The following is a 108,723-nucleotide window of genomic DNA, read 5'->3' on the forward strand; positions in this document are numbered from 1 at the left end:
TTTGGTTCAAATAATGATAGATATAATTCTGTCATTCCCACAGTACACTTACTTCTCAGTGTGGTGAGATAAATGTTTGGTTTAAACCAAATAGGAATGCAGACACAGGTGACAGTTTTAACAAAGCAACCAGGAATTCCTTGAACATGACTGGATATGCACACAACAAGACCCTATAATTAAAAAAATAAGTGTAACGCTTTATTTTAAGGGTCCACAATAATGCAGTAGTTAAGAATGAATAAATTATAATTAACTGACTGTATAGTAAGGCCAAAATTGATAACTTATTGAATGTCTCATTTTTTGGTAGAAAATAATGCTCTGTTTCAGAGATCAAATTTCATGTTTACTAAACAATATAAAGCCAGTATTTAATGCTGTATATTATTGGTCTTTCAAATCTGTACTAATAAGTTACTAAAAAAATATTATTACTATTATTATTATTATTATTATTATTATTATTATTATTATTTGCAAATTAGTTAATTAGCAGTAGTTCATTAACAAGTGATGGAAGATCGATTACATGCAACAGAAATGTGGTTCCTCAGACGTATGTTACATATTCCTTGGACAAGTCATACCACAAATGAGACAGAGCAGACAGTCAAAGGGTGCTACTCAGGAAGATCCAGAAACAACAGCTTGAGCTTTTGGGCCATTGTGTGAGGAAAGAAGGTCTGGAGTATTTATTTTTAACTGGACAGATTGAGGGAAAGAGAGACAGAGGGCGGCAGAGAACAACATTTCTTCAGAATATTACAAACTTGACAGGCATGAATAAGATCAAGCTTCTGCAACTGGCAAAGGATAGGAAGCAGTGGCATTACATGGTCGCCAACGTCACTGGATACAGCACTTGAAGAAGAAGTTAATTAGCGCAGTTTATTAGTAACAATTTAGTAAAACCAGTGCTAATAATTACTGTCTTAATATAGTTCAATAAACTTAAAATACCACCTAATAAGTGCAAACCAATCCAGCAACTTGTGTAGGTAAACATTAACTTTAGAGCAGGGGGTCAAGTTGTCTTTAATACAAAATCAGTAAAGACAGTATTAATTAGTCACAATTACTGTCTTAATATTGTTAAATAAACTTGAATACCACCTTATAAATGCAAAACAAACCAAAAAGTTTAGCTTAAGAACAGGGGGTCAAGTTGTCTTTAATAAAATATTTTAGTAATTTAATTTAATAAATTGAGCATTAATTACATTACTTTCAACACAGAAATACAATGTAAACTCTAATGTTGTCATTACTGGAAAAATCAAGTTGTCTCAACTGAACATTACTTGAAATGTCAGGTTTTGGGCTCATAAATCAAACATCTAAGTTCCTTGAACTTACTTTCTTAAAAATCCATTGACTTAAAGGAATGTTCTGGGTTCAATACAAGTTATGCTCAATCAAAAGCGTTCCTCCTTTTCTTAAAAAAAAAAAAAAAAAGAAAAAATCAACGTTACAGTGAGGCACTTACAATGGGAGTGAATGGAGGCCAATTTTTTAACATTAAAATACTCCTTTTTTAAAGTATACCCACAAGACATAAAGGATGTGTGTGTAAACATGATTTTTGTGTGATAGTTATAGCCAGTTTTACAACTTTGTTACCATGATGATGTAATGTCAGCAAACCCTAAAACCCTAAAATGACTGTAAAAATGATGATTTAAACAACTTTACAGCTCAAATAATACACAAGTTTTAACCGAAGAATTACTACAAGTGCTTTTATAAAATTATGAGCTTCACATTTCTGTGTTTAAACCCTCCTAAAACTTTTATTTAATTTTTTTTTTTAAGAAAGGAGGAACGAGTCTAAATTAATTTTGGGGGTAATCAACATTATGCCACAAATGCTGTCAATTAAGCTTAACTTGTATTTAACCTGGAACATTCCTTTAAGGTTTTAAGTGTTAATAACTCAAACTATTGAGTACAAAACTGAGGCTATTGGGAATACCTAAAATGCCCTGTGCTTGAATTATTTAATTATGTTTCCTTGGTCAAAGAGAACATATAAAGGGATTTAAATAGTTGTTATTAAGAATTAATAGAGGTTTTAGCTCTTTTGTAGTATTATTTATGTTGTTTTGTTGCAAATAGTTATTTAATGTGATGTCACCATTAGGATGATCTGTGTCACCTTTGGTGAAGTTAGAGCCCATGAACAGTATTTCAGTTCTCCTTGTGCATGTGCAACTGAAGTACAGGTGTTTATGCAGAATTAAGTATATTTGATGATTGACCTAGAAACTTCATTATTTAAAGGTGCTTCCAGGAGTCTTAGCTGTTGATTTAGCCACGCCCCCCTCTAACACCACACTAATGCCATTGAAACAGAAACAAAACGTGTTCCCACTGTTGTCAAACATAACAGTAGCGAAATAGCACCCTCAACTGACAAATTATAATTCAGAATATGGCATTAAGCCTCAATAATTCGCGTCAACGACAACACTATGAGAACATGCAAAATGATTGACAGGCAAAAAGCGTCAGAGGCCACAGGCCCGCAGACACATTTTTGTTTGCTGTTTACAAAGTCTAGAGCTGTCACTTAGACTGGTGAGATATCTCATGACACTTATTTCAGTGATATCTTTTAGGGAGTTTTAAAAATGTTTGCATACCGTTCCATGAAAAAATCACTTACAGCACCATTAAAGGTGCACTCAGTAATTTTTTCCTCATTAAACAAGTTTAACTCCTCAAGACATGAATTGTAATTTTGCAATATATGTAGGAAATCATGACCACTTACATTAAAATGAAGAATCCAGTCATATCATTAACCTTATAAAAGCTGTTTCTTCTCACAGGGACTGCCATGTTATATTCGCATGATCAGCCAAATACTACTCGCTTAATCTCAGTAACCGTCCTGTTATTTGACACTTTCACTCATTGATTAAAGTAATCATGGCTGACTGTGAATACTAAATTTCTACAATGGCATCTGAAACTGAAAACTATTGATTTTAAATGTTGCTGCATCCAAGCCGCTAGGTGTCAGTATAAATCCAAGATGACACAAAGACAAAAGTTACTGAGTGCACCTTTATGCTGTATTATTGTATGACCAAAATTTCAGTCCATTCAATTAAAATTATGAAGTTAAAACAACAACATTTAAATAGCAAATCTGGGTTTAGTCTACTTGCATTTAGTTATCTTAACCTTAATAGTTAAGTTCATTTTATATGAACACCAAGTTAAGTGAACTTAATTACACATGTTTTGGAGATGCCATTACTCAATTCAGTTGAGGGAACAAGTTTAATCAATCAATTGAGTAGAGTCAGCTTATTAGGGTTTTCAATGTAATGTGTTATGAGTACCATTCTGAAGCAAATAAGTTAGTGCTAGACTGTAACAGTACAGAGATTTGATCCAATCAAAGGTGAGGCCCGTTTGAAGATAGACATGCTGTTAATAAGTGTGTGGTGACTCAAGAGGCTGTCCCACCCAAGACAATCTCAAAATTACCTCTTGTTATGTTGACACTTGCACCACACCTAGTGCGTTGTGCCTCATCTACAGAATTGCACATTGAACATCATATTAAGCAAAACTGGTAAGGTATTATCAGACATGAATGAATGTTCATAAAAAATAAAAAAAGATTTCCTTTGATGATTGTCATGCATGTTTAATATTGGCATTTGTTCACACGACTTAGCTGTTGGATATTTTTCAAAATCATTTGAACAGTGCTTGGTTGAAATCCTGCCATGCAAAGACAAAACCAAGTAACTAAACATTTTGTCATTGAGTTATGACCGAAATCAGGTATTTTAAACTATGATCTGTCATGTGACAGAGTGTGAAAACTGCAGTAACTACAAAAGCCACAAATTTTTTTATTATTATTATTTTATTTTATTTATTTTATTTTTTTTTCATTTTTAGGATTGGAGTAGTTACTGTGTTTTACCTTTGTAGGGCAGAATAAATATACATTTTCATCAACAATGCATAAGCATATTAAGTAGTATTGCATGGCAAAGGCATTTCTCTAGCGTCCATCTCCACGGCTGGCGGTGGTGCTGACCTTGGGGCTGGGTGTGGGTCCCGGAGCTGGGGCAGGGGCAGGAGCAGGAGCAGGAGCAGGGGCAGGTGCAGGGGCGGGGGCAGGGACAGGGGCAGGACGAGATAGCAGCCCGAGGATAAGTGGCCAGAGCGGGTACAGTGGCCCAGGTGGAACCGGCCTCAGATATTGATAAACTCCAGGAAAGTGGTACTGATAGATCCTCTAGAGCAAATATATTATAAACCATAGCGATTTTTATTTATTTGTTATACATTTTGTCCACTTTTAGTAGAAAATTCCATGAAACAATAGTTTTAAAATATATTGGGATCCATTTTACCTCATCACTGCCAGAAGAGCACCAAGGGTTATGCCGTTTGCAGAGCTGACAAGAATTTAACATGTTAGATGATTGAGGTCATAATAAGAATCAAATGTTTTCTGATTCAGTTTAAAAGGCTCATACAAGCTGGGCAGCTCAGTAACATCAGGATAACAAGATATGAAATATACAGCAGTGAGAGTAAAAACTGTAATTTCATATAAAATGTACTTACACCTCCAGAGGTTATTAGCCACAGTGTAGTCAATAATATGAGACTGTTGATTTTGAGATGGCACATTTTTCAGCCTTAGAAGAATAGAAATGACAGATTATAGTGGCTTAATATATAATTGATGGCAGTCCAGTTAAACAAACAATGCATTTTTAACTGCATTCTCATAGGACTGATACAAATTGCAAATTGTTCTGCATGCAAGTACCAGAGTTAGCCACACAGGGTCACCCATTAGCAGTAGAGAAGGCAATCAAATCTGTAATTGTTCATAATCTCGAAATAAAAACATTTTAAATAATGAGAAAATTATAATTGAGAAATGAGTTCAAGTCATTCAGTGTTCCATGTTTAAAAGCATTAACCTTAACCTTGTCATCAAAACTATTTGTAAAAACACAAATGAATGTATGGGAATTTTTGTGAGCAAAAATGTTAAACAAATAAAAAAATATATATGTTTTTCCTTCTTCAAAGCAACCACTCTATATTTTACAGCTCTGCACAGTCTGCATCTCTCAACCAACTTCATGAGGTGTCACCTGTGATGCATTTTAAAAATTTTAATGGGCATCTGTTGGCTGCAAATAGATATATATATATATATATATATATATATATATATATATATATATATAAAATTATTATTATTATTATTTTTACTTTTAACACTAGTTAATTATTTTGTGTTCTAAAGAAATTCAGAAGTACAAATTATTTTTGTCAGCAAAAGTAATTTCAAGCATTTAAACATGAGCCTTTTCAAATATATATATATATATATTTTTTTTAAGATCATATGAGACAAATTCAGTCAAGTATGTCCAGTTTTTTTACTTGTAAAATAACTTTAACAATAACAAACAAACAAACAAAAAAGCTGTGTATATCTAGTTTAAGCAATTGTACTTACTGTCTAGATAGCCACTGAGTCTTCTCGATGTTTTGAAGAAACACTGATATATGCATGTGCTGCTTTTGCATTCAGATAGACTTATCAAAGAATTTAATCGCATGCATTTTTTACTCAACATGCAGACAAACCTTAATCTATAAGGACTGTAGTACAATGTTTAGTCATGTCTTAATCCTTAAAATCCCCAAAACCTCACTGTCAGTTTCTGCAATTGTGACATCCTGTTAAGAATTATATCTTCATATTTTATGGGCACATTGCTTCAGAGGATTTTTTAATCTTGTGTTTTTATTGTGAGACTCTTACCAAAATGATTTCTGTCTCTGTGTACTTAAAGACATTTTCCTCTAGCTTATAAAATGGCTCCATATGACTTAATCACTGGTAAATTTGATATCCATATACTGGTCTTGGTCTTTTTCTCTTGCAACAAGTAAAAATACAGAATCATAGTGCCATATAAATACATTGAAAGCAGGTATAATATTACAATTTCATTATAAAAATGATCTTAGCTTTTGCAATGACCATCCAAAGAACTCCACTCACCACAAGGGATCATTTGTACTGTATGGAGAAAAGTTTTTTTTTTTTTTTTTTTTTTTTTCCTGCATTCTGATGATTAAGATAATTGTAAAAATATATATTATGTTACATTGACGGTAAAATACCGGCAGTTGTGGTTGCCAAAAATTCACTGTAAAAAATACAGTTCTCATGATTCAGGCATTACGTGGTGTCATTTTGATGCCTATATATTTTACAGCTCACTACAGTTTAGATTATTAAATGATATAGACTTAAAATACCAACTTTCTGGAACAATAAAAATCAACTTTTCACTTTAAAATGTATTGTTAAACACCATGGTAACTACAAAAGGCCACATGATGACTTAAAGTTCTTCAAGAATGGCCCTTTCAGGAGCAATAATTAATACACATGTAGTGACAGTGCACAGTGTTACTCATATAAACACAAAACACCGTCAGGGTAACACATATAACACTAAAATAATGCAATAAAAATTAACTAAACTACATAAAATATAACATAAAATTAGAGTACTATTAAGAAGAAACATGTCTATGGGACTTCTGGGAACGCCCAATTATTGTTTACCATAAAAGTACATGTATTCTCTTGTTAAACATTATCTACTTTTATACCATTAATTACACTGTAAAATCATACTTTTTACATCTGAAAAAATACTACTTTTTACTATATTTTACTGTAAAATTACATGCATTTTCTTGTTAAATATATTTTTTAAAAATTACAATGTATATGAGGGCCTGGGTAGCTCAGCGAGTATTGATGCTGACTACCACCCCTGGAGTTGTGAGTTTGAAGCCAGGGTGTGCTGAGTGACTCCAGCCAGGTCTCCTAAGCAACCAAATTGGCCCGGTTGCTAGGGAGGGTAGGGAGGGTAGAGTCACATGGGGTAACCTCTTTGTGGTCACGATTAGTGGTTCTCATTCTCAATGGGGCACGTGGAAAGTTGTGCATGGATCGCGGAGAGTAGCATGAGCCTCCACATCCGGGATCTCCGCAGTGTCATGCACAACGAGAAAGATGCGCGGATTGACTGTCTCAGAAGCGGAGGCAACTGAGACTTGTCCTCCACCACCCAGATTAATGTGAGCAACCGTGCCACCACGAGGACCTACTAAGTAGTGGGAACTGGGCATTCCAAATTGGGAGAAAAGGGGATAAAAAAATAAAAAAGTTTTAAAAAAAAGTAAAAAACTGCAATGTATGTAAAGATAACTATCTGTCTACCAATTAAAATAATTTTTACTGTAGCATTTGTACATTTTGTTTCCATTAAAATTATATTTTTACAGTCTTTGAGAAGAAAACCTTATTCCAGAAGGGAGGTTTGTGTTGTGTTGGCCACAGAGTTGGGTGGAATACTAAATACTTTCTCTTAAATGTATTAAGTAATGTATTCTGATACATCACATAAAAAAGTAACATTCAGAATACAAGAACACTTTTAGAATATATGTTTATAAAGGCAAGGCACAATTGGAAGAATTATGTGTGATATGATCTGAACTGCAACATCTCCACTATCAGGACGGTTAATTTTTAAATGTATTCCACTACAGATTACAGAATACATGCTTAATGTCAGTAACAATATCTGAGTATTTTCTGAAAAAATCCTAAATATCTTAGGCAAAGTAAATTTTGTTTTAAGAATTTATATATACACACATATATATATATATATATATATATATATATATATAGTATATTTTACAGGAAAACAATTCAGAAATTCAAAAAGAATAAGATTTTGTAGTACATCTTTGCCCTTATATCAAAGGTCTTACTAGAGAAAAAAAAATATATGTATGACGAATGCAGAATTTAATCGTGCCTGATAGCATGCATGTGAAAGGGCTAAAAATAGCATTTTAGCTTAGCATAAACCTAAATGTTCTCATGAGGGCTGCATCCGAAAACTAGAAAATGCTGACTTCAGAGACTGTATATGGAGGCAGGATGAAAATAAGATTTTCAAACTGTTCTGATACCAGGTTCCTTAAGAGTTCCATTCATTCAAAAAAACACTGTCGGTTTAGCCATTAACTGATTAGGCAGCAAGTCATCTGTCTACATTTTCAGATGCAGCCTACAATTTCTACAAGGCTAAATATTTCTGCTGCTCCAAACTTGCTTCAAAACCCCACAGAGTGTACACAACAACATATTTTTCCTCAATGACGTCATATCCACCTTTTCACTTATAGAATCTCTCTGTTCATATGAATGTAACGCATTACAAGAAAGTGTTTCACTGCTGTTCAAACGCTCCTCGAATCGCGCCATTTATATGAATACGTTTAACAAAAGAACAGACTAAATATTAAATGAAAAAAATAACAATAAAATGAAAAGTAATCTCTTCGGTAATCAAAATACTTTTTAATGTATATTCTGATTACATTTAAACTGTAACTGTAGTGGAATACAGTTAATAATATTTTAAATATGTAATCCCATTACATGTATTCCATTACTCCCCAACCCTGTCCAGTATTAACATCTATGTGAGTCTAAACAGCCAGCTAGCTTTTTGTCAGCAAATTTCATGAATACCACCTTGATTTCTTTAAATTAGATGTGGAGTTGGACACTGATGTTTTTCTTTATGAAAGGCAGAAGGCAAACAGAAGACAGTTTGTGGTCAACAATATCTCATCCACTTTCCAACAAGAAAAATGCTGCCTGTTCCTCCAAGACCCAAAAGCCCTTAGCTGTGACATTGTAGCAACCAAGCAGGGTTGTTTGTGAATGTTCAGACTGGCATTTTTAATGTTTTAAACTAAATACATTTTGACTGGATGCATCGTCAGGTCCCGTGACAACAATGTAGTAGGCTATATAAATTATTCTAACCAGGCTTGCTTCCATATTTAGGCCTATTTATTCTTTGTGTTTTCAACTTCTTTTATTTCTAGCACATTTATTTTTTGGGTGCTTTTAATTATTTTACTCCTTTGATTCAAATTTCTTAATTGTAGATTTTTTTTTTTTTTAAATCACTTTGTATGATATATTAAATAAATGTATTTACACAGCAATTGTAATTATGGGAAACAATGTATCATGCACTCGAATGTAATATTTGTGTAAAAATATGGCTGTATTGATTCTGGTGCACAGCTGACAGCGCGCTGATTAAGACAACAACATTCCAGTGCATTTGCCAGATATTCAATCCCGGAATATACATAAGACATTGTATTTTCATTATCTAGTGTCTACCTTTTTTTGACCACTGTCTATTTTTAAGTATTCCAAAAACCAAAACCCGCAATGCTATAATTTTAGCCCACAATTGTGCTTTCAGATTAGCCCAGTTTGATAATATTTTATAATGAATTCTATGACGGAAATGCACGTTGGAGCATAACTTGTTTTCTCTAGCAAGACCTTTGATATTAGAGCAAAGATGTACTGCAAAAATCGTATTCTTAATAAGAATTTAAATATAGTTTTTTTCTGTAAAAAGTGTCTAAAAATCCTTAAAACAAGATAAATTTACTTGAGTAGCAAAACTGCATAAGATATTTAGGCTTTTTTTTTTTTTTTAGATAATACTTTTTTCTTACTTTATTTACTTGTTTATAGTCAAAACAAGTGAAAAAAATCAACCAGTGCTGATGTTACAGACCTTGTGTAATCTAATGGAATATATTACAAATTACATTTTACAGCATGTATTCTGTAATCTGTAGTGGAATACTTTATAAAATTAACCTTCCAAACCCTAGGTAAAATGTACTGTTCCTTACTTTTCAAACTTCATAAAATACACTTTTATTTACTTATTCATTTATTGATTCATTCATTCATTCATATTTTTTTACAATTTATGGCTGCCATTCATAATAGGACACACACTGATAGAATTGCTATAGAAGAGTTTAATTTTTAAGTTATAAGTTATATTTCTCTATACCTTTAAGAGAGAAAGAATGACATAAAAGCAAATATATGATTCAATAATGCAAACTTTCTTTTTTTTTTTTTTTTACACCAGAAACAGGAGAATCAAGGCAGATGTGCAATGCAATGAGAATTCAGAGGAAATCACACACATCCTCAGCTTCAACTGGAGACTCATCTACCACCAGGGGCAGGAGCGGGAGCGGGGGCAGGAGCTGGGGCAGGTGCTGGGGCAGGTGCAGGGGCAGGTGCTGGGGCAGATGCCAGCTGTGCTAAGAGCAATGGCAGGAGGTTGAGGAGTGCATTGTTGTTTTGAGGTGGCCGGTAGATGGGTATGTAAGATGGATAGGGACGCTGAAACTGGTATGGATTGTAGAAGCCTCCAAACCCTCTCTGTAGTAAAACCAATAGAAGCACACAATAAGACTTTCATTTAAAGAGTCTGGAAGTCTACATAATACAGTGCACATAATCACAATGTACTTATATAACATTTGCTCTGCTTTGGATAATATTTGCTCTGAGGTGAAAAATAAAATAAGGATCAATTAATTAAAAAGAATTCATCAAAAGATAAAAATCAAGAGATGAAGAGAATGTGCATGTGCAGAGTGTCTTAACATTCAAACTGACCTCTGAGGAACGGCTTGAAGAGCGCTTCTCTCTATGTTCTTCATCTGCCTTTGAAAATAAATGAATTTGTCTTTTGTCATTTGATCTGCATCACATTTCATATGTTATAAAAAGGTTACAATACAATTTGACATGATGAGCATTCAAATAGAGAATGTAAGAGAATTGTACTTACTAGCACGGCACAGCAGATTCCAAAGACACAAGCAACAATAAGGAAAGCCTTCATGGTTCTCACTAACCTCTTATCTAGAGAAAGATTATATTATGTGTAAATTGCTTTGGATCAGAGCATCTGCTAAATGAACCAAGGTAAATATATATGCATTTGATTCTACCTTTCCTTCTTACCTGTATGGCAAATAAGACACTTCTCTGTTTCATGTATGAAAAACAGCATGTGAAAAGTGCTTTATAAACACATTATCAACATGCAACTAACCAATCAGCAGGAGACATTACACTGTGACAGGTTTGAAAAATGTAACGTTTCCTCAGCATCACTCTGTATTTGGCAAGTTGGACTTTACTCAACAGTTGGGAATTAGGAAAGTGATTCACATGGCTGTCTGTACACTTATATGTAATATACATAAAGGTGGGTTTAACTGAGTTAATGCAATACACAAACAAAACAAAAGATTAAGACTTAATCTTAAATTAGGAGGGGGTGTGACCCAAGGAAATTAGTCAATAATGATTAATTGTTCAATTGTCTTTATATCTGTGAAGGCTTTCATAAGGACAATTTGTTACTGAATTCCACATGTAAATGGTCATGTTTCTTGTTGTTAAAAGCCAATGAACTTCTTCCCTGAGTAAGTGGCAAGTCTTCATTATTTTAGCTTTTTAAGGTCTAACCTATTTACACATATCATTCCCTGATTTTTAGCTTTCTAGATTTACATAATCTGAGTGTTCTTTATAAATTTTGACAATTGTATTTGCCAGCAGGGCCGTAGCTAATGGGGTGAATGGTGGTAACAGTTCTAGAGGCCCACAGATCCAGGGGGCCCCACATCAAATTTGAAACTATATTTTTAATAGGAAAGGGGCCAAGAGCAATATGCAGTCAGGGGGCCCAGAATACCTTGCTACGACCCTGCTTGCCAGTGTAGTATAAGTAGGAAGAGGATTTCCTTACTGGACGGAAATTTCACTCCCTCAAGTACTCTAGCTGAAGACATATACTGCCATGACCAGTTGATATATTACACATTTAATCAAATAAGAAAATGGATGTGATCACTATTAATGTGTAACGGTAGACACGTGCTGTGTGTAAACCTCACTCCCCTGGCCTCAAGAGGTGCACTAGCGACTGATGCTAGAGGCATGCCGGAGACGCTGTTTCAAATCCCGCTTGGAGTGGGTCAAGCAAGCCTGGTTACAGTGGTGCCATGACCCAGATGGGAGTGAGGTTTAGGGGGGTGAGTGTAATGGTAGCCAGCTGGTACGTGCTGTGCAGTGTGTAAACCTCACTCCCCTGGCCTTAAGAGGCACACTAGCGACTGATGCTAGTGGCTGTAGCCTTTAGCCTCCTTGTTAGCGTGCTTGCCTCCCATGCTGGATACACCGGTTCGAATCCCGCTCGGAACAGGTCGAGCAGGACCGGCTACAAATGTACTTACAAATCTGAAATAAAGCCATTGTTGGCGGTTGTTGGCTATTGTACCTTGGCATAATGGTCAATTGTTCCTAGATCTTTTCAGATTTTGTCATCCAGCAACAAGTAATATTTTGTTGCTGTTTCCAGATTTTAATTGGCAAATTTCTGCTATGAATCATTCATTAAAATATTAATGAATAAGGGAAAGCAGTGTACAGTGTCTATTGTGTTGGAGTGCCAGTGCAGAATTTGTTAAACCTTTTTAATTTTGTTAATAGGCTACTTTGTAACCAATGTTAAGGGTTTATGTTTGCTGCATAGTATTTGAATAGTAACCCTCACTCCACTGTACTTCTTTTTTACAATATATTTTTATTTATTTATTTACCCTTTATTTAGCCAGGTTGGTCACATTAAGATTTGAATCCCTTTTATAAGAGAGACCTTGCAAAGAAAGGCAGCAGCTAGACTTTGACAGCACGAAAGAGACAACATAAATACATAAATACATCATTTACTTACTCTATTTTGCTGTTGAACAGTCAATACTCGGGCGAGAGGGACCTCTGGTGGCGCTCGAGGGAACCAGCTTGACTGGCAGGTGTAACAGAGCATGGTAGCCAGAGACAAAGGTCCCTTGTAGACAATCAGACCCATTTCCCTGGTTGATAAGCAGGAGCTAGACGATGATAACAATCGGCCTGTTCCTTTTGCTGATGTATGGCTCTCTGGAGATGCACGTGGACTTGATCCCACACATTTGCTTCGTCGCATCCAATGATCAACAGCGGGAACATCAGATGGTTCACCAGACCATTGGAATAGAGGGGGTTGGTATCCTAGTATGCATTTGAATGGGTGAGACCAGTGGAGGGTTTGACAAGCAAGTTTTGAGAATATTGGAAGGTATCGGCTCCATTCGGACTGGTTCATTTGGCAATATGTGAATTAGTAGCACTCCAATTCCTGATTGAGGTGTTCGGTTTGTCCATTGGATTGTGGATGGTATACAGAGATTAAACTAATGTTGATATTAATTGTTTGAAAAAGGCCAAACATACTCGAGAGGTGAATTGTGGTCCTCTGTCAGATACGATATCTTCGGGAAGGCCGTACAGTCTGAAAACAATTAAACAGGGTTTCTGCAGTTTCCAGTGCAGTGGGTAGTTTAGGCAGAGGAAGCAAGCAACAGGCTTTCGAGAATCACTCGATTACGGAGAGAATGACTGACTTTCCCTGTGATTCGGGAAAGTCGGTAATAAAGTCAAGAGCTATGTGTGACCATAGGCATTGAGGAAGGGGTAAAGGTTGTAGAAGAGCAGCAGGAACTTGCTTCGGCAACTTGGATGTGACACATATTTGACACTCACGTACGTAGGTTGTTGCATCAAGAGTGACTGATTCCCACCGGAATCTGTTTTGAAGGAGACGGATGGTCACCTGCATGCCTGGGTGACCAGAACACAATGATGTGTGAACCCATTTGAGCACTTGTGATCGCATGTAGACAGGAACATAGGTCTTATCGGTTGGACATTCAGCAGGTGGTGGAACTTGGATATTAGCCTGGATCAAGTCATCCATGATTTCCCAGTGCACAGGAGCTATCACCAGGGAATAGGGAATTATGGTTTTGTTGTTGATGGTCTCTTTCGATTTGTCATATATTTGAGATAATGCATTGGCTTTTGTGTTCTTAGAGGTCGGAAAGTGATAGTGAAGTTGAATCGAGTAAAGAACAATGCCCACCAGGCCTGATGGGGACTTAAATGCATGTTGCTCGAATGTACTCAAGATTGCTATGATCCCATGAAATGGGTGCCTAGCTCTTTCCAACCAGTGCTGCCACTCCTCAGTTGCAGCCTTCATGGCTAATAGTTCCCAGTTGCCAACATCATAGTTCCGTTCTGCAGAGGAGAGCTTGCGGGAGAAGAATGCACAGGGAAATAGTTTAGCTGGGTTACCATGTCGTTGGGAGAGAACTGCACCAAAACTGGTGTCGGATGCATCCATTTCTAGGATAAAGGGTAACGTAGGGTCTGGGTGACGAAGTATGGGTGCACTTGTGAAGCGTTTCTTGAGTTCCTCGAAGGCAGCAGAGGCAGCTGGATGCCAATGTAGATGTTTAATGGCTCCCCGGAGAAGGGAAGTAAGAGGTGCGGTTACTGAACTGAAGCTTCTGATGAAGCATCTATAAAAATTGGCAAATCCAAAAAATCATTGTAATTCTTTCACAGTTCTTGGATGAGACCAATCCAGGACATCTTTTACTCTGGAGGTATCCATAGCTACTCCATCTGGTCCAGTTATGTACCCAAGGAACGAGATGGTTTCTTTGTGGAACTCACATTTTTCAGCTTTGGCATATAGCTTATGCTGGTTGAGGCATTGAAGGACTTGGCGTACCTGTTGAACGTGTTCTTCGAGTGTGGAGGAGTAGATCAGGATATCATCGATATATACAATAACCCCTTTGTTGAGCATGTCCTGGAATATTTAGTTGACAAAGGACTGGAACACAGAAGGACAGTTGGAAAGGCCAAAGGGCATGACAAAGTATTCATAGTGCCCTGCACAGGTGGAAAACTCCATCTTCCACTTGTACCTCTCGCGGACACAGATCAAATTGTAAGAGTTGCGTAAATCCAGCTTGGTAAAAATCTTGGCAGATCTGAGTTGCTCCAGAGCAGCAGGTATAAGGGCTAATGGATTACAAAATTTCACAGTGATGTCATTGAGACCTCTATAATCTATGCATGGGCGAAGACCTCCATCTTTATTTTCAACGAAGAAGTCAGCTGCAGTGGGAGAAGTGGAAGGATGGATAAAACCCTTTGCCAGCGCTTCTTCAACATATTCCTCCATTGCTTTGGTTTCTGGCTCATATAATGCATAGATGTGTCCTAGGGGTGGAGATGTGCTGGGCAATAGGTCAATAGTACAATCACAAGGATGATGAGGAGGAAGCTGGGCAGCTTTGATTTTACTGAAGGCTTCAGAAAGATCAGCATATTCCACAGGTGAACCTGATACTTCCTTGACAAGAGCAGATGAAACGTTGGTGCTACAAAGTTTTAATAGGGCAACAGGAGCCAGACAGGAATTGAAACAAGGGCAACAGCTTACAATTAGACCATCCGTCCAGGATACAATGGGGTTATGCTTACAAAGCCAAGGCAAACCAAATATAACAGGATTTTTGGGGGAATGGATGACTAAGAGCTGGATGTCCTCTCTATGTAACAGGCCAACTTGCAATTGTATGGTTTGAGAAACTTGACGTATGGAGCTCGTGCCCAGCAGATGACCATCTAAGGCTGTGACATGTAGAGTAGTACAGTGAGTAAAAGTTAGCTTATTTTTCTCCACCAAATTCTGGTCAATAAAATTGCCAGCTGCCCCAGAGACAAGTAATACTTGAAGTTCTATTTTCAATTTATCATGCAATATCATAGTGGGTAATAGCATCTGACTAGTAGTAAGAAGTTGAGAACAGATCAAACTCACCAGAGGCTTGCTTGAGGTTGTTGATCAAACTGGGCAAGAGGCTAGATGGTGCCTCCACAGTAGAGATATAATTGAAACTGGAAATGACGGGCTTTCTCCTCAGGGGAAAATTTGGTGCGACCAATTTGCATGGGCTCAACAGGGGTGTTGTCATGTACTGGAGGCAAGTCTGCAGAAACTTTTCTGCTAGGTCAGCGGGAACGCATCAAGTTGTCCAATCAAATGGTTAATTTAATGAACTGGTCAAGAGTGAGACCTTCATCACGACAGGCTAGTTCCGCTTGAAGCTCAGCATTAAGTCCTTTACGAAACAGCAATTTTAATGTATCATCCAGCCATCCAGTTTGTGCTACAAAGGTACGAAAGTCCAGAGCATAATCTGCAGCAGCATAGTTACGTTGTTTGAGCATCAGTAAGGTTTCACCAGGTGACTGGCCCCCTGACGGGTGTTCAAACACCTTCCTAAAGCGTGCTTAAATCTGTTCAAACGAACATTGAATATTGTTCTCGCTTTCCCAGATCATGGTAGCCCAGTTGAGTGCACGCCCAGTGAGGAGGGAGGTGACAAAAGTGACTTTATCTTCTTCAGATGGATATAGACGTGGTTGTTGCACAATAAATAATCTGCATTGCATGAGGAATCCTCTGCATTTATCAATGGAACCATCATACTTCTCAGGAAATGGTAACCGAGAACTCACCCCAGAAATGCTGGCTGACATGCAGCCGAAACTGGTTGCTTCGGTGGGTGCAGACGGTGTAGTGTTTTGTGTAGGCCATTAATGTTGCACCAATTCCTCGGTCAGAGAGGTAAGTTTGCATAACTGTTCATGATGTTGGGTTAAGGTGGCGGCTTGTGATGTGACCACGGTTTGAAGGTGATAAAGTTCCGTTGGATCCATAGTTGGCGAAGCATTCTGTGACGCCGAGGCTTGGAGGGTTTCTTGCGGTTTTATTGTAATAAATGAAGTAAGAGTATCAGGAGAATAAGAACAGTTTATAGCACGGTTGACGTTATGCAGGGATGTAAACATTTTGGATGCAATAACATAATCCATACTACATTCCAAAATGCAAGTCAAGGTCGGCGCACGTACAGACAGTTCAAACAACAGATAAAGCATGTATTGTTCAGGCACAGGTTTCATACAGTTATGCAGTCATGATACAAATCCATAAACCAGGAAACAGGCGAGGGTCTTACGCAGGCAAACAGTCCACAGGTATATCCATAAATGATGAGACAGGCAGAGGTCAAACACAATAAGTCCATCCAGGCAATAATCCATAAACGATAAGACAGGCAGAGGTCAAACACAGTAAAGCAGTCCAGGCAATAATCTATAAACAGGTGACAGGCAAGAGTCAGGCACGGAGAAGCAGGCAGTACTATACACAATGCTCAGTAGTGTTTGCGGGGCAAAACAAGACTTCGTACTGAGCATAAGCTACACAGTGTTTATATAGCCTAATGCTAATGGGCTAACTGGAAGCAGGTGATTGAACAGTCAATACTCGGACTCAAGGGACCTCTGGTGGCGCTCGGGGGAACCAGCTTGGCTGGCAGGTGTAACAGTTACATACAACATCACTAACCAGGGAGATAACTTGGCTATGCAACCAACCTGAATTTGTGGGAAGTTTTTGCGAGCTTTCTGTTCATGAATGAGGTGTGCATTAGTACAGGAGTTTTCAACATGTCATAAGGGAGGCACCAGATATAGGCTCAAATTCAAGTGAAGCGAAAAACAATTGGAACTGCTGTAAATTGTATAAGTCCATATCAAAATATTGTATGTGGTAACATCCCCTCAGTTACAGTATTGTTTAGAGAGGAAACCTCAATAACAATACCGATCAGGACTGTGCAAATCTGTCTGGTTCTTTCTCCTGAATAAATTACATTTCCTACATAACCGCTGCAGTGCCTGAGTTATTAGTGATACTAATAACTCTGTGCTGATGCACCAAAAGACTAAGGATTTCTTTATTGCAAAATCCTATCCTAAAGTATGATTTAACTACATCCTCCACATCCATCTCTTGCATTAATGAAGCTGCTGGCTCTGCGTTCATTCTGTCATTGTGATAATGACACTCTGATAAGCCTAATGTTGAGATTTTTTTTCTCTAATATTTCTACTTTATTCACACAATATACTACTTTATTCTCACAATGCTAAGACTTTATTCTAATAATTTTTACTTTATTCTCAAAATATTATGACTATAATCTCAAAATGCTATGACTTTATTCTATTAAGTTTGACTTTGTTCTCATACAAAATTTTATGTCATAATTCTACAACGCATTACGACTTTAATCTCATAATGCTACAACTTTATTCTCGTGATGTTTTATTTATTTGCAAAATATTACGACTTTACTATCGAAATCTTATTTATTTCAATCAAAGCAAAGTTTCAATGCTTGATAACTGCAAGCTCTGGTGTGCAGACTTAACTATAATAACTGACAAGTTCAGTGTAATTTGATTTTAAACCATTTAAAAATCAAGAGGCTACTTAAATGCAGCAGTTTAACTCCACACACATGACATGGAAATGTGAACCTGCCCAGGCAGAGCGCATATACAGGCAGTCACTTTTGTTTGACTTAAATGTGAGATTTTATTATTTTAAGACCTATGTATTGTACTATTTAGGCTTATAGCTCACTGTGCTGCTATTTTGAGTTGCATTAGAGGAAATTCCATTTCAATAAACATTCTTTATTCCCACATACCGACTCCCGGCTAAACCTGAATAACCGAACAAGATGACTGCATTAAAATCTACTTGGTGTATGGATTGTGAACAAATGAAGATTAGAAGGTTTATAGATTATATATTTAGAAATAAGGCTTGCACAATAAAACCTCAGTGCCTCTGATACAGAAAAGCTGCACCCTTCTGAGAGAAAATGTAAAGCTCCCACACGAGGCGTACGTAACAATTCGTCTGATGATCCTGCGCACAAACAGTAGGTAAAAGTCAAAGTTCGAACTGTCAATTAATGCAAGTTGGGCTCACTGATCAGAATTAATTTACATTTGAAGCCAGAATTGAAGCCTGCCTTGTTGCTTTTGTACCTTGATGTAATTAACATTAAGCCTTAAAAAAAAAAAAATCCTCATCACAAAATACCATTCGGGGCCCTATCAGCCCTATCAGCAAGAGTGTAGCTACGCCGCTAGACACGCCCATGTTTAAAGTAATTTCAAGTTCATTTTGATTTGGACGTGACCAAAAGTGAAGTTGTCCGAGTCCAAGTGTTAGTTGCTTACTCTCTAAATATTTTTTCACTTCCGTCAGCTCATCCCATTCATAGTGATCTGCATAGACTCGCTGCAAGTGCGAGTGCATGAAAGGTGGACACTATCGCGTTCATTGATTGACAGCATATTGAATGAATCAGTGCAAAGTTGAGGCAATCTCTCCCCTCACGTGACTTTTCGCCTGTACTCTGAGGTTCTTGGCTCACATTCACGCCCAGCTTTAGAAGCTCAATGGGATTGCAATGCGCTCAAGGGAGGTGTGAGAGATGCTGCCTCCCTCTGAAACTTTATCTGCTGGTGTCTCTGTTATTCAGAGTTACTTTGTAAATATGTCAGTCATACGTACACATGATTTGAGCTCACAATTCATGATATTTTATTTGTTTTATTTATGTACAGCCAATTATGTTTCTCACCCAGATTTGTTTAGGAGGAAATGCCTCTCTTGCCTCTGAGAAAACTCCACTTATGGTATTCCTAAACAATTGATTACAGCACCTTTAATATCAAAGGTGAATTGTTAGAGTAGCACCTATCCAAATAATTGTAGTTGATATGATTTATAGGTTTGTAATAATTTCAGAGCTGTGAAACACTAATTTATTGATGATGTGGAACATATAAAACTGATGAATGATGTATATTTGAAATTTTCTAAATGACTTTAAATGTTTTTTTTTATTTGGTTGCATTAATGATAGCACACACACACACTCATAAACACGGTGACTGATAAGCCATATCTTTCCATATATTTCCAGTGCCTTTAAAAGAAAAATAATAATGTAAACACAAATATATGATTTAATGATGTAAAGTTTATTTTTAAAACACCAAAAACAGGAGTATCAAGGCAAATATGACAATGCATTGAGGTAATCAAACACATCTGCATCTTTAACTAGTGACTCATCTACCACCAGGGACAAGAGTTGGAGCTGGAGCTGGAGCAGGAGCTGGGGCAGGAGCAGGAGCAGGTGCAGGTGCTGGGGCAGGTGCTGGGGCAGGGGCAGGGGCAGGGCGGATGCCAACTGTGCTAAGAGCAACTGCAAGAGGTTGAGGAGGGCATTGTTGTTCAGAGGTGGCTGATTCATGGGTATGTAAGATGGATAGGGACGCTGAAACTGGTATGGGTTGTAGAAGCCTCCAAACCCACTCTGTAGTAAAACCAATAGCACATAGTAAGACTTCCATTTAAAAAAAATAAAAAATGTGTCTACATAATGCAAATATTAAAGATAAAGACAATACAAATGACACACAAATGCACTCAAGCATACTTAGTCATAGTGTTCATCCATAACACATATAGCTGTAAGATTGTCTATGATTTGGAAAATATTTGCACTGAGGAAAAAATAAATATTGAAAAAGGATCAACTAATTAAAATGAATTATTCAAATGGTAAAAAAAAATAAAATAAATAAATAAATAACAAGAGATGAAGAGAATGTTCATGTGCAGAGAGTCTTAACATTCAAACGGACCTCTGAGGAACGGCTTGAAGAGCGCTTCTCTCGATCTTCTTCATCTGCCTGTGAAAAGAAATCAATTTGTCATTTTTGTAACTCCACATCTGCATCACATTTCCCATGTTATAGCAAAAGTTACAAAACAATTTGACATGATGAGCATTCAGATTTTAAAAGAGATTGGTACTCACAAGCACGGCACAGCAGATTCCAAAGACACAAGCAACAATAAGGAAAGCCTTCATGGTTCTCACTAACCTCTTATCTAGAGAAAGATTATATTATGTGTAAATTGCTTTGGATCAGAGCGTCTGCTAAATGAACCAAGGTAAATATATATGCATTTGATTCTACCTTTCCTTCTTACCTGTATGGCAAATAAGACACTTCTCTGTTTCAGGTATGAAAAACAGCATGTGGAAAATGCTTTATAAACACATTATCAACATGTAACTAACCAATCAGCAGGAGACATTACACTGTGACAGGTTTGAAAAATGTAACGTTTCCTCAGCATCACTCTGTATTTGGCAAGTTGGACTTTACTCAACAGAATTAGGAAAGTGATTCACATGGCTGTCTGTACTCTTATATGTAATATAAATATATGTGGGTTTAACTTAGTTAATGCAATACACAAACAAAACAAAAGATTAAGACACACTTTTAATTAGGAGTGGGTGTGACCCAAGGAAATTAGTCAGTAATGATTAATTGTTCAGTCTTCTTTATATCTGTAAAGGCTTTCATAAGGAGAATTTGTTACTGAATTCCACATGTAAATGGTTCTATTTCTTGTTGTTAAAAGCCAATGAATTTCTTCCCTGAGTAAGTGGCAAGTCTCCATTATTTTAGCTTTTCAAGGTCTAACCTATTTATACATATCATTCCCTGATTTTTAGCTTGCTAGATTTGCATCATCTGTGTTCTTTATCAGTTTTGACAATTGTATTTGCCAGCAGGGCTGTAGCTAGTGGGGAGAATGGTGGTACTGATTCTAGAGGCCCACAGATCCAGGGGGCCCCACAACAATTTCTAAACTATATTTTTAATAGGAAAGGGGCCAAGAGCAATATACAGTCACGGGGTCCAAAACACCTTGCTACGACCCTGCTTGCCAGTGTAGTATAAGTAGATGGATGTCCTTACTGGACGGAAATGTCACTCCCTCAAGTACTCTAGCTGAAGACATATACTGCAATGACCAGTTGATATATTACACATTTAATCAAATAAGCAAATGGATGTGATCACTGTTAATGTACAGTACCTACAAATCTGAAATAAAGCCATTGTTGGCAGTAGTTGGCTATTGTCCCTTGGCATAATGGTCTCTTGTTCCTAGATCCTTTCAGGTTTTGTCATCAAGCAACAAGTAATCTTTTGGTGCTGTTTCCAGATTTTAATTGGCAAATTTCTGCTATGAATCATTCATTACAATATTAATGAATATGGGAAAGCAGTGTACAGTGTCTATTGTGTTGGAGTGCCAGTGCAGAATTTGTTAAACCTTTTTAATTTTGTTAATAGGCTACTTTGTAACCAATGTTAAGGGTTTATGTTTGCTGCATAGTATTTGAATAGTAACCCTCACTCCACTGTACTTCTTTTTTACAGTATATTTTTCATTTATTTATTTAACATTTATTTAATCAGGTTGGTCGCATTAAGATTTGAATCTCTTTTATAAAAGAGACCTGGCCAAGAAAGGCAGCAACTAAATTTTGACAGCACGACAGAGTCAACATAAATAAATACTGTAAATCAACAACATATAAAAATGCAATCATTTACTTATACACTCCCCTTACTCTATTTTTCTGTTTACAGAGTATTATTTTTGGATCAGTCATCTACTCCTCTAGAATGATGGCATGATGCCACAGAGCTGTATCTTTAAGAGTGAGCGCTCACTAAAAACCAACTCACTGACATGCCAATGTTTAAAATAATTTCAAGTTCATTTTAATTTGGACATGACCAAAAGTGAAGTTGTCCGAGTCTGTGAGTTGCTTACTCTGTAAATATTTCTTCACTTCCATCAGCTCGTCCCAGTCATAGCGATCTGCAGAGGCTCGCTGCAAGTGCGAGTGCATGAAAGGTGGACACTATCGCATTCATTGATTGACAGCATATTGAACGAATCAGTGCAAAGTTGAGGCAATCTCTCCCCTCACGTGACTTTTCGCCTGTACTCTGAGGTTCTTGGCTCACATTCACGCCCTGCTTTAGAAGCTCAATGGGATTGCAATGCGCTCAAGGGAGTCGTGAGAGATGCTGCCTCCCTCTGAAACTTTATCTACTGGTGTCTCTGTTATTCAGAGTGACTTTGTAAATATGTCAGTCATACGTACACATGATTTGAGCTCACAATTCATGATATTTTATTTGTTTTATTTATGTACAGTCAATTATTTTTCTCACCCAGATTTTTTTAGGAGGCAGTACCTCCCTTGCCTCCTCGGAGAAAACTCCACTTATGGTATTCCAAAAACAATTCCTTACAGCACTTTTACATCAAAGTTGAATTGTTAGAGTAGCACCTATCCAAATAATTGTAGTTGATATGATTTATAGGTTTATAATAATTTCAGAGCTGTGAAACACTAATTTATTGATGATGTGGAACATATAAAACTGATGAATGAAGTATCTTTGAAATTTTCAAAATGACTTTAATTTGTTTGCATTAATGATAGCACACACACACACACACACACACACACACACACACACACACATAAACACAGTGACTGATAAGTCATTTCTACATTTTCCAGTGCCTTTAAAAGAAAAATAATAACGTAAACACAAATATATGATTTAATGATGCAAAGTTTATTTTTAAAACACCAAAAACAGGAGTATCAAGGCAAATGTGACAATGCATTGAGGTAATCAAACACATCTGCATCTTTAACTAGTGACTCATCTACCACCAGGGGCAGGAGCTGGAGCTGGAGCTGGAGCTGGAGCTGGAGCTGGAGCTGGAGCTGGAGCAGGAGCTGGGGCAGGTGCTGGGGCAGGGGCAGGGGCGGATGCCAGCTGTGCTAAGAGCAACTGCAGGAGGTTGAGGAGGGCATTGTTGTTCAGAGGTGGCTGATTCATGGGTATGTAAGATGGATAGGGACGCTGAAACTGGTATGGGTTGTAGAAGCCTCCAAACCCTCTCTGTAGTAAAACCAATAGCACATAGTAAGACTTCCATTTACAAAAAAAAATTATAATATTTGTCAATGTAATGCAAACATTAAAAACAAAGACAATACAAATGACACACAAATGCACTCAAGTGTACTTAATCATAGTGTTATTCCATAACACATATAGTTGTAAGATTTGTTATGATTTGGATAATATTTGCACTGAGGAAAAAAAAATTTTTTTGAAAAAATATCAACTAATTAAAATGAATTATTCAAATGGTAAAAAAATAAATAAATAAATAAATAAATAACAAGAGATGAAGAGAATGTTCATGTGCAGAGAGTCTTAACATTCAAACGGACCTCTGAGGAACGGCTTGAAGAGCGCTTCTCTCGATCTTCTTCATCTGCCTGTGAAAAGAAATCAATTTGTCATTTTTGTAACTCCACATCTGCATCACATTTCCCATGTTATAGCAAAAGTTACAAAACAATTTGACATGATGAGCATTCAGATTTTAAAAGAGATTGGTACTCACAAGCACGGCACAGCAGATTCCAAAGACACAAGCAACAATAAGGAAAGCCTTCATGGTTCTCACTAACCTCTTATCTAGAGAAAGATTATATTATGTGTAAATTGCTTTGGATCAGAGCGTCTGCTAAATGAACCAAGGTAAATATATATGCATTTGATTCTACCTTTCCTTCTTACCTGTATGGCAAATAAGACACTTCTCTGTTTCAGGTATGAAAAACAGCATGTGGAAAATGCTTTATAAACACATTATCAACATGTAAATAACCAATCAGCAGGAGACATTACACTGTGACAGGTTTGAAAAATGTAACGTTTCCTCAGCATCACTCTGTATTTGGCAAGTTGGACTTTACTCAACAGAATTAGGAAAGTGATTCACATGGCTGTCTGTACTCTTATATGTAATATAAATATATGTGGGTTTAACTTAGTTAATGCAATACACAAACAAAACAAAAGATTAAGACACACTTTTAATTAGGAGTGGGTGTGACCCAAGGAAATTAGTCAGTAATGATTAATTGTTCAGTCTTCTTTATATCTGTAAAGGCTTTCATAAGGAGAATTTGTTACTGAATTCCACATGTAAATGGTTCTATTTCTTGTTGTTAAAAGCCAATGAATTTCTTCCCTGAGTAAGTGGCAAGTCTCCATTATTTTAGCTTTTCAAGGTCTAACCTATTTATACATATCATTCCCTGATTTTTAGCTTGCTAGATTTGCATCATCTGTGTTCTTTATCAGTTTTGACAATTGTATTTGCCAGCAGGGCTGTAGCTAGTGGGGAGAATGGTGGTACTGATTCTAGAGGCCCACAGATCCAGGGGGCCCCACAACAATTTCTAAACTATATTTTTAATAGGAAAGGGGCCAAGAGCAATATACAGTCACGGGGTCCAAAACACCTTGCTACGACCCTGCTTGCCAGTGTAGTATAAGTAGATGGATGTCCTTACTGGACGGAAATGTCACTCCCTCAAGTACTCTAGCTGAAGACATATACTGCAATGACCAGTTGATATATTACACATTTAATCAAATAAGCAAATGGATGTGATCACTGTTAATGTACAGTACCTACAAATCTGAAATAAAGCCATTGTTGGCAGTAGTTGGCTATTGTCCCTTGGCATAATGGTCTCTTGTTCCTAGATCCTTTCAGGTTTTGTCATCAAGCAACAAGTAATCTTTTGGTGCTGTTTCCAGATTTTAATTGGCAAATTTCTGCTATGAATCATTCATTACAATATTAATGAATATGGGAAAGCAGTGTACAGTGTCTATTGTGTTGGAGTGCCAGTGCAGAATTTGTTAAACCTTTTTAATTTTGTTAATAGGCTACTTTGTAACCAATGTTAAGGGTTTATGTTTGCTGCATAGTATTTGAATAGTAACCCTCACTCCACTGTACTTCTTTTTTACAGTATATTTTTCATTTATTTATTTAACATTTATTTAACCAGGTTGGTCGCATTAAGATTTGAATCTCTTTTATAAAAGAGACCTGGCCAAGAAAGGAAGCAACTAAATTTTGACAGAACGAAAGAGTCAACATAAATAAATATTGTAAATCAACAACATATAAAAATGCAATCATTTACTTATACACTCCCCTTACTCTATTTTTCTGTTTACAGAGTATTATTTTTGGATCAGTCATCTACTCCTCTGTAATGATGGCATGATGCCACAGAGCTGTATCTATAAGAGTGAGCGCTCAATAAAAACCAGCTCACTGACGCCAATGTTTAAAATAATTTCAAGTTCATTTTAATTTGGACGTGACCAAAAGTTAAGTTGTCCGAGTCTGTTAGTTGCTTACTCTGTAAATATTTCTTCACTTCCATCAGCTCATCCCAGTCATAGCGATCTGCAGAGGCTCGCTGCAAGTGCGAGTGCATGAAAGGTGGACACTATCGCATTCATTGATTGACAGCATATTGAACGAATCAGTGCAAAGTTGAGGCAATCTCTCCCCTCACGTGACTTTTCGCCTGTACTCTGAGGTTCTTGGCTCACATTCACGCCCTGCTTTAGAAGCTCAATGGGATTGCAATGCGCTCAAGGGAGGCGTGAGAGACGCTGCCTCCCTCTGAAACTTTATCTGCTGGTGTCTGTTATTCAGAGTTACTTTGTAAATATGTCAGTCATACGTACACATGATTTGAGCTCACAATTCATGATATTTTATTTGTTTTATTTATGTACAGTCAATTATTTTTCTCACCCAGATTTTTTTAGGAGGCAGTACCTCCCTTGCCTCCTCGGAGAAAACTCCACTTACGGTATTCCAAAACAATTCCTTACAGCACTTTTACATCAAAGTTGAATTGTTAGAGTAGCACCTATCCAAATAATTGTAGTTGATATGATTTATAGGTTTATAATAATTTCAGAGCTGTGAAACACTCTAATTTATTGATGATGTGGAACATATAAAACTGATGAATGAAGTATCTTTGAAATTTTCAAAATGACTTTAATTTGTTTGCATTAATGATAGCACACACACACACACACACACACACACACACACACACATAAACACAGTGACTGATAAGTCATATCTACATTTTCCAGTGCCTTTAAAAGAAAAATAATAACGTAAACACAAATATATGATTTAATGATGCAAAGTTTATTTTTAAAACACCAAAAACAGGAGTATCAAGGCAAATGTGACAATGCATTGAGGTAATCAAACACATCTGCATCTTTAACTAGTGACTCATCTACCACCAGGGGCAGGAGCTGGAGCTGGAGCTGGAGCTGGAGCTGGAGCTGGAGCAGGAGCAGGAGCTGGGGCAGGTGCTGGGGCAGGGGCAGGGGCGGATGCCAGCTGTGCTAAGAGCAACTGCAGGAGGTTGAGGAGGGCATTGTTGTTCAGAGGTGGCTGATTCATGGGTATGTAAGATGGATAGGGACGCTGAAACTGGTATGGGTTGTAGAAGCCTCCAAACCCTCTCTGTAGTAAAACCAATAGCACATAGTAAGACTTCCATTTACAAAAAAAAATTATAATATTTGTCAATGTAATGCAAACATTAAAAACAAAGACAATACAAATGACATACAAATGCACTCAAGTGTACTTAATCATTGTGTTATTCCATAACACATATAGTTGTAAGATTTGTTATGATTTGGATAATATTTGCACTGAGGAAAAAAAAATTTTTTTGAAAAAATATCAACTAATTAAAATGAATTATTCAAATGGTAAAAAAATAAATAAATAAATAAATAACAAGAGATGAAGAGAATGTTCATGTGCAGAGAGTCTTAACATTCTAACGGACCTCTGAGGAACGGCTTGAAGAGCGCTTCTCTCGATCTTCTTCATCTGCCTGTGAAAAGAAATCAATTTGTCATTTTTGTAACTCCACATCTGCATCACATTTCCCATGTTATAGCAAAAGTTACAAAACAATTTGACATGATGAGCATTCAGATTTTAAAAGAGATTGGTACTCACAAGCACGGCACAGCAGATTCCAAAGACGCAAGCAACAATAAGGAAAGCCTTCATGGTTCTCACTAACCTCTTATCTAGAGAAAGATTATATTATGTGTAAATTGCTTTGGATCAGAGCGTCTGCTAAATGAACCAAGGTAAATATATATGCATTTGATTCTACCTTTCCTTCTTACCTGTATGGCAAATAAGACACTTCTCTGTTTCAGGTATGAAAAACAGCATGTGGAAAATGCTTTATAAACACATTATCAACATGTAACTAACCAATCAGCAGGAGACATTACACTGTGACAGGTTTGAAAAATGTAACGTTTCCTCAGCATCACTCTGTATTTGGCAAGTTGGACTTTACTCAACAGAATTAGGAAAGTGATTCACATGGCTGTCTGTACTCTTATATGTAATATAAATATATGTGGGTTTAACTTAGTTAATGCAATACACAAACAAAACAAAAGATTAAGACACACTTTTAATTAGGAGTGGGTGTGACCCAAGGAAATTAGTCAGTAATGATTAATTGTTCAGTCTTCTTTATATCTGTAAAGGCTTTCATAAGGAGAATTTGTTACTGAATTCCACATGTAAATGGTTCTATTTCTTGTTGTTAAAAGCCAATGAATTTCTTCCCTGAGTAAGTGGCAAGTCTCCATTATTTTAGCTTTTCAAGGTCTAACCTATTTATACATATCATTCCCTGATTTTTAGCTTGCTAGATTTGCATCATCTGTGTTCTTTATCAGTTTTGACAATTGTATTTGCCAGCAGGGCTGTAGCTAGTGGGGAGAATGGTGGTACTGATTCTAGAGGCCCACAGATCCAGGGGGCCCCACAACAATTTCTAAACTATATTTTTAATAGGAAAGGGGCCAAGAGCAATATACAGTCACGGGGTCCAAAACACCTTGCTACGACCCTGCTTGCCAGTGTAGTATAAGTAGATGGATGTCCTTACTGGACGGAAATGTCACTCCCTCAAGTACTCTAGCTGAAGACATATACTGCAATGACCAGTTGATATATTACACATTTAATCAAATAAGCAAATGGATGTGATCACTGTTAATGTACAGTACCTACAAATCTGAAATAAAGCCATTGTTGGCAGTAGTTGGCTATTGTCCCTTGGCATAATGGTCTCTTGTTCCTAGATCCTTTCAGGTTTTGTCATCAAGCAACAAGTAATCTTTTGGTGCTGTTTCCGGAATTTAATTGGCAAATTTCTGCTATGAATCATTCATTACAATATTAATGAATATGGGAAAGCAGTGTACAGTGTCTATTGTGTTGGAGAGCCAGTGCAGAATTTGTTAAACCTTTTTAATTTTGTTAATAGGCTACTTTGTAACCAATGTTAAGGGTTTATGTTTGCTGCATAGTATTTGAATAGTAACCCTCACTCCACTGTACTTCTTTTTTACAGTATATTTTACATTTATTTATTTAACATTTATTTAATCAGGTTGGTCGCATTAAGATTTGAATCTCTTTTATAAAAGAGACCTGGCCAAGAAAGGCAGCAACTAAATTTTGACAGCACGACAGAGTCAACATAAATAAATACTGTAAATCAACAACATATAAAAATGCAATCATTTACTTATACACTCCCCTTACTCTATTTTTCTGTTTACAGAGTATTATTTTTGGATCAGTCAACTACTCCTCTATAATGATGGCATGATGCCACAGAGCTGTATCTTTAAGAGTGAGCGCTCACTAAAAACCAACTCACTGACATGCCAATGTTTAAAATAATTTCAAGTTCATTTTAATTTGGACGTGACCAAAAGTGAAGTTGTCCGAGTCTGTTAGTTGCTTACTCTGTAAATATTTCTTCACTTCCATCAGCTCATCCCATTCATAGTGATCTGCAGAGGCTCGCTGCAAGTGCGAGTGCATGAAAGGTGGACACTATCGCATTCATTGATTGACAGCATATTGAACGAATCAGTGCAAAGTTGAGGCAATCTCTCCCCTCACGTGACTTTTCGCCTGTACTCTGAGGTTCTTGGCTCACATTCACGCCCAGCTTTAGAAGCTCAATGGGATCGCAATGCGCTCAAGGGAGTCGTGAGAGACGCTGCCTCCCTCTGAAACTTTATCTGCTGGTGTCTCTGTTATTCAGAGTTACTTTGTAAATATGTCAGTCATACGTACACATGATTTGAGCTCACAATTCATGATATTTTATTTGTTTTATTTATGTACAGTCAGTTATTTTTCTCACCCAAATTTTTTTAGGAGGCAGTACCTCCCTTGCCTCCTCGGAGAAAACTCCACTTATGGTATTCCAAAACAATTCCTTACAGCACTTTTACATCAAAGTTGAATTGTTAGAGTAGCACCTATCCAAATAATTGTAGTTGATATGATTTATAGGTTTATAATAATTTCAGAGCTGTGAAACACTAATTTATTGATGATGTGGAACATATAAAACTGATGAATGAAGTATCTTTGAAATTTTCAAAATGACTTTAATTTGTTTGCATTAATGATAGCACACACACACACACACACACACACACACACACACACACACACACACACACATAAACACAGTGACTGATAAGTCATTTCTACATTTTCCAGTGCCTTTAAAAGAAAAATAATAACGTAAACACAAATATATGATTTAATGATGCAAAGTTTATTTTTAAAACACCAAAAACAGGAGTATCAAGGCAAATGTGACAATGCATTGAGGTAATCAAACACATCTGCATCTTTAACTAGTGACTCATCTACCACCAGGGGCAGGAGCTGGAGCTGGAGCTGGAGCTGGAGCTGGAGCTGGAGCTGGAGCAGGAGCAGGAGCTGGGGCAGGTGCTGGGGCAGGGGCAGGGGCGGATGCCAGCTGTGCTAAGAGCAACTGCAGGAGGTTGAGGAGGGCATTGTTGTTCAGAGGTGGCTGATTCATGGGTATGTAAGATGGATAGGGACGCTGAAACTGGTATGGGTTGTAGAAGCCTCCAAACCCTCTCTGTAGTAAAACCAATAGCACATAGTAAGACTTCCATTTACAAAAAAAAGTGATTCACATGGCTGTCTGTACTCTTATATGTAATATAAATATATGTGGGTTTAACTTAGTTAATGCAATACACAAACAAAACAAAAGATTAAGACACACTTTTAATTAGGAGTGGGTGTGACCCAAGGAAATTAGTCAGTAATGATTAATTGTTCCGTCTTTATATCTGTAAAGGCTTTCATAAGGAGAATTTGTTACTGAATTCCACATTTAACTGGTCCTATTTCTTGTTGTTAAAAGCCAATGAATTTCTTCCCTGAGTAAGTGGCAAGTCTTCATTATTTTAGCTTTTCAAGGTCTAACCTATTTATACATATCATTCCCTGATTTTTAGCTTGCTAGATTTGCATCATCTGTGTTCTTTATCAATTTTGACAATTGTATTTGCCAGTAGGGCCGTAGCTAGTTGGGTGAATGGTGGTACCGATTCTAGAGGCCAACAGATCCAGGGTGGGCCCCACAAGAAATTCTAAACTATATATTTTTAATAGGAAAGAGGCACAGAGTAATATACAGTCAGGGGCCCAGAATATCTTGCTACGACCCTACTTGCCAGTGTAGTATAAGAAGGAGGTTGATTTCCTTACTGGTTGGAAGTTGCAATACTCCCTTGGCATAATGTTCTCTTCTCCTAGATCTTTTCAGGTTTTGTCATCCAGCAAAAAGTTATTTTCTGCTGCTGTTTCCAGATATTAATTGGCAACTTCTTCTGTGATTCATTCATTAAATATTAATTAATATGGGGAAGCAGTGTGCAGTGTCTATTGTGTTGGAGGGCCAGTGCAGAATTTGTTAAACCTTTTTAAATTTGTTAATAGGCTACTTTGTAACCATGAAAAATTATGCGATTAATCGTGATTACAAAATTAAATCAACTGACAGGACTAGTTTTTATATGTTGTTGAATAATATTTCATAGTTAATCACAAAATGAGTTTTGTGAATTTTGAAAGTGCTGAAATTTTACTATAAATATACATTTTGTCCTGTCAAAATGCATTTATTTCCTTCTTAGAAAAGAAAAGAAAACAATATGTAACAATATAATGCTTTATTTACATTTTCCAAACAAAGCCAAAGATAGAAATGCACTAAAATAGCGCCAATTCAAGTAACATTAAATGTTTTCCAAAGCCTAAGTGGGAGTTTGACTAATTGAAAGAACTAGTCTCCACAAAGGTTCCATATTCATTGCAACAGGCATTAAACTCTCATCCTCCACAATTGTAATCAGCCAGCAGACTGTGGCTATCAGCTTTGTTACAGAAATTATGAAGCCGCATTTATGATTTGCATCGGGACATATACACCAGCCTCAAGCGCCGCTTTGAGCTCCACATGAAAAGCGCTTGCAGACAACAAAAAATTATTCTGTGATTTGGTGATACTTGAGACTTGCCGTGCTTCTGTGGTAATTAAAATGCGCTTTACTTAGGCTGAAAAATTCTTGATTTCTGTCACAAGTTCCATCTAGGATTTGTTTGTACAACAAATAGAGTTAAGAGGTTCTTTCTCCATCACTTTATCATTGACATGGAATCACTGTTGTGTGTGTTTTTGTGGGGTGTGCGTCAGTGTAATGAATCCGGGCAGACATATCACAAATGTTCTGCCCTTCCAACCAGTGTTTATGCTGGTTTATGCTGTATTAACGTAAATGCTTTAATCGCGATTATGAAAAATTAACGTGTTAAACTTTTTTAATTAATTGCATGCGTTAACACGTTAATTTTGACAGCTCTAATAGAATCACAATCAGTTACTTATACAATCCTCTTCCTCTATTTTGCTGTTTACGGCGTCTAGGGCGGTCACAGAGAGACAGGTGTGATTTCTCAGGACACACATTTCCATTATACGTGTCAGAGAGTAGGAACATTTCAAACATGGTATTCCAAAATAATTGCTTACAGCACCTTTATCATCAAAATTTAATTGTTAGAGTAGCACCTATCCAAAGAATTGCAGCTGAAATTATTTATAGGTTTATAATCTGTGAAACACTCTCATTTATTGTTGATGTGGATCATATCAAACTGATGTATGGTGTATATTTACACATTTTTAAATTACTTTAAATGTTTTATTTGGTTGAATTGATAATAGCACACACACACACACACACACACACACTCATAAACACAATGACTGACAAGCTATATCTACATGTTCCAGTGCCTTTAAAAGAAAAATAATAACGTAAAGACAAATATATGATTCATTAATGCAAAGTTTATTTTTAAAACACCAAAAACAGGAGTATGTACACCATATGTGACAATGCATTGAGGTCAAATGCATTGACAATGCATTGAGACCAAACACATCTGCATCTTTAACTAGTGGCTCATCTACCACCAGGGGCAGGAGCTGGAGCAGGAGCAGGGGCAGGAGCTGGAGCAGGAGCAGGGGCAGGTGCTGGAGCAGGAGCGGGGGCAGGTGCTGGGGCAGGAGCAGGGGCAGGGGCAGGGGCAGGGGCAGATGCCAGCTGTGCTAAGAGCAATGGCAAGAGGTTGAGGAGGGCATTGTTGTTTTGAGGTGGCTGGTAGATGGGTATGTAAGATGGATAGGGACGCTGAAACTGGTATGGGTTGTAGAAGCCTCCAAACCCTCTCTGTAGTAAAACCAATAGAACATAGGAGGACTTTAATTTAAAAGGAACCTATTAGTCTACTGTATGTGTGGCAAATATTAAAAATAAAGACAAAACAAATTACATACAAATGATCCCAAATGCACTTAATCACAGTTTACTTCCATAACACATGTTGCAGTAATATTTGCTATGATTTGGATAATATCTGCACTAAGGTAATAAAATAAATTCAAAAAGGATCAATTAATTAAAATGAATTACTCAAATAGTAAGAAATCAAGATATCAAGAGAAAGTGCATGTGCATGTGCAGAGATTCTTAGCATTCAAATGGACCTCTGAGGAACGGCTTGATGAGCGCTTCTCTCGTGGTTCTTCATCTGCCTGTGAAAATAATACATTTGTCATTTTGTTACTTCCTATCTGCATAACATTTCCCATGTTATAAAAAGGTTACAAAACAACTGACATAATGAGCATTAAAATAGAGAATGTAAACATATGGCACTCACTAGCACGGCACAGCAGAGTCCAAAGACACAGGCAATTATAAGGAAAGCCTTCATGGTTCTCAGCAACCTCTGATCTAATAGGTAAAAACTGTAATATGTGATTTAGCATCCCTTAAGCATGACTTGCTTTTGATAAAAGCATTTGCTAAATGCATGAACATAATCGTAAATGTATATAGCTTTGTTTCTTACCTTTATGGCAAATGTATGTAAGAGACTTCTCTGTTTCAGGTATGAACAACAGCACTGGCAAATGCTTTATAAACACATTATCAACATGCAACCAACCAATCAGCAGGAGACATTACACTGTGACAGGTTTGAAAAATGTACTGTTTCCTCAGCATCACTCTGTATTTGGCAAGTTGGACTTTACTCAACAGATGGGAATTAGAAAAGTGATTCATATGGTTGTCTGTACTCTTATGGTATATTAAATGCAAATATACTTGGGTTATGGGTTTACAAAATACACACAAAAAAACAAAGATTAAGGCACACTTTAGGGGTGGATGTGACTGGGATTTTTTACATAATAATAATTAATTATCTTCATTATAGCTGTGAAAGTTTTCACTGAAGGGTTGGGGCAGGGGTTGGAGTCAGCACAGGTGTTGGAGTTGGGTTGGAGCAGGAGTTGGGGCTAGTTGTTGGAGCTGGGCTTGGATTTGGAGTCAGTGTTGGGGCTAGGGGTTGGAGTCGGGGTTGAGGCAGGTGTTGGAGTTGGGTTGGGGCAGAAGTTAGGACAAGGGGTTGGAGTCGGGGTTGGGGCTGGAGTTGGGTTGAGGCAGGAGTTAGGACTTGGGGTTAGAGTCAGGGTTGGGGCAGGGGTTGGAGTTGCGTTTGGGGCAGGAGTTGAAGTTGAACTCGGTGTAGAGGTCTGCACGGGCCTTAAAATGAAACCCAAACCCGACCCGTACCCGAGACCGTGTGGCCCAAACCTACCCTACCCAGCCCAAATGATACTGTCAGTCGCAGACCCGAACCCGAAATTGCTTACAAGCTAATTTCTTCTCTTAGTAAGTACTGTTGCAATAGGCTATATTATATGTAAGCATATAGGCAACATTCGTAACAGTACTGAAACTGTAAACACAGTTATAACAAGGCATAGAGCCCCTTAGTTCACTAGAGCAGAAGGGCAAAAAAGCATTGACTTACCATTTATGCGCTGAAACTTCACCTGATGCAGATCAATCTTGAATAATATGAAACACTGCAACAGTCCCCTCTGTGCAGCCTGAACTTGTTTAGAATGTTGAATCTTTGTGACAATTGCTCTGAAAACAATCTAGATGTGGCACAAAGAATGAAACAGAGCACAGGGGTCTCAACATGCGTTTTTGAAAATTTGAAGTTCTTTTTAACCTGACATGGTGTTTAAAAAATGCCGGTCCTGCGCGAGACACTGAAGAAAAAGTGAGACGTGGTGCAACAGTCAAAGACATTCATCCAGCATATGTTTAAACAACGGGAAAACAGAACAGATGCGCGTAAAAACACATTCAGTGTGAACGGCCCCTAACTTGTCCGTTGGCGTATGTCTGTGAGTGAGAGTGAGTGCGCGAAACAAGTACAGTAAGCCTGATTTTTTTCATTAATTACAAACCCGAACCCAAAGTCCTACTTGAAAAACTGACCCAAACCCAGCCCAAAACCCGTCGGGCCCAGGTCAGGGTGCAGACCTCTAACTCGGTGTTGGGGCTTGGGGTTGGAGTTGGGGCAAGTGTTGGAGTTCAGTTGGGGCTTGAGTTGGGGCTTGAGTTGGGACTAGAGGTCAGAGCTGGGGTTGGAGGTGGAAAAGTCCTTGAAAAATACACTCACTGAGCACTTTATTTGGAACACCTGTACACATACTTACTATTACGATTATCTAATCATGCGATTATCTAATCTGCCAATCATATGACAGCAGTGAAATGCGTTAAATCATGCAGATGTGGGTCAGGAGCTTCAGGTATCAGAATGGGGAAAAAATGTGATATCAGTGATTTCGACTGTGGCATTATTGTTGGTGCCAGACAGGCTGGTTTGAGTATTTCTGTAACTGCTGATCTCCTGGGATTTTCACACACAACAGTCTCTAGAGTTTACTCAGAATGGTGCCAAAAACAAATAAAACATCCAGTAAGTGGCAATTTTGCGGATGGAAACACCTTGTAGATGAGAGAGGTCAACGGAGAATGGCCAGACTGGTTCGAGCAGACAGAAAGGCTACGGTAACTCAGGTAACCACTCTGTACAATTGTAGTGAGCAGAAAAGCATCTCTGAGTGCACAACACATCGAACCTTGAGGCGGATGGGGTACAACAGCAGAAGACCATGTTGGGCACTTATTAGGACCATAGTGTTCCTAATAAAGTGCTGGGTGTACATAATCCAAGGCATCACTAATGAATGCCTAATGGATTTCTATCTTTTATTTTTTCACAGTCTTTCTATGAGTTGTCTGGTTATCTGGTAAATTGTACGGATTACTCAAAACAGTCATTAGTTGGGGTCAAATACCTCAGCTTGACTGCTGTTGCTAAATGCTAGACAGGAGGATCTTAAACATAGGCTTAAGGCAACAAATTAGTTTAGCATTAAGGCAAATCCCTACAGTGCATGACTGCTCTGTGGCTGTCTTTAATCTGTAAAACTGATATTGCAATAGAGAGAGAGAATTGTAAGATCATTTTTGAAGCAAGAATTTTGAGCCTGTTATGAAATAAACATGCTTGTATGGATTAAAATGGGCTATACATTTTGTTTACATGTTATATTTGGACTATCTTATCTAAAATCAGTTTTGTATTAGTATTTTTAGTTGTGACTAACAATCTCTCAGATAATTGATAAGTACTTGGCCAAAACAAAGGAGCTTTAGCAACATTGCTGATTGCTTAACCATCACCTTTTATAAAGAGAGACACCAGACCAAGAAGGCACAGGGACAAACACAGGGGACAAACACTGAAAAGGTATTCTCTTCACTTCTATTGATACATTATCAGAATATATGGTGTACATCAGCATGTAACTATTAACATTTTTAAAATTACATTTCATGCTGAAAATATTAAATTTGTTATTACTTTACAGAAGCAATGTGGTTTGTAATGGCATTATCATGTGCTGTGGTGGCAGCTCAAGTAAGTATAACACAAAAGCCCAAGTAACATAAAGACTGTACCATTTTGCTGAATACTTGCAGTTGGTAATATGGTGTGATTTAAAAAATAAAAAAAGGACTTTCAGCCTTAAATTGGTAACAGGTGACTTCTGTTTTAGCCCAGTGACAGAGATTTCTGGGACGAAGTAAACCCAGTGAATGGCGACAGATATTTCCCAAGGCCAGTGAGTGGAAAACCAATCAGACTGAGATTGGAGCGCAACCATTTTGGAATTCTGACTGTTGTAGGGTTTTGGGGTTTTTTTCACAGTATGCATAACTCTTACATTTGAGATATGTTTTTTTCACCAACTGTTGCTATTTCTGTTGATTTCACTAACTGTTATAGCCAGATCAGATGGACCCATGGAATCCAGATGGACCATCTGCTGAACCAACCCAAGACAGAGTGGGTCTAACATTCCCTGGTCAAAATGGAAGAGAAGACAGGGTGAGACAGCAGCATAATATATTAAAAATCATTAGCAATATTCAAATACCTATAATTCCATACAGTTAAATTAGAAAACATGTGTTAGGTACACATTAGGGTTGTCTTGGCACTTTTTGCTGTAGGGTGAAGAGTTTGAATGGACTAGACCAGGGTCCAGTTTGAACCAGGGTGCATGGAGGAACAGAAAATTGGATAGATGGGGAGGTACTGGTAAACCACAGAAGAGTTTTAGATCGGGTAGGAACAGACCACTTTTCAGAGTAAGTAATGCTCCAGATTTGCTACTTAAGCTAAACTGCTTTATGCAAAGTTTTTATTCTGTTGATATCAAATGAATAATGTTATTTTAAAGAAAACACCCTTTAACACTTGTGAACTCTGTATCAGGGTTGAAATATTTCTTAGTGGCTCATCCTTGGAATACAGACTAATTTTAACATGTCTTAATTCAATGGGTCAATTTACACAAGAATGGCTTAATTAAAGGTAGAGGTTGACCGATAGCAGATTTTTCCGATACCGATAACTAAGTTGGGCGGTACCTGCCGATAACCGATAAATCAACCAATAGTTTTTCAAATTCATACGGAATGAAAAAATAACACTCAAAGTAAAATAGTGCTGAAATTTATTACAAAAATAAACATTTCTGACTGAACAATGAAATAAATATATAAATATTAATATATATGAACTAATATGAAATTTTATAGTCAGCTGATTTTTAAATTAATGTCGTTTCCTTCGTCCACAAGAGGGCACAATAAATATATAAACCATTCAGCACCGTTATATTATTGCATAGAACATTCCTATCCTGGCTGATAAAAAAGAGCATTTAATTTTCAACTAATGTGAATAAAATAAATAAATGAAAAGTTTTAGTTGGTCCATATTTTCAAATGTTAAGTCAAAAGTAAAATGAGGGGGGGAAACGCTTCAATAGACAGTTCACATGGTGTTACACTTGCACTGATTCCTACTGCTCCAGACTGAAGCTTCATAATAACAGCAAAATACCATATTGTTTTTTATTCAGTACAGTTGTATATAGGGTAGCAAAATTCCCAGATAGCAGTGGTATTCGGCTGAGCTCAGTGGTGAATTGGCTCAGACTATGAGCTCAGGCCAGGGGCTGTTCAAACAGATGGAACACAACAGACTGGAACCGAACGCAATGATCTCGAGACAACACACATTTCAAAGTTGAACATCTTTCCTGACAAAGCATTTAAACAACTCATTGCTTAATCTGAGAAATGCTTATAAGAGAGAAAGATGCTTTCAGACCTCCACCAGCTGTAAGGGGCTGTTCACACCGAACGCTTTTGCAACCATTCATTTGTTTTTCCTATGTAAACGCACATTAGATGAACGTCTTTGTTTCCCTTTGTTTTTGTTTATTCAGCGTCTCGCGCAGGAGCGCTGTTTTTTAGATGATGTGTCTAATTAAAAATAACTTTTAAAGCATCTTGAGACACCTGCTTTCTGTTAAACTGTATTTATTGTGCTGTGTCTAGCCTTTTTTTAGCACAATAATGTGATCAATCTGAAGTCATCATATTACAGTGAGGATAAATAAACAGAATTGAAATCAGATGTGTTTCTGATTTGTTTGTACGTTTCTCTCAGCTGCATGAAGATATTAATTTGCTTTCTCACATTACTAGCTTTAAATATGCAACTTAGCTGGCTAACGAATGCATAAATGTGACCAACTGGATATTCCAGCTGGTCACATTTATGCATTTGTTAGCCAGCTAAATTTAAATTATGCAAATATATATGGTAATAGATGGTAACAATACATGACATTTAAACATTTAGATAGGACTTGCGTGTATTTTTGTCACATTGTCCTAACCGCTTGAGGTTAGCTTTAATGTTAGCGTCCTCTCAGCCTTGTCGGCAAACATACTGCTGTTCTCTACTAATGCAGCATCTAGTCAACAAATTAATTACTTTATAATGATATGACAACATGTACTGTAGTGTACTGTATACATACCTTTTCGTTGTTGATGTTTTAAACCCGCATCTGAAGTGTTCCGCTCAATGCAGAGTGTAGTCTCATGTGTCAAAACAAACACCACAAGGCATCAGTGAAGAAATAGTTTTTATTTCGCATCTAGAGGCAGTTCTCATACTGTATAACGACATCGGACCCTTCCCAGCCGCTCCAGCACCGGACGCAATGGAGAAAAACCAGTGAAAAATCAGTGTGGATTTTTACCGATAACCGATAGTTACAGAAATCTGTTGTCAGTGCCGATTAATCGGCAAAACCGATATATCGATCGACCTCTAATTAAAGGAATAGTTCACCCAAAAATGAAAACTCTCTCATCATTTACTCACCCTCATGCCATTGCAGATGGGTATGACTTTCTTTCTTCTGCAGAACACAAATAAAGATTTTTAGAAGAATATCTCCGCTTTGTAAATCCATACAGTAAATGGTGACCAAAACTTAGAAGCTCCAAAAACCACATAAAGTCAGCATTAAATTAATTTTCTGAAGCGATCTAATCTATTTTTGGTGAGAACAAACCAAAAAGTAAAAAAAATTTCAATGTATATATTGCTATTGCAGTCTCTAGGCATGATCATGATTTCAAGCTCGATTGCACTTCCTAGTGCTTGACATGCGCAGAACGCTAGATGGCGCAAGGAAGTGTAACTGAGAGACCGCCAAGGAGACTGCTGTTAAGATCTATAGTGAAAAATTAGTTACGTTTCCACCTGATTTCAACTAAAACTGATTGGATCGCTTAAGACGACATGGGTTAATCCACTGGAGTCTTATGGATTACTTTTATGCTGCCTTGATGTGCTTTTTGGAGCTTCAAAGTTTTGGTCACCATTCACTTGCATTGTGTGGACCTAGAGAGCTGAGCTATTCTTCTAAAAATCTTTATTTGTGTTCTGCAGAATAAAGAAAGTCATACACATCTGGGATGGCATGAGGGTGAGAAAATGATGAGCTAATTTTCATTTTGGGTGAACTATTTCTTTAACAATTTACCAAACATTTGTTCTGCTCATTTTTCATGAATAAGACCAATTGTGAGCACCAATTTCTCAACCCAGTGTCTGCAGTATTGTTACAAACTCCTGATTGTTAATGTTAAATCCCTTCAGCCTGACAGGATGCCACTGCACCCCTCTCAAGCTCCAGTAGGTAGCGGTAATCAAATGGATCAAATGTTTGGAAGACCTCTAAATTCCAACATGATGGTAAGTCTGTACCCTAATAATATAGTGTGTTCCTTCAAAAATTAATTCAAGGGAGAAAACAAGGGGTTATTTAAGATTGTTTTTGCTTTTATATGGATTATGAGTTACCTTTTTTTGTAATGTTCTAGGACAACAGGCAGTTCCTACCAGTCTTCAGGGTAAGATGTTGATAACCTATTTAAAGATAATCATAAACTGATACACAGCTGTAGTGACTAATATGTGCATAATATTTTATTTCCCTTGGTTGAACATCTAGGCTGAGAATGTGACTGTTCAGGTGAGTGAAACTCTTCTTTTTTTATTTTGAGATGCAATGTTATGCTGTGGCTAAATTACTTTCCAAACAATGTTTAAAACATGCTAAAACACTTTTTTTTTTTCCTTTAACAGAATGCTAGTCTTGCTCTAAAAGAGGTAATACCACTAAATATGGAAATTTTTATGTGTACTTTAACTTCACATATTTCAGAAAATATAATATAATCGATACATATTCAGAATTCTGTTTTGCATTTGCTTCAGGGAGAAAATATTTTCCTTCTACCAAAAGTGAGTCATTGTACATTCATTTTTATACAATTTAGGTTAGGGCTTTTAAATAATTTAACTTTTTAACAATTTTTTTATATAATTTATGTTGTTTTTTTGTTTTTGTTTTTTTTACTTGAGAGCATAGTACATGTGGGCAAGGAGTTATGAGATTGTGTGTATATAACCATTTTAATATAAAAAGAACAAGATACATTTAAGATATTAAACCAAAAATAATCTGCTTCATTCCAGGTAAGAGGGCAGATGCAGCCATCAAAGGTAGAAAAGTATTTTCTTATGTGAAAATAATATGCTTCATGTTTAGTCCATTTACACCATTTATCACTATTTTACAGGGTGGAGTACATAGGCCTCAGGAAATGGGGGTATTCAAAGTCATTTTGATTTTATGCTCGACTAAGCCTTAAACTTAAACATAACAATGCACAATTGAGACAAGTTCTAAATAATGTATTTTTTTGTGTAATTCTTTCTTTCTTTTTTCATTTTCAGTATGGTCAGAGTGGTTACTCTCTGTATGGCCCTCAGGTAACAGACCTTGGCACTATTATGAAAATTCATCATTTTTTAAATGAATAAAAAGATAAGGTTTAAAAGTAAATGTGCAAAAGTTTACAAATCCAACTCTGTAAAAGTCCTTTCTATATTTCACAGCCTTACGTGAAGCTCATCTACAACCCTACTGCAACTGTAAGTTTAAAAATATGCTGTACCAACACACGTTTGTACACAGTTTTTCTGTGGATCACACTGGATATCCTGCCACTTTAGGTTGTGTAAAAGAGTACATTTGTTTAATTCCAACAGCAAAAAATCTCATTTGAGTATGGCATTACCCAGCTTGTAAGTAAACATGAAGTGTTTCTTATATGTTGTAAATATATAACCAGTGGTTGGAATTATTTGTCATCTTACAATATCTTTATATTGCTTCAATATCTTTTTTATTTATTTTTCTATGTCATGATTGTCTTTATAGCTTCCCTCTTTCATGGAGGTCAGTGTTTTGGTCCTCGAGTTGAAATATATAAATATGCATTTTATATGCTCATACTTTATTAATTCATACAACATTGCTTTTGGCTGTTACTCTCCAGGCGGAGTCTGAACGTAATTATGAGTCAAAGTAGGCTGAGAGCAACCATATACAATAATCTCTCTGGTAGGACAGATTGCCACTGCATAATAATCATAATCATAACTTCACTTTGGCTTGAACTAACCTTCTTTTCTTTTTCCACAGGTGATAGAACATCTAACTATTATTATATCCAGCATTACACTGAAATGTATAGATGTATAGATATATAGATTTTATTTTCTTGCTCAGTAATGCTTGTTATGTTTGTTTGCACACAGTGCTTGCTTTTATCATTTACTCGATAATCTGTTATTATGTCATTAAAAGTTTTAGCATCAACACGGCAGCATTGATCATTTTTTAAATTTCTCTGTCGTGGTGTACTGTATATCCCTGATTTTATGCTTGATATATAGAAATCCCAGAGGTTCCAAACATAAGTTCAACAGATTGTTCTACTCCTGTCATTTATATGTTAAGTTAGGATACAAAAGATGCTTCTTCCCTCACTTCGGTGACAAATCATCTGGAATCCCTTTACCTCCACTGTTATTTCTTAACACCTATATAATTTATTATTAAAAAATTCTATATGAATTAATATTTCTTTAGTAAGATAATCCTATCTCTCCATTATGGACAGCATGCCAGATCTGTTTACCTTAATACACTCTAGGAAGATGTAATCCAGTGAACTCATGGATTCATTTTAAACGAGAGAGAATAAGCAAATAAAATAAAATAAAATAAAAAAATAAAATCTAAGCCAAGTTATTGAGAGCCAGTTATTTATTTGGTGATATTTGAATGTGTTGAACAAAAGTATCTCCTGGAAGGGGTCTCCTTGGTGGCATATCTGAAAAATCAACACATTTTCATATATTTATTTGAGCAGAAAAGGGTTAGGGTTACTGTAGGTTAGGGTGAGGCCTGAGAAAAATATGTAAGAAATAGGTAAGGAAAAAATAGGTAAGAAATCCCATCATAAATTACCTTTATGAAAGACACCAGAAACATAATTTACCTTAATTCTGTTAACAATGAAAATCTTCTAAGAACCCTATGGCTCAAACAATGGGATGCCAAGATGCCCCTGTCATTGAGAATGGATTGGTTATTAAACAAACTCAGTTTTTGAATCACATTCTTCAGCAATTATTCTACGCAACAATGTTTTGGTCATGTTTGTCTTTAGGTTTACTTTCTATAATAACAGCAAAAATCTTTAATACCGATAAGATTAAAAAAAGAAACAACTTGAATAAACAGTAAAATCTTCAGAAATGAACAGATTTCAGGTTTACACTTGCATTACCTCTCCAATTCCAGGACCAGGACGATCACCACGGTAATCTGGAGCAGATGTTACACTCGAGTCCGCTGCTTTTCCATTGTTCTGAAAAATGTGAGGAAAAAAGCCTCAATATCTAAGAAGAAACATTTTCATTCATCAACTCCAGCTAGAATATTGTTGGAGATTGGACACATGACACTTATTTGGAATGGTGCATTTTGTAGAGGTAAACTACATTCACTGAGCACTTTAATAGGTCCTATTTAACACTATGGTCCTAATAAAGTGCCTGACGTGGTCTTCTGCTGTTGTTGCCCATCCACTTCAAGGTTCGACGTGTTGTGCATTCTGGGATGCTATTCTGCTCACTACAATTGTACAGAGTGGTTATCTGAGTTACCAAAGCCTTTCTGTCAGCTTGAACCAGTCTGGCCATTCTCTGTTGACCTCTCTCATCATCAAGGCATTTCCGTTTGCAGAACTGCCACTCAGTGGATGTTTTTTGTTTTTGGCACCATTTTATGTCAACTCTAAAGATTGTTATGCGTGAAAATCCCAGGAGATCAGCAGTTACAGAAATACTCAAACCAGCCGGTCTGGCACCAACAATCATACCAAGGTCGAAAACACTGAGATCACATTTTTTTCCCCAATCTAATGGTTGATGTGAAAATTAACTGAATCTCCTGGCCCGTATCTGTATGATTTTATGCAATGCACTGCTGCCACATTTTTGGCTGATTAGATAATCACATAAATAAGTAGGTGTACAGGTGTTCCTAATAAAGTGCTCAGTGAGCTGCACTGAAACTCATTCATCACCACTAATTTCACTCATTACTTAGGACCGTAAGAACCACATTTAGGGGTTCTCATAGAGGAAAGAGTTATCTGAGGTGTCACAGTACCTGGAATGGTTGTATTGGTTGCTTGTTAGCCTGGTCTTGAACATTTGAGCCAGGGTTCTGGTTTGTTGGCAGTCTTACAGGGTTGTTCCTCAGAGGAAATAGATTAGACAGGAAGTATGGAAAAATCTATACAGAAATACAATCAGACTTTTTTTCAGGTCATTATTGGGGGCCTGGGTAGCTCAGTGGTAAAAGACACTGGCTACCACCCCTGGAGTTCACTAGTTTGCTAGTTCGAATCCCTCAGATTGAGTGATTCCAGCGATTCCAGCCAGTGAGTGATTCCAGCCAGGTCTCCTAAGCAACCAAATTGGCCCGGTTGCTAGGGTGGATAGAGTCACATGGGGTAACCTCCTCATGGTCGCTATAATGTGTTCGTTCTTAGTGGGGCGCGTGGTGAGTTGAGTGCAGATGCCACGGTGGATGGCGTGAAGCCTCCACACGCGCCATGTCTCCGTGGCAAAGCGCTCAACAAGCCACGTGATAAGATGCGCGGGTTGATGGTCTCAGAATCGGAGGCAACTGGGATTCATCCTCCACCACCCAGATTGAGGTGAATCACTATGTAACCACGAGGACTTAAAAGCACACTGGGAATTGGGCATTTGCAAATTGAAAAAGTGGGTGAAAAAAAAAAAAAAAGATCATTATTGTGAGAATGTTTTTCAAATGACATCAAATATTGTAATTGTCTGGAGTGTACATGTACCTGGGCAGGATTCTGAGCCGGTATGGCACTATTGGGACCAAGGCGCGGTACAGGCTGCTCCTGCCGTAATGGGGGCATCTGGGCTGGGTTCAGTTGGTTTATTTGAGGGGGAAAGAAGGGTCCTGGCAGTTGAGGGTTAAAGTTCAGCACCTGTGGGGGCTGCTGCTGAATCAGGAAAGGGGAAAGAAATTGTGTACCCTATAGAGAAAGAAAGCAAACAGAACAAATTACAACATTCAAATGAGCACTTTTATAATCAATCAGCAAAGAGTTAAAGGTGTTTCCCGCAAAAAACGTTGTGAAGGGAAGCTGAAATACCTGTGCTTGTCCCAAACCGACACCTGCCAGAGTGAGTGCGTTGAGACCCAAAATCTACAAGAAGTAGTTAAGTGTTGCTTTGTAGATAATTTTCAATATGCATAACAGAAAACAAAAATCCAATGTAATATAATTTATTTAAATTGAGAAGAAATTAAAAGGAAAAATACCTCATTACTGTTACTTGTAATTATTCCAATCTGTGGCTGGTAAACCTGAGAAATGCAAGCAGATTACTACAGGTTCAAACTTAAAACATAAGCAATCTATCATTTATTTATAAATAGATGGACACTTACAGGGACACAAGTGCAAACGCTGAGAAGTCCGGCCAAGGAAAGAATGGCCTGAAACTTCATTTTGGAAAGCTGTGGATGAAAAATCGGTAAGGATAAATAAATTCTACTTAAAAAGAGAAAGACAGAATTCTTTGAGATTACTGTACGTTTTTAGACAGATATTATCCACGTGCTGAATGACAGGATCCGTACTTGATATCAAAATATAGTAATGATAATAAAATCAATAAATGCACAATATCAGAGTAAATTAAAGTACATTCATGACAGAGCAGAAGTGCAAACTATTATCGAGCTATCCTCACAACTTTGCTTTTAAACTGAGGCTTGTCCTCTTATAATGTCAGGTTGCTGTAGTTGTGACACACACTGTGCATACACTACACAAATTACCCATACAACGTCATACATACACATATATCATTATGGTCAAACACCTTAAAACCTGAGGTTCTTATTGTGTTTCTTATTCATTTTTTCTCTGTTTAAGTATGTGCAAGTGTGTGTATTTCGTTACATATTTTTGTGGAGTGATGAGTGATGTGATGTTTTTCTGTCCTGATGCCACTCTGATGTAACGCAATGTTTAACAACCACAGTTTTGATCCAAAATAATATGTATAATAGTTATGTTAAATTTTTGGGTAACAGTTCATTATAACTTTGATTATTACGTCATAAAAACATGGTTAACCAAATGCTTAACAGATCAATATTTGATGTACTTTTACATATCTAAATCAAAGTTTCATGATATTTTCATTATATTTAAGTACATAACTAATAACTAACACTATAAAGTGTAAAAGGTTTTTTTTTTTTTTTTTTGGTCAACGGCCTGAGATCAGGAATGAGGTTTGTCACAGACTAATGAGCAGCCTGAATGGAGAGCAGTTTGCTCTGTGAGGTAAAGAGACAAATTATGGTCTGGCTTAGAATGTAAAACAAGACAAACAGATTGGATCACTGTATTTGGAAAAAATGATGATAATTATAAGCAAATGTGTAATCACGACTATTAAGGGATTTTATGTCAGAGTGGCTGAATTTTCCAGACCAAAGAATCAGACTGAAGTGGTTTAAATGTTTTTACACTGATTTAATTACCATTCTCCTTAAAATATTAAAGGAATATTCCGGGTTCAATACAAGTAAAGCTCAATCAGCAGCATTTGTGGCAAAATGTTGATTACCATAAAAAAAAAATAAAAAAATCATGTAGACTCAACCGTCCTTTTCATTAAAAAAATGCAACAATCGAGGTTACAGTGAGGTACTTACAATGGAAGTGAATGGGGCCAATTTCTGGAGGGTTTAAAGCAGTGGCGTAGCCAAGGGTGGGGCGGGGTGGACCTGGGCCCACTCAAATTAGACCCAGGCCCACCCAGAATATTAGAGATTTTTTTTTACTTCAAATATATACAGTATTTATAAGTAGTTAAAAAATGCATACATTCTGCTTTCTGAAAGTGTGAAAGAACTGTTTGAATGTGCCGCCTTTCAATTTTCCTGGAAAAGTTGGAGGGGAAAAAACTGGCCTATCCATTTTTGTTGGGGCCCACCCAAAAGTAATTTCCTGGCTACTCCCTTGGTTTAAAGACAGAAATGTGAAGCTTATAATTTTATAAAAGCACTAAAATTAATTCTATTAAAACTTTTGTATTATTTGAGCTTTAAAGTTATTTAAATAATTGTTTTTACAGTCGATTTAGGGTTTTAGGGTTTGTTGACATTACACTGTCATGACAAGGAAGTTGTAAAATTGGATATAACTTTACACAGCAAAGGTTAGTAAGTGGTTTCATCACACTAAAATAATGTTTTTAAGCATAGCGTTTATGTCTCGTGGCTATACTTTTGAAATTGTGAGTATTTTGATGTTTACGGATTGGCCCCCAGTAACTTCCATTGTAAGTGCCTCACTGTAACCCAGATTTTTGCTTTTTTTAAAGAAAAGGAGGGACGAGTCAAATATTATTTTTTTGTGGTAATCAGTATTATGCCACAAATGATATCGATTGAGCTTAACTTGTATTGAACCCGGAATATTCCTTTAATGCAGTGACCACAAGAGTTTTATTACCAGTAGATGTCACTATAACACAATAACATGTCATACAACATTCAAAAAGACTATTGATGACCATGATATAGGGTGCTTCTCAAACAGGCTGCAGTCTAGTAAGGCTGTGTCTTTCCTTGACCATTCCATCTGAGGCTGTAAGCTAGACTCCTCCTCAGCACTCAGTGCTAGAATGAGACAGTCTAGTAAGTGTGCATGGCGAACCATGAACCATGTGATATTTTACTTTGTTTAGAAAACCCATATACTTCAGAAAACGAGAAATATGTCCTTAATCCCTTAATTATTTTAGCTAAATGTTTTATTCACAAAGCTAAAGACACTCAAAAAGTATTTACTTTATAGTATATTTTCCAACACTGATCTTAAAATTTATATTTTAACCCTTTCAAATATGAAAAAACGAAACCCTAGACTATAAAACTTTTCAAATTAATCTGACTGCCCTTTTATTGTTTTATTATTTGTGATTTGTATCTTCTAATTTGTTGCATTGTCTAAACTACTTGCATTTTTAAATTTTTCTACATATTGTCATTGCTGCAAATGCGAATAAAAACTGGAAGAGAGAGAGAAAAAGGAAGCTGCGTCATAAAGGTTTCCACCTCCGAGGTCAAGCAACTCGTTTTCAGCACTTTTTAAAAAAATAATTTGGGACATGTGCAAAGGACTGTGGGTGATTGAAGGCCACCAAGGATACACCCGATGTATCCTCCAAAATATGTCAAAGAAGGCTGCGAAACGAGGCTGCCTTCAAAGTGTCCTCACAATTGTGACGGCCTTCGACGGTGCTTGATGACGTGGCAGCCGAGATATCCAGCCTTTAGGAGGCTGCAGTTTTCCGATTGAGAAGAACTCATAATCACATGGCTAATGGAACAAAATGAATGACTAATTAATCACCAATTAATTACATTTAATATGTGTAAATGTTGAAGTGACTGTTGGTTGATTTGGTTCTTAAAGGAAGTTCTTAAAGGGATAGTTCACCCAAAAATGAAAATTCTCTCATCATTTACTCACCCTCATGCCATCCAATATGTGTATATCTTTCTTTCTTCTGCTGAACACAATGATTTTTAGAAGAATATCTCAGCTGTAGGTCCATACAATGCAAGGAAATTGTTGCCAAAATTCTGAAGTTCCAAAAAGCAGATTAAGGCAGTATAAATGTAATCCATAAGACTCCAGTAGTTAAATTCATGTGTTCGGAAGTAATTTGATAGGTGTGGGTGAGAAACAGATCAATCAACATTTAAGTCCTTTTTTGTGATCAATCCCCACTCTCAATTTCACATTCTTCTTTTGTTTTGGCAATTTGCATTCTTTGTGCATATCGCCACCTACTGGGCAGGGAGGAGAATAGTAATAAAGGATTTAAATATTGATCTGTTTCTCACCCATACCTATCATATCACTTCTGAAGTCACGGATTTAACCACTGGAGTTTTATGGATTACTTTTATGCTGCATTTGTGTGCTTTTTGGAGCGTCAACATTTTGGTACCCATTTACTTACATTGTAAGAACCTACAGAGCTGAAATATTCTTCTATAAATCTTTGTTTGTGTTCAGCAGAAGTAAGTAAGTCAAACACATCTGAGATGGCATGAGGATTACTAAATGATGAGAGAATTTTAATTTTTGGGTGAACTATCCCTTTAAAGGAAGCAAAAAATAAAAATGCATTGCCCTTTATTGCTGAGAACAGACATCTTGTCAATAGAAACAATGAAATCTAAGCAGTTCAGATCACTGAAGACAACAGTGGGTCTTTTAATTCTTTTGTTCATTTAAATGTATGTAAAATGTCCTATACTTAAGTCTACAGTATGAAACACATCTTTTGGTAAGATTGCTCTTAAAAGGATTTGACTTGACAGAATTAAATACCAAAAAAATGCAATAAAACAAATAATAAACAAATAGAAAAATGCATTAGTGTATATGTGCATATGTAGGGTACAACTGGGCTACACCTTAAGGAAAATTAGCTTAAAATGTATCAAGATCAAGAAATATATATATATATATATATATATATATATCTTTCTTTTTATTGAATATTGATGGAGTTACATAATTTGTGTGAAAAGAAATGATAATGGAAGGTTGTTTTGTTTAAAATTCAGTATATATAAAAAATTTAAAAAAAAATTAAAAAAAGTGGTGAGGGAGCCTTTTACCCCCTAGTGATTTCGTGAAGATATAGGGACAATAGTGATAGGGCAAAATTTTTCAACAAATGCAAATAATTTTGAGACTGCAACATGCTATTTTGAGTAACAAATTAAGATAATGCTTACTCAAATTTACTACTTTAGAAAAGGGTGCACAATTTCCTTTTAATTTCAAACACATTTGGCATTTTATAACATCTCAAGTATTCTATAAACAAATTAATTTCCATTATAATATGATCAGTCAATGTGAGCCCACTTTGAATATTTTTCAGAACAAATCTATTCGCCCCACTTAAGAAAAACATTGTGTTTTATAGGGCCCTTTAGCACCTGTAACAGGGGGGCTTTTTACCCCAGATGCTATCCGTTGTTGGACTTATTGGACAGTTATTGAAAAACTTTTGATTTAATGGCCTTGAACAAAACTGACAAATGAAAATGACAAAAAATTATTAAGTCTAAAAATGAATGTGATAATTTCAGTGATCTCCATTATCTACATACATTTGCATCATTTTAAAAAATATTAAAACTAACATCACATTGCCTCAAAATCAACACAAAATTTAGACACAACACGCAAAGATCTCATGGATCAGGAATATTTTGCAGTGTATAGTAACAAACAGGTGTTTAGGAAAGTGCTGTGGTAGTTTTTGTTGCTATTTAGTGTTATGGGAGAAAATAAAACTCTGGGTAGTTCTATTGGTGTTAGGTTGCTATAGTTGTGACATAAACCATGTGTACGCTACTCAGATTGCCTATACTACGTCATATATCACTATGATCAAACACCCCCAAACCTGAGCAGAGTAGTCACTGATTTATTTTCAGTGTTTAAGTGTGTTTGATGACACATTTTGTGGACTGACACTTTTTTGTCCTCATTCTGTTGTAACACAAGCTTTCCCGAAGCAACCGCAATTACAACATTTCTTTTAGTTTGAACCTTAATAATAATTGATATGATTTACTTTAAATAGAAGTATTTTGGTTCATTGCCTGAAATCAGGACTGAGGTTTGTCACAGACTAATAAGCAGTCTGAATGGAAAGCAGTTTGCTCTTGGTAAAGAGACAAATTATGGCCTGACTTGGAATGGAAAAACATTCATGGCAGATTGAATCGTTTTTAAAACAGTCATAATTATGATAATAATAAGTTATTGTGAAGCCACTACTACTACTCAGTGATTATATTTCTTAGTGGCTGAATTTTCCAGACAGAAGATTTGGCTGGTGTGGTCTGTGAAATTTATTTTAACAGCTTTTTTACCATTCCTTGTACAATGTAATATAATAATCAAACTATCAAAATTTTACAACCAGGGTAAAAAAAAAATAAAATGAAATGTGACAATATTGACAGTTATGACTAACTAGTGACATTTTTTTATATAAATGTTAACAACTTTGTCAGTATAAATAAAGAAAAGCACTGTACAATTAGAATGGTTTAGAATTGGAAGAAGACACATAAAATAGGCCATTTTAATCTATTTTGGTTATCGGTAATGATTCTTTAATTTTCTAAATTAAATAGTTTAAAAAAAAACAGCCTTTTATTGCTGAAAAGAGAAGAACTCGTCAAAGTATCTGTCAATAGAAAAAAAGAAACTCAAATCAGTTCAAAATATTATCAACAAGTGATGGTTTTTCTGTCCATTGAAATTTATGTTAAATATCTGGGCAAGAATAATGTATTCAGCTGACCTCAGCTATTTACCCAATAGGATTTCCAGACACAGTAGGGTTGACCTGAGTTGGCATCTGTAGTTTGCAGATTATAAACACTCATTATATTTCAGAAAGATTCAAAATTGTTTCTTCTAATCACCTGGGTGACTGAGACAGGTGCTCTTGCAGTGGTTCTTCTGTGGAGGGATCGCTCTAAACAATTGATTGAACACAAAACGTTCATAACAAAGATGACAAGAATTTTGCCATTAGAATCCTGCATAAAAACACACTCAAAACTCATTTTAATCTCAATTCCATAACAATAAATCCATCAAAATGAATTTTGTAATATTTAACCAACTAATATATTAGTTGTTTTTTTTTTTAACAAAATTAAATTAATAAAACTTAAAATGTTATATATATATATATATATATATATATATATATATATATATATATATATATATAGAATATATAGAAATGGATATAACATTTTAAATTTTAATTTAATTTTGTTAAAAATTGCATAATTGAATTTGATGGAATTTTGTTATGAAATTGAAATGCATAAATCTTTAAAAAAAAAAAAAAATAGGTTAACGTATTTTTGAGTGCACTGTTAAACAATGAAATCATAGTGACACTGAAATAAAATGAATTTACGGTTTGCAGTTTGAAAGTATTCAGTTAAAAGCAAAATATTTTATCACCAACTGACAGATCAGGAATAAGCACAGAATTAATGATAACCAACACTCAAAAAAACTTAAATATTTTAACATTTACACATTTCAATTTCATAACAAAATTCCATCTAACTGAATTGAATAATCTTTAATTAAATAAAAAATAAAAATAAATATTTTAAGTTTTATTAATTTTGTTCAACATTACACAATTCAAATTGATGGAATAAATCTTAAAAATAGACTAAAATATTTTTTAGTGAATTAGCAATTAGCCATAGTCATGACCATATAATAAAAATAACTCAGGGTTTGAAGCTTGGCGATAATGGATATGAATATTAAATCATTGAATTTGAACATGATGGATGTTCTATCATATCAAAATCATATAAACTGGAAGATTTTAAGTAATCCATCCAAGTAATCCTTTAATCCATATTATTACATTGAATTCATTTTAACTACTTAAACCGTGTCAAATTTTCCAAGCACATACCTGTCCTCAGCCTCCAGACCAGCAGTGATTTGCTCTGTCCTGTGGGTCTTCAAAGCCCTTTATTGAGCCGGGTGATCTAGTTTAGCCAATTACAGTTTAACACTAATCCATTTGTTTATCAGGGGGTATTGGGAAACTTTATTTGGGTTAACTGCCGTTATGCTTTAGTTATTTAATCATTTTGAGGTCTGCTACAGGGATTCCTTTTGGCAAAAGGTATAATTTTTTTTTAAGGATTTTGGACTTTAAGTGACTAAAGTACACAGATTTAAAGGAAACTTAAGTCCATGACATCATCGTGTTCACTATATCCAGCAGGTATGGTCAATGTTACATGATAGCAGAGCTGTGGTCTGAGCTGTGGTTTGCTCTTGATGTACATGAAAACATTTTGCGTTATAGTCTCTGTGTTCCTTGTCTGCATGTCAGTCTTAGCTAGGTCATAGACCAAATATGCATCCTCGTTATCAACCCTGGAGGTCATAAGGCCAACAAATAACTTCTACCACAAGAAAAATTTAAAACCTGTGATTTGATCTTTGCTTGTCATTGCTGAATTCTGTTTCCAAAAATGTCCACTTGAAAATAATCTAAATACTTGCAGAGAAACATGTTTATATTCTAGATTAAGGGCAGGTTTCCATGCACAGATTACAGTAATGTGTTAAAACTAATTCCAGAACTGTGATGCATAGATTTACACATATTATGCAACGTATTAAGCCACATTAATAATTTCCAACAAGTAGCATAATTTAGTTTAAAATCCCTCTTCAAGGATTTATTAATTTTTATTGTCTTACCCCATTACATTAAACATGTACTCGGATCCAAAGGAGAACAGAAAATTGTAATTTAATAAACTGTTTAAAACAACTTACAATAAATAATGTAATACTACTTTAATGTACACCAAGATTTTGGTAGAATTCAAAAAAAGTGAAGAAAAGTGACATTCAAAAGTATTTGTAATTTTTACCTTTTGCAAATATGTTTTTTTGTAATTTTCTTGCCAGATTTGTAATCACACTTGCATTCATGTAATGTGGTTTATATCGTTATATCAAAGCTAATAAAAATACACAGGCATATAAAGTATTTAAAAATATTGAATTAAATTAAACTAATATAAATGAACCACGCTTACAAGCAGAACAAAAAAAAAGAAAAGTGCAATCATCAAAAGGTAAAGAAAATAAGTGCAGTGTACAGTAATGCTTAATGAGAAAAAGCACAGGAAAACTGTTGGGTTTTCAGTTGAGCACATATGACATCATCTGGGACATGGTTTCATTTGTGGCTAGTATAACAGCTTCGCCGACTCACCATTTTGGATCTTTAGGCATTACTACAGTAAGTGGTTTGACCCTAGTGATTTAAGATGTCATATAAGGAAAAATAATGTTCTACCTGAGCCATTAATTAATTAATTTGTAAACAAGTAAAATTACATTAATGCCAGTTTGGTGGCTATCTGGAAGGCAGTCTAATAACCTGAGTATTGGTGTGATTTCTTAGCTTTGTTTGGTGTTCAACACCCAATGACTTTAATGGACTGTATTTTAAGCTTATTTACCTGAATACAATAAACAGGGTTTCTGCAGGTTTTATGAAGCTAAGTTTAAGAATTTTTAAAAGCCCTTTTTAAGTGCAACTAAATACAATTTAAGGAATCAACTGAAGGGAACACAATATGCCAATACGTTCTCTAAATGTAAATGCCTAGGGAGCACCATATTTATAGCAACACTTCAAAATTTAAAAATGCAACTTTCAACAGATCTCCATTAACTCATTTTACAAAAAATACCTTAAGGTTTGAATACCTCTGCTCCCAACCTTCTGATCAGACCCGCTGTATCAGCTATATTCCTCTACAACACTGCTGTGTCACTTACTGACAGATAAAGCAACACATACTGCCACCTATACTGTATATTGTTCAATGAATATTTAGCGATCTAATGTAAGCCATGTGGTGCAGAAATTAGGCAGTCTTCACTGTAAAATAAATGAAACAAGAGTGACCAGATTTTTAAAGTCTCAAAATGTGTGTGTGTGTGTGTATTATCATTTTCTTTCTTTTTTTTAAATGAGGGATCATTTTGTTTTTATTTAGTACTGCCCTGAAGAAGCTATTTGACATAACAGATCCTCACATATACTCCACAAGACAAAATAGTAACTGAATTTACACACACGATCCTGTTCAGAAGTTTACATTCCTTTGGTTTCTAATATGGTGTGTTGCTTTCTTGATGATTAATGACTGTTTGTGTAATAATTGTTCATGAGTCCCTGCTTTTTCCTGAGCAGTGATGATGTCCACTTAAGAAAAAACCTCCAGCTACTGTACTGTACAATTATTTGGTTTCTCAGCATTTCCTACACATTTGAGTTCTTTAGTGGCTATATGATTGAGATCCAGCTTTTGACACTTGGGACAATTGAGGGACTCATACACAACAATTACAGAGGGTGCAAACAATTACTGATGCTCAAGAAGGCAATACAAGAACCACCAAGGGGTGCAAACTTTTGAACAGGATGATGTGTGTAAATAAGAGTACATTTAGTGTTATGTAGCTTTTGAAGGGCAGTACATAAAACATATAATCTTTTATCTCTTATAGGCTATTTGCATACATTCTGAAAGGGGTGAGGAAACTTATAAAAACAGAAGGGGTATGCAAACTTCTACACTTAACTCTATAGGCTATATAGTTTCATGTAGCCTATCCTATCCATATGATGTCATATAGCATGTGTAATTATGAAATTACTTGTCATGTCAGGTACATATTTTAACACAAAATTCACAACATTGTAACCTAAAATTCAAAATACAACCCCCGCATCTCAACATTTAAGTGCTTGCACTACGTAAAAAGTGCAGTGTAGCTGTCTGAATGTGACATTGTCTGATTTACTTCCATGCTCGTGGGGATACGAACATTAAAGGTGCACTCGGCGATTCCTGTGAAACACTGTTGATATTCGAACTCAACTGTCAAAACAAACACACCTCTCCCTTCAGTGCTCCTTTGGAAGCTCCGCCCTCGATTTATCATAATCCTTCTTTTTTAGTTTATATTCGTCTGACCTTTTTCTCTTGGTCTGTTTCTCAGCAATTCGAGTTTAGAAAGTTCGCATCAGCCAGATTTGCCGTCGCTCTTCTAATGAATTTCCCTCTCGCTTTGCCCCCACCCCCCCATCCTGTGCACGCGCAAGAACCACACCCTGTTGCTGATTGGCTGGAGTAGTGTTGTGTGGATCTGTCCGATCCACTTTGTTTTTGTCCCATTTACAGAGCAAGGGCTGCATACAAATACTAGATTTTTTTTCAGCCCACCCACAGAATGGAAAACTAGCAGACTGTGAGGAGATATTTCCAGAATTTGACAAAAAAGTGTATTGGATTAGAATTACTGAATGCACCTTTAACAGTGACAGAAATATATTCGCTTACATATCCATGTGTTGCACGAAGAAATGGATCAGCTTTTTGAGCTCGTTGTTGAAAACTAGTTTTTATTGGTACATTTCTAACTTGCGCCAAGCGCATGACGTCATTGCCATGGTAACCAGATATATTTCAGCGGATTTGCTGAAAGACTAGAATGAAAGTATCGTCAAATCAACGTGCGATGCTTCAAAATTGCTTCTCTTCTCTGCAAACGATACTAAAGACAATAGCGAGAAGGAAAATGAGTATATTAAATATAATTAGAAAAAAATCAGTGAGCCTACCAGCTGAAACCGGGACATACAGGTGCTGGTCATATAATTAGAATATCATCAAAAAGTTGATTTATTTCACTAATTCCATTCAAAAAGTGAAACTTGTATATTATATTCATTCATTCAAATGTTTATTTCTTTTAATTTTGATGATTATAACTGACAACTAAGGAAAATCCCAAATTCAGTATCTCAGAAAATTAGAATATTGTGAAAAGGTTCAATATTGAAGACACCTGGTGCCACACTCTAATCAGCTAATTAACTCAAAACACCTGCAAAGGCCTTTAAATGGTCTCTCAGTCTAGTTCTGTACGCTACACAATCATGGGGAAGACTGCTGACTTGACAGTTGTCCAAAAGACGACCATTGACATGTTGCACAAGGAGGGCAAGACACAAAAGGTCATTGCAAAAGAGGCTGGCTGTTCACAGAGCTCTGTGTCCAAGCACATTAATAGAGAGGCGAAGGGAAGGAAAAGATGTGGTAGAAAAAAGTGTACAAGCAATAGGGATAACCGCACCCTGGAGAGGATTGTGAAACAAAACCCATTCAAAAATGTGGGGGAGGACCACTACGCACAGACGTATGCAAGACATGGGTTTCAGCTGTCGCATTCCTTGTGTCAAGCAACTCTTGAACAACAGACAGCGTCTGAAGCGTCTCGCCTGGGCTAAAGACAAAAAGGACTGGACTGCTGCTGAGTGGTCCAAAGTTATGTTCTCTGATGAAAGTAAATTTTGCATTTCCTTTGGAAATCAGGGTCCCAAAGTCTGGAGGAAGAGAGGAGAGGCACACAATCCACGTTGCTTGAGGTCCAGTGTAAAGTTTCCACAGTCAGTGATGGTTTGGGGTGCCATGTCATCTGCTGGTGTTGGTCCACTGTGTTTTCTGAGGTCCAAGGTCAACGCAGCCGTATACCAGGAAGTTTTAGAGCACTTCATGCTTCCTGCTGCTGACCAACTTTATGGAGGTGCAGATTTCATTTTCCAACAGGACTTGGCACCTGCACACAGTGCCAAAGCAACCAGTATCTGGTTTAAGGACCATGGTATCCCTGTTCTTAATTGGCCAGCAAACTCGCCTGACCTTAACCCCATAGAAAATCTATGGGGTATTGTGTAGAGGAAGATGCAATATGCCAGACCCAACAATGCAGAAGAGCTGAAGGCCACTATCAGAGCAACCTGGGCTCTCATAACACCTGAGCAGTGCCACAGACTGATCGACTCCATGCCACACCACATTGCTGCAGTAATTCAGGCAAAAGGAGCCTTTGTTGGCCAAGATTTCTAAAAATCCTTTCTTTGTATTGGTCTTAAGTAATATTCTAAATTTCTGAGATACTGAATTTGGGATTTTCCTTAGTTGTCAGTTATAATCATCAAAATTAAAAGAAATAAACATTTGAAATATATCAGTCTGTGTGTAATGAATGAATATAATATACAAGTTTCACTTTTTGAATGGAATTAGTGAAATAAATCAACTTTTTGATGATATTCTAATTATATGACCAGCACCTCTACATTGTTTAGAGAATTGTCGGGACACACCTCTTAAAAATGGGATGTCTTGTCACCCTACTTAAACGCAATGAGAAAACAATCCCTCATACAACATTTAATGCCATGACCTTATGATTTAAGACTTGTTGCTCCGATTTAATACCTTTTCAAGGCCTTAATTTGCTGAAGTGCGAATTTAGACTTTTTAAAATCTGCGGAAACCCTGATTAAACATTTTAATTCCACTTTATACACATGAAACTTGCTAAAGTGGACCAGCATACTCATTGTTGACTACTTTCTTCATATACGGTTCATTGGCACAGTTATGCAGAACCCCAAGAAAGCCCTTAAAAAGAATGTACCAGAGCATATTGTTCAAACCATGGAGCCCTTTTTTGTTGAGTATTTTTGTTCACATTTCAGAAATTTTCAGCAGACCCCAGTTTGAGAAATGCTGCAATAGGACAGCAGAAGAGAAAACTTAAGCAGTTCATAATTTCCATTAATGCATTCCTATATTGTTTAACTTGTTTCTCCCACTCTTAGTCCCCATAAAATACCAGGTGTGTAGATCTCTCCTCTGCAATGTTGTCCTGCTTCTCAGTGGTCATCACAGGCATCAAAGGTGTGGTCTCCTCTATAGGAGCATGAGGAGTGGGAGGCCGCTCTGAAATACTGTTTTGGCCCGTCTCCTGCTCTGACAATCCAATCTGTTCAGGTTCGCTCAATGATGCTGGACTGATTACCAGTGAAATGTCCCTTTGCTGTGTCTGCGTCTTTCTATGATATTGACACCAAAAGATTGTGGCGATAAGGCAAATGCAAAAGAGAACAAAACCAGCTGGTACGGATATAGCTATGAAGTGATTTCTTTGGGCGAGCCCTGTGGACAACACAGACAATTTATTTCAATAAATATATCCTTAATATTCAAAAATATGCACAAAAATAATTACAATATTTCATATTTACACAACTGGGCAACTGGTTAAAATCCAATTCAATATTTTCACGCACACTCTGATTAAACATCATTAGGGTTTTGGAGGAGATGAGACAGATTGATCGCATGTTAGCTGGTACAGGAGAAACGAACTATTTAGGGCTGGGCGATAAAATGATATAGATATTAATCGGAAACTTTTTGAAAAAGATGTTCTACATCTAGACGATCGGATCAGGAACGTCTCACTAAAAAACACAAACAGTTTGGCAAAGTTATTCACACAACTAGCTTACTGAATCACAGTCATGAAATCAACCTGTTAGGAAGTATAGCCTGCTGTCATGGAAAACGGCAACGAGGCTCAGTAGCTGCTAGCTAGCTATCCGGCTAATACGATATCGCTGTGTATCGAACAAGACAGCACTGACAACACAATACAGCTATTAACTGAACACAACAGCAACTTCGACATCAACATCATTGCTGTTTATTTATGTACTGTATAGTTAAATGTTTTTTCATGATGTACTGTAAAGCGCTGTCACGGGCAAGAACATGTTTCTTCTTCTTGTGATGTTTATTGGCGGTTGGCAATCCAGCTTTTGGTGCAGTGGAGTCATACGTACGCTGAAGATGATGAAATTGATAAAATTTCATCAAACAGGTCACACACATTATGTAGGACTAATCCCTAAACTAAGAGTACTTTAATCTTTCTGAAACCGAGCATGATCATAAATTAAAGCCAATGTACTAAAAGAAACTAAACTGTATGGATACATTTAATTACTGTTCTGCTTCTCAGTCAAGCTCCAGCAGCATTAAATCTGTATCATATCTAATAATAATAATAATTAAGAGAAAACTTGGAAACAAATGATATTATGAATATAACTAATATTATGAATCTATCAGTTTTTTCATTACTGCTATGAGTGGGGGGAAAACAAACTGTGTCAGAGACCCGGTTTACGATAAAAATCGTGAATTTGCGCATATGCAGCGAGTGCCGAAGCGAGCGAGTCGGATTGATCTCTTCCACTGACTGTGTGTTTGACACCACTGATGTAGTGCATGGCTCAAAGAGTAGGTGGGAATATTTGAGAGCTGTGATTAATAGTTTGTCACAGTTAATTGCGCTCTGGGAGCCAAGCACCAGCAAGTTCAAAAACACAACAACCAAGGACACAGAGCAACTTATTATAAGCAACTTTGTGCTTGTTTTTTTTTCTTGGGTTGCGTTTTTATGGGCTTATTTCTAGATAAATTATAAAACGAGTGGGCCAAATCACATGTAAAACAGGCCAGGTCACTGGGATTTTTCTCTGCGCTCCCGATGGTCATTCCAGGCCTGAACAGATCTGTTTTAAACCATAACAATCTTAACTGGATTGATTTAAATTAAACATACCCTCCACAGTGACTGTGTTGACACTAATGACTTCACCCATCTGGTCTTTCACAGTAAATGTCCCACAATCAGATGCTGTCAACCCATGCAGCACAAGAGAGTAATTAAGGACAGACACTCGGTCATTGTAGCCAGGGCTGCATGTAGCTTTGCCTCTCTTCACACTGCAGACCAGCATCTCAGCTGCCTTTGACTTGTTGAAAGTTAGTGTGGCTGGGTCTGAGCTGAACAGGTTCAGGGTGAGATTATCACCAGACTTTTTAGAAAGAGAAAGCTGGTGAGCTGAAGAAAGAATTGAACATTGGTTTTAATACAACAACTCTTTTTCTGGAGGAAAACATAGGTGGAAAATGACAAATAAAAACAAACATTTAACAACCTTTAATGTTGAGAGTGATGGCTCCGGGATGCCCATGTTCCTCTTGTGTTTTGTGATAGCACCGGTATAACCCCTTATCTGTTGTGGTGACCCTAAGTATGGTAAGGGAAAGATCTCCCTCCCTGTAGTGATTTACTGAAACCCTGCCTGCAAAGCCTGAACCGTGGTGTGTTATCCCATTTTGAACTTGCAAAACTGTTTGATCTTCTCTTTTCCACAGGATGTTTACATCATTATTATCTATATTTTTCTCTGTACGTGCATAGCAGAATAGCGTGACATTGTCTCCAAATGAGGCATTCACAGTGTTGGGTACTATATAGTGGAAAGACACAAAACAAAAAATCAGACATCATCATGATTACTACATAATGCTGAACTAATGAAGTTAGAACCTACCAAAAACTTCCAAGTAGACTCTACATACAAATGCTGAATCACAATAAGCCTCGTACCAGCCTTCATCATTGTACAGGGAAGGATGTATGGTGAGAGACAGGGTTCCATGCTTGATCTTTTCAGATGAAAGACTTACTCTGTTCTTAAAGCCATCTCCTTCAGTACAAGGCTCTTGGACACATTTTAAAACCTCAAGGTTTTCACGATTAGCTGTCCATAAAACAGCTCCATCACATGTCTCATTACATGTGAGAACAGCAGTATCCCTCAAATTTACTGCAACAGGGATTGAAAATCCAGCTAAAATGGGCACTAGCAGGAAAGAAACCATTAAAAACAATTTTAGATGAAAATATTTGATTAAGCAAATTATCTTTTAAGTGTGTTTTCAGCAAGACAATGTTTTAAAAACAGGGTTGTGAGGACATATCAGAATACTTAATGGTTAAAATGAGTAATGACAATGTATTCATTCACAATGAAATACACACTGCCTGGCCAAAAAAAAAAAACTGCATACTCTAATATTTCATTGGACCACCTTTAGCTTTGATTTCAACAACCTTACACAATGTCACTAAGGGTGTAACGGTTCACTAATCTCACGATTCGGTTCGGTTCACGATACTGAACTCACAGTTTGGTTCATTTCACGATTCTTTAAACTAAACTGAGGACTGGTTTTTCCAGCAGGACAGTGCTCCATGCCACACAGCCAGGTCAATCAAGGTGTGGATGGAGGAGCACCGGATCAAGACCCTGTCATGGCCAGCCTAATCTCCAGACCTGAACCCCATTGAAAACCTCTGGATTGTGATCAAGAGGAAGATGGATGGCCACAAGCCATCAAACAAAGCCGAGCTGCTTGAATTTTTGCGCCAGGAGTGGCATAAAGTCACCTAACAGCAATGTGAAAGACTGGTAGAGAGCATGCCAAGATGCATGAAAGCTGTGATTGAAAATCAGGGTTATTCCACCAGATATTGATTTCTGAACTATTCCTCAGTTAAAACATCAGTATTGTGTTGTTTAAAAAATGAATATGAACTCATTTTCTTTGCATTATTTGAGGTCTGAAAACATGGCATCTTTTTTGTTATTTTGACCAGTTGTCATTTTCTGCAAATAAATGCTATAAATGACAATATTTTTTTTTTTTTGGAATTTGGAAGAAATGCTGCCAGTAGTTTATAGAATAAAACAAAAATGTTCATTTTACTCAAACACATACCTATAAATAGTAAATCCAGAGAAACTGATCATTTTGCAGTGGTCTCTTAATTTTTTCCAGAGCTGTATATAGTAGATTAATATGGGACTCTCATTAAATCGCTGTAAACTATAATTTTCTCTCACGCAGTCAGAGCAGATCAGTCTCGTGCTTCAAACGGACATTCGATACCTTGCGCTGAAAAGGCGCGTCTCTTTCCTGCTGCTGGTTTCACTTTAAGTTTCAGCCATAAACTCATCATACAACACCTGTGGCTTCTAGTGTGCAATCGTATTTTAGAGCTCCCTGTATCCAATGAAGCGATTTCCATTTGTATACCTGCGTTATGTATGCTCGGTTGCACGCACTGGATAGAACGGATGCTAAAATAATGTTAAAAAAATTAAAAACCGTCCTCTCCATGATGTGCATCATCACATTTTTGAACCGCAATGTATCGTGCCACGTTAAACCATTATACCCCTAAACGTCACAAAATGTATTTCCATCCAGAGTTTCCGTCCAAAGTCGCATACTCTAACCTTTTGTTTTCTAACCTTTCGTCGTGGCACTGTTTTAACAACATTATGCAATGTCACAACATTTATTTCCATCCAGAGTTGCATTAATTTTTGGCCAAGATCTTGTATTGATGACAGGAGAGTGGAACCAATCCGTGAAGTCTTCTCCAGCACATCCCAAAGACTTTCAATGGGGTTAAGGTCAGGACTCTGTGGTGGCCAATTCATGTGTGAAAATGAATCCTCACATTCCCTGAACCACTCTTTCACAATTTGAGGCTGATGAATTATTGGCATTGTTGTCCTGTAGTATGCCCGTGCCATCATGGAAGAAAAAATCCATTGATGGGATAGCCTGGTAATTCAGTACATTCAGGTAGACAGCTGACTTCATTTTATTGCCACATAACGTTGCTGAGCCTAGACCTGAATAATTGAAGCAACCCCAGATCATAATACTGCCTCCAGAGGCTTGTACAGTGGGCACTATGCATGATGGGTGCATCACTTCATGCACTTCGCTTCTTACCCTGATGCGCCCATCGCTTTGGAATAGGGTAAATCTGGACTCATCAGCCCACATTATCTTTTTCCATCTTTATGCTCCCCAGCAAATTGAAGTTTTTTTTTCCGATTAGCCTCACTAACAAGTGGCTTTCTTGTGGCCACACAGCTGTTTAGACCCAATCCTCTAAGTTCTCGTCGCATTGTGCGTGTGGAAATGCTCTTACTTTCACTATTAAATACAGCCGTGAATTCTACTGTCGATTTTATTATGATGTGACTTCAAGCGTTTTAGTGATCTCCAATTACGATCATTCAAGATTTTTTTCCGACTACATTTCTTCCGCGAAGCTGAGAGTTAACCACTATCCTTCCAGGATTTAATAATGCGTTTGACAGTTCTTAACCCAATTCCAGTGATTTCAGCAATCTCCTTTTCTTTGCTTGATGCAGGCCAATAATTTGCCCCTTCTGAAACACAGTAACATCTTTTCCACGACCACAGGATACGTCGTCTGACATGGTTGTTTAAGAAATGAGAAGCTACTGCACCAGTTAGGGTTAAAAGAATTGTTGCCAGCTGAAACATATTAATCACTGCAGTAATGATCCAATCATAGGCTTTTAAGTATCTCCTTATTTAAATCCAAACAGCGACTTTTTTTTTTTTGCCAGGCAGTGTAGATCTTACCATAAAATATTATGAGAAAAATATGTCTCCATGGAGATTGAAATGGCCTCATGGTTGGTCTAATGGCATCTGGAACAATAAAAAAAAAAAAGAAAGAAAGAAAAAAAGAGAGAGAATATGGTTTGTAGACAAAAGAGAGTTGGGACTATGGAAAATGTAATAAAAAACACACAAAAAAAACCAACAAAAAAACATGAAAAAGACAAGAAAAAAAAAAACACTGCACCCAGTTACTACATTTCCAGTAACTTTCTAACCAACTCATTACAAGTTAGAGGAGTGTGGTAATAGACAGCGCCGTATCTACAATATACATTGAGGGGGACAAGTCTCCCCCAATAATCAGATATGGCCAAATTGTCCCCCCCAATAATTGATATACTTGTTGCTGTTCTGCTGCAGTTCATTATGCACCATTGTCTAATTGGCATTAAGTTGTTGCAGGAATAACATAATGGTTTAAAAAAAACTTTTTTTTTTTTTTTTTGCGTGCACAGTAGTCTAACACAGATTGTCAATGTCATTTGTCAATCAAATCGATGAAGGCGGGACTCAAGTTTAAGAAGCTGGGCGGGAACCTCATGGATTATTCCAGCGCCACGCAGCAAGCACACATCAGTGTCAGCAGTTCAGGTTAAGAGTGTTAGAGTCATGTAAACACTAACACTCCTTTAAAATGTTTAAGTCCTGCATGCCAGGTGATAAAAAATCTGGAATCATGTCTAACAGTCACATTAAGTCCTCTTTGCAACCTGAACTTCATCAGAATGTAGATTTTCTAACACCAGCTCTGAAAAAGCTTGATGCAGCGCTACAAATGGTGAAATAGCACACAGGTGTTTTGAGATGCATTAATAAATATTGAAATTATTTTTACGTTAACATGTCTAAAAAAAAAAAAAGAAAATGCGACAGTCCTGCACAACAAATTGTAAAACAGAAAGCAAGTGTCTTGAGATGCGTTTATAAATATTAAAGTTCTTTTAAACTTTACAGTTAGTTGTGGCACAGTGATCAAAGACATCTGTCCAGTGTATGTTTACATGGCCTCGACGCAGGTGTGAACACTAATAGCCTGTAACTCGCCCTATAGCCTACTTGGAAAAACTGACCCAAACCTGGCCCAAAACCTGTAGGTTTGTCGGGTACCATTGGACTCAGATCGGGTTGAAGACCTCTAAACACGTGCAGGTTAACCAAATAGCGATGTTGGTATTTGAATACCATGCACATCCCAATTAATAACACATGATTTTGGATCGGTTCATAATTAAAAAGTAGCTACATATAACTGGCCATGTAAGACATTGCTCCAAACTTTTCTTCCGTCAATTTGAAAAATCCAACCAAATCTGGCAAATGTACTGTAGCACATAAAAGTTAACGTAGTCACGTGACACGTCATGGGGAGCCTCCATGGTGTACCGGCTCATGGGCCTCTCAGTTCTTAATCCTTCTTTGCTTATAAGATGTCAGTATAGAACTAAACTTGTAATATTTGACCACTGTTTTATGACTGAAATGTTTTACCAACCAACATTAATTTCCAAGGGTTCAAACTATTGACCATTTGTCGAAATTCGCCAATTTGAAATTAAAAATATGTCACGTTCAGTACGTGATTCGTTTGTCAATCATAATTTCGAATGAGAAAACTTTGACAGAGCAGTTTTCAGCATGTCAAGCTTAAGATAAAGAGCAAATGTGCGTATATTGTAAAGGAATTGAATGAGCTTCTGAAGCAGCTTTTTAGAAAATTCACTTGATATTGTCTTAGAAAATGATCTATAAAACAATGTAGAGCATTATCACCCTCAGATTAGAACTAGAACATGGTAAGACCTGTGGCCACTGAGTTTTTAGGTTGTGGCAGGGACAGTGTCATATATTTTTAATGCAAATATGATTAGGTAATAATTTCAAATCAATTTAAGATTTTCAAAATAATGTCTTTGTCTTTCATTAATTCTGAATTTTGTACAGCATCTCCTAAGGGTCTTCTTTTAAAAGAGACCATTTTATTTTGAGGATGAGCCACAAAAGGAATTTTTTGCAATCCAAAAGGATTGAGGAAAATGTACTTTTACTCACTCTTATGTTGTTCAAAACCCATATGCTTAAAATAGATATTTTAAGCAGCTCTGTTCCATAGAATAACCGTTTATAGTGAGCAGGAGCTGTCGAGCTTCAAAAAGGACAAATACTATAAAGCACTATTAAAGGTTCAGTATAAAGACATCGTAACAGAAGTTCATATGACAAGTGCACTATATTCCAAGCTTTCTGGGGCCACACAACAGCTATGTGTTGCATGGACTACTTTTATTATGTTTTTATAATGATTTTGTTTTCTTTGGACCTTGACAGTAGTGGTCAATATGAATCTTTAAAGAAAAGATTGATTTAATGTTTTATGGGGGGGAAAATAAAATGAGGCATAACTTGAGGGTAGTAAATAATTTTGAGTATTTTCTTTTTGCTAGCTAGCTGACAGTCATGTAATTTTACAGATACATCAGTGATGAAAAGAAATTCAAATTATATTCATCTTGTCTTTTAGACAGCACAAAAAAGAAACAAAAGATGACTAAAACAGGCAAATTGCTAGCAAGGCAGACACAGTGTTTGTCTTGTACTGTGTGAACTTAACAAAAAAAAAAAAAAACATCTTTTAAAACCAAAAATTATTAAACTTTGGGCCATTTAAAGCCTTTATTCATAAAATTATTGCATTCAGAGCCTTTACTATTTTAAGTTCCAAAGAGGACAATTATTTTTTGACCTAAACACCTGTGAGTTCAAAACATGGTTACGGCCTTGGAAATGGACAGGTGTGATTTGCTCCATCTCCATCATGTGTTCACAGAACATAAAAGTGCAGTTAGAACAACAAGTGTTTATGCAGATGTATTCAGATGACAAGTGTATAGGCCCTGTAGTGCCTTTACATACCTGCTCTGTTATTTGGTCGCTAGAATGTCTTTCCAAGGCCTCTCCGCTGCGCTTTAAAAATATTGCACTGCAGTTCTTTCTAAAAATAAAAAAAATAAATAAAATAAAATAAAATAAATAAAAAAAACACTTTCTAAATCCCACGTGGATTAAGCAGAGACGACAGTGTGCTAAACTATGGTCCACATACTTAACATTTCCGATCAACTTTATAATACAGCTTCAATCGATGTATAAAAACGAATTATATTACCGGGTAGATCGAGGGTCTTCGCTAAAAAAGCATATGCTTCGTCGAAGACGTTGTCAAGACGCGTCCTCAAGAGACAGAATCAAGCATTCAACTGAATCTTTAGTGCCATGAACAACATAATCACTATTCTACTGTTTTAAACGGAAGAACTGTAAACTGGGAAGTCGAGCAGGGCCAAAAAAAAATTGTTTCTTCTTCTTGTGTGTTAATGGCTGTTGGCAAACCAGCTTGCATTACCGCCACCAACTGAACTGGGGGTAAAAAATGATAATGATAATTATTATGAATAAATGATCATAAATAAATAAAATAGAAAACAATACAAATATATGTATTCTAATTACATTCTCGAATCCAATCCTGTTGCCTGTTATACATCTCATCACATCATCACTCATATCTAATTTCCCTTGATTTTTATCCAGAAGATTTCCTAATGGCATGATTTGAAACCCTTTTGCCTGCTATTTTGAATGTAATACTTGTCTGTCATTGCTATCCACAATATTTTCAGCGAGTCCACTGTTTTATGACAGGTGAGCGGAACTTCCGGTTGGCTAGCGGAAGTATTGTTTTGTGTACAGTCGTAGCAGTTAGCTAGCGTTTCTTACTGTGAGATTCCTGCTTTAAAACATTGTAAAATGTTTTTGAAAATGTATCGGACAATGTGTGTAGTTAATCACTGTTGAGCGAAACTAAAGTTTGGGTTAAAACAATAATGTTATGATCAGAAACCTCCCACAAAAATAGCGCTCCACCCAATGCTTCTCCGTCCACCACCCGGCTGCCTACAGAAGGACTGACTTAAGAACATCTGTTTGGGGAAAAACACGGAATAATTTGTTTGTGTGCTCTTTTCACTTTATTGACAACAAGTCAACAGCGGAGAATACTTAACCTATCCCCCGTTATGGCTCGGCTGTGATAGACGTTCAGAAACGGAGCGCCGTGAACTCTAAATATAACAATATAACAATTAAATAGCATAATTCTGACAACGCGCATGTGTGTACGTGTACATGTGCTGAAAGTTCATTAGAAACTTTAAATATATGTTAATTTCTATTCAGCGTTGGCCTTTGCATTTGCTTCACGTGTTTTGAAGACAGTTTAAAAACGAACAGTGGTATTTATTCCTTCCAGATAAGTTTGGTTAAATGAACTGTGGTGATATTTTATCTGTTTCATTCTGTGATGCTCAATGGGTGAATTCTATACTGGAAGACCATAATTATGAGATGTGACATAGGTAGTGAGATGGTTTATGATGCTTAAAATGAATTGTAATTTGATTTCCCTTTACCCTGCAAATTTCCTTCATTTGCAGGATGTCCATGTCTTTCCTTTAGGGGGAAAAAAATAAAAAATTATTTGAAAAAAAAATGTGGACATTATTATTCAGTATAAATGAAATGTATTTGTGAAGTGCTTTTAATAATACATATTGTTTCAAAGTTGTTGTACAGAGAATATTGATATTTGTGAACAGTGTTTATAATGTTTGTCCAAATAAATGTATTTATATTACATATGGTTCTTTCTGTATGGCACAGTTTACTGTGTTTGCTAGTGCATCTTTATTTCCTTGACAAGAAAAATAAAGTCAATAAAGTCAGTCTCTGAACAGGGTCGGTCGTTCTGGCAACACCAAACATTTCATATTGGTTTAGGCTAGGGTGACCAGACATCACCATTTTCAGGGGACAGTACCGGTTTTTGACTGGAGCTGTCCCCGGAAATGTCCCCGTTTTTATTGAGCGTTCAAAACAGTCCGCTAAGTGAAAATACATGGCAAGAAAGCTGCTATTGAAGCCCACCGGCAACAAGGTCAATCTTGTACTGTTCATTTTTACCAATAGAGGGGGCTGCTCGCTATAGCAGCTTTAAGGCATTCGTCTTCCTTTACTGATTACTTGTTTGTGCCAGTTTTTCCATTAAGAAAATCATCACCGTTGTCAGCTTCGAGGTGAGGTGAAGCTTCAATTCAAACACACAAACAGCTTCTCAGCCGAGCTCTCTCTGCCTTTCGGTGGACTGGGCCTTCTTTTATCTCCCCCGACTCTCACTGTGAACACGGAGTTGATAATTAGTCAAAATTCATCTCAGTTGGATGTCTTACTGCTTTCCCTCTCCCCAGATGGGCGAACCGGGGAACCATCCGGACTGCCCACTCCCCCCCCTTTTCTGGAGAGGAAGTCCGTGACTGCCATATGTGCCCATGGTCTGTGGACCACCTCGAACTTAAATGGCTGGAGTGCCAGATACCAACGGGTGATCTGGGCATTGGCATCCTTCATGCGGTGGAACCACTGGAGCGGCGCGTGGTCCGAACAGAGGGTGAATGCTTGCCCCAACAAATAGTAGCGGAGAGTGAGGACCACCCGCTTGATGGCCAGACACTCCTTCTCTATGGTGCTGTACTTCGTCTCTCTCATAGACAGCTTCCGACTAATGTACAGCACCGGGTGCTCCTCCCCCTCCACCACTTGGGATAGAACAGCACCCAGCCCCCTGTCCGATGCGTCCGTCTGTAAAACAAAAGGGAGAGAGAAATCAAGGGAATGCAGAAGCGGCCCGCCACAAAGTGCAGCTTTTACCTGCGAAAGCTTGTTGGCATGGCTCCGTCCACTGGACCGGGTCTGGGGCTCCCTTTTTAGTGAGATCAGTCAGCGGGCTGGTGATGTCGGAAAAATTAGGCGCAAACCTTCGATAGAAACTGTCTCACCTCCTTTTTGGTCTTGGGTCTCAGGCAGGTCACAATCATTGCGGTTTTATCAATCTGAGGTTGCACCTGCCCATGACCCAATTGGAACTCCAGATACCGTACCTCCACCCACCCAGTTGCATACTTCTTCGGGTTTGCTGTGAGCCCTGCTCGTCGCAGCGACCTCAGAACCACCCTCAGATGCTGCATATGCCGTTGCCGATCATTACTGTAAATAATGATATCATCCAAATAAGCAGCGGCAAATGCAGCATGAGGTCTCATCACTCGGTCCATAAGACACTGAAACGTAGCCGGGGCCCCAAATAAAGGCCGTTTTCTCACGAGACATCGGCTTTAAGGATAAAAGTGAACTGAGCCCAACCGATGGAGCAGTTCGTCAATACAATTTTTCTATTATGCCCATATCGAGCATGGCCTTTAATTCTTCCCGTACTACTTGTTTCTTGTGTTCAGGTAAGCGGTAGGGACGACTACGTACCACTACCCCTGGGGTTGTCTCGATGTACCGTTTTATGAGATTAGTATGGCCAGGGAGAGGCGAGAACACGTCAGAGAAATTATTTTGCAACTGGCAACCTCCGTTGTGACGGCGAGAGGTGGTCTCCGCAAGGGACCGGGGTGAACTTATTGGCTTTTAGACTCACCTCCAGGCCGAGCTCCTCCCTCTCAGGAAATACCATCACCAAGGAGACCGCGTCTCTCCATGGTTTTGTAGGTTGAGGTGGTAAATTTGAAGAGCCCCACCTCTATCCGAACACACTACCTCATCATCGACTTCCCCATCTCGCCATGTGACCTCAAAGGGCCCTTGCCACTTTGCGAGTAATTTAGAGCTCGATGTGGGCAGTAATACAAGAACTTTATCTCCTGGTGCAAATTCCCATAGCCGAGCTCCCCTATTATACAGACTGACATTCTTGAGCCTGTAGCAAATTCTCCAGTGATAGTCGGCCCAGTGTGTAGAGTTTTGCTCTCAGGTCAAGAACGTATTGAATTTCATTTTTGCTTTGTGAAGGTCCCGCCTCCCAAAGATCTTACTTTTTGTAGAAATGTCCTCTGGTCTAATGAAACAAAAACTGAACTGTTTGGCCATAATGACCATTATGTTTGGAGGTAAAAGGGTGAGGCTTGCAAGCCAAAGGACACCATCCCAACCATGAAGCATGGGGGTGGCAGCACCATTTTGTGGGGTGCTTTGCTGCAGGAGGGACTGGTGTATTTCACAAAATAGGTGGCATCATGAGGAAGGAAAATGATGTGGATATATTGAAGCAACATCTCAAGACATCAGTCAGGAAGTTAAAGCTCGGTCACAAATGGGTTTTCCAAATGGACAATGGCCCAAACCATACCTCCAAATTTATGGCAAAATGGCTTAAGGACAACAAAGTCAAGGTATTGGAGTGGCCAACACAAAGCCCTGACATCAGTCCGTTAGGAAATTTGTGGGCAGAACTGAAAAAGGGTGTGTGAGCAAGGAGGCCTACAAACCTGACTCAGTTACACCAGTTCTGTCTGGAGGAATGGGCCAAAATTCCAGCAGTTTATTGTAAGAAGCTTGTGGAAAGCTACCCAAAACATTTGACCCAAGTTAAACAATTTAAAGGCAATGCTGCCAAATACTAACAAAGTGTATGTAATACTATTATTCTGATATTTCACATTCTTAAAATAAAGTAGTGATCCTAACTGACCTAAAACAGGGAATGTTTTCTATGATTAAATGTCAGGAATTGTGAAAAACTGAGTTTAAATGAATTTGGCTAAGGTATATGTAAACTTCTGACTTCAACTGTATTTAAAATACAAAATATTAGTAACTGTATTCCACTACAGTTACAATTTAAATCATTGGTAATCAGAATACAGTTACAATCAAAAAAGATGTTGATTACTGTAGAGATTACTTTGCATATTTTTTTCTTCTTTGTTGGAAAACATTTATCCGTATAAACAATGCAATCCGATGAGTGTTTGAAACACTTTCTTATGATGATGCATATGAGCAGACAGAGGGCGCTTTCACACTGTTATGAGCGAAAAGGTGAAAATGATGCTATACAGTCAGAAGACGATGTCCTTGTGTACACTCTGTGGGGTTTCAAATTAAGTTTGGAGCAGCAGAAATAGTTAACATTGTGTAAACTGACATGTGAACACTTAGCTTTATGCTAAGCTAAAATGCTATTTCTAGCCATTTTACATGCACCTGTTATCAGGCACAATTACATTATTTTTTTTTTCTATCAAGAAAATCCACATGAGATAATTTTTTTTTCTCTATAGTGAGATCATTAAAATCAGGGAAATGGTGTACTGGAAAAATCTTATTTTGTTTTCTGTATTGTTTTCCTGTAAAACTATCTAAAAATCCTTAAAACAAGATACATTTACAGTGTTTTATAAGCAACACTAAGATGTTCCGTTTTTTTTTTTTTTTTCTTCAGAGAATTAATTTTTAATATAGGTGGATTTTGTCTTACTGTACTGGCTTTTTTTCTTTTATTAACTTTTAATGGTCAAAACAAGTGAAAATATCTGACAGTGCCAAAGAAGTAATCCTAAATACTTAGATTACATTGCTGACCTTGAGTAATCTAATGGAATATGTTACAAATTACATTTTACAGCATGGAATTCTGTAATCTATAGTGGAATGCATTGTAAAAGTATATTTAGTATTAAAGTATAACCCTCCCAATCCTGTGTGTCATTTAACGGTTGTCGTGCATTTTTAAGGTTTTAATAATGCCTTATTACGGTGGCTCTGAACCGCACGGTAAAAAAAAAAAAAAAAAAAAAAAAAAAGTTGTGTCTCAGTTCCTTCCTGAGCCTAAGTCTTAAAATTTTTTCTCTCTTCAAAAATTATTTTTTTTCTCTTCAAAAAAATGCATGCGGTACCAACCTTGTCCACCAGGTGCCACTATCAGTAAACATGTAATCTTATGCTTTTAATGCTTTCTCTGTCGCATAACAACTGGAGTTATTTTTTTGTTTGAAATTGTTGGTCTTTCTAAACCATACTGAAGAGAGAGAAAAAAAAATTTGAAGAGAGAAAAAAAAAATTTTTGAAGAGAGAAAAAAAAGTAACCTTATAAAAGCTGTTTTATTCTACATGGAGAGGGTCCCTTCATGGGGGCTGCCATGTTAGGATCACATGACCAGCCGAATACTACTTGTTTAATCTCATTAACTGCCCTATTATTGGACACTTTCACTCTGGGATTTAATTAATCCTGGCTGGCTGTGAGTGGTGAATTTCTACAATGGCATCTGTAACTGAAAACTATCGAGTTTGAACAATGCTGCATCCTAGCCCCTAGGTGTAAGTGTAAGTCCAATGCAATGTGATCAAAAATTACTGAGTGCACCTTTAACATATAGAAGCTTTGATTTTAAAAATGTAATACACTGAGTTCGGAATTGCATATTACCATACTATTATTATTTCTGCCATATACATATATGGCAGTAGTATGAGAGGTATGGGTAGTATGCAATTCTGAACTCATCCATAGTTTATGCTGAAATCAGGCCTGGCTCCATAGGGGGGCCAGTCATGAGCTTGGCCCATCTTGACAACCACACCATCACCTCCTACTGTTCTGCCCATTTTGGCCTACATTACATCATTTAAAGCTGGAGCCAAACCTGGTTGAAATCAACATAAACCAAGATAAATAAATGCTGCAAAAGTATTGTTTATTGTTAGTTCATGAAAACTAATGTGTTAACTAATGTTAACAAATGTAACCTTATTGTAAAGTGTCCAAATAACCCATATGGTAGGCAAGCTGAAGGGGCCTCCAGTGATGAACCAACAAGGGGTCTCAGATGTGCTAAGAACAGCCACTCCAGAGTCTTCATGATGTGAGATTTTCAGTGAGATTGAAATTTCAGAGCATTGCAGGTTTGAAAATTATTTATTCAGGTTTGTGGGTATTTCAATACATGTACCTCTTTATTATTTCACCAGCCTGCAACAAATGCAATAATATCATGCTTCACATCAGCTGTAAGTAGACTAATATACAAGTTGAGAGCAGGCCACTGTCATTAACTGGGTTGAGCTTATAACTATTATTGGTAGTGTAGTAAATTAACCCACAAATCAAATTGCTTGGTAGAGTTAAAAAATCCATCAAAATAAGGTTTAGCATAAACATCTAAAACACTGCGCAACATTTAAAATACTATTTGAAAGCTACAATTACAAAAAGGGATTACAGAGAGATGAATATTAAGAGAACACAGTCAAATACATCTAAATTCATGAACTAAATTGTTGGATGGCCATAATATGACAAGCTATAAAACAAGCTTTCAATCTCAGGCACTTGAGATCATGTCTTATATTAAACACCACCTATTTAACTAAACACAGCTGTCATTGGCCAGGAATGGTACAACAACGGAACCTGTTGTAACAAAATATACTGTGGCAGAAATTACTTGTTCGGTGAGAACATGTTAAATTAACTGCAATGCAAAGAATACATTCTTATAGTGTAAACACAGGAATTCATAAAAACACTGTCAACATTATATATCATTTGTTCATTTTCATATGTCTATGGCTCTTCATTCTTGTCATCCAAATAACCTGGAAAGCTCTCTGCTGGCTCCCATGTGTTCTGAAATTTTGCCCCACTAAGAAAAGACAGAAATTAGAAGTTAACTGCCATTAGACTTGCAAGCTTTTCATTATTATACAACATGTTGAGATGTATAGACATCTTAAGACTAGGCTCCATTTAACTTTTCTGCATGCCATTACAACTTGCGCTCAGTCAGGGATTCTAGCCTTTTTAAAATATGCTCTTTTGACCACGAGCCCATATGAACGTGTTCAATGCATAAACTGTAGGGCCTTGTTTATACCGTAGCATTTTGTGAGTTCGGATCACAAGGTCAGGCAAGACACATTATTGTTTACTAGTGCTGTCAGCCGCTAATATTTTTTAATCACGATTAATCGCAAAACAAACTGTAGTTAATCGCGGTTAATCACACAAAATTTGAAAGTGCTGAAATTTGACACTACATGTAATTCTTTTATTTTCCATCTCAGGAAACAAAACAATATGTAACAATATAATGCTTTATTAACATTTTCCAAACAAAGCCTTCCACAGTATAAAGATGGAAATGTACTAAAATAGCACCAATTCAAGTAACATTAAACGTTTCCCAAAATCTAACTGGGAGTTTGACTAATTGAAAGAACCAGTCCCCAGATAGGTTGCATTTTCATTACAATGGGCATAAAATCTCTTAAACTCTCATCCTCCAAAATATTAATCAGCCGGCAGACTGTGGCTATCCGCTTCCCTACAGCAATACTTCACATGAAGAGCGACTGCAAACAAATATGTCTCACTCTGCATTTTGGTGATAGACTTGACATGCTACTGTGGTTACATAGGCTGAAGAATACTTGATTTTGAACACAGGTCCCATCTGGGCTTGGTTTGTTACATCAAATAGCATAGGAGTAGGGTTGAGAACCAAGAACCAGTTCTTGTTCAGAACCGGTTCTATTCTTTAAAAAATATCGGGATCGTATGATCTTCGTGACTTTCGGATCCATTAACGGTTCTCCAATGTGCAATTTTCCACCAATGTGGCTGGAATACCGTCCTCAAATACTCTGACAGTGTTTCCAGCAGCGCATCTCTACAGCAGCGCTGCCCTCTACTAACTCTACAGCGTAAAAACAGTTCCTCATCTAATTCCCAATTGAACGAGCTGGCTCTTTTTACAGCGCGAAACATATGCGCTTCTGGTACAGTTCGATTCATGTAATAATTATTCAAAGGAGCCGGTTCTTTTGAACCAACAACGCAAACATATGTTGCTTCCGGTATAATCAGATCCCGAAAGAACCATTCTAATGAGCCGGTTCTTTTGAATCTACAGCACGAAACATATAGCACTTGCAGTAATCTTATACTGATGTGCAAGTTATGAATGTCCAAATCAAAATTAAACAAGAACTGTTGAAGTCTCACAAGCCTGAAGTACAACATTAGGCTACAAAACACAGTCTAAACCGTCTCTGGAACTGTTTCTGTTTATTTAATGATGGCCTGTGTCTCTATTAAATCAAGTTTTGTTGTAATAAGTGGAATTTTATAAAATAATAAATGAATTAATGAAATGTGCCATCACATTTCATGTTGGTTTAGATTATTTAAAATAGAGTAAGGATCTATTATTGGATTGTATTTATGTCTCTAAAAAGTCTGCAAACACCTTTTACAAGAACTGTATTCAATTTATTTCTGATTTGTTAAATCTGCTCTGTAAAAATCTGAAATGATCTCATCATTCGGTAATAGACAGCAGAGGGTAGTAAATGCAGTAAGAATTGCATTTCTCATTTCTAAATAATTCTTTAAAAAAAAAAAAAAAAAGCACTAAAAGAATTACTGGAACCGGAATCGTAAAATTACTTACGATTCCCAACACTAATTAAGAGGTCCTTTCTCCATCATTTTATCATGGCTTTAAACATCCTTTTTAACAGCTCTACTGCTTACCCCTGGTCGTGATACATGTCTCTTTTGATCACTTGTGTTCGGATTTCGAAGGGAAGGTCTCTGATTAGTGCATTACTGCATGATAATAAAGTGCAAAAAAGTAAAGAGAAAGAGGGAAAAAACTGTGCATTTATCCATATTATACCTGCATTTAATTTAAGCGCAAACATGACGTTTAGAACAGAATGTGGTTATTTTAACGGAGTATCTGTATTAACTGAGCTTCAGCTGTGCATGGATTCAATTGTATGCTCACATTTGTGTCACTGCATGTTGATATCAGAAATACTGAGGAAGTTCTGTGTAGTCTTGTGCATGTATATGTATGCGGTTTTTAAAATGTTTAAATCGGAAGGTTATTTCCTTCTAAAACCACTTGTAACTGGCGATCTTTAAAACTTTTTTTGCGCAGTGGTTGAGAAACAGGTGAGTAAGCGGCACTTTGTTGCTGTTCAAATGCATTTGAACAGATGAGTGGTCACGTGTTTTCGACCAACGTCCGAATGTGGTTGAAGTGAACAAATTTCAAAAAGTTTTGGACCCAGTTTACACCTGTTTTTAGCATCATCCTGTTTCCAACGGATCTCCCAAACGTTGTTAATACCAGGTGTAAATGAGGCCGACGGCTGCTCAGTGATACTCTTTTGTACAGTCAACTACAGGTACGCGTGGCAAGAAAAAAATGGGTTGAACACGGACAGTCAAAGCAAACTGATGAAATTTGCATCACATAGTATGCGAGATGTGTACTTTAGTCTTTAACATTGCATTGGGGGTAGCATAAAACTGGTCGCAATTGGGCATGGTGATGTCTTTAAGTTAAATGGTCATATCATAAAAAATAAAAACAATCCTAGATCTTTTAAAATAAAGAGTTCAAAGTATTATGAAAACAATGTAATTTTCAGAACTTAAAACTTCCTCCCCAACATAAAATTATCTATTGAAATTTAGGTGTGAGGGCGGCTCATTTCGAACTTCAGTTCCATACATTTCCCATGACATTAACACATTTACACATCAACAGCACCTATTCGGTTTTCAGTATGTCCAGCTGTTCTTGTGCCTTTCCTGGCTATGTTCACTCTGCATATCCTTCTGAAGGATCCCAAAAATGGCTTACATTTATTTTTAACAAGATCCCTGATCATTTCAGTCTGACCTTAACAGCTTATATGGCACATTACAGTGCAGATTGTTTTGTGAACCTGTGACAATGTATTACAGGATTTGCAAATATACTGTTATTGAAGGACTGGGAATTGCCAACTATACTGTAGAGGTCTGCCACCCGACCTGGTTTAATCCATGTCTTCTGAAGCGATTGGATCAGTTTTGGGTGAGAACAGACTGCAATGTAACTTCTTTTTCAATGTACATCTTGCCATCTGCATTCTCCTTGTAGCAATCATGATTTGAAGCCTGATTACAGTTTCTTGCACTTGACGCATGCACTAAGTGCTATATACGCATATACTCGCTTCAGAAAACATGGATTAAATTATTTGAGTTTATGGGTTACCTTTATGCTGTCTTAATGTCCTTTTTGGAGTTAGAAAGTGTTGGACCCCATTGACTTGCATTGTATGGACAAATACATCTTATATCTCCATCAAAATATCTTTGTTTTTGTTTAGTGGAAGAAAGAAAGTCATACAAGTTTGAGACTGCATAAAGTAAATGTGAGTAAATGTTGAGAGAATGATCCTTTTTAGTGAACTATTCTTTTAATGCACATGCAGATCTCTACTATACTGGAACCAACAGCAAAATTTGAAGCCCACGAGTAATCCTTGTGACTTTTTTTACATGACAAGAGGGGGCTTAAATAGAAGTATTGAAGGCACATCAGATAAAAATGGCCCATTTAATTCTAAAGGTCAGTGAAAGGATAGAGAATGGCCATGGAGTAAAAACTTACCACAACGAGCATGGCATCCACTTGACTCGAACTTCATTTCTTCCCTTTTTAAATGAAATGCATGTTAAAATAAAGCATGATGACAATTTCCGTTAAATTAATCTATGGCTGGGACGAAGGATAAAATGTACTTCTCATTTTGTCTTACCTTATTGTTTCTCCATCTCAGAATTTTTTCAACAGGAAATATACCATCATATGCATCATGAGAACAATCTAAGAATCAGAATGGGAAAAAGAATCAGACTAAAATAATGAAGCATACTGAATTCAGTCCCCTAATTTATAAATGTCCAAACAACAGCTTCGGTTTTTAAAATCGAAACACTTACCAGCCATTTTGCGTTTTCTTGAAGGAGAACAGAGCCCTGACTCATCACTTTCACTGGAATGTTTTCCATCATCTGTTACTTTATCAGATCCATGTACAATTGGTGACATCAAGCCATTTGCATCTTCATTAAACTGAATTTGGCAAGAGGAACTTGCCATTACTGCATATACTTTCCTGACATTTGACTGTTCAACACTGGAATCTGAAAAAGTTCCTGATCTTGAGTTCAGGCTTTCTGCCACAGTTTGGGCCACACTGGGGGGTGATACTTGTGTCTTGTTGGTCTCAAGCATGTTCACCGATGTAGATTCTTCACTGTAACTGGTCGCAGTCAAATTTTGCGGTTCACTCAAAAGTGTCTTTTTTGAAGATGTATGACTGGTTGGGTTTTCTATCCAGGAATATTTTTTGGTGGATAAGGCCGCTTTGATCTGAGAGTCAGAAATTCTCTCAAGACAAACCTCTAACTTAAATTCCTTGGGCACACTAAAGGTTTGGGAATGAACATACTGTGCAGGCATGCCACTGGTGTGGATTCTTTTGTGCAAGCTCCAAGCGCACTGAGTGACAAACATTTGCTCGCACTGATTACACCTGAACAGAGATCTGCTCGATGGGCTGACTTCCCGATTGTGTGCTGCCAGCCCCTGCAGAGTAGTGAACATCTGCCCACACCGGTAACAACTCTGAGGCATTGAGCACTTGTGAGTCTTGAACAGGAGATGTGTTTTAAACCTTTTTTCACATTTACGACAGACATACACACTAGGGTGATGTGCTCTGGAGGGGCTTGACTGAAGATAGCACTCGTCTGATGAACAACACAGGCAACGTCTCTGTACGTTGAGCCGCTGTCTATCTCGAAGAGCGTGAGAAGTACTATTAACATGCTTCTTTTTGTTATATTTTCTTTTTTTCACCACAGTCTTAATCTCCTCTGATTTGGGGTTAATTGTTAATGTGCCTATACTTGTAGATGGTCCATTGGCGGTGATTCTAGACGTGGGCTGTGATGGAAAGCGAAACTTTGAACCTCGTCTCCCTTTCATTGATGGCACTTGCTTTGGGCTGTTTTCTACTGCAGCAGTAGTTACAGAGGTTTTCTGGGTCTCACGGCCAGATGCACCTACACGAAAATGGACAAATCAGTATTGCTAAAATTTTGTGACAGCACATAATTGTATTGTTTCATAGGGACATAAAGAAAATAAGAAACTTGAATTAGAAATTGAAGTTGTGCCCACAGAAGAGAAAATTAAACTTCCTAAACTATAATTTTTGACCGAAAACACTTTTTCAAACGTAAGAAAAATGGTTTCCTTTATCGGAGCAGTACAAGTCTTGGTGACTTTTCCTCCATTTGCCATTTTATCCGATTACATTATTTGTAATGCTTCATGGGATTGTAGTTCGTGCCCTCATAAAATACGGTAAGTAAAGTGTTGTACCTTTAACTTTTTATCCGATTTTCAAATACTTTTTTGCCTCAAATCAGTGTTTGTTATGTTGTAATAAACCACGGAGCTGGTTGGTTTGGTTCATGGTTTAGAACTCTTTTATGAAGGATTTTTTGAAATGTCAATGGGAAAAATGAATGGGAAAAATACTTCCAGAACCGACACGGCTGAAAAAGTGGGCGGGCATTGTTGCGCTCTAGACTAAATATGAATCTATACAAGTTACCATTTAGTGTAAAAAAAAATTACATTTTTTATTAAAGATAATGTGTATTTTGAAAACTGATGATGTGTTTTTGTCTCCTCTTTACTTTTTCACTGCTGTTTATAATAAACAGGATGTCTAACAGTTTGAGAGGTTTGAAGTCCTCCATATAAAGCTTTATACTAGAATGTTCTCTGTAGAATTCAAATGGAAGTTTTGCGGTTTCTGCCGGCCGCCGCGATATCGAGTGAAGCTCGACTGAATCACGCAAGTTTCGCTCTGCACTGTCACAGAGCTCTGGTGATCTTATCACAGATGAATGTTTAAGTTATGAGAGTCATATTTAGTGCTTATAAAGGGTTGAACACAAAATGAAAGCAATTAAATTAGCTTCGGCTGCAGAAGTTTCAATGCAGGAAAAACCCTGAAAACATCACCCGCCAAAGTGGCTTGTAAAAGTGACGGGGTTACCCACCACTGCCGATTTTTACCCGCATTTGGCAGGTGTTCATTTCAAACCCTGCCTGAAAGGCTGTCCGAAAACAGTGCACATACAAGTTGCCTTCATATGCAAATCGGACTAGCATACATCACCTAAGTGACTAAGTTTCTGTGAGAACAAATCATTAAATTAGATCATTAGTGGCCACAGTGGACATAAGATGAATAAATACTTTCATTTAAATTTTTATTGTCTAGCGGTACTTACTAAAAAACAGTGTTGTCTTTCGCTGTGATTTATGTGTAATGCTGTCAAACTTTAATTTCTCCCAAAACACCAAAGTTCTCTCTTACCTTGTCTTAAAATTTGAGATTACCTCTATTACTTGACTGAGCCATCTCTGGCCCATTGGCTTTAGCATTCTTCTGACTGACACCTCTGTTCCCCACTGAGGCATTCCCAGCTCCATCTTCAGACCCCTGTAAAATACAAAAAACATTTCCGTTGAGTTTCATTTCATAGGTGACAAAGTCAAAATTTTGCTGTTACTCTTGAGTTATTTAACCAAAGCTGGACAAACTTGACAAATATTAGTAACACTCTATTTTTTGTTAAACCACTGCTTTAATAAAACAGCAGCATCCAATAAAATAAAAATTGTGTGTAACCTGTGCCTGCACTAGAAACATGAAAAGTGGAAACAAGGAGGACACCACAGAATCAACAATACACATGCACACTCACCTCGGCATCTGGCCAGACAGTGTCCATGTTGGAAGTGTCAAGCTGAGAAACCATACTTGATACTTCCACCTCGCAATCTTCTCCTTTTAATTCAGACAACCTCTGGGCCCTGAAGATGGCCTCTGCCTTCTGCAGCTCACACTGCTCCAACTGCTGCTTCAGCGAGCTGATTTCCTTCCAGCTCCGGGTGATCTCCACTCTGGTGTTCAGCAGCACTTTGCTGAACATTTTAACTATCTCTGAGGTTGTCTTCATCATGAGTCCTTCAACCAGAGTCTTGAACTTGACCGCTAACAGATCCTCCACTTCCATTGTGTTTGGTAGGTGTTGGGTTCCTTACAAAGAAGTGAAAGGGCAGACTTTCTGCCAGTGTCCCACAACCTTCCTATTGTGCAGCTATACAGAGCACAGTTGAGTGCATCCCGTTTTGAAGTGCCTTTAAATAGAGAAGATATATAAATATGTTGAGAGTGAGACGATCACATTAATGGCTGCTGGTCAACATGTAACCACGTGGATGGGCTACAATTCACTATGAGGCTAACTGAATAGTTCACCCAAAAATGAAATATTTATCATTATTTACTCACCCTATGCACCAAATGTTTGTTTTTTTCCATAGAACACAAAAGATACACATGCTGCTCTTTTCCACACAAGGACTGTTTATAGTGACTACAGCTGTCAAGCTCCATAAAGGACCAAGACGCAACATTTAAATATGCAGTATGTAAGATTCAGAAATCCTTGTTATTAATGACACCTGTGGCAGTTAAGTGAACTGCAGCCAGCTACCTGTTGCTCGTGCACACACTCCATAGGGAAGTGAGCGAGCGAGCATCGGCCAAAACAATGACGTAACATACAAAGAGACTGAACGTGATTCACCAGCATCATGCTGACAGATGAGCTAGCATAATTAAAATTACACAGTTATGACTGTTTTACTACAAACTTTGTGACTAAACTAAAACTACTTATCAGCTAACATAACATACTGATACACACATACTACCAAACTATAGCAGACAGTTTACTGTTGCACTGCATTGTTATGTTGCACTATTGTATGTTTTGTATGTCATATGTTGTACTACAATCAAGAAACCAGCGTATTTGCTTAAATTTATCCTGTATACATGACTTTTAGTATAAAAGAGAAGATCGTTGAAATTATTTGAAAGTTACGAAGCAAGGTAGCTTGCAATTCGTCAGCGTTAGCAGGCAAGATCAATTTAGCAAAAATTACACAGATCAATCCTTATGGCACTATATTTCACATGCTTTGCAGTTATGTAAGCTTACCTGTCCAATAAGAAGAACACCAATTCAGGGTCAGTTTTGATCCCCAAAACCAAACGATGGTCCCTCCAGGAATCAAAAGTCCTGCCGATGTTCACTCTAGTTTTCGCTCGACCACGATCAAGTTCCCGCTTAGCCAGACGGGATTCAGTAGATACATTTTTTTTTTTTTTTTGGCTTACTCTGAGTTTGTGTAGGAGTCGGTGTTGTGCTGGGAGTCAGATGTTTGCTGGATTCCATCTCTAAGATAACATTACCTAGTGTTGCAGAATGTTGTCGTTGTTGAATAGCGGAAGAGAAGCACTGAGTCAAGGCTCTCCGGAGCACGCATAAATGTCACATCCTTTAGATTTTCCCGGCAAAACCGACCCGCTCCCTTTGCATGAAAATCAGTCTACATGCTTTAATAGGCAATCTAGGAAGTCTGGGAAGTTGCATTACAAGCCGTTCACACATTGGCAAAAAAAAAAAAAAAAAAAGGTGAATATTACATGAAAATTTTTACATATTGCACTTTTAAATGAATACCATAAATGTAGTTTATGCGACTTGTGTGTTATATTCTGAGCCTTGTGAAGCCATATGATACATTTGTGCAAGGAACAGCCTGAAATTTAGGTTGCTATTTCCAGATATTCTTCCCCTCCTCTGTGGCTCTAAAATTAAATTTTCCATCCTGCATATTTGTACTGGCACATTGCGTTCAGTTACGACAGACACAAGAACCAATCACATTTTAGTGTTAATGACGTCAAACGTGTGACATTCCATTTTCAAATAATTTGGACCATGTTTTGTTGTCTTTGGAGCTTGACAACCATGGTCAATGGCAGATAAGGCATCGCAAATGATTAAATGTCTGTGGTCATTATGAACTATCATTGTGTGGAAAAGAGCTATGTAAAGATTCTACAAATTTCTTTTGTGTTCCAAAGGGTGAAAAACAGCAAATGGGTCTGAACGACATGAGGGTGAGTAAATAGTGAATGCGTTTACATGCACGTTCTTACACCAATTATGCTTAACCCTTGAACGCATGGGAATTTCACCAAACACTCTTACGTATTAGGGTCTTTAGAGACCCAGCACTTATATCTATCACAAATGGATCAACAAAATGCCCAGATAGTGTCAGATATTTTTAATAATTTCAAGACAATTAGAAAATAATAGAATAAAATATAGTTTAGTTTATTTTGATGTTTTATTTTTCATATATCAAAGAGAAAATGCAACAAATTAGGACAAATCTAAAATATGCTTCATTACTTTCACACTGAAATATCTTGAGATGCAACTGGCTGTCAAACACATATTGAGCTACACATAACACATAATCTACATACAAGATGCACATTAGATACACATAAGCTAAACAAGTATTTTCTCAGGCACTAAATAGATGCACAACAACAATTACCAAATGACAATAGTCATATCATACTGTTCATGTGTTACTCTTGCTATAGTTTACTTTCATGTTGTTTCTTCATCAAATTGCAATGTCAAATGTAAATCAAGTCAATCACTGAAACAACAGAGCCAACTTGAGTCAGAAATAACATGTAGCTATAATGTGTGTACACGCATATGGAAAACTGATAAATCACCATTGTTGTTTATTCATTGTTGCATAGAAAAACAATGTGATATAGTATTTATTTGCATGAATATAGTACCCATTTAGGGGCAGTGGTGGCTCAGTGGTTAAGGCTCTGGGTTACTGATCAGAAGGTCGGGGGTTCAAGCCCCAACACTGCCAAGATGCCACTGTTGGGCCCTTGAGCAAGGCCCTTGACCCTATCTGCTCCAGGGGTGCTGTATCATGGCTGACCCTGCACTCTAACCCCAGCTTAGCTGGGATATGTGAAAAAAAAGAATTTCACTGTATATGTGCAAATGTGTATGTGTGATAAATAAATATAATTAATTAATTAATTAATTCCTCTTGTAATAAACAAAGAAATAGATATCCTCTGATAGTGAACTTAAAAAAAAACTAGTTAAAAAAAAAAAAAAACACTATTACATACCTAGTGTCTCTAATGACCCAATACACTTTTGGTACTTAAACCATTATAAAAATCTATATTTTTGTTTGCAATTTTGGCATTTTTGTTTTGTTTGTTATAATATTTATAAGAGAGAGATTGAGGAATACTAAAGGGGTGTGGGCACAACACCAAAAAATGGCTGAGGTAAAGGGTGTGGAATGAGGTCCTAGGTCACTAAACACCTGAGGTATGCATTTAAGGATTACCAAGCCGACAACATGTATGGTCATGTAAACGCATTAAGCGGCGTTCCTTTATCAGTGTAAGGTCAAAAGTGGCGCAAGAATAAACTGATCGACACTGGTAGACTTCTGCCAATTACCCTGATTTCGAGTTGCATGTAAACACCTTCAACGCCATTCTTACCAGCTTATCCAATGTATGCAAATGTTGTGTGCATGCCTCTTAACAGATTGACGTCAGAAACGATGAATAACATGATTATTTCAAATGTCATGTAAACGCAGATTTCTTGCATTGTCAGCTGATTTTTGGGAGTAATCAGCGTATTGGTGTGTATGTAAATTATCAATTAGTTGGAAATATTTGGTTCTGCTGCAGCTCTTAAAGGGATAGTTCACCCAAAAATGTAAATTCTCTCATCCTTTACTCACCCATATGCCATCCCAGATGTGTATGACTTTTTTTCTTCTGTAGAACACAAATGAAGATTTTTACAAGAATATCCACACAATGCAAGTCAACAAGGTCCAAAACTTTGAAGCTCCAAAAAACTCCAGTGGTTAAATCCATGTCTTCAGAAGCGATATGATAGGTGTGGGTGAGAAACAGATACATATTTAAGTCCTTTTTTACTGTTAAATCTCCTCCGTGCCCAGTAGGTGACGATATGCACGAAGAATGCAAATTGCCACACAAAAAATTTGTAAGTGAAAGTGGAGATTGATAGTAAAAAAAAAAAAAAGGACTTGAATATTTATTTGTTTCTCACCCACACCTATCATATCGCTTCTGAAGACATGGAGTTAACCACTGGAGTCATAAAGATTACTTTTACGATGCCTTTATATGCTTTTTGGAGCTTCAAATTGTTGATATCCATTCACTTGCATTGTGAAGACGTACAGAGCTGAAATATTCTTCTAAAAATCTTCATTTGTGTTCAGCAGAAAAGAAAGTCATACACATCTGGGATGGCATGAGAGTAAATGATGAGAGAATTTTCATTTTTGGGTGAACAATTCCTTTAAATCTCTGTTCCTCAAACAAAGCTAGTTAAATGGACTACTTTTTTGTCATTTTATTATTTTTGGAGTTTGACAGCCCTTTGTCACTACGATGCTTTCATTATATGGAAAAAAGCAGAGTGAACGTTGTGCATAAGGGGCCGTTCACGCAGAACACGTTTTTCCGTTACCGTCTGCGCTGTTTTCAGTTGTTTTTCTATGGAAACATGCGCTAGATTCTAAAAACGCGGCGCGACGTTCTTCTAGCGGCTAGAAGGACGTCGCGCCGCGTTGAGACTCGCACAGGAGCGCCGTGTTTTCTAGACGCCGTGTCATGTTTAAAAGAACGTACACTTTTAAAAATGCGTCTCAAGACACGTGCGTTCTGTTCTGTTTGTTGCGCTGCGTCTTTCTTTTTAGCGCATAAACGCATTCGGCCCCCTTTTGTGTTCCACGACAAAAGGTCAGTCGGATTTGGGAATGAGCGTAAATAAACGATGACAGGATTTTCATTTTTTTTTTTAGGATTTTCAGTTTGCTCTAAGCAGGATGCCTACATACTTACTGGTTTTAACTGATAATAAACTATAATGCCAGACATGTGTGGAAGGAGGCTTTTCTCATCATGCAATGTACATATTTAGAAGAGTCGGCGAAAACTGGCTGCGGCTATACAAACATTTGCTTGGATTTCATTACCTCCAGCAGTTTTTGAAAACTATCAAAAATGAAGAGGATATGTTTTTATTATTATTAATAATTGGCACTCAGATTGGCCGCGTTGCTCTACCATTTTTCCTAACGGTATCAACATCCGGCCAGGGAATCATTCTTTGAAGACGCCTGTGCAGACTCTGGAAACGCGAATTACCATGATAATATGTTTACACTAAAAAGAAAAATAATACTTCAAAATGAGCGTAACTTACCTTTAATAAAACAATGATTTCTTGCTCGTTTGAGGCAGGCGCTCTGCACTCTCTGGTCGCTGTGGAGCGTTCGGCGCAACCGCAAAGCAGACCGACGGGAAACAAACTTCAGTGTGACCTCATTCCCGCTCTCAGGACCCCATCAAGCTTACGTTCACGCAGACCACAATATTACGGGAAAGGTTTTTACTTCTTTTCATTGAGGGTACATGTTCTGACAAACCCAATTGTCCACCGTGACAAAGAAGTAATTGGAACAATAATGTGTCTGCTGTGTGATATGTAAGAAATCGTGTGTAGAACTATTGTTGTGCTTTTCGTGTTGAACATAGTCTTCTAAAATACCTCTCATGTCTTTTCTTTCTGAGAACCTATCAGTTCTTTGTCCTTCTGAGTTTAATGCTTTGCAAAAACCGCTACGCAGGACAAAATTTTACTTGGTGCCCTCTCCCTTCCCCCAGCCCAATAAATAGGTTATACCATAGAGTCATAGACAATGAGGACCTTTGTCTTTTGACACATTGTATCTTTCTTTACACCTTTATTTTCACCTCGCTTCTAAATTCCTGCAAACATTTCCTATGATAGGCTTTCTCTTTGCAACAGTCACAATCCACACAAAAGGGCACCCATGAAACCAAGATACACACAAACATTGATTGGCTTAATTAGTCAATACACACTGACTTAAATAACACAAGTTATTGTCTGACTGTTACAGGATCAATACAGGACCCAAAAACAACAGAGCACAGTATCACACAACTATCATTTATTCACAAGTTTACATTTTGAAGAAATCTCTGGCTCATTGGTAACAGATTTATTTCCACAGCAGATTCCTACAAGCAGAAAAGAACATGTTAAAACATTATTTCACATTTTTTTAAATTCAAAGATTGCACATATATTTGTCAGGACACGAAAAGAATCAAACTTCATAACTATTCATACATTACAAGCTTCAAAATATAAAGATAACGACATGGTCAAAAGACTGTCTAGTACCGACCGACCCCCTTCGTTCTTCTTATTCTTCATAATCAGAAAAGTTCAAGTTTATTCACGTATGCTTTACATATGAAATTGACAACAGTCACGTGTTCCAAAGTGATGTAAAATTATCTCATAAAAATTGCAGTAAATTAGACCTAATAATATGAACTAAATGACATTATACAGTAAAAAAAAAAAAAAAAATGCATATCTTAATATATATAAAAAAATACTCATTAAGAAAAATATTCAGAACATCTTATTTAGGGCTCTAATAAATATGATAAATTCATAAAGTAATAGACCTATGCTAATGAAGTGAAGAGATGAAATCTTATAGCATATGAACTCTAACCTTTGCTCTCCTTCGAAGGTAATCCCTGCGATTGTGTAGCATCTTAGTACATCGAACGATCACCTCCGTCTCCTTTCCATACAAATGTGGCAGTGCAGAAATGATCTGTGCAATGACAAAGCACAACATTTTTTTAATTATTCTAAAGCGTGCCTTCATCTTCATTAATTTCAGTTAATATAAGCTTCAATTCTAAATTCTAAAAAATTACCAGTTACTAGAAAATGGATCAGTTAAAGGGATAGTTCACCAAAAATGAAAATTCTCTCATCATTTAATCACCCTCATGCCATCTCAAATGTGTATGACTTCCTTTCTTCTGCTGAACACAAACGAAGATTTTTTTAGAAGAATATCTCAGATCTGTAGGTCCATACAATGCAAGTGAATGGTGACTAGGCCTTTGAAGCTCCAAAAAGGAGATAAAGTGAGCATAAAAGTAATCCATACGACTCCAGTGGTTAAATCAATGTCCTCTGAAGCGATCCAGTTGGTTTTGTGTGAGAACAGACCAAAATATACCTCCTTTTTCACTGTACATCTTGTCATTGCAGTCTCTAGGCACGATCATGATTACAAGCTCGATTACACTTCCAAGTGCTTGACACATGCGCAGCGCGCTAGATGGCGCTATAGGAAGTGTAATCGAGCTTGAAATCATGAACGCTAAGGAGACTGCTGATGTCAAGATTTACAGTGAAAAAGGAGTCCTATTTTGGTCTGTTTTCACCCAAAACCAACTGAATCACTTCAGAAGACATGGATTTAATCACTAGAGTCGTATGGATTCATTTCATGCCACTTTATCTCCTTATTGGAGCTTCAAATGCCTGATCACCATCCATTGTACGGACCTACAGAGCTAAGATGTTCTTCTAAAAATCTTTGTTTGTGTTCTGCAGAATAAAGAAAGTCATACACATCTGGGACGGCATGAGGGTGAGTAAATGATGAGAGAATTTTCATTTTTGGTTGAACTATCCCTTTAATCAAATGACCAAGTGAAGAGGATCTAACCTTTGCTGTAATTGGGCCCCACTCTATATTCCTGCTATAGCATGCCCTCTGCCAAACCTGAAACTGTGTCAGGATCTCCCTGGCCACTACCTGTGTAAAAAACAAATTAAACAGGTGGTTTAAATAATGTTCAAAAGGCCAAAATTAATTTGCAATCATTTTGCTTTATTGCTTACGCTGAATGTTCTCCGCCTGTTTATGGGGTGCAGTTTTCCTTGTTCTGTGGAGGGACATTCTGCAAACCTTCGGCCAATCTACAACATACACAACACCAAATTAGTAAAACAGAGTTATATTGTTTGGTTTATATTATAATTTAGCATTTATCATGCTTCTATAATATTCTTTTCATAATTAAAAAAAAATAAAAATTTATATATATATGTATTTTTTTTTTGTTTTTTTTTTTTTTTTGGAGAATGACTGCTTTGTATTAAAATATATTGTTTACTAGATGAATAGTGCAATGCTAACTTTGTTTAATGTGTATATGGGTTATGTTATTGTTTATTTTCAGAAAAGACATTAAGTCAGTTCTGCAATAACACAGTTGAGACAATGATAATTCTTTCAAATAGGGAGTGCAGAAAGTTTGTCAGTAAACCTTTCAGAAATACAGTATCTGTTGTCTTGGTTCAGTTTCACCTCTGTGAATTCTTGTCCCATTAAAGTCAAAATAATCAATACAAAATATCTAAACACACTACAATTACTGTATAAAATTAAAAGTCTCTAAAGCCTAATTAAAAAAAATATATATAACGCATTGTACTAAGATGCACTGCTTTTGTCAGAAAAAGCTTTCAAATCCATTATATTATGTCTTTTATGCTGGGGATCATTTGAATCTTATGTGCCTTTTCTTAATATTTTGGTCAGAAATATTGGTTAAAAAATATATATTTCCACCAAATAGTAAATAGTCATTTGTAAAGACTTGGGCCTCCATGAACCCATCATTTGGCAGGTTATGTATACATGAAAGAAATGTATAATCACTGTTAATGTTACTTTACCTAGAGAAGTTGTCTGATAACGATCACTCCAAGACAAAAATCAAGACATAATACTGAAGTACCTTGGAAATAAGGCTAAGGAGCAGCAGTTATGTCTTGCAATGTTCTTTAATCCACAAATCAGTAGTAGAATTATCTTTCATAAGAAGAAAAAAAAAAAAAAAGACAAAAGAAAAATGACTGAAATGGATGAAATGTAGTGTTTTGGAATGGATTTCGATGGAATGTAACATGTTTGTCTGCAGTTGTTGCTGTTCAGGAAGGTAAATCTGAAAGTTTGTTTCTCTTTCCCAACAGTAGACTTTGATTGTTGGATCAATAGAGACTTATTTGAATTCACAATTTAGTTTATTTTTATTGATTACATTTAGAATGTCAGAGCTCCGTTTTAGTGAAATTATCCTTAAATGTACTTCAGCAAATAGGACATACCCAATTGCTTGAAGACATACAAAACATTATATAAACTATGCAAATCATTTTACATTGATAATACAACAGCAAAACAATTCCTGTTGAAGTAATTCAATGATTACCGTTTCTAAATAGAGCATAACAGTGTTCGTCTAGTCGACCTGGTTATGTATGTATTTTTCCCATTCATATTTTCCATAGGGATTTCATAAAATCCTTCTAAGACATGAACCAATCCAACCAGCTTCGAGGTGAATCACATCATTACAAACTTTGATTTGAAGCAACAACAACAACAAAAAAAATTATTTGAAAATCTGACAAAAAGAATGTGTACATAGTTACGGTAGAGGTTTAAAAACTATAGAAAAATATAAAAGTACTGACTTGAAGTTGTTGATTATAAGTATAAAAAGAATGCATTTTATGTTTATTGCAAAATATTTAGTTAAGAAGTTTGTTATTAACAGTGCGTCATGGGATTGGGCGGTACTGAGCTCTTTCGCCACATTTTGTTGGTCGCGATTCTTTGATTGGTGGGTCTTTCACTTCTGGATCATTGACAGTGTAGTTCTTTATCAGAAAATGCGCTGCTGAAGTTGAAATAAGGCAGACGTACGACTTCAACAGAAGCATATAAACATCATGTAACAACCTCGGAGCTCAAGGTCGGTCTGTCTTTAAAGGTTAATAAGTTATCATTAAAAATCAATTCCTCTATGGAAAAATGAGTGGGACATTTACTTCTGGAACTGGCAATGTTGTGCTCTACAGGTCAGAGGTCTTGAGACTATAAGGAACCTACAGAGCCCCTTAGAGGACAGGGCGGGAATTTGTTTTTTGAAATAGTTTTACGTGCACTCGAAATAGTTTGCGTTGCCTCACAATAAGTTTTGCATTCCCTCACAATAGATTTACCATGGTTTTACTACAGTAACCATATTTTAATACAGTGATAATACAGGAAAACAAAAACTATGTTAATAAAAATCATAATTTTGTGATTATGGTTTTACTATACAAATACCATATTTTAACTATGGTTTTACAATAGTAATATTGTAGTAACCATGACTGTTGTAGGCTAATCATGTTTTGTTTTTATGACGGAAACCATGGTTTTACTATAGTAATATTATTGTATTAACTATGAAAAGTAAGTTAAGTAACCATGTTTTTTTTTGGCGGAAACCAAGGTTTTAATACAATATAGTGTATCCATATAGTAACCATGGTTTTACTAAATTAATTATAGTATTTCTTGTGGTTACTATGGTTTTATGACAAATAATTTACAGTAAAACCATAATAACCATAAAATTATGATTTTTATTTCCATAGTTTTCATTTTCCTGTATTATTATTATGGTTTTACTACAAATATCAAGGTTAAAATATGGTTACTATAGTAAAACCATGGTAAATTTATTGCAAGGGCACGCAAAACTTATAGCAAGGGAACACAAAACTATTTCAGAAAAAAAAAAAGTTGTAGATATTGAAGTAGCAAACTTGGGGGGAAAAAAATTATTTTCATTATATATTTATTTACTAATATTATTTCATGCATATGGATTTGTCCAGGTGCTTTACAGGTGTTTAGGTGTCTTTAAGGGTTCAATGTTTGCAAAAGGGTTGTAAAGGTCCTCATGTTCTATCTGATGCTTTTGTGCCTGGTTGCAACTGGATGTTGGCTGCCCGAGAGCTCTCACCACCCTTAGCTCTAAATGTGTGTATCCAGGTATGGGATTTGGCTAAAATACAGATAGCAAAAGGGAGTTTCCATTTTCAAGGATTAAACATGTGTAGAGACTAGGGATATTTTAATATACCCCAACAGAGCAGACCATTGATAATATGTAAACATTAGACCAATTCAGAATCAGTTAAATTAGGATTTTAAGTGAAAACAGAGCATAAATGCTGAGTTTCTTAAGTTGAAAAGTAGATAGATTTATTTCCCTCCTCTTCCATGGATTTTCATTAAATGAGCCTTCATTTGCCTGGGACCCAGAAAGCTCTTTCCACACTGAGAGCAACTATAAGTCTTCCCTGCGTGGCTGTGCCTTCTGAGATGAACTCGCAAGTTGGTGGCTCGATTGAACCTCATCCCGCATTGATTACAGCTGAAGAGCTTCTCCCGTGTGTGGATGTTCTGATGCTGCTTAAAGTTGCTCAGCCGAGCGAAGGCCTTGCCGCAATGTGGACAGACGTGCGGTCTCTCCCCTGAGTGGTGTTGCTGGTGAACCTTGAGTTCAAAGTTGTATGCAAACGTCTGATCGCACTGGGTACAACTCAGAGGTTTCTTGCCTTTGTGGATCAGCATATGTGCCCTGAGGTCACATGCTCTCACATAAGTTCTTCCACACTGGGTGCAACGGTGGTGTCTTCCTACATAGATTTGTTCATGCTTTGCGTGGCTTATTATTTTCTCGCCTGGACAAACTTCATCATGAGAACAGGGGATGGAAATTTCTGAACCACAAGTTGGTCTGTTTTCTTGTTGGACAAGTGAATTTGACCTCCCTGGTAAGCTGGATAGCACCAGCTCTGTTGTGCTTAATTGACTATGCTGTGCCCTAATACCTTGATGTATCAATGTGTTCACTGAATAAGTTGTGAAATATGAGGTGGCGTCTGGAATTTCGAGAGAGTTTAGACTTGGAAAGCTTTCTACCTGTATCTCCTCCTGATCACTAGACCCTCTGAGCTCTCCGTGACTCGGATCAGCCATTTCGGCATGGCAACCATCATCTCTATCGCTATCCCACACTGGAACCATCTCTTCCTCATCCTTGACAGGTAGAAGATCCAGCTCTGTCTCTGATTTTACTCTACTGTTTGGTGAAGACGGTGCCAAATCATTACGCCCATCCTCAGCTAAAGGACTTTGTAACAGTTTTGAGTGATTTAAGTCCATTTCCTTATCAAGAGTGAAGTCCTTTTCAGATTCATCTATGTCAATCACTCTAGGTTTAAAGTCACAAGTGGACTCGCTATGAACTGCTGCATTGCCTAGAAGTCTCTGTAGAACATCCTGAGGAATCTGTGCATTGGAGTTGGTGTGAGCTGCGGTGATCTCATTAGCACTCTGTTTGTGTACATCACGCTTCTCTTTTGAATGTGAGTGTGTTGCCTTGTCTATGTTAGGCTCCAACTGCTGTCTTGTACTCCACACCTTTTCAGTCAATGGAGGCCCTGTGGTAGACTGATCTCTCATGTTTAGGCCTAAACAAAGGGGGAACCAAAAGAGAAATAACAACGTAATTAAAAAAAAAAAATAGTGTTTTTTTTTTTTAAATACATCAAGCCAATATTCACTGCTTATACAAAGTAATTTAAAGGAATAGTTCGCCCAAAACTGAAAATACTGTCATGATTTGCTCACTTTTATGCCGTTCCAAACCCATCAACTGTTATTTTTGCCGTAGAACACAAAAGGAGAATGAAAGAATTTAAAAAAACTTCTTTGTCTTTTCGTTCAGTGACCTTGCCTGTCTAACTCCAAAAATTACCGAAAGAATAGGCACCATAAAAGTAGGGCTGGACAATATGACGATATACTGTATATCGTGGTGACGATATAAAGTGTCAATTGATTGAGATTTTGCTATATCGTGTATATAGCGATATATGTAAATATTCCTGTGTGTGGCGTGTGCGTATCTATCAGTGGACAGGGCTTCACGTGAGACTGAGAGAATTGAAGAGACATGGACAGGGTTTTTCTGGCATTTAAAATTTTTAAGAAATTCAGCAAATTCAATGACACTCATCTTGCGTTTGGCGCCTTCATTAACGCTAAATTTGCTTCTCATCTGACATGCGCAACTGTGTTTCACATGGTTTCGCACGCAATCTCTGGTGAGTCCAGCAGGCTTCAAGATATTTGTGCACCAGAGACAGGAGTGCGCAGAGCAGGATCACTCGCGCTACTCAAATCTGCGAGGAAGACCACAAAACTTACGTGACCCATTAAATTCTAAATTAGTTTTTTTTTTTTTTTTTTTTTTTTTTACCTTAAAGCGCTATGGCAGGGCTCCAGATTGCGACTAAAATGGTCGCAAATGCAACCAAAAATAATCAATTGCGACAATAATTTAAAATCTAGTCGCCATTGGTGACAGTCGGGTTGTGTGCATTCATATGTAGTTTCGTCAGATATTATCTTGTGAGTTATTGAATACATCTTTAGAGCGTGCCCCAGTGTGTCTCGTGCCACTTTTCACCCGTTCTGTTGTGATGAGCTCGCTGCACGCAACAACAAACCCAGCGCGAGAGAGTCATGAACAAATGACTCTTTTGAACCGCGTCTTTTTCACGAATCACCCAAAAAAAACTGAAGGTTTAAACTCTTGAGCTCAGGTTAGCAGTTCGATTCAGAGTCACTTTCTCACCAAATCAGCCATAGTGTCAGTGAGTTCACAACTAGGAGCACAGCCATTTCAAAATATTAGACAATATTAGGCAGGTGGTTTTAATGTTGTGGTATATGAGATCCAATTTTGACACAGGACAATTGAGGGACTTGTACACAACTATTACACACAGTGTAAAAATTAATTGATGCTCACACACTACTATATGCATACTATCATTTATGTAAATATCTGCTTATGTAGATTCTGAAGGGCAGTACTAAATAAAAAAAGTTTTCTCTCTTATATTTGTATAAATTATGAAATGGGTGTGAACATTTATGAGACAAAAGAGGAATCCAAACTTATCTTCTGAACTACTGTATATACTTTAATACTGTATATTAAACCTCATATTAATGGGTTATTATCAGCAGTTTTCCTTTTCTTCGGCTTTGTATCTTGTTTCTGAACAGCAATCTAAATCGAGCAATTCTGTGATTTGGCGACTAAAAACAGCCATTTGGCTCCTTAATGTTTCGGTTTAGGAGCCAATGGCTCTGAAGTTATTTTTTTAGTCTGGAGCCCTGTATGGAGGAAACCAAACATCTCAAATGGCTAGACAGCCCGACATTCTAACCAACACTGACTTCTCAACATTTTGCCCACTGCAACCCACTTTTTTTTTAATGCTACCCAATCATGACCCATCGGGAGGGTGGGGCGGAATAAATGAATAGGTACTTAATTAATCTAGTTATGTTTATATGCTTATAATATAGCAGCCTAATATCTATAGCCCAATATTTGTAGCTTTGGTGCTGTTGGCTGAAGTTTTAGACGGTCCCTTACCACACCCTCCACAGTTTTAGCACGTTTTAGCACAATGTGTGGACTTTCCAGATGGCCCCTTACCTACCATAGGCACAATTTCCAATGAAAATCAAGGTTAAATTAATGAACCACAACGTTTTTGTGGTCAGCTTAAATATGGAACAAATTGCGTCCCGTGTTGATTCGATACGGGACGCATCATTTCATCTTTAAATATGGGACGATCCCGTATTTTACGGGATGGGTGGCAACCCTATGTAGGACTACCACTCTTAAATGTTGATGTCCAGAGACTGGATTGCATTCATACTTGCACGGTAATGCATGGAGCTAGCTTACGCAAAGCTACGTAAAGAGACCTTGTCCAAAAAGAATGATTCGTAGCATTGATGGATTATTGTGATTGGACAGCTAATAATTAACGTCAGAGAAATGCAGCCTCTTACTTACGGACGTTTTACATAAACCTGAACATGATTCGACAATAGAGGTCATTGTTGCACCAAACACTGCAAATGTACAGATCTATTCTTCTAATTGGTCATTTGTACTCATGACAGAAAAGATCTCGTGACCCAGCAGACACAGAGTGGGTCAGAAATCCTGCTTTAAACCAGAAATAATTTATTATATTGAACAAAATGGCTATAGTGGCACTCCCAGAGACTACAACTTCCATTTTATGCCAATTTCCCAAGAAGCAATGAGATGGGAACACTGCTTTATTCGCAAATAGTCATTTTTTTCTTCCAAGTTACGAATTTCATAGAGCATTTGGCATTTATGAAGAGCGTTTGGCTTTAGGGCAAGATTAGCAGTGAATTCTGACTTAAATTTCTTTCCTCAAACAAAGCTATCGCAAGTCAAATATAGCATGGGTCGCACTGACTACTTTTACAAACCTGTCTTGTATGGAGAAGACTTGATTCTTCAAAATATCTCAGTTGGGAACGACATGAGGTTGAATAATGACACCATTTTTATTTTTTGGTGAACTTTTTGTGCAAGAAGAAATCTACTGAAAAAAGATATTGGAAGGAAACATAATTTGTTTTTGATTCTACAATGGTGTCCTGCTATGGTCCCGTTTTAAGTCCTATGTGTTTTAACTCACCTCGAACTGTCTCTACCTGTTGGCTCTCGTCTCTGCCGTTGGAATCTCCTGTTCGGCCACAGTCTGTGCACTGCAACTTCTTCCCCCGTTCCCATTCTCTCTCCCTCAGTTTACTTTCAGACAACTGCAGCTTTCGTCTCAAGAGTTCCACCTCCTGTTTACAACGACCCACTTCCTCGAGGAAGCTGTCCTCCACCAGCCTGGTTATCTCAAACATGGCGGATTTGAGGATGGTCTCCATGACAACGGAGAGCTGAGACTGGAATGTGAGGAAGAAGCCTTCTGACATTGTCCTGTCACCTTGAGGGCACTTTTGATTATGTGATGCTATGAAGATTTTGTCTGAATTATTTTGACTCGGATGAAAACCACCACCCTGAAAAAGAAACAGATGGCATTAGGGCCATTACACATTAATAACACATTCATTACAATGAAAATCAATCAATAATATCCAGGGCTTCACAGAAAGCAAGCAGTTTTAATGCTCATGTATCACGTGCCCCAATGTAAATATTCAGAGGACATGATTTCTGTCACCAGGTGGGCGTTTCGTTTCGGTTAATGTTGTTGTTGTTTGTATAGCCACGTGCACGATACAGCATAGTCTCATTATTACTACAGCATTACAAACACTCGTACTTGAATGTTTATTGACTCGGTTCACTAATATAGATAGCAAACTCGCTAGCCACCTCTCTTCAGGCCTGTTTATGTAAAAGAAACAAAATGGACAATGACACGATTCACAATATTTAGACTGTAAATACCTTTTTGAAAACGATCCTCGTGCAGCGGAATTCTCAAAGCTCTTGCGCTGAATTATCTGAATATAGATGTTATTGATACAGTAATATGATGATTGAAGTGTACAGCGTCGTCTTCGCCGGATGTAGGAAATTTTGGTCGTATGCTGTCTTAGTGCCCCGCAGTGGAGTGGAGGATGTCATATCATACGAGAGAATCGCATGTCGTTCTTTTGCTGAGCACAAACAAAGATTTTTAGAAGAATATTTCAGCTCTGTAGGTCCTCAATGTGAATGGGTACCAATATTTGTAAGCTCCAAAAAGCACATAAAGGCAGCATTAAAGTAATCCATAAGACTCCAGTGGTTAAATCCATGTCTTTAGAAGCGATATGATGGTGTGGGTGAGAAACAAATCAATATTTAAGTCTTTTTTTTACTATATTTTCTCCCAGAAGATGGCGATATGCACAAAGAATGTGAATCGCCAAAAACAAAAGATGAAGAATGTGGAAGTGAAAGTGAAAGAAGAGATATATAGTTTAAAAGAGACTTAAATATTGATGTTTCTCACCCACACTTATCATATCGATTCAGAAGACATGCATTAAACCACTGCCTTTATGTGCTTTTTGGAGCTTCAAAATTTTGGTCATCATTCACTTGCATTGTACAGTGCATCCGGAAAGTATTCACATCCACATTTTGTTATGTTACAGCCTTATTCCAAGATGGATTAAATTCATTATTTTCCTCACAATTCTACAAACAATACCCCATAATGACAACGTGAAAGAAGTTTGTTTGAAATCTTTGCAAATATATATAAAAAAAATAAATAAATAAAAAAAAAATCACATGTACATAAGTATTCACAGCCTTTTCCATGACACTCAAAATTGAGCTCAGGTGCATCCTGTTTCCACTGATCATACTTGAGATGTTTCTGCAACTTGATTGGAGTCCACCTGTGGTAAATTCAGTTGATTGGACATGATTTGGAAAGGCACACACCTGTCTATATAAGGTCCCACAGTTAACAGTGCATGTCAGAACACAAACCAAGCCATGAAGTCCAAGGAATTGTCTGTAGACCTCCGAGACAGGGTTGTATCGAGGCACAGATCTGGGGAAGGGTACAGAAAAATGTCTGCAGCATTGAAGGTTCCAATGAGCACAGTGGCCTCCATCATCCGTAAATGGAAGAAGTTTGGAACCACCAGGACTCTTCCTAGAGCTGGCCGCCTGGCCAAACTGAGCGATCGGGGGAGAAGGGCCTTAGTCAGGGAGGTGACCAAGAACCCGATGGTCACTCTGACAGAGCTCCAGCATTTCTCTGTGGAGAGAGGTGAACCTTCCAGAAGAACAACCATCTCTGCAGCACTCCACCAATCAGGCCTGTATGGTAGAGTGGCCAGACGGAAGCCACTCCTCAGTAAAAGGCACATGACAGCCCGCCTGGAGTTTGCCAAAAGGCACCTGAAGGACTCTCAGACCATGAGAAACAAAGATTGAACTCTTTGGCCTGAATGGCAAGCGTCATGTCTGGAGGAAACCAGGCACCGCTCATCACCTGGCCAATACCATCCCTACAGTGAAACATGGTGGTGGCAGCATCATGCTGTGGGGATGTTTTTCAGTGGCAGGAACTGGGAGACTAGTCAGGATCGAGGGAAAGATTAATGCAGCAATGTACAGAGACATCCTTGATGAAAACCTGCTCCAGAGCGCTCTGGACCTCAGACTGGGGCGAAGGTTCATCTTCCAACAGGACAACTACCCTAAGCACACAGCCAAGATAACAAAGGAGTGGCTACGGGACAACTCTGTGAATGTCCTTGAGTGGCCCAGCCAGAGCCCAGACTTGAACCTGACTGAACATCTCTGGAGAGATCTGAAAATGGCTGTGCACCGACGCTCCTCATCCAACCTGATGGAGCTTGAGAGGTCCTGCAAACAAGAATGGGAGAAACTGCCCAAAAATAGGTGTGCCAAGCTTGTAGCATCATACTCAAAAAGACTTGAGGCTGTAGTTGGTGCCAAAGGTGCTTCAACAAAGTATTGAGCAAAGGCTGTGAATACTTATGTACATGTGTGGTTTGTTTTTGTTTTTTGTTTTTTATTTGTAATAAATTTGCAAAGATTTCAAACAATCTTCTTTCACGTTGTCATTCTGGGGTATTGTTTGTAGAATTTTGAGGAAAATAATGAATTTAATCCATTTTGGAACAAGGCTATAATATAACAAAATGTGGAAAAAGTGAAGTGCTGAGAATACTTTCCGGATGCACTGTATGGACCTACAGAGCTGAGATATTATTCTAAAAATCTTTGTGTTCAGCAGAAGAGAAAAAAAAGTCACACCTGGGTTGGCATGAGGGCGTGTAAATGACAAGAGAATTAAAATTTTTGCATGAACTATCCCTTTAAAATGAACTGTTAAAAACCTGCGCCCTCTTCAATACGTTGCGCTGCATCTAGTATTTTTAGTGCAAGGATGTGTTCAGTCTGAATGGTCCTTCAAAAAGAACTTCAACTGTTAAAATAGCATCTCGAGACACTTGCGTTCATGGCGCTGCGTCTAGTTTTTTACATTTGGTGTGAACGGCCCTTAAGCCACAATTAAAATTGCATTAGATTAAAAAAAAAAATCATACTAAGGGGGAAACTTTTGAAACATGAACAAAAAGATGTTTCTAAAGGTTTTAAATTACAAACCAGATATAGATGTTAAAAAATAAACTGTCCAGAGTTCATGCACTCAATAAAAAAGCAAATTTATCATAATAAAATTCCATGAAATTGAAATGTGTAATTTTTAACAAAATTAAATTGAAATGATACATACATACATACATATATATATACATATATATATATATATATATATATATATATATGATTTTTTATTACAGATTACTCAATTAAATTTGATTGAATTTTGAAATAGAACAATTCTATATAAAACAATAGTGAATTTAAAATTAAAATTTAATGTCTAATGTTAAAATGTATGTTTTCTAATTTAATGCAGCCCCCTTAAATTCTTTAACCAGTTCATGAATAATTTGTTTGATTTTATATTATTTATTTGAAAGAATTAAAAGAACAATTTCATGTCTCTCATATTTTTCATCTTGTCGAGGTTGATAAGGGTTTTAGAAAGTAATTAGTAATAAGTAATGCAATAACTTTTCAGACAGAGTAATTAGTAATCTAATTACACTGTAGATGTAATTAGTAGTTAGTAATTAATTACTTTTTTTTAGAGTAACTTACCCAATACTGATTACAGCACCTTTAATCTCCAGAATAAATTACACCATCTCTCTGTTCCCATGTCTATCTGTCAGTGGATTACCAGCTTTCTGACAGTCAGGCAGCAGCTTGTGAGACAGGGGAAACTCACTTCCAGCACCTGTACAATCAGCACTGGTGCTCCCCAGGGATGTGTGCTCTCCCCACTACTCTTCTCCCTCTACACCAATGACTGCATCGCCAAGGACCCCTCCTGAAGTTTGCATACGACACCACTGTCATCGGCCTCATCCGAGATGACGATGAGTCTGCATACAGAAGGGAGGTTGAACAGCTGGCTGTCTGGTGCAGTCAAAACAACCTTCAGCTGAACACGCTCAAAACGGTGGAGATGATTGTGGACTTTAGGAGGAACACCCCAACACTGACCCCCCTCACCATTCTAAACAGCACTGTGGCAGCAGCGGAGTCATTCAGGTTCCTGGGCACTACCATCTCACAGGACCTGAAGTGGGAGACACACATTGACTCCATTGTGAAAAAGGCCCAGCAGAGGTTGTACTTCCTTCACCAGCTGAGGAAGTTCAACCTGCCACAGGCACTGCTGATACAGTTCTACTCAGCAGTCACTGAGTCTACCCTCTGCACTTCAGTAACTGTCTGGTTTGGTTCAGCTATGAAATCAGACATTAGAAGACTAAAAAAGGACAATTCGGACTGCTGAGAGGATTATTGGTTGCCCCCCCAAGAACTATACACTTCCAGAGAGAGGAAAAAGGCTGGAAAAATCACTCTGGACCCCATTCACCCTGCCCACTACCTTTTTGAACTGTTGCCTTCTGGCCGACGCTTCAGAGCTCTGAGCACCAGAACCGTCAGGCACAGGAACAGTTTTTTTCCTCAGGCTATCCATCTCATGAACAGTTAAAACTGCCCCATTGAGCAATAATTATGTGCAATTCACAGCTTAGTCTTTTTATATTATCCAATACATCCAACCTCTTCTGCCATTTCATTCCTCTGGAAAAAAATAAAAATAAATGTACACTGTACCTAACAGATCTGTATTTGCACTGTACATAACAGATAACAGATTTGTATTAGATTGCACTACGTATGTGTCTGTGTGTGTACGTATGTGTATAACTATTTTTTTATTATTATTATTGTCTGTCTTGCTGCTGTTTTTGTATTGTTGTACACTGGAAGCTCCTGTCACCAAGACAAATTCCTTGTATGTGTAAGCATACTTGGCAATAAAGCTGATTCTGATTCTTTAACAGTACATCCTTGAGTTGATGTGTTTTATTGATCAAAACTTGAAAAAAGTCCCATGTGAAGTGAGACAAACTACCAAACCCCATAAGCATGGATAAATTCCAAAACATTTGTGAATCCATCTAATTCATATTTTCATATTATGTATAAATAAATTACAATTTTATGTATACATCATGGTAGTATTTAGTTTTTGTTTCCAGACAGGATTATTTTTATTTCACAATACAGTAATGAGAACTCTGGGGGGAAATGTGCTTAACTGGCATGAAAATAATGTCATGATGCAATCAATCTTAATAGTCCTAAAAATAGGCTTCATTTAGTCAAATAATATAACAGGTCAAATATAAATTCTTAAAGCAGGAAAAGTGTTCTGCTTTGATTTTTTCCTAGATATCATAATATGATTGGTAATTGCCCCTGAGTGATCTAGTCATTTGTCTTCCACTGCAAATGAAAATTAGCACAACTTCAAATCTGCTGCACGATATTAAATGTAATTCAGCAAGTCAGCAAAACAAAGAACCTCCACAAATATCTCCTGTGTATAACACAGATAAATGAAGGACATATTCCTTCACTTCTTGTCATATATTGGAGTGTGTGAAATCAGAGTGAATTCTCTGATGCCTTTTCAAGTTGCATTTCTGGGTAAACCTTTTACCACAGTCTGTGCAGATATAAGGTCTCTCACCCGTGTGGACCCTGCGGTGAGCTTTCAAGTTACTCAGTTTTGTGAAGCTTCTGCCACAGATTGTACAGCAGAACTGCCTCTCTCCTGTGTGGATCTGTTGGTGAGCTCTGAGGTGGCAAAGATGAGAAAAGCCTTTTCCACACTGGTTGCAATTGTGTGTTGTCCTCACTGAATGGTGTCGCGTGTCGCCCTGAACCCTCATATTGACCACCTGTGGGAGACTCCTTCCTTGGTGTACGGTGCTGAAACTTCTTTCACCTGTACCGGCTCCCTCAGGGTACTGACGGACTTGAGATGGTTTTGGAGCGGGAATGCCTTTGCAGATGGAATGTACCATGTTTACATTATTGGCACCTTGATCTGAAACAACCGCATTGGTATGTAGAACAACTTTTGTGTTCTTCCTAACTGAATGCTGCATGGTTTGTGGTGCAAGGCCCTGAACATTGATAGCAGGCGCAGGATATGGAGCTCGCTCCTCAACTTGAGGTCTAGCAGTGACGGGATCTCCAGGCTGAAGTTCCAACCGTGTCTTTTTAGCACTGTTGTGAGCAGAAACCATTGGATGCCTAATCCTGTCAATGTCTTCCCAGTCTGTTGGAAGCATCACTACAACTTCTTGTTTAATGGGTCCTGAGTCTAGGCTGCCAACTTGCGGTCTCAAATCCTGAGACTGAGAAGATGATGAAGTCCTGACTGGTTCTGGCTGAGGAGGAGGGTCTGTTTTAGAACTAAACCATTTTGGTTGGTTCCTGTGTAACACGTCATCCTCATTCCCAGGCTTCTCAATGCAAGGTGTGCCACCACATGGTTTGTCCATTAGTGTCCTGTGGTCAGAGTCAGTATCACCCAGCCCAATGGTTTCTTCCAACAGGCTCTGAGAATCCTTTTGTTTGTGTATTTGAGAACACATTACTAGGCAAGCTTGATTATCTCTAGCCATGGTGGCCTCCTCTTTAACATCTCCTACATTCTTAAGTCCATCCACTTGAACAGCCTGCCATGGACAGAATATGCACAAATGATAGACCACTCAAAACAAGTTTACCTGAAATTACAGTAACTTTTCAGTTATTAATAAAACAACTCAGCAAATTAAAAAGTATTAGGAAGTATTTGGACTCTTAAGCCACACTTAAAATGAATGAATTTCATTGCATAGATAACAAAATATCAAACCAAGTGGCATCTGGACACAATACGATGCTAGACCTTTTCTCAAAAGTAACGTTTTCTAAGCCATGTCTGAAAATAATTTTAACTAACTAAAAGTGGACTGCTACTATCTTAAAAATAAATGTAATATTTGTTTTTAATTTAATATTTTGTAATCTAATGCAGGGTTTTGATGCCTAGGGCCCAAATATGATAATCCCCTTGCGAGGGACCCCCGTTCCTAAAATATATATATTTTCTAATAATTCATTTGAAAAACATATATAAAAATACTTTATTTGTATTAAGTTTATAGGTTTTTTTTTACCTTACCATCTTATTTTTACTATTTCACTATTATTATTTTTTTATTTAAACTTAATGGAATATATTTGTATAGCACTTTCACAATAAATATTATTCCAAAGCAGCTTTAATTAGAATATGGCCTGACAACCCCCAGTGAGCAAGCTTAAGGTGACAGCTAAAGGTTCCAGAATTTTTTTTTATCACAGACCTATATGCAGATTATTATTATTTTTTGTTAAAAACTAGGGCTGTCGATAGAATAAAATTTTAGATTTATCTCATGATTTACAACAGTCTTTAGAAAGCAGAACAAAACAGTGATATGTAAAATTCTGTAATATCAAACGTTTTTCTTTTACATTTTTACACTTTTTTTTTCTGCGACTCACTAGGCCCCCCAGACCCCAGTTTGAAAACCACTGATCTAATGCAATGACATTCATACATTGTGTGTCTTAAAGGGATAGTTCACCTTCAGATGTGTATGACCTTCTTTCTTCAGCAGAACACAAATGAGCATATTTAGAAGAATATTGCAGCTCTGTAGGTCCTCACAATGCAAGTGAATGGTGACCAAAATGTAAATGCTCAAAAAGCACATAAAGGCAGCATAAAAGTAATCCATAAAACTCCAGTGGTTAAATCTATATCTTAACAAGCGATATGATAGGTGTGGGTGAGAAACTGATCAGTATTTAAAGGTGCTTTTCATGGAAAGGTATGCAAAAAATGTTCCTACTCCCTTAAAAATTGTATTGAAATAAGTGTTCTGAGATATTTCACTGGTCCCTGTGACAGCTGTAGACTTTGTAAACAGCAAACAAAAATGTGTTTGCGGACCACGGACATTGACGGTTTTCCTGTCAATCATTTTGCTCGTCCTCATAGTATTGTACTTGCAGCAAATTATTGAGGCTTACTGCCATTTTTAAGCCATGTTGTTCATAACAGTTGTGAGTTGAGGGAGCTATTTTGCTGCTGTTGTTTTAGCTGCACAATGTCGGTATCAATAAAGCTTATTTGGTATCTTTGGAGTGCGGGTTTTGGAAAGAGGGGGCGTGGCTAATTCAACGGCCCAGTCTAATGGAAGTAGAATGGCTGAAATCGCTTACAGCACCTTTAAGTCTTTTGTTTTTACTATAAATTCTCCTCCCTACCCAGTAGGTGGCGACATACACGAAGAATGCGAATCACCAAAAACAAAAGAAGAATTTGAAAGTGAAAGTGGAGATTTGTAGTAAAAAAGGACTTAAATATTGATCTGTTTCTCACCCACATTTATCGTATCACTTCTGAAGATATGGATTTACCCACCGAACTCGTATGGATTAATTTTATGCTGCCTTTTTGTACCTTCAAAGCTCTGGCCACCATTCACTTGCATTAAATGGACCTTCAAAGCCGAGACATTCTTCTAAAAATCTTCGTTTGTGTTCAGCAGAAGAAAGTCAGTCATCTGGGATGGCATGAGGTTAAATTATGAGAGAATTTTAATTTTTGGGTAAACTATCCCTTTAAGTGTACAAATCCTTCTGGTAAAACAGTAAAACAACATCGGACACACATTTTGCTGAGTTTCTAGGACCGCTGAAGGCTTCTCCTGGTTTGGCATCGTGATTCCCTTGGCACTACACCTCCAACTACTGTCAGAGGCATTCTCCTGCTTTAGAACAAGGGGTTGGCCCAAACCTTTAAAAATAAACAGAGAAAATTGGAACATTCAGCGACGGATCCCGGCCTATAGCAGAGCCTCAAAGATTTTCCACTGCATATCAATCTCTCTGAAAGTTACTGTTTTATACTTACTGCTCTGTGTATCTGGGCCTCTGTTTAGTATTCTCCTCTTGGGCACTGCTGTCCGGCCACAGTCCACACATCGCACCCTCTTGAACCTCTCCCGTTCCCTCAGTTTAGCCTCCGACACGATCAGCCTTCGTCTTAACACCTCCGCCTCGCGTTTCCCGCGATCCATCTGCTCCAAGAAGCTCTCCTCCACTAACCTGGTGATCTCGTACATTGTGGTCTTGAGGACAGTTTCCATTACCGCAGACAACTGGGTCTGGAACGAGAGGACGAGTGTGTCCGTCATCTTGTATCTGATCTCCTCGGTTCTTCTCGAAAATCACGTTCTTATAGAAATGAATTAGATGCTGATTGCATCGAGTGACGACTGACAGTGGTCACTGACATTGATTGATTTCTGATGTCTATTGAGTGCCAAGTCTAGACATTTAACACACTGGAATTGTTGCACTTGACGCTTTATATGGACAATCAATCAAAGCTTGATCATGAAATCGCAGTAGGTTAAACGGTGTTAGCATGTAGCTGATGCTATTTGCTTCACAATATGAGCCGCAATCAGGAATAAATGCACACTAAGCACGCGTAACTCGTCGGATAGTGTCCAGATAACTGTAGTAAATACTATCTATTTTATTTTGTGTGAGCAACAGCATGTTTGACTAAAGAATCATTCAGCCTGTCAAGACTGAGCGCTTCAGACAGACAATAATTTTGTTGTGGGTGACGTCACGAGTTGTACGGTGGCCACAATGGACAGCACGGTAATGCTTTATTATTTTCAAAGTTGACAAGATATAATACTATACAAAATACACTGCCTGGCCAAAAAAAAAAAAAAAAAAAATCGCATACTCTAATATTTCGTTGGACAGCCTTTAGCTTTGATTAGGCGCACATTTGTCGTGGCATTTTTCGACAACTTATGCAACGTCACAACATTTATTTCCTTCCAGAGTTGCATTAATTTTTGGCAGAGATCTTCTATAGCAATAAAGCTCATTCTGATTCTGATTCTATTGATGACGGAGTCGAACCACTCAGTAAAATCTTCTCCAGCACATTCCAAAGACTTTCAATTGGGTTAAGGTCAGGACTCTGTGGTGGCCAATTCATGTGTGAAAATGATTCCTCACGCTCCCTGAACCACTCTTTCACAATTTGAGCCTGATGAATCTTGGCATTGTTGTCCTGGAATATGCCCGTGCCATCAGGGAAGAAAAAATCCATTGATGGGATAACCTGGTCATTCAGTACATTCAGGTAGTCAGCTGAATTCTTTGTATTGCCACATAATGTTGCTGAGCCTAGACCTGACCAATTGAAGCAACCCCAGATCATAACACTGCCTCCAGAGGTTTGTACAGTGGGCACTATGCATGACAGGTGCATCACTTAATGCGCTTCCTTTCTTACCCTGCCCATGGCTTTGGAATAGCGTAAATCTGGACTCATCAGACCACATTAACTTCTTCCACTGCTCCACAGTCCAATCTTTATACTCCCTAGCAAACACAGCTGTTTAGTCCCAATCCTGTAAGTTCCCGTCACACTGTGCATGTGGAAATGCTCCTACTTTCACTATTAAACATATCTGTGAGTTCTACTGTCGATTTTTTATGACATGACTTCAAGCGTTTCTGACCACATTTCTTTCATAAACCTGACAGTTCACCACTATCCTTCCAGGTTTTAATAATGTGTTGGACAGTTCTTAACCCAATTCCAGTGATTTCAGCAGTCTCCTTAGTTGATTTCTTTGCTTGATGTGGGCCAATAATTTGCCCCTTCTGAAACACAGTAACATCTTTTCCACGACCACGGGATACATCTTCCAACATGGATGTTTAAGAAATGAGAAGCTACACACTGCATCAGTTAGGGTTAAAATTATTGTTGCCAGTTGAAACATACACATATTAATCACTGCAATAATTATCAAATCATAGTCTCTAAGTATTTACTTATTTAAATTCAAACGGCATTTTTTTTTTTTTTTTTTTTTTGCCAGGCAGTATATATAACAAATCTGTAAAATATAGAACTTGGTACCTCATTATGAATGACTGTTT

At 37.3% G+C, this 108,723-nt stretch overlaps 5 protein-coding genes across 40 annotated transcripts; 1 reads left to right on the forward strand and 4 right to left on the reverse strand.

The window, feature by feature from the left end:
- Positions 1 to 10,911: 10,911 nt before the first annotated feature.
- On the forward strand, positions 10,912 to 42,635 carry LOC127443810 (uncharacterized). 24 transcript variants are annotated; one of them, XM_051702723.1, is made up of 21 exons: positions 20,436 to 20,619; positions 24,115 to 24,467; positions 34,026 to 34,112; positions 36,626 to 36,758; positions 36,880 to 36,929; positions 37,069 to 37,194; positions 37,299 to 37,400; positions 37,526 to 37,663; positions 40,545 to 40,640; positions 40,769 to 40,798; positions 40,900 to 40,920; positions 41,034 to 41,057; positions 41,166 to 41,192; positions 41,427 to 41,453; positions 41,531 to 41,560; positions 41,688 to 41,723; positions 41,850 to 41,885; positions 42,003 to 42,038; positions 42,175 to 42,192; positions 42,293 to 42,357; positions 42,439 to 42,634. In XM_051702723.1, exons 5-20 carry the CDS (start codon positions 36,885 to 36,887, stop codon positions 42,323 to 42,325), a joined length of 825 nt encoding a protein of 274 aa, XP_051558683.1. In that variant the 5' UTR covers positions 20,436 to 20,619; positions 24,115 to 24,467; positions 34,026 to 34,112; positions 36,626 to 36,758; positions 36,880 to 36,884; the 3' UTR covers positions 42,326 to 42,357; positions 42,439 to 42,634. The 24 variants fall into 24 exon arrangements, with proteins under 24 accessions (XP_051558692.1, XP_051558695.1, XP_051558683.1 ...); XM_051702727.1 differs by lacking the exon at positions 20,436 to 20,619 and adding an exon at positions 20,687 to 20,813 and having other exon boundaries at positions 24,380 to 24,467; XM_051702724.1 differs by lacking the exon at positions 20,436 to 20,619 and having other exon boundaries at positions 23,693 to 24,307; positions 24,380 to 24,467.
- A 420-nt stretch (positions 42,636 to 43,055) lies between these two features.
- On the reverse strand, positions 43,056 to 52,996 carry odam (odontogenic, ameloblast associated). Its single transcript, XM_051702748.1, has 10 exons — positions 52,938 to 52,996; positions 51,907 to 51,959; positions 45,805 to 45,873; positions 45,676 to 45,720; positions 45,506 to 45,559; positions 45,188 to 45,385; positions 44,479 to 44,604; positions 43,592 to 43,672; positions 43,301 to 43,369; positions 43,056 to 43,132 (listed from the first exon to the last, which is right to left on the reverse strand). Exons 3-9 carry the CDS (start codon positions 45,862 to 45,864, stop codon positions 43,337 to 43,339), a joined length of 597 nt encoding a protein of 198 aa, XP_051558708.1. The 5' UTR covers positions 45,865 to 45,873; positions 51,907 to 51,959; positions 52,938 to 52,996; the 3' UTR covers positions 43,056 to 43,132; positions 43,301 to 43,336.
- Positions 52,997 to 53,691: 695 nt separating this feature from the next.
- On the reverse strand, positions 53,692 to 67,959 carry si:dkey-22i16.9 (uncharacterized). 3 transcript variants are annotated; one of them, XM_051702720.1, is made up of 8 exons: positions 67,801 to 67,959; positions 67,457 to 67,707; positions 67,204 to 67,282; positions 64,252 to 64,320; positions 61,326 to 61,637; positions 60,927 to 61,241; positions 60,548 to 60,829; positions 53,692 to 58,970 (listed from the first exon to the last, which is right to left on the reverse strand). In XM_051702720.1, exons 4-8 carry the CDS (start codon positions 64,301 to 64,303, stop codon positions 58,933 to 58,935), a joined length of 999 nt encoding a protein of 332 aa, XP_051558680.1. In that variant the 5' UTR covers positions 64,304 to 64,320; positions 67,204 to 67,282; positions 67,457 to 67,707; positions 67,801 to 67,959; the 3' UTR covers positions 53,692 to 58,932. The 3 variants fall into 3 exon arrangements, with proteins under 3 accessions (XP_051558680.1, XP_051558678.1, XP_051558679.1); XM_051702718.1 differs by having other exon boundaries at positions 53,692 to 59,073; positions 67,801 to 67,954; XM_051702719.1 differs by having other exon boundaries at positions 53,692 to 59,073; positions 67,204 to 67,707; positions 67,801 to 67,954.
- Positions 67,960 to 73,964: 6,005 nt separating this feature from the next.
- zgc:66472 (uncharacterized protein LOC327494 homolog) lies at positions 73,965 to 87,389 on the reverse strand. Of its 2 annotated transcripts, XM_051703413.1 has the most exons (8): positions 87,302 to 87,381; positions 83,135 to 83,555; positions 81,830 to 82,265; positions 81,462 to 81,564; positions 78,980 to 80,107; positions 78,796 to 78,863; positions 78,648 to 78,691; positions 73,965 to 74,834 (listed from the first exon to the last, which is right to left on the reverse strand). In XM_051703413.1, the coding sequence occupies exons 3-8, from the start codon at positions 82,139 to 82,141 to the stop codon at positions 74,756 to 74,758; spliced, it is 1,734 nt and encodes a 577-aa protein (XP_051559373.1). In that variant the 5' UTR covers positions 82,142 to 82,265; positions 83,135 to 83,555; positions 87,302 to 87,381; the 3' UTR covers positions 73,965 to 74,755. The 2 variants fall into 2 exon arrangements, with proteins under 2 accessions (XP_051559373.1, XP_051559374.1); XM_051703414.1 differs by lacking the exon at positions 83,135 to 83,555 and having other exon boundaries at positions 87,302 to 87,389.
- Positions 87,390 to 87,841: 452 nt separating this feature from the next.
- LOC127444137 (zinc finger protein with KRAB and SCAN domains 8-like) lies at positions 87,842 to 107,371 on the reverse strand. 10 transcript variants are annotated; one of them, XM_051703352.1, is made up of 8 exons: positions 106,413 to 106,511; positions 101,431 to 101,914; positions 97,406 to 97,781; positions 93,777 to 94,327; positions 89,846 to 89,923; positions 89,670 to 89,759; positions 88,653 to 88,757; positions 87,842 to 88,143 (listed from the first exon to the last, which is right to left on the reverse strand). In XM_051703352.1, exons 3-8 carry the CDS (start codon positions 97,692 to 97,694, stop codon positions 88,078 to 88,080), a joined length of 1,179 nt encoding a protein of 392 aa, XP_051559312.1. In that variant the 5' UTR covers positions 97,695 to 97,781; positions 101,431 to 101,914; positions 106,413 to 106,511; the 3' UTR covers positions 87,842 to 88,077. The 10 variants fall into 10 exon arrangements, 3 of the variants coding, with proteins under 3 accessions (XP_051559312.1, XP_051559311.1, XP_051559314.1); XR_007897767.1 differs by lacking the exons at positions 87,842 to 88,143; positions 88,653 to 88,757 and having other exon boundaries at positions 89,689 to 89,759; positions 89,846 to 94,327; positions 101,431 to 101,717; positions 101,848 to 101,914; positions 106,413 to 106,523; XR_007897768.1 differs by lacking the exons at positions 87,842 to 88,143; positions 88,653 to 88,757 and having other exon boundaries at positions 89,708 to 89,759; positions 90,686 to 94,327; positions 106,413 to 106,523.
- Between the last annotated feature and the right edge of the window lie 1,352 nt (positions 107,372 to 108,723).

The sequence above is a fragment of the Myxocyprinus asiaticus genome, chromosome 7 (genome assembly GCF_019703515.2).
Source record: "Myxocyprinus asiaticus isolate MX2 ecotype Aquarium Trade chromosome 7, UBuf_Myxa_2, whole genome shotgun sequence".
NCBI classification, from domain to species: domain Eukaryota; kingdom Metazoa; phylum Chordata; class Actinopteri; order Cypriniformes; family Catostomidae; genus Myxocyprinus; species Myxocyprinus asiaticus.

Bases quoted from the DNA above. Each gene is read 5' to 3' on its own strand.
- LOC127444137 (XM_051703351.1), bottom strand. From the start codon at position 106,937: ATGACGGACACACTCGTCCTCTCGTTCCAGACCCAGTTGTCTGCGGTA. The intron at 106,538-106,654 runs GTAAGTATAAAA...TTATTTTTAAAG, and splicing joins AGGCCCAGATACACAGAGCA to GTTTGGGCCAACCCCTTGTT. The intron at 104,382-106,412 runs GTGTGTCCGATG...TGTCCATGGCAG, and splicing joins TCCTAGAAACTCAGCAAAAT to GCTGTTCAAGTGGATGGACT.
- LOC127443810 (XM_051702732.1), top strand. From the start codon at position 36,885: ATGTGGTTTGTAATGGCATTATCATGTGCTGTGGTGGCAGCTCAA. The intron at 37,195-37,298 runs GTAGGGTTTTGG...TAACTGTTATAG, and splicing joins ATTTTGGAATTCTGACTGTT to CCAGATCAGATGGACCCATG. The intron at 37,401-37,525 runs GTGAGACAGCAG...TTTTTGCTGTAG, and splicing joins AAAATGGAAGAGAAGACAGG to GGTGAAGAGTTTGAATGGAC.
- si:dkey-22i16.9 (XM_051702718.1), bottom strand. From the start codon at position 64,303: ATGAGGCCATTTCAATCTCCATGGAGACATATTTTTCTCATAATATTT. The intron at 61,638-64,251 runs GTAAGATCTACA...CTTTCCTGCTAG, and splicing joins TTTTCTCATAATATTTTATG to TGCCCATTTTAGCTGGATTT. The intron at 59,074-60,547 runs GTATGTTTAATT...TGTTGTCCACAG, and splicing joins CAACACAGTCACTGTGGAGG to GGCTCGCCCAAAGAAATCAC.
- odam (XM_051702748.1), bottom strand. From the start codon at position 45,864: ATGAAGTTTCAGGCCATTCTTTCCTTGGCCGGACTTCTCAGCGTTTGC. The intron at 45,386-45,505 runs GTATTTCAGCTT...CTTTCTCTATAG, and splicing joins TCGGTTTGGGACAAGCACAG to GGTACACAATTTCTTTCCCC. The intron at 43,370-43,591 runs GTAATGCAAGTG...TCTCAATGACAG, and splicing joins CTGGTCCTGGAATTGGAGAG to GGGCATCTTGGCATCCCATT.
- zgc:66472 (XM_051703414.1), bottom strand. From the start codon at position 82,141: ATGGAAGTGGAGGATCTGTTAGCGGTCAAGTTCAAGACTCTGGTTGAA. The intron at 78,864-78,979 runs GTAAGTGTTTCG...TCTGATTCTTAG, and splicing joins AAGAAAACGCAAAATGGCTG to ATTGTTCTCATGATGCATAT. The intron at 74,835-78,647 runs GTAAGTTTTTAC...GTCTTTTCTTAG, and splicing joins TGGATGCCATGCTCGTTGTG to TGGGGCAAAATTTCAGAACA.